Genomic DNA, 111,525 nt, shown 5'->3' on the forward strand with positions numbered 1-111,525 from the left:
GATGACAAAAGGATATAAAATTATAAGGTACCGTAGGGACTACAGTTGTGGAAACACTATCGTGTTTTTCATGGGGATAACACAGTGCAAGGTGCCCGTTCCTACATGAAAAAAGGGACGAACTTAAATCGATGACGTTAGTTTCACAGCCTGAATGGAATCAACTAGAGCAAACAAACAAAAACGGCACTAGACCTAGCTACATTTAAATTAAACGCCTTTTGACATTGAAAAATCTTTTTTAAAACTTGACCTATGACCAACGTACACGTTAACCAGCAATGGTTGTACGTCACGGATTAGATACAGCTTTCATACCCTAAACTAGGCTACTAAGTTTCAGAGCTTTTAAATATATAATACGAACACTAGCATTAGAAACGAAAGCGAGGTGTCATGAGACCACTACAAGAATATACAAAAAATACTCGATTGTCAGTGCAGTATCTCCTCCATAACGACAATTTGCACAGTTTACGAAAATTTGGTAAATCTCCTGTCATGTATAACACATGTGGTGCCTGTATCATGTAAGGTTTGGTTACAGGTTACAGGTTACAGGGTTACAGGGTTAGGTTACGATGATATATTACCGAATATTCCTATGACACTAGAAATCTAGATACAGCACGAAGAATCGGGTGAAAACAAAAATGTTGTCTAATCATTTTCAGTGAAACATAATACAATTTCCTTGTTATTAAAGGACTATTTTATTACCATTGTTTCCTTTCCATGATAATATAAATATTTTAATTGCAATAAAAAAAAATCTGTAAAAAAATTGAATTAGTTCCTGGAATACAAACTGTTTTCTTACTTCATTATCATTAATAAATCGTAATTTAATAACTAAATAATTTCAATTAATAACTACTGTATATCAGATATTTGTGTGTAAAAGAATAATAACATTCTATATCTTCTTCCTCAAGTAATACTGATATTTACATAATAAATGCTGATTTTTTTATATTCTATATCTGCTTTATCAAGTAAATATGTAATAGTGAAAATAATACATGCTGATAATAATATCAAATCTGACTTTAAATTTAAATATTTAGGCCTATGCATTATACTGTGTGAACCTTTACCTACAATTCTTTCGGGTAGTGTACATACTAATCCAACTATAACATATTTCACAGTATATATATTCAGTATATATATATTTATTTTATATAATACACCATGAGAAATGTAACATTCGTACATTGTACTTTTACAACAATCAATAAACAAAGTTTATAATAGAAATGTATTTAGTTTCATTTTCTGGTACATAGTCTAAGGCAATCTATTAACAGGACACTGAACTCGCCTTGCCAAGATAGGAACTTGTAAGAGTGCTTTGATCTTATGTCTGGCTGCAACAAATACCAGCAGTACTGTACTATGTGCACATTATCCGTGGCACCGTATCTGTTAGGGAGCGTGGAACTCATTGTGTTGTAGCCACAGTTAAACCCTCCAGAGCTCAGCATCCTGTTGTATAGTGTAAAAGCAAAGTCAAGTATTATGTTTACATTCATCTGCAACCTAATATTATGTTTCAAATATCAATGGTGTTCATTATAAGTCTCTCAAGCCACTGTAAATGTAGTTTTTATGTTCATTGCTCCCAGTTCAGCAACAAGATACTGGAATACATAAGGAACTGCGATAATGTCGATATCTTTGTTTGATTGACAGCTACTACACACCCATTTTCGATTGGATATTGAATCTTCTCCTTTCGATCTTTCTAAGCTAACTCCCAACATTGATCCACATTTACCACAAACTCTCGCCTGTAAATTTAAAATATATAGCAATTATAAAATATATATTTTTTTAATGGATATAGATATATACATATATCTTTAGTTTAAATAACATAATATAAAACTGACTCCAAATAAACGAGAGGCAAGCCATGATTCAACGAAGATGATAAAGCCGATTTTTCACTAGGCGAATTTGTTCGCGCGAATCCCACGTTTTTCGAAGGAAAAAAAATTGCCTACTCTTTTTCCACTAAATGAGCGAATAGCTGCGACGTTATGTTCCTCGCGTGGTTGCTGAGCTTTTCGATTCTCATGAGTGCTCATGAAAGCATCATAGCTCATTTCCTGAGCTCTGATTGGTTGCGCAATATTTCGCTTTGCAAAAAGTAGAAATAATTTGAATTAGAAATTTTCGCTGAAACAAAAAATCAAAGGAACTAGAATTCGTCGCAGAAGGGAGTATGACAGAAAAAAACTTGAATACGCATGCGCATAGCATGACGCTTTCAATTCGCGCGAACAAATTCGCCTAGTGGAAAATCGGCTTAATAGATTGAAATGTTGAATCATGGCTTGCCTCTCGTTATTTGGAGTCAATTTTATACTATCAGTCAGGGGAAAAATGACTGATAGGTCATCAGATAAAATATCAGATAATCTATATAGTTTTAACAACTCTTGTAACATGACCACAGTGCTGATTATGCCATTTTTCCTCCAACTGCTTTGTTATTTAAACATAATCAGTGCATCTATCTTGAGTTATCTGTATCTCTAACAATATGGGTCAAAATATTAAATAGCAGGCCTCTGGCATAGTTGTCAAGTACTTCACTTCACAATTTGTTGCCATATGTTTTAGTCAAAACAGATAAACTAATAAGCCGCCAATGTCGTAAACTAGGCTTCACACGCTTAACAAGTTCATTGAACGTGTGTAGTTAGAATTTTACCAGGAACTGTTGGAAAATATCAATGGTAAGAATATGAAAATGCTAAAATTAATAGCTGGTTTAAAATATTATGGATGTAATAAAATATATATTGAAAAAGGCATGCTAAAATGAAATGTTTGAATTGAAGTTTGTTATTATAACACGTGAAAGTGAAATATGTCATACCGCCAACAATGTTGAAATATTCAATGGAAACTAAATGATTGCTTGTTTTTACTTTTGACCTCAGATTACTTTCAGGAAAAAAAAAAAAATTTATGGGCAAACTGAAGACTTACAATGCTTTTATCTGAACAACTAAGAAGACGATCTTGAAGTAGGAAAGATGTCCCATGAGCTAATAATGAATCACGTTCCATTTCACCAAATCGAATACCGCCGCCACGTTTACGCCCTTTGACTGGTTGATGTGTGACAGTATCAATAGGTCCAGTTGAACGAACCTTGAAAAGTAGAAACAATGGCATAGTCACGCAATCATAACTAAATGACTAACTAACAAAAACTAGTGACTTTCTGTTTGTTTTGTACTTTATGACACCTTTTTCCCAAATTTATTTATAATCGTTTCATGTAGTGTACAGTATACGCCAATCCAACTACTGTATAACATCACGTGGCGTGGTCATTGCTTGCAATTATAACTAAATGAGTTAAACAAAAACATACTTTCTGTTTTGTACTTTTTGTTTGCAAGTTCAGTTCAACAACCTGGAATGCCTGTTTTGTTTGAAGGTTTTTAGTTAATGTCTTCTACAAAAATGTTATTTTTTGTGTTACAATGTCGCCCTCGTAAGCATATGGGGGACACACCAAATCATAAACAAACAAACAATTAAAATGAAATCTTAACACAATTGAGATAGATATAATGTAAGTAAAATAATGTTAAAGTAAAATTGTACATATCGTACCTGGAATTTATCTGATACCATATGCCTAAGTCGTTGATAATATACAATGCCTATAAAGATATCAGCTTCAAGTTCTACCCCACTTGCTCCACTGTACATGCGTTCAGTCCCATAGTAATTGTAGCCAGCTGAGGAATACAAAGAAAATGTTATAATATATCCTTACTTTTGATTACCAAAATTCTAGCCAGAATCGGCCTAAGCCTAACTTGCCTAGGCCTAACTTGCCAAGACCTAACTTGCCTAGGCCTAACTTGCCTAGACCTAACTTGCCTAGACCTAACTTGCCTAGACCTAACTTGCCTAGGCCTAATTTGCCTAGACCTAACTTGCCTAGACCTAACTTGCCAAGGCCCTAGCACAATAGGCATAGCAAGTATGTAGTAGTAATGTGTTGTAGGTACAGATTACATGTAAACCATACTACCTGCGGTTAGCATCCTGCCAAAATAATCAATAGCAGGGGTGTCCTCTGAGAAGGTGAAGGGGGTGGCATCGTGGCACATGCCATGGAGACATCCAGACTTGCCTGCCATACTCTCAATCATCATCCCTAAAATAGAAGTTATAAGTAATCTACTATTTTATTTATTTTTTTCATTTCAGAAATGAACTTGAAAATTAAGGGATAAAACTGATAACATAAAAATACATATTTCCTTCATTTTGGAGGAACTTGAATTGCTTTATGGCTAACTGTGAGAAATGTCATAAATATCTATATGGCAACCTCTACTCTTTGAGGGTAGTAGTAGTACCATTATATATGCCATAGAAATGAAAATGTTGCAGCACCTTCTATTTCCTTACATCTTCAAATCCTATCAACCAGTACTTATTACCTATTGTCATACGGGAGGGAAATCCATGCGGATTGAAGATAATATCAGGCGTCATCCCACTTTCTGTGAAAGGCATATTTTCTTGAGGCCATTTCTGGCTACAAACTCCTTTCTGTCCATGTCGACTTGAAAACTTATCACCTATAATTGGATTTCTCTGAAAAAAAAAAATTTCCACATAGCAAATTTTTCAAAAAAATATTTGAAAAGGGATAATCTTTACGTTGGTTTCATATTAATCAAAATATGATTATTAGTTGATATGACCTTTTCCCCATCTTTATGACCCCTGACACAACTTACCTCTATTCTTAATGTAAGGAATGCCCTTTGACATTCTAAGTTTCCTAAATCATTTCCTGACTTTTTGACCTTCTCCACCATGACTGTTTCCATCCCTTTGTATCGTTCAACACGATACATTCCAGTTTCAAGATCTCGATAACTGTAAGTAGAAATGTATTGATGAAAAAACAATATTATACAAATAATGAATGATGAGTAGAATTTTTTCATGAGTTGAAAGATGAATTGGATGAGTACAGACTAGTCCTAGGCTCATAGAAAAAAGGCAGTCACAATTAGGCCATGGAGTAGAGCCATTTCACACTACAAGTTGGTTTTCGAATGCACATCAGTCACAAGCTTTGGTTTGGAGTTGTTGCTTGGTGTTATGATGCCTGGCTACCACTGGGTTCAAGTCCTGTCACATGTCAAGATTTTTTCTAAGGACAAAATTACAACTCCACTCCCAAAGAATTGTAATAAGACTTTGTTTATGTAGAGCATCTATGTTTGCCTGTGAGGGTCCCTAATGATCAGCAATTGCTGGGTGGATCACTCTCATTAAACATGGTAAAAAAAAAAAGCTTCTTAACCCCTTATATAACCCCTGACCATGCAATTTATGGATTGATGGTGGATACAAATAATACATGACATGTGATACAAAATCAACCAACCAAACGGCAAGGATAAATAAAGTACCCAAACTGTATTTTCCTTACCTATACAATGGCTCTCCAGATTCTATTACTGCCCCCACTGCTGGTAAGCCGTCTGGGTCAAGCTTACCAGATACACGATTATCCGTTTCATCAGTGCCTAGAAAGGCAGAAAAAAAAGTTAATTTCTTTGCTAGAAAAAGAAACTAAACCATAAAAAATGATAACAAAATAAAACTAAACGTACAAATCCATGCTTGTTTTCTTACCAAATATAAGTGAAATTCTATTGCTATTGTCTTGGCTCTTCTTTTTCAGATTTATTTCTTCTGTTTTATAAACCGTTGCATGTGCGAACCCACGTTCAAATGATCCTTTATTTAAAATCATAGCATCTTCCATGTCATAACCCTAGAATGTAAAATCATAGGGTAAATAAGATGTTATTGTATGTAAAAAAATTGTTATGTCCATATTTATACTTAGATTGTAAAATATTATATTTTATTCTTTTCATAATATTTGTATAATAATTTACAATGAAGAAATTAAGGTAAGTCAAAAATAGCCAACTACAATAACTTTTAGTTTTACTGTAATATTGAGTTTAGTTTGTTTCAATGTCAATTCAATTCAATTCACATTTATTCAGAATACAACTATTTACATTACAGGGATTTTACAAAGACAAGTAATTGTCTGTAGTCGTAAGACCCTTTAGAAAAAAAACCCAAATATTATCACAAAGAAAAAAAAACATGAAAAAAAAGGTTTTAAAGGTACAAGGTGAAAAAATGAATAAATTAGCAAAAGTATAAATACACATAATATAAAACGAACTAATGTATTGAAGTACTGTACTGTTTTAGAATAATGTTTATATATTGCTGATAGCTGTAACTGGAGATGATGCAATGTTTAAATTTTTTATCACACAAATGCAGAGGTCTCATCTTGGATAATTGATACATTGGCAGATACCCACAGCATTGTCATTTTGTCAGTAATTTGCCTTTGGATTTATATATATTTTCTACTGTTTGTATCAATTTTGATCTGATTTTGCTGTAATCCTGGAGGGTACTTTGGATAACTTTACCAAATTATACTATGACGTTATCCAAATTCCTTCACTTGCACTGATGAAGGGCTAGTGTTGCCCAAAAGCTCTGCTAACTTTTCTGGCTGTTTTACTTTATCGTTTTGATTTAGCTTTTCGCTTTCTTTGTATCTCCATTGAGATCCGGCCACTGATATATATATACTATAGTTGTTTGCAACCCCAGTATTTGTTTTAATTGGTTAACCAAATATGACCTAGAATTAAAAGGTAAATTTATTATTGGGACTTTTTTTTTGTATAACAACATTCTTGGGAGAAATTGAATTCTTCCAATGTTTGATTGTGAATTAATGTGTTTTCTTCTACAATTTACATTCAGGAAATAAACTGTTATGATAAATAAACTCAATTTAATAATATACATTTGTTTTTATTGAAGATGCAGAGCTGATGTGCTGGTTACTTCTTTAAAGTGTGGTTACCAAAGCATTATCAATTGCAATAACAAGGAAATTGATAATGAATTTGAAAACCATATAACAATGAACTTTTTAAAATACTTGGAATTAATACCTAGTAATAATTACTATATTATACTAGTTACAATCTAACAATCTAATAATATCTACATAGTTTTATGCAAAAACAATCAAGAATATGAGAAAAATGTATAAAAAATGTTCTTCGGTTTTGCTATATCGTTTTCACATTATCATACTTAAATATTCTGTGGGAACGTTTGGTTTTACCAAAATTATTTCACCACCAACATGTATACCCATTTATGAATTACACTATAATAATGTATTTTCATTTTTTTTTTATTTCTTCCTTAATGCAATACTTTTTATATTTTATTTATTTACTGTTAATTTGTTGAAAAAAGATTATTTGTGTTGTTATTAATCAAATATAATATGAAGCAGTTACGTTTCATTCAACACTGGCGACATTAATATTGAGTATAGTTTTTCCACTGAGTAAAAGCTTGTGTTAGAGGGCGCAATCATGAAATAAAGCAAATTACAAACCAATAATATTGGATAGAGGGCACTATATATCAAAAATGTTCAATAACTATATAACATAATAATAAAGTGATTAACAAAGGTGACTTACAGTGTATGATATAACTGCAACGATGGCATTGGTTCCAAGAGGGTATTTATCAAACTCATAGTCTAAATAGACAGCTGGGCGAACAAGGGGGCTTTGAGGTGTCTGTAACTTGTACATCTTGTGGTCACTCCGATAAGGGATTAAGTAAGATGGAAATCCCATCGTTTGTTTACCCATCTGAAAGTAGAGCAAAGCATTAAAAAATCATATATATATAACAATGGCCAACTGATCATAACAATAAATGTTTTTAACACTACCTGTATGTGTTTTTTTTTCTTTTCAACACTTTTATTTTTTTCCTTTCCATAAACAAAAAACAACCTCCTGCACAACCCAGTTTTTATTGTTATTTCCATTTCTGTGATTCATATATATAAATTGTTTGCTTTTGTCTGTTTGTTTTGCCATCCCTGACACAAGCATTTGCTTTCTTGGTGATGCCACCCTTATTTGGAAATAATTATTTTTATTGATTGATAACAAAAACAAAGATTAACCAATACTGTATGTGATGATAATGTAAACAATCTATTACATGGCAACAGAATGCCTACCAGCTCTTGTATCCCTCAAGTGGCCTCACAGGTTTTAATTTCCAAATAGCACCCAGATATGTAAACCAAAATATATTGGGATAACAGCAGAAAACAAGCTATCTACATCTGTGGGACCCAACAAATATTATACTATACTATACCTGACACTGGTACATGTTCCTTGGACTCTGGTTGAAATCAGAAAATGGAGTTAAACTTGCTACTGCACTTAAAATACTAGTTGCACTTTCTTCCATGTGAGTGGTTATCTACAAAATATTATATATATAAAACGATTAAAATTTAAAAACGTCAATATAAAACACATAAAGCGGCCTTTTTAGTTGCACCCTTTCATGTAAATGACTACAAAAATATAATATAAGGAATTTATGGCTTGGATTGGAACGGAATAGTACATGGGTTGTGACCCATTGTAAATTAGAATTAGTGTAGTGTAAATTTAGGCCCCTCGCACTCACTTAGAGGTACCTTACCACACATTAGATCATACATTTTGAAGTATCTTTCATAAAATCGATACTTACACCTGGATGTGCTTCGCTGGGCGTGACAGCAATATCCATGTACACTTGTTCAAAAGTTCCAATCAGTTCTTGTTTGCCCCCAGCTAAATTAACAACAGGCCTCATCATCCGAGCAGGGGTAGTGAAGAGAAACAGACCAGGGTACTGGGACGCTTTGGATGTTTTCAACACAAGTGCAATTTCCATTGAAGAAGGGACCTAAAAAGAAGTATGAATTCACCAAAAAAATTTTAAATATTTCTGTTTATCACTGGGTGGTTTAGAGTTTTTCTTAGCTTCTTTCCAGATTCCAATCACTTCCTGTGAAAATCTGCACAACTGAAAAACATATTCAAACAGTGTACAAAAACTTTTGCAAAACAAAACCTCTTTCATAGCGAGACAGATGTTGGAAGCAATCATCGATGTCCTCGATGCTAAGCCAATGATGATGAATTTGTATAACCCCTCCTTTGGGACAACCTTATTTAGGGAACACTCCTATTAAGGGGACACCTTTCTGTGAAATAACCAAGGGAAAATATATGTATTAAAACTACAGCCAAACCCTATTCAGGAGACACCCTAATATGCGATACAATTGTGGGTACCGAAGGTATCCCTTTAATAGGGTTCTATTATAAATTAGACTTACATTTTTCAAACCATTGACTTTCATCATTCTTAATTTGTTAGCAATATTTTTAGCATCCTCTTCATAGATGATTCCAAGAACTCGTCCATCAAGCACCACAATAAGACAATTGCTAGTCTCCACCCCTGACAGGCTATCGTAAGGAATCATTCCCAAACTGCACAGTAAGCGAGGTAGAGAAGCTGTTATTGGCTGTTCATTCACAACCTAACGGATAATGTGATAATGTCATTGGTTAATGTTTATTCATTCATTCTTTAATCCGTAATCAAATGTGCATAAACAAATACAAAGCTCTTAACTAATACACTATACATAAAACAATACAATAAAAATACAAAAGCCCATGGACCACAAACTGGACATTAAATTAAATCTCTCGGAGTAAAAATACCCAGTTTGCATCCATTGATGAGCCGTAAAAGGCCTTTCTCATAATGCACATAACCAGGATATTGTTAGAGTGGTTGACTCTTAGTGAGAAACCATAAATAGATTTTCTGATGTTTTCTATGAAAGATAACAAACTTGGCTGATGCACCCCCAACAAAAACAGATTAGTGACTCATAGAATTACTCTACTTTTCTTTCTAAAAAAATATGAAACCTATTTCAAAGAACCTATGAACAATAAGTCATTTTTATTCATTGTACGCATGCAGGGACAGTGGAATGTGCTTCTTAGTAGTGGCGTATTCAAGGTTCAGGCTTTGACAAAATGATAATATGTGTAGGTAAAGTACTAAGTTATCCAAAATCAACAGCTGCCCAATTACAAATTAAAAACTATACTCTTTAATGGGTTTAGTCAAGTTCTTGCATCCGGCTGTACCAAAGGACGTGGAATGTGGCTTTTAAATAGTAAATGTGAACGTATTTCTCTGTTGGTAAGTTTTAAAAATTTGGATGTCCAGAATACTTACAACACAGTTGGCTGCCAAATGGTTCATCAGGCCACATGGCGCTCCATCAGGAGTGTGAACAGGACACAGGAACCCTTTAAAGCAATTGTTAAGAATGTTATCATGTTTAGCAGTAGTAAGGCCACAGACGAGTGACAACATTAAGCGTAAAACCACGTCGCTTGTTCCACGTAGAATCTGTACCTATCCTGAGTGGAAACCGTACGTTCGCTCTGCATTGTGTGTAAATGATCATATTTTTATTGTTACCACTCGTCTGTGTAAATTGGCCTTAAAAAATAAGGCTGCTGTCATACAGTATTTTCAATGTTTGAATAAATGTCTTTGGCTGCTGTCTATTCTATGTGTGCACTGTATAGAGTATCACGGTGTGACGTCACAATGATAGAGGGCACTGCATGGTTGCTAGCTAACCAAAAAATGCGCTTAACGCTACTATGTTGATAAACTGTAAAGATCTGTATTTCTATCAAATTATGTATCTTAGCTTGATTTTTTTTAACTTAAACTGTAGTTGAAGAATAAATAGATTATTAAAAACAAATATTTAGTGATCTTTGGAAATTTTAGTTTGTTTTTATTGAAAATTATTAAGTTTTAAAATGACTACTTCAAAAAGCCTATTCCAAACCATTGGTGACCTTGGAGTCACTCATGCAAGTTGAATGCATTTTTGGAAAAAAATACTTTTCAATGTAATCTTACCCCAGGCCTCAGGTAGTAATTTCCTCACACTTGTCGTCCTCATTTCTGAGAAAAATGCTCCACGATGAATGCACCGAAAATGTGAGATATACCTCATAAAGTTAAGCTTGTCTGCCACAACTGTTAAACCAGCAGCCTACAGACAAACATTAAGCAATCAGTTAGATTTAATTGAGCTCTGTCTACACTATCAAACGAGTTTGACAAAAAAAATGTGATGTTCCCATGCAAATATGGTAGTGATATGACATCATTTCCATAATTATAAACTCATACCTGCATTAGTCCAAGTCCTGTTTTAGAGTTAAGATTGCCAGTGGCGAGTAGATACTCCATAGGTCGCGAGAGGTCACTTACATGACACATAGCATCGGACATTGTCTCTGAAAAAAGCAAAATAGAAAGAATAATACAACAAGTAATTGATGATCAAGTAGAATGGACATATTAATGTTAGGGTAGATTTCATTAAACCAAAACTTACTCAGTTCAACCTTAAATGTCTGGCCTTTACTTTTTGCCGCTTTCTCCAAATTCATCCTAACACCTACCAACCAATTCTCCATTTTTTCCTAATAAAATAGAAAAATTATTAACACAAAATTCTAAATTATGTTTTTTTTTTATTATCTTACAATTATGTCACACAAAAAAAACATTCCCACTGACTGAATGAATATTACTATTTACAGTATAAACTGAATATAATATAATGAATATATTTTTGTCTTTCTTTCTGTCCATTTTACTTTCTGTAAATGTTATCTTCATTAAATAAACAGTACGCTATAGTATTTGTAAATTTTTTTAATTTTAAGCCAACTTAAAGCCTGCACAAATATTCCTGAGTTCGGATTGGTTGCGCATTTATTCACTTCAAAAGAAGTAGATTAAAATATTACTATGCATCAACTCTTTTTCGATTCGGCAAAAAAAAAATTGCCTAGTAGAAAAAGGGCTGTGATAAGGTGGCATCCATGATAGTACAGACTACATTTGGTAGATAAAATAATTACTGACAGATTTATGGTTGAACCTGGAATTTACAATTACCTTGAGTACCATGAGGTAGAGATGACCTGCAAGAAGTACTTCGTGGTTCATGGTGCTATCTGTACTTTCCTGACAACATTCACCTTTTGCAAAAGCGTAGAGCTTCCTTGCCATGAATCTGCAATAGAAAAGAAAAAAGGAAAATGTCTAATTTGGCAACCGGAGAGAAGAGAAGACAGGAGTAGGCCAATTGTTGAATGTCGGTATGGTATATTCTATAATTTAGTAAATTCAGTGATCAAGTAAAACATGACTTTAACATGTGATGCCTGCCATGTATTATAGATCCTAAGGCCTAACCATAACCTTATCATAACACAGGTGTCACATGTGATACATATGTGACAATGTATCGCAAACTTCGACTATGATACTGGATATAATTTGTTATTTGTGGTGATACAGTATTGGAAAGTTGGTTTCTGATGACGATTGTTCAAGAAAACTAAATTCACGTTCTTCAAGGCTGAGATAACAAAAACACCTAGTCTATTACAGTAACACTTACATGAGTGCGTTGAACTTATCTTGGTCAGTTGGCGCATGTACGCATATACAGTGATGTAGTAGAAACGTTGTCACCTCCGTGTCTGTATACCACTCAGGTATGTTTAACTTGAAGCGAAACCTCTCGCCAATGTACTTCAATATGGCTGATCTTGTTGTTAGTGACTGGTCCTGTGCTTGTCGTAGCATACTGTTCACACATCTGCAAATTTTAATTAAAAAATGTAATAAATATAAATTGCATATACAAAAAGTGGACAAATTGTGAAAATGCCTGGGTTTGTGAGTAAGGCTACTTTAGTAATGTTTTCTATGTCAACAGACCATTTATCTTTTCATCTGTCCATATTTGTAATGATCTGCCATAAGTTATTAAAGAGGCAACATCAATCAATATTTTTTTTTTGTCTTAAGCGACATCTTTTTTCTTCTTATTTTGGTAAGATAGGATAGACAGATGCCTTTTTCACTTTAACTCCAGTGAATTCTGTTCCGGCGAGCTCGCATATGGGAACATCAAAGTGCTGGAGAACGAAGCGGTGTAAATGGTTCCTCTGCTTCCCCTTCATTTGTTGGTTATCTTAGGATATTTTATGGATAATTTTTGTGTGTAAAGAGCTTAGAAACGTTTTATTAGGCACTGCTTAAGACTACCAGTATTATTATTAATGAACAAATATTTAACCAGTTTCTGGAGCTCCCAAAAACCTTACAATAGACCTCTAGAGAAACTTTTTCTTTGAAACAGACTAATCTATATGCCTATTTATTATAGTGAATTTGCTGATGCACAACTTGATACATACCCAATAAGAAATGTGTTCTCTTTTTGCCCCATCAGTATTTGGTTAAAAATGTTTTGATCAGTTGTATTCACCAATGCCTACAAAAACAAAAAATAAACAATAAAACCAATCAAGAAGCTGCCAGTGGCACATCCAGGATTTTGAAATAGGGGTGGGGGTTGTGAAATGTGAAAATTGTATTACAATTTGTGAATTTAGAGGGGGCCCCGGCCCGGGTTGGCTGGGCCCTCTTGAATCCACCCCTAAGCTCAGAGTAAATTAATTTGCAAACAAATATCAGTTTTCTGAAGAAGTGCTAATAGTGACAATAAAATGTGTACAATTTTCACATCTGCATAAATTTGTACAAACTTGTAACCATGTTTGATCTTTCGATTTATTAAAAGTTTTCATACATGCATAGGCAAACCGTGAAAACTCTCGGGAGAAAGCATAATTGCGCACTGATTGATTACTATGATTGGTTTTTTGATTACCTGAGCGCACAGCAACTTGGAACCAAAAAACATGATGAAAGGTTATATATCAACTCGGCTGTCGCCTCGTTGATATATAACCTTTTCATAATTCACCTCATGCCATTGTTTGTACAATTACCCTCGTCATTCATTATTTGTATACTATTCTAAGGCATCTTTTTATATGCCTACTTGAATTCTAAAAAGCCTTCAATCTTCAATAGTTTTACCTTGAGAATGAGTAGTAGCGGCACAAAAAACTGCTCTTTACGATATATGAAACTCAACACAGCATTTCCATTACTCAAATAATGAAGGATCAAATTCTAAGATGAAGAAGTAATTAAATCAATAAATATAATAACTAATATACAACAATGAAAGTAATTAAGTAAAGTAACAAAGCATAACACTTCCCATACATCTTTAAATTTTACATCTTTTCCCATGTACTAAAGCTCCGTCTACCTGTACATTATCAAACTTTATGTGACAAACAAATGTGATGTGCCCAAATGGTAGTGATATGCCTAAATATGGCAGGTTGATATGACAGCATTATGTCCATATATGGGCACATCACATAACGTTTGATAGTGTAGATAGAGCTCAAGGCTTTTTTGCAATATGGAATATTTGATATAATTATATTAAAGTAGTTTATTTTTACAACCACATGAGCAGAATAGTTCAATTCTAAAGGGCTTTTATTACTTTAATGAAACTTTAAAGCAAATTTACAGACAATCGGTAAAGGTAAAAAAAAAATGTGTGCTTGTCCCACATAGAATTCATATCCTGATCATGGTTTCTGCTCAACTGCCCGTCCGCTCCACATTTTGTGTAATGGTCATAAGAAATGACATAGGTTCTATATTTTTTTTTTCTGCTTACCATTTACTGCTACCACTCGTCTAAATCGGCCATTAGATTAGAAAAAACTTACTGTGGTTGTTTGGTCACTTCTTACACTGCGCATGACAACACCAAACTCTGTAAAGCCTTTCCCTCTCATTTTCCACTGTGGTCGTTTAATTGTCATTGGCTACAAATTACAAACAAGTGGGTAAATAAATGACAATACTGTAATTAGAAGACCAGTCAAAAAAATATGAAAATCCACTATATTTAACCAAAACAAATCATTTTAGGTAATTTGGATGCTAATAGACCCACAGCAGCAGTATAATTAGCAAACCAAGAGATTTCTACTGTCTTAAATCATGTACCAAGTTCCTGATCGTGCATGTGTATTGTATGTGCAAGGGACCAACATATTCATATCACATCTGAAGGTTGAGGCAATGACAGCATAAATGAATTATGCGTTTTTTAATGCATAGGCACAATTTATTCCGAGAAAGACTTGAAAACTCATGCCTCTTATATGCTAGTTCGATTCCCTTAGCAATACGTCATATTGCTTTCGGAAAACGTAACCCCAATTTGTATTAGTCGACTTTGGTGAATTTCCTATCAAAACAAGGTCTTGTGGCCCGACAAAATATTTACCATATTTCTTCTGGTCATAATCAGCATTCTCATGACCTTCTCAATGCCGTTTACAATGTAGTATCCACCCATCTCGTCCTCCTCTTCTTTCCTCTTAATCAGTTGGGCTGGGCTTAGACCATGTAAATTACATGCCTTGCTCTGGTAAAATTGAGACATAAGAAATGCATAAATAATTAAGTGTTAAAATATACTGTTTTACAAATCTGACACCTTTCAAAAAATATCAGCCAATGTAATAATCATGGAATCATATTTTGGTTAAAACAAAGTTAGCCTTATTCTCATTGTAATACCTTATTCTCATTGTAATACCTTATTCTCACTGTAATACAGTAGCTTATTCTCATTGTTATAGCTTATTCTCATTGTCATACCTTATTCTCATTTTCATACCTTATTCTTATTGTAATACCTTATATTCTCATTGTAATACGTTATTCTCATTGTAATACCGTATTCTCACTGTAATACCTTATATTCTCATTGTAATACCTTATTCTCATTGTAATACCGTATTCTCACTGTAATACCTTATTCTCATTGTAATACCTTATTCTCATTGTAATACATTATTCTCATTGTAATACCTTATACTCATTGTAATACCTTATTCTCACTGTAATACCTTATTCTCATTGTAATACCTTATTCTCATTGTAATACCTTATTCTCATTGTAATACATTATTCTCATTGTAATACATTATTCTCATTGCCATACCTTTTATTCTCACTGTAATACCTTATTCTCATTGTAATACCTTATTCTCATTGTAATACCTTATTCTCACTGTAATACAGTAGCTTATTCTCATTGTCATAGCTTATTCTCATTGCCATACCTTATTCTCATTGCCATACCTTATTCTCATTGTCATCCCTTATACTCATTGTAATACCTTATTCTCATTGTAATACCGTATTCTCATTGTCATAGCTTATACTCATTGTAATACCTTATTCTCATTGTAATACCGTATTCTCATTGTCATAGCTTATTCTCATTGCCATACCTTATTCTCATTGCCATACCTTATTCTCATTGTCATACCTTATACTCATTGTAATACCTTATTCTCATTGTAATACCGTATTCTCATTGTCATACCTTATTCTCATTGTAATACCTTATTCTCACTGTAATACCTTATACTCATTGTAATACCTTATTCACATTGTAATACCTTATTCTCATTGTAATACCTTATTCTCATTGTCATACCTTATACTCATTGTAATACCTTATTCTCATTGCCATACCTTATTCTCATTGCCATACCTTATTCTCATTGCCATACCTTATTCTCATTGTCATACCTTATACTCATTGTAATACCTTATTCACATTGTAATACATTATTCTCATTGTAACACCTTATACTCATTGTAATACCTTATTATCATTGTTAAATACCTTATTGTCATTGTTATTATTTTTATGAATATGAATTTAGTACACTACTTTAACCATGATAGGAATTTCTCCCAGGTGTTGGTTGGTTGCTCCCTGCATTCCATCGCTGCAACTCCACTGAACTACACCTTGTATCTTTCCACAGTATGTTGTACCTCTTTGGCGGCACTGCAATTATAAAATATTCAAATGTATGAATATAATTGAAATTATGAATGTACAGTGGTGTATATACAAAATACAAAGGAACGAATGCGAAATCTACCTAATGACAGGGCTAAGGATAAGCAACGACAGGGCTAAGGATAAGCAACGACAGGTCTAAGGATAAGGAACGACAGGGCTAAGGATAAGGAACGACAGGGCTAAGGATAAGCAACGACAGGGCTAAGGATAAGCAACGACAGGGCTAACGATAAGCAACGACAGGGCTAAGGATAAGCAACGACAGGGCTAAGGATAAGCAACGACAGGGCTAATGATAAGCAACGACAGGGCTAAGGATAAGCAATGACAGGGCTAAGGATAAGCAATGACAGGGCTAAGGATAAGCAACGACAGGGCTAAGGATAAGCAATGATAGGGCTAAGGATAAGCAATGACAGGGCTAAGGATAAGGTAAAGATGGCACAACTTACTTCAGCTGGAAACACCTTCAGTGTTGAAGCAAACTTGTTATCTTTAGCAACTGTTGGATTTCCTATTGAGGCGCTCTAACGGGTGAAAAATAATAATTGTAATTTATTTAAATAATTGTACTGCTTCTAACTAATAACTTTGCAAATTAAATGTTTAAAACGATCTGGTTAAGACACTCACCTTGAGGTTGTGGATTGTGTACTACCCTACTAACACATTCTTAAATAGTTTGTAGTTCATTTTTTTGCGAGCGTAAATGATTTTACAATATTCAAACTATTTCGCAACCTATACAAGGTTGTCAGAAAAACATCTGGGGCAGATTGCTATAAGCGGTCTATAGACAGTCTTAGCCGGCTATAATACGTGACATAGCAAGTAACCTTTATTATAGACCATTGCTATACCACGGCCTAAACTGTAAGCAGCCTTTAAAATTAAAGAGAGTCGTAAACCTCTCTTTTTGTTGCTTATACGCGCGCATTATCGATCATGAAAGACAACCAATTGAACGCGTTTTAAGTATTAAATCAAATAACAACAACCATCTTATTCTTATTCAGTCTTCTCACTAGTTATAGTAAACTATTACCCGAAAAGAAAGGGTCACTTGAGCTCCTGATGGCAGAGAAAACTGCACAGGCTGCATATTCTGTACTGCAAGCATTAAGCCTTCCTCCAACATGTAGTTAAAAGATTGAATATGAGGTTCTGTCAGCTTCTGCAATACCTAAAACAAACGAAACATCAACATGATTTACAGATACGGTATCAAAACGTAAATCATTGTTGTGGCAACAAGGCATTCTGAAATCATGAGATTAGAATAAGCCAGACCTGCTCCCCGAGACCTAGATAGGACTGTTACCCGCAATGTGAGACGGATTATGTGAGAGTAAAAGAAGTTATCATCCGACTAATGCTTCACATGTATCAATGTCTTTGCCGCAATTTTCCACACTAAAATGTCTTGGCAAAGAAAAAGGGGCTGGGGTGGGGAGCAGCAGTATTATTGAAATAAATGGATTAAACTGCAAGAGGCTGTTTTTTTTTATTTCTTACTTTATTCTGATGAGCACTAGATTTTCCATAGTTAAGAACAGTAAGATGACGATTGTTACCAATACGAGATTTTGGCGGTTCTGTCTCCGCCATATTTTCAAATAATATTTCTGAAAAATTTTAAAAATCAAATCAGACAATTAACAAGAATAGATAAAATGAAAAATAAAACACCTCAGGCCAACATACCATTAACCAATGTGGATAGATATTATCTTTGATTCTAATAAACGCTAGTAGGAATTCGTGATGGTCTAGGCCTAACTATTACAGTATTCCTTAAATTCCAGGTATGCTTTGCTCCGACTACAGGCAGAGCATGAAAATTGAATGACCGTGATATAACCTAGACTAGAGAGGCCTAGACTATATAGTTGCACCAGCAGCTGTTTTAACGATATAAACATCCCTACGACAAAAATTAAACTTAAATTAAAGTATTATATATAACTAATTGAACAAATAAACGTTATTTACTGCACCTTTTTACTGTTAATTTCTTCGAATTTCACAAACATGTGCGTTCCGTGCGGTCAACAGTTTGTTTGATTAGTTTCCGAGTACAGACGTCACGTGGTGACCTATATTTTTAATACAGTATTCGACATGTCGACCATGTATAGAGATATATACTGGGCAAAATATGATACCTACATAATAATATGATACTGAATATTAAAAAAACTTCAACAAACAAAGGCTTCCATTATTTTTTCTCCCATAATACTTGACCCATGTTGGCATATTGTGTGTAATCAACATGACTCTTTCCTTCTTGATAATTATCGTTAATTCGCGATCTTTTTTTTTGTATATTTTATTCAAATTTTTTTGTTTATCATATCTGTTCTTTTTTTTTTCTGTTTACTCACAGCTTTATTTGTTTATAAAATTATATATTTATTTTAGTTAAGATCATGGGACTGCTGACTCTTGTAGTTACAGTAATCGTATTACTTTAGCAGTCCCTGACCAATTCATCTTTGTACATTGTATATTAACGGTTTTGTTGGTCAAATAAATAAATGAAATGAATGAAATGATTCATGGAGGTATACCTCCATGGTTGATTGTATTACTTACTCAAATTTCAACTATTAATGATCTATTGCATGCCCAGTAAATTAAATTGTGTAATGCTGCTATAGACCGGACTATTGCATGATATGAAACCCATGTGTAGAATACACCAAAGCCATAGCCTGTAACTGCTCTCCTCTGCGACCAAAATCCTTATGTTTATGTGTTACAAATATTGGCTTGAATGTCAAACAATTTCATTACTTGAAAGCCTGATTGACTGAGGCTTGCTGTTTCTATCAAGATTCAGCTGTACCAAAGAATATATTTTTTTAGAATCCCAGTGTATAAAGCATGAACCTATTTAGTCCATGGTATAACTTTGTTTCAACTGAATTTACACAGTACCTGTCAATATTTCAACACATGAAAATATTTTTTTCATTCAACTCAAACATTCCTTATTCCTAATGCAAGCAAAACTATTATACAGTTGTAATTATTTTTTTTCAATTAAAACAAATTTAAATATAGCAAACAAGAATGGATCCTTTGTTTGCAGACTCATGACATTGTTCACTATGAGCACCACTGCCAAACCTTCACATAACACACTACAATGAATTATAAAATTACTATGGGTACATACAATGGATACAATGGATACATTATATAAATTACTATGGGTACATACAATGGATACATTATATAAATTACTATGGGTACATACATACAATGGATACATTATATCTTCTATATTTTTCAAGTGGAATAATTAGGAATCTGTGTTTTCTGCTGTTTTATGTTCCAAATTAACAAATAAATTGGTACACACGAAAAACATATTTATTTAAACTTTAATGAGTCATAACAAGAATCAAAGAGGTGAAATTTGAGGAATCTACAATTTAGATTTAAATATTCGCCACAATGGTTTACCAGTAAATTCAATCGGTGCAGCACTACCATAAATACATTTGATAACGTAATTCCTTATTACATCATATTCAAACAATAAAATTATCAATATACAATACACAGCACCCATAACACAATCAATGCCAGTCAAAACAATGGTACTAATAAAACCTAATAGTTATATTTAAATCTTATTGCATTTTATTATATCCATATCAAACAAGTTTACCATTTAAACAGCAGCAAAAGAAATTAAGATACTGTAGTAGTGAACATCGAGATTTATTATATACTGTATGTGATCGCCATGGGGACCGCAGTAAACAAAATATATGAATTGTTAAAATTACACATTTTATTTTCTATCCATAAGTGTTTCTGTAAAATGATATTCAATTTAATTACAATTGTCTATGAATTATTGTTTTTCCTTTCATTTCACCGGCAAGAAGTGTGATCATTATTTTTGAGTTTCCTCCTTCAAGAAAGCTATGAGATCAGCTCTTTCAGTTTTCTTTTTTAATCCAGCAAACACCATTTTGGTTCCAGGTATATATTTCTTAGGGTTGTATAGATATTCCCATAATGTTTCTTCACTCCATGTAATACCTAAACGAATAGAAAGTAAGTTACAATTGAGTTATTATTATTTATTATGTTAAGAAAGGGCAATACGAAAGGAATAGGTTGAAAAAAGTGTGATGTGACCAAATATGGTAGTGATATACCCAAATATGGTAGTGATATGACATCATCATGTCCATATATGGGCACATTACACTTTTTTGATACTAGTTTGATATTGTAGACAGAGGAATAGAAAAGATGAACTGGGCAGCATCTACTACAGTGTAGTAAAATAACCTATTGGAAGATTAGAGAAAATGTACTTTATTAAAAGTATGTGAAAAGGGTTGTGCCCACCCCAGCTCTGTCTAATACACTATCAAACTTTATGTGACAACAAATATGATGTGCCCATATATGGACATGATGATGTCATATCACTTCTGTATTAAGGCATATTACTACCCTAATTTGGGCACATCACACTTTTTTGTAAACAACTCTCCCAATACCGGACACCCTTGGGCGGGCATATATTTTCCGGTTTTTCGAAAGTCCGGTTTCCTGAAAACATATTTTTAAAGTCATCACGTTGTCACTGAAAATGCTTTGAATCACCGGTCCGAATGCTGCCCGGTACGGTCTCCTAGCGTAGGGAAGGCCTAGGCTAGGCTATGATTGTGTCAATCTAGTTTTAATTAAATAAATACTGATAGGCCTAGGCCTACTTTATTAATATTAAGCTAATTCAGTTTACCTTTTTTAAAAGTTACATTATTTACTGTACCAATAAAACATGTTACAATAGTAAATTATTGTTTCTCAATGTGTTTTTAACGGCAAAAAGGCCTACGTATGTACGTACGGTGAACATAATTTCGGTCTGTTTATTTTTTTTCGTGAGCAGCAGCTGCATGGGTGATAAGGGCTTTGATTGATGCGCATGTGCATAGGTGTCATAATCAAATAAAAACGCCCACACCTAGACCACATGTTTTTTAAGCTCCTTTATTTTAACGTAATTTGATAGCAATGATGAAAATTGTACAGGTAAACGAGCCAAGCAATAATGACACAATAATTAATTGGTAACATTTCAAAGTTTATTAACACTAGTTAAGTCAAGTTCATTCCGTTTACGTTTTGCCATAATGATTTCCAAATTTATAATGATGCACATTTTTAGTGAAACATTCCTTTTTAAAGTCCTATTGCCATTGTGAATTTAACAATAATTTAAACAAAACAAAGACACAAAGTGGAATGTAAATTGAACTTTATTAAAAAACAATTCATACGCTAAAAAACAGGGAGTTCTTAACAACTCCCTGCTAAAAACAATAGACATTAATTAAGACATAGCGCTTCGATGTGAAAAAGCCCACCGCAGTTCGATACGCAACAAAGCAATTGCCGCCTCGTGGGTTAACAATGAACTGACCTGTCAATCACAGTGTAGCGCTCCATGGCAACATTATTTGATCGTACCGCGAAACGTCGCGCACTTCATGCATGGCCGGTGAGGGTATGGTTAAAAGCTTTTGTACATTGTGAATGTATTGAATCCGAGTCAGCGACGACGATGTTACGTTGTTTTCGTAAATATTTGGAGTTTTTTAACTGTCAGTCCGGTTTTCAGACGCTACTTTTCGTGTTTTGTACTTCATAATTTGTCCGGATTCCGGAATTGGGTATTCCGGTTTTCATAATAAATTACAGTACATTTAGAATAGGGACAAATTGGGCCCTCCAAAAAAGTCCGGTTTTTCGTGAATTCCGGTTTTGGGAGAGTCCGGTATTGGGAGAGTTGACTGTACTTGATAGTGTAGACAGAGCTTTAGAATAATTACCTTTATTTTTATTGGCATCAGTGTAACTAAATCCAGCTGCTTGCCCCGTCTTCCTTCCATACATTCCCTTCAGGTTAGGCCCTTGCTTGTGTTTACCACTATTATCAATTACATGGCACTGTGTGCACTTTTGTTTGAAAATTGCTGCTCCTTTTGTTGGGTCACCTTTTGGGACGCCACCTGCTGGAACTTTTTCAGCCATTTTATTACAATTCTGTCGATGAGATAAAATACAGTATTTAGCATAGAAAAATATTCTTAATTTATAAATTTAAATATATAAACAAGTTACTGTATTTTTCAATATTTGTAACAGTTAGAATAAACTTGCTGTTATGTTACACTACAAAACTGTACATAAACTCAATCCACTTTACTGTACTTTAGGAATGATTGTACAGTATGACAATCACTGAGTGATTCATAAAAGGAGCTTAAATTAGAAACGTACTGTATATATATATGGATATGATCAAGGTTATTAAACAGGCAATTAAATTACATAATACAGTAATTCAAAAAAAGTTATTAAACTAGGCCGATGTATTTTTACTAAACATTATTATTAACTAAATATATTTGAAAACTACAGTTTAACTTAAGTAGGATTAAAGAATGTACCAATAATAAAAGTTTTAATTTAATGACAGTAATAGTATATTCACTACCAAAAGCCCATACACTTTCTATTTATTAAGGGAAAATAAAGAGATTTCAACTATTTTAACATTGAAGGACTGAAAATAAGTCACAGTAGTATTTTCAATCTTGCAAATTAGTGATCATTAATATTCATTAACCTTATTAATTTAGTGTCCAAGGTTATGTATGTGGGTTGCATTTAATTGGTATTAGTATTACAGGTTATTTTTAACTTGGTTTTATCGAACTTCCGTTTATCAGAATATTATCTGTTTTAATCTAGTCTACCTTTATTTTTTATACTCATATATTTTTATATTGCATGTTTAATTGCTCGCCGTGGTTAGGATTCCGGCACCGGAATTCAACTGCCCACCGTTAGGGAATCCGACACGCTATTGCGCATGCCCAGAGCGAAGTAATTATAGCTTGCATGCACGTCAGCTGCAGACCGCGCACCCACACACCACCGAGAGTCGAACGCTGTTATAGGTATTTACTGTAGCCTTTAGTCGTTGCGCGGGGAGAGAGCGATGGATGAAACTTGGCCTAGGCCATACATGAATTAAATAATTAAAATTTGCGTCCAACTTAATGATATATTGTACTAGGCCCAACCACTCACTTTTTCAGTTAATACGGATTGGACCCCATTGGCAATAAGTTTAATTTTTATTTGTCGACTTAATGGGTTATCCTGGTATTCTTTTTGTACATTGTATGAATATCGAATAAAATCAATCAATCAAAATACGACTACGCCAAGCGTTAAAAATAATTATTTTGATATTGATAAGAATCAGTATCTACAGTATCTAAGAATCGTAATGCTGTAATTTTATTAGACAGAGGAAGTATGAAGTTCGGAACGGGAGAAAAACACAGGCCTACCCAGTAGCATAACGCTTGCATATTTCAAGAAATGTACGAAAGTGAATATAGCTTAGCGTTGCGACCCCGACTTCCCAAACAGTTCTGTTTTTTTCACATCATATCCGCGCGGCGGCTGCCGTCAACAAATCAACTTGTAGTATACGAGTGCATGTTATTACAGTATAATGCGTTATCTTTTATTTTGTACTTGAAAATCATAAAACTAGTCATGTAATTATAATTCATAATTATATGAAGTTTATATATGAATGGGCTAGGCTAGTTTGCCGTGGCGCAGCTATTAATAGATCCATCGCTGTTAGCAAAGATAGTGTAGTATCTTTGCTGTAGTCTGTAGATGATGATAGTATAGAGTCGCCGATTACCTCGCTCTGGGCATGCGCAATAGCGTGTTAGGGAATCCCTAACACTGGGCAGTTGAGTTCCGGTGCCGGAATCCTAACCACGGCGTTAATTGTTTTAAAGATGCACCATTATTATGTGTGCCGCTGTTCAAAAAGCGTTTTCCGAAAAAATTATTATTATTAATAATTATTATTATTCTTAATTTAATATAATAAATAAGAAACAAAAGTTATATTTTATTTGCTTCATGTTGCCAAACATACTTTTTAAAAACTTAAAAAACAATATTTCAACAAATTAACAATGATCTGATAGTAGCCTACAAATAAATCATCAATAATGACTTAAACAGTCAGTGTATACCTTGATCAATGGTTAGGCCTAGGCTAGAAAAATCGCTAACTACACTGCTGGTGGACGTGTGTGTACGTGCCGCGTCAAGCAATCAAGTGGATTATAAATTCTGACGTAACATGCAGCCTGATTACCCTTCAGTTGAACTGCCTACACATTTCTGTCTCAAAAACCGTATAAATCAACCAACTATGTATATTTTAGTACATATTATCAAAATAAACTATATAAATATTCTAAAGAGAAGAAAAATTTAAAATAATAAAACGTACTTACATGTTTTATGAAGAATTTATTTTAAAATATAGTACAAACGGAAGCTGAACCGGCGAATAGTTCTTACAAATTGTACAAATCGCGTTTATAAGAACATTATACGCATGCGTTTTCATGACGCAATAACCTTTATATTCCAAATAAGGTTCGATATTAAGTACATTTGATTGGCTACTGAACAAGAGCGCTGTCGTAAGTCGTATACTAATACCGTACTATACTGTATTATTAAAACATTTATGTAATCAGATATCATGAATGGAAACAGAACACAATAATTATACTTTCTTGTATTCAAACTCAATGATTTTATGCCCAAATAGTCAGACGATTTGCATCCAAAAGTGTTTATAACCTAATACTAGGCCTACGGACTTTTTTTTTTCTGAATAAAACTTTTATCGGTTTTCAAGACGGCAGCATGCAGTATTATTTTTATTAATTGTTTGCATATAAAAATTAATGCCTGTGATATTCAATTCAAAACCTACTCCGCTGTTATCCCCTTTTATTCATTCTAATATTGTTATTGATGGTATAGTACCAGGTGGATTTAACCAGGATGAATTAGTGGATCATACATTTCAGATTATATTAGTTAGGGCAATACGAATTAAGCCATATTTTTAAATCATCATGGAAAAAATCTTATCTTTTATTTTAGCCGCCAAAAACAAATAGGCCTAACATACATAACAAAAAAAACATTTTTAAAAACCCCGTTATACCCCATCAACCAATCCGGGAAATTACACAACAAAATGAATATACCATCAAATCTATTTGCAAAATAAGAAATAAATTAAATAAATATAAAAAAAAACCATAAATAAGTTTATATAATAGTACGTAGCCTATTATTTACAGTAAAGGGGCTAATTAATTTCGATATCTTGTCCAAAATAATTAGGGCTACACTTGATATACATATAACAACATAGGCCTATTCACAGTTTAAGCCGTTCATAGAGGTATAAAACTAGTCTAGTTTGTCTCAGTATTATTAAAACTTCAACTTATTCAATTTATGTAATAGTGAGTTTTTTAGATTATTATGTTTAAGACATCGATATTCTTGAAATTCACTAATTCGTGCCTAATGGCATTTTTATATATATTATAAGTTTGTATTCACAGTCCGTTGTTTTAGAATATAAAATATATTATTATAAAACCTGGGCTGCTAGTATTTCTTTTATTTCGTGGTGAAAAATGAATTTTCTTTGACAACACATAAATAAAATCTTCTTGTTAAATTGTGTCTCCACCATTCGGCTGATGCTTTCAATCTAAGAAGCTAAACCAAATTTTAAATTCTAGTGAAATATATTGTTGTATTTAATCGCTATACAGGCTAATAATGATGAAATGATCAAATACCAAATAAAATGATGGTGGTTCGGAGATGGTTGGTGTACAAAGGCCTATTGCACTAGTATAGTAAAAGATAGCGGAAACTTAGTCTTTGGTTGTTGCATATAATTATAATAGAGCAGAAATTGGTGGCGTATTGTTATGTTAGCCAGTTAGCCTCGAAGTACAGGCGTTAATTCAATCGTGTGTGATTGTTGTTTTTCTCATGTCACACGACGGAGCCAGTTTTTAGCTTAAAAACGTGCAAAACATTAAATCAAAATCTCTGATTCTGTAGATTATACTGGAAAATAGTAAGCAGTAATTTCATTATGCATTGTAATTACTCGTTGATATTAGCAATAAATATTAATTACTGCAATGTCTAGTTATGTTAGGCCGCCAGGCTAGGCCAGACCAAGACAAGAAGGGTAAGGCCTAGCTAGGCCTAGAGGCCTAGCCTAGACTGCTTATTAATATTTTTTATAATTATTATTATTGGGTTGTTGTTGGCCGGGACTGTTTAAATGCCTGGAAATTGAGGAATCGATGACATGTACAGTCTGAGTAGTACTAACTAGGCTAGGCCTCTTAGTAGGCCTAAACTAAAGTCTACTAGCCTAGCTAGGCTAGTAGGCCTAAACTAAAGTCTATCACAATTCAGTATTTATTTTAATTCAATACTAATTTAATTATTAGGCTATTCTAAATAATTATCAATTTTAAATAAATAAAATCATGATGGAGTAAAGTTTTATTTCAATTTGAATTCAATTATAAATACCTAGCTAGGTATTGTATTTCTTCAGTTCAGGCTGAATGGCACCAAAATGTTGCAAGTTTCGATGAAATATAGACATCTAAGAAAATTTATAAAAAATGTAAGTTCTCTTAGTTTTAATCTTGTCTTTATATTTCAATCTTTATTTTTTGTAGGCATCATGCACCTATAATGCACTTGTCAATTGTATGACCCACTATACGACCCCCGGGAGAGGTGCGTCATTTGTCCGATGTGCGTCATACCTTTGAATACCATGACGCACCGGTGCGTAAAAAATGTGACTTACCTTTAGGTGACCATGACGCACCCATTTTGACGCACTGTGACCATGTTGTTTATGATATGATGGGTGGTAAAGTGACGGACATTTACACACCTTGTTCATTGATGTGACGTACCATCTAGGTTTTTTGACGCACCCCTGCGACAGTAATTATTTGTAAATGACGCACCCATGACGCACCTCTCCCGGGGGTCGTATAGTGGGTCATACAATTGACAAGTGCATAATATTACAGTACAGATCTGGGCGCTACTGGACTTTCACACATACAGAGGTCATCTTTAATGTATGGTTCGGTCACGGCAATTTTACCTAAGGTGTGAAAGTGCAGTATCGCTTAAATTTGATTTGGATTTTACTGAAGTTTATCTATTTTTCTCAGAACCATTAGTATAATTAAATATGATCAGACAGCTTTGTATGTCTATTACAAAAAAAAGACGGAATAAAATTGGTCCAAATCTTTTATTTTGAGTTCTTCAATTTGAAGCACATACAAAATGTACACTTATTCTATAGGCCCCTACATATACATTTTATTGACCAAGATAGGCCTACTACTATAGCATAGTACAAAATGTTGTTTAGTTTCAGTTGGCGTCTCCACTAGGAGCTAGGAACCTGCACAGAAAGCCATTACATCCGGAATGGAATGAGCTGGCAAAGAAACAAATCCGTGGACAGGATCCAAAAGAAAATCTGACATGGAAAACACCTGAGGTACAGTAACCACGGTAGTGTGAATGGTATAACAAAACATTTTAATTCTGGTGTTTCATTTAGTCAAATGTTTTACTTACTACTATGCAATTGATTACTGTACATTATATATTTTGCAATACTTTTATAGATATGTCCAATTTTTGGGAAAAATGGTATTTTACTCATGTTATTGTTATACTCTCAGGGAATCAGTTTAAAGCCATTATACACAAGACAAGATACTGCTGAACATGAAGATGAACTTCCTGGTAAATACCCTTACACACGAGGACCTTACCCCACTATGTATACACAAAGACCATGGACAATCAGACAGGTAGGTACCCCTAGGCTACCAGTATATTACCTAGACCCATTACAACAACCATACACAAGGACCTTACCCCACTATGTACACACAAAGACCATGGACAATCAGAAAGATAGGTACACCTAGGCTACCAATTTTACTACTTGAACCCATTACAACAACTACACACACAAGGACTTTAACCCATGTTTTCACAGAAACTCTGAACAATCAGACAGATACTGTAAGCCTACTGTAAGTCAGTAAGTATACTGTACTGCATTATCTGAACCAAACCATACTCAGCCGAGGACACACAAGGCATGAAGATCCTCAGAGACAATCACTTGGTTATGTCAGAATTTGGTCTCGCAGCATAACAACTCCAATTTCACATGTTTGAAAGATTGTCAGCTATTGAATGCTATTTCAACCCAATACAGTACTCAAAGACTACAGTATAATCACTAAATAAGAGTGTCTTAATTTTCTCTTTACCTGTTTTATCTATTTTTTGTTCTTTTCAGTATGCTGGTTTCAGTACAGTGGAGGAAAGCAATAAATTCTACAAACAAAACATCAAAGCTGGACAGCAAGGACTGAGCGTGGCCTTTGACCTTGCTACACATCGTGGGTATGAAACACAAATATTGTGTATCTTAGAAAATAGTTCTATCATTTTATCTTCCCACTTGCTTTGCCTAATTTGCACTCTAAGGTTATGGGTGTTACTTTTCCATCTTGAAACTTGTCATTGTGTACAGAGCAGTGTGCAACGTTTAGTCAACTGCGTTTTGGAGACTGTTATCGCTGTAGATGGAACATTATAAATCTGAATCCATTGTCTATTACATATGTTGGAAACTTATTTACTATTGTAATGATGTTTAGTACCTCTTTCACATCAGATACACAAACTGAGGTGACGCCAGTTCTTTCCATGGTGTGCACCCAGGGTTTGTAAACTGTGAATTTGTCTAGGTGATGTAAAAGGGGTATTTGATAAAAGGTCTTTCTCTCTTTAAGGTATGACTCTGATAATCCTCGTGTTCATGGTGATGTTGGTATGGCTGGTGTTTGTATTGATACAGTGGAAGATATGAAGGTACAATCAGTTAACCTACAAAGTATTTGTGGTTTATGAAACATTTTCCATGGTTTAAGCTCTGTCTACACTATGATAAAAAAGTGTGATGTGCCCAAATATGGTAGTGATATGACATCATGTCTATATATGAGACATCATTTTTTTTGTCAAGTAAGTTTGATAGTGTAGACAGAGCTTTAGGAGAGGAATAAGATTGTGTCAATATATTTGTATTTATATTTTATACATAGGTATTGTTTGATGGCATCCCATTGGATAAAATGTCAGTTTCCATGACGATGAATGGAGCTGTTTTACCCGTCATGGCCATGTTTATTGCTGCAGCAGAAGAACAGGTACAGATTACAAAATTTTAAATATTAAAACCTATACAATCTACTATTCACTAAATCTAAAACTGTTTTTGCTTTTTTATTTCATACGCATCCTACAGTGAGGAACTCGTATACCGACCTTGTTATCTGCCATACTTCTCTATTTAGTGCTTCTTCTTTTAGTTCGCAATATTATGATGAATATTATGTTATAATAAAGTTTTATGTGTGGCTTAGTGAATGGAGTTACACTGACACTAGGTCAGGATTGAACCCTGGACCTTGGGATTGGAAAGACAAGCATGTTAACCACCAAGCTACAGCTCCACTACTTTCTGTATGTTTTTTAATGACAGGGTGTGGCTCAAGAACTCCTAACAGGTACAATACAAAATGACATATTAAAAGAATTTATGGTACGAAACACATACATCTACCCACCAGAGCCATCAATGAAAATAATTTCAGATATATTTGCATACACATCAAAGGTAAGTTTTTTTAAAGTATTGACTCCTTTGAAGGGAGGATTTTAAATTGATAATCAATAATTAAAACTGATTTGCACCTATGACCTATGAGATACATGTCAGTGGTCATCTTCTTGACAAGAAACCACCACAAATATGTCCAGGAATTGTGTGAGGAAGCACATTCCAATGGCAGAATGAATTGACATATCTTTTTTGTTACTGTGATTATATTTTAATGTTTAAGACATCCTGTAATTGCCCAACGTTTTGAAAAACTGGATTTATTTTATGACATACATATTCTTTTTCAATTTGCGTAGCACATGCCAAAGTTCAACTCGATCTCAATATCTGGTTACCATATGCAAGAGGCAGGTGCTGATGCCGTCTTAGAACTGGCTTTTACAATTGCTGATGGCCTACAATACTGTAGAACGGGTAACTATTCCAATAACGTCTTGTTTTTTATGTATCCGCATCTTTTTCTTTCCCACAAAACAAACGCCTTGAGATTGGCAGACTGGTCTGTCAGTTCTCACCCAATTGACTTCCCTTCAAACTTCCTGTTCATTATTTTGACCTTTCCCTTATATTAATTTTTAATCTAATCAGCCTTTTCTAGAAAATATATTTGCTTGTAATTGTAAGTTACAGTATACCAAGGGCCTTTCAACATTTATATTTCCCAACATTTTGTTTAACATTATATTTTCCTAATTTTTAAACCACAGGCCCTTTTTCTTCTCCCAAAAATGTTGGATTCTCCCAAGATCCTAAAACAAATATAAGCATTGTTTTGCCGATTTGAAGAATGGCCAAGACCTGTTTTAATTCACAGAAATTAACTTTGTAATTTTGTTCATAGGCATTGAAGCAGGTTTAGACATTGATGCTTTTGCTCCTCGATTATCTTTCTTCTGGGGCATTGGCATGAACTTTTACATGGAGATTGCTAAGCTGAGGGCTGCACGAAGGCTATGGGCACATCTTATGAAAAAACATTTTGACCCCAAGAATGCGAAGTCCATGATTCTTAGATGTCACTGCCAAACATCAGGCTGGTCACTTACTGAACAAGTAAGTCCAGGGCCAATGTCCTCATGCATTACATAATTGAATTAATGTTGATGGGTTTTAATTTGTTATACATAACCTAAATCTGATCTCGGGAATTCTTTGTAAAAAAAACCAGAGCAAATGATTTTTTTTTTTAACCATATTTAATGAGGGTTATCCATCAGGGACTCTCAGAGGTTTACAGGACAAACATATACACAAGATGCTCTACATAAACAAAGTCTTATTACAAGTCTTTGGGAGTGGAGTTGTAATTTTGTCCTTAGAAAAAATCCTGACATGTGACGGGACTTGAACCCAGGACCCTTGCAGTGGTAGCCAAGCATCATAACCACCAAGCCACAACTCCACTATAAATGATAATAACGCTAGACCGACAGACTACAGCATTTTTTTCAAAACAAACCCAACAGCGAGAAGCCAATTACAGGATGCCTTATAACATAAAACAAGCAGACAAATATCTTTAAGATAATGTGCTGGTTTTGGCAAAAACAAAATTTATGACTGCTTTCAAAATGCAGTGAAAAATCCAGAATAATTTTAGTATATCTACTTATATACTATTTAAATATCTCTTTTGTCTAGGACCCTTATAACAATGTAATACGAACTACAGTAGAAGCCATGGCGGCAGTGTTTGGAGGTACACAGTCACTGCACACAAACTCCTTCGATGAAGCCCTCGGCCTACCAACTGTAACAAGCGCACGAATAGCAAGAAATACTCAAATTATTCTACAAGAAGAAAGCGGTATTCCAAAGGTATTTATAGATGAATTTTGAATGTTTTAAGGGCTTGGTGATTTACCTCTTCAAGCCTGTAGTTAAGGGGTTTAATGGTTTGAATGGGCACTGTTTCTTGAAGTGCCCTTTCTAAAGACTAGCAGCAGAAGTTATGGTAAATAGACCTAAAGCTCATGACAATTTTTTATCCTTTTGTAAAATCGAATCCCCTTGTATTGACCTCAGGCTTTCCATGTTTTAAAGTATTAAAAAACATGTATTAGGTTTTTAATAAAATGTAATACTAATAGTAATGTCTGTTTTTCCGCAGTCACATGTTATTTGATCTTTCGTATATTTTTTTTAGATTGCTGATCCGTGGGGTGGATCACATATGATGGAATGTCTAACTGATGAAATTTATGAAGCCGCAGAAAAGATTATAGAAGAGGTAATTATACAGTGATGTCGTGCAAGGCACCTGAACCATCATAATTATTTATGATTATTAATTTTATTCTTGGTTAAGATAGCATTCTTCATCTTCACGGTTTTCATCATTACTCTTTCAAATGTATTGATTTTTAAGCATCATTGCAGATTAGAGTTTCTCTTGACAGGTCAAGTTCAATATTGAATATCGAAACGTGGCAGGCTATAGGCGCTTGACCTTTGACAAGATCGCCTAAAATTTATAAATTAAACTTACGATACTTATTATTGTATATTCAGGAATAGCCGATCCATAATCTCTTTGCTTTTCTTCTTTATATCTATATTTTATTTTTTAAATTTATACTAACAAATATATTTTTATTAATATTATAATCATAACAATAAATATTTTTAACAATATATAAAATATTATTTATCGCACAATATACAGTCTAGGATAATTATTTGATATACAAAATCATTACACCCAACTACGCCTTCTATCTTCATCTCCTATATGCGGAACATCATTTGGATAATAGAACAAATCACACATCTACACATAATCAAACATCGTATACTCTATCTCTAACAATTTTTCAATCTTCTATCGACTAAAGCTGAAGTATAGTCGTTATCTCGGAACCGTTCTATGGTTACCACCAGGTAGGCTTGCTTCATCAAGGCTTCTATGAATGGATGTACTGGTTGGGAGCAGAAAAGCTAGTAGACCAAACCCAGTACCGTTTTGATTACGATCAATCGTGAAATTACCTCACGACAGTGTATTTAAAGCAATGTTCTTCTATTTTAGGTTGAAGTGATGGGAGGAATGGCTAAGGCTGTTGCAAGTGGTTATCCTAAACTAAAGATAGAAGAGGTTGCTGCAAAGAGACAAGCCAGGATAGACTCTGCTCAAGGTAGGCATTAAATCATTTCATCATAGAGGAAGAAGACAATTACTCTGGTCAAGGTAGGCATACAATTACATTTAGAGGAAAGAGGAACATTGAGATGGTAGGCCAAAACAATATCAATACAGTAGTCTGATTTTAAATAGATAAGTTTACCGAGCAATATATATGAACAACGTTCTTGGCAATTTTACATTATTTAAACACTGAAAAAGATCATATCTTAAAAAGCAGCATGGACATACAATACTGTACATACAAATATGCTGAATGGATTCACTTTTTAACTTTAGAGGTCATTGTTGGGGTCAATAAACACCAGTTGCCATCTGACCAAGAAGATAATATTGAAGTACGATCAATCGACAACACACAAGTTAGAGAAACACAGATAGCTAAATTGAAGAAAGTTAAAGCTACCAGGAATCCTGAACAAGTAAGATATAGCATTAGTATTATAGCTACTAGCAATCCATGTGCAGCAGTCATAATCCCTCCAACTTTTGACATCAAGTTTAAGCCTTCTGTTATACGCAAGATATCCAGTAGTCTTTTACTAAAGCTCTGTCTACACTATCAAACTTGTTTGACAAAAAAGTGGCCAAATATGGTGGTGATATGCCTAAATATGGTAGTGATTTGACATCATGTCCATATATGGACATATTACATTTTTTGTCACATAAAATTTGATGGTGTAAACAGAGCTTTATACTAAGCCATAAAGAGTAATCTTGGCCAGGCATGGTAAAGCCTAAAGTGCTACTACAATTTACAACTACACTATTATGTATTTATCTAACTCAGGCTACAAAGGCTTTAGACGATATTACAGAATGCTGCAGGACAGGACAGGGTAATCTACTGCATCTTGCTGTAGAGGTAAGAAACGGTTCATTATTATACAAACCACTTCTCAAAAGTAGCACAGTTAATGTTGATATAAAGTTTGCAGTACACCACGTGTATTAGTTCTCAACTCAACAGTTCTTTTCAGAACTAATACACATGGTGTACCGCAAACTTTATATATTAACATTTGATTTTGCCATTCAAACCTTCAAACAATACAATAGCACAATTTAAGTCATTGACAGCGACATCATTCAAGTTTGAATGTCCAATCAGGATTCTTGAGAAAACTTTAAAAAAGTTAATCCTATTTCTACAGATTGAAAGCGAATGAATTAGTGATACTTTGTAAATAGAAGTAAAGGACCTCTAAAGCCTTGTCTACACTATCAAACTTTATGTGACAGAAAATGTGAAGTGCCCATATATGGACATGATGATGTCATATCACTACTAGTGTAGACAGAGAATATCCAATCACTCTTAATTCAATCCAATCTACCATACGCATTTTGTACTGTGTAAAAATGCTAAACCTTTTTCATGCTTTTACTGTCTCCTATATTTACTCTATATAAGGCTTCAAAGGCACGATGTACCTTAGGTGAGATCTCTATGGCAATGGAGACCGTGTTCGACCGTCACGTTGCTACTGACAGGATGGTTAGTGGAGCGTACAAAACAGAGTATGGAGAAGACTCAGAACTACAAATGTGTCTTGAAAAAGTAGAGGTATGTTTAATGCATTGCAGTTATTTTCTTAGATTGAGAGGTTTTAGCATTTCTTGATTGAATTAGTGTTGTATCTTGGTGGTTAAGAGGCTTGGCTATCAAGGTATATAACCTTTGGTGAATGATCCTAGCAGTGGAACTTTAATCCATAGCCATAACATCGGCAAGGGTTTGAGGCTCACTCGCTCCATGGTTCTGGTAAGGATAAGGATTATAAACCGTAGGCCCAGTGGACACACATTGATCGTGTGCACTTTAAAGAACCTAGTACACCTTTCGAGACAAGTAGGGTGTTACCCCGGTATACTAGTCCACACACAGTCACTATCGTGGGTCAGGTTAGGAGCGTTCATATTCCTACATACATGCGATCCCGGATAAGCTACTGTAGTACATTATTTGTAGCCAACAAACATCACTGCAACTGGATATCATATTGTGTGCTGCTGTGTCTGAAACACAATATCAAGTTCGTGGATTCGATAAGAAGGACCCTTTCAGGCATTTAATTTACTGTCATTTTTAATATATACTCATGACATTCATTGTCAATATGATGATGTTCAATTGTACAAATAAGTGTCAAGATTTTTACAGTTTGCCAATGTCATGTATGAGTGAGTCATATGGCCGAGCGGTTAAGGCAGGGGCGCCGTTTACCGTACCTAAAGAGCCAACAACAACATCGGCAAGGGTTCGAGGCCGACTCGCTCCTAGTTCTGGTGGTGGAACAAGTCTTCTCGGATAAGGACTATAAACCGTAGGTCCAGTGTACACAGTTATAACCTGTGTGTACTTTAAAGAAACCCAGTTCATTATTCGAAAAAGAGTAGGGGGTTACCCCGGTGAACTGGTTCACACAATAGCCCCTGTATCAGGGGGATTACCACCTATCTGATAGGACAGTGATTAATTCACTATTGGTAATCCTTGGCCACATTGCCTAAAGACATAAAATAAAAATAAAATATACTTTTAATTAGGAGTTTAAAGAAGCAGAAGGTCGACGGCCAAGACTTCTTGTTGCAAAGATGGGTCAGGATGGCCATGACAGAGGTGCCAAGATTGTTGCCACTAGCTTTGCTGATATTGGCTTTGATGTGGACATTGGGCCACTATTTCAGGTACTGTTATGACTTCAGAAACCTTTCCAACAAGCTCCACTTAGCAAGATAGTGTTCACAGACAGATTGTTGCAATTCCCAATGAAATTGTATGTAATTTATGTTACCATTAGGTCAACATTTTGCTGATGTCACCTATTATCTAGACACTTCTTGGTAGCCTACTGTGTCTATAATGTTCCCAGTATCATAGGCACATTCTGTAATACAGTGTCACATATGTATCACATTTGACACATAAACCTAACCTAGAACAACGACGTATTACAGAATTTACCTAGACATCATGACAACCTACTGTGCCAATAGGCAACCCATCATTCTTAAGCTCTATCTACACTTTCAAACTTTATGTGACAAAAAAAATGTGATGTGACCATATATAGACTTGATGATGTCATATCACTACCATATTTGGGCATATCACTACCATATTTGGGCACATAACAATTTTTTTGTCAAACTAGTGTAGACAGGGCTTTAAAATATGTATATAAAAAATGATTCATATTCTTACAGTGAATTGATACATTTCTATTGTTCCTTTGTGTGCATATGCATAACAAAATAGGCTTAGAAATTCATACAGACATCACATACAATATGAGGGTGATTACTAAAATAGTTTTATATTGTCTAACATACTTTTTTAATAGACACCCAAGGAAGTAGCGCAACAGGCCATTGATGCTGATGTACATGTTGTTGGTGTAAGCACATTAGCAGCAGGCCATAAAACATTAGTACCTGAACTTATTAAAGAGTTAAAAGCATTAGATAGAGGGTGAGTAGAATATCGTGAGGTCATTTTCCGATTGATCGTAATCAAAACGGTACTGGGTTTGGTCTACTAGCGTTCCTGCTCCCAACTCGTCATCCATTCATAGAAGCCTTGATGAAGTAAGCATACCTGAAGGTGACTATAGAACGGTCCCGAGATAACGACTATACTTCGGCTTTAGTCGATAGAAGATTTAAATATTGGTTAGAGAGAGTATACAGTGTCTGATTACATTAGTGTAGATGTGTGTCAAAGTCATTGTTTTGTTCTAAATGGCTTTCAAACCTCATGATGGATTAAATTGATACTTTACAAACTTATATAGATTCCTCTTGATCTGCCAGTAGTATTAAGGTTTGTCTACACTATCAAACTTTGTGATGTGCCCATATATGGACATGATGATGTCATATCACTACCATATTTCGGAACATCACATTTTTTTTGTCAAAGTTTGATAGTGTAGACAGACTTTAACTTCTTTTTATTTCTGTAATCACTAAAAAATGTATTGATCTCATTAGCTTGGATCAATACAAACATTAAAATCGTAAAAAAAGTATAAAAAAGCAAACAATTATATACACATATTAAAAGGATTAGCGGTAATATTAAAAGGATTAGCGGTAACATTAAAAGGATTAGCGGTAATATTAAAAGGATTAGCGGTAAAACATACAATATGTACAATTTTAAATAGCAAGAATCAAGATTAAAATTTAATTGATTTTATTTCTATTAATTGTTTTAAAGGTAAAGTTACCGTCTGTAATCAAACAATTAAATTATCTTTCAGTGATATAATCGTTGTTGTTGGTGGCGTAATACCACCCCAAGACTACGACTTATTGTACGAGTTTGGTGTCAAGAGCATATTTGGCCCTGGAACTAGGATACCTGTTGCTGCTGTTCGTGTTGTTGACGACATTTACGAAGCCATCGCAAATAGAGCAGAAGGCTGATAAATATAAGATTAAAATTATATATTTATATTTCGAATATTAAAAATAATTTCAAATGGGTATTACTTCTTCTGTAAGGGATATTATACAAAGTAATAAATGTTTATAAGTGTAATGGTACAAATAATGGCATTAGGTGAATGATGAAAGGTTATATTTCAACAATTATTTTTTTTCATAGTTCAATAGTGTGTACTATTGCACGCCATGTGACCCACAATTGTCCAATCAAATGACAGGAATTTGTTTTTTTTTATAATATTTATTATGGAATACCATTATGATAACCTACTACAGTGCACATGCATAGGCCTACAGATACTGTAATTTGTTCTAGTACAGCTAGGCCTGTATTGGTTCTTCATATTTTTTCGTTTTGTTAAAATAAGTTTCTCAATAAAATATACCTTTGTTAAAGACTAACTAAACAAACTATTTAAAATTCCTGAATAATATGTATAAGGGAAGCTTACTGCCTAATTTAAATGTTCAATTTTGCGCATGTGTTAAGTAGTACTTTACGTAACTAAGTTATTTGATTTCCATAAGTCAGTTCCAAATCTTGTTCACAATTTTTTAGGCAAACTGTGCTTAGAGTCAGGGATGGGAAATTTCAAAGGTACATATAACAATAAGTTGGTATCATTAGAAATAATAAACTAACTTATCACATTATTTGAGTGTTTCTGTTTTTGTCAATTGCATCTGTTTCCCTCAGTCGCCGTTTATATTGAACTACACAAACATCTTTACTATTTGATATGCTAATTTTATACATTCTAAAGCAGGAATGGCAGCATTATAGGTAATGTTACAATGTAGTGGATTAGAAATGATTTCATTTATGGGGATGTAAAGCAGAGCCGTACGCAGGATTTTATTTCGGACGTAAAAATGGTAAACAATAAAAATGAAATAAAATAAGTTATTGTTTTAAGACATTCTATATCGACGGTTTTTGATTGAAAGAGTGAGTGAATTTAAAATCATCGTAATAACTATCCACTGCCGTAGAATATGGAATAGATAGATATACAAATGTTGTGAACTAAGGTAAATAAACTCCGGACACCATTCATCCTGTTGGGGTTGTTCTTGTGAAATATTATAATACATTATATATTTATTTCGACCCATTGTCATAATAAATAATTGGTTATTGACTAGTCCGATCCTACTTTTGACAGACTGCCAGTCTGTTTGATTAGTCGGACTATTTTTCACTAGACAAATACAGTTTGTGGGAACTAGGTGTACGCACCCCGACCTCACTGAATGATCGACTATCATTTCTTATCAATAATAATGAGCAACAAAACTAGAGTAGATCATTTTTTTTAAATAAAATGTTAACCTTTTGCAATTTGGGATGTTGACATGATAGTCCATCCCGCTTCATAGAATTAACCTCATGAATATTCATATTAGCAGTTTTCATATTCACTATTAAACTCAGAATTCAATACGTGACACGTGCAACAGCAGCACAGTCGTTATGGCATCTTCGAAAGCTCTATCTACCGATCCTGATTACTACGTGAAAGCATTCGAAGAACGAACAAAACGTCAACAACGAAAGAATGCACTAGTTGATTGGACAAACCAACTGGTAGAAAACCAACTTATTGGAGCTGTAACGATTGGTAAACGGCCATTAAAAGTACTTGGTGTTGGTAGCGGTTCGGGTAAGTTTATTCCCAAGGTCAGTCAGCCTTCACACAATAAAAGGACCCTGGATGAACTGTGAAATGTTATAACCAAAGAAAGTTGTTCATTTATCAATGGTCGGATATTGAAAGGCGGGTATAAAATAATACAGTAGGACTATTTTATTAATCGCAAACTTAATATGAATGATACCAGCTTTTTTAGTGAACATGTTCTTTTTAAAATCTGGTAGGCCTCCCGGGTAGGCCTACTAGAGATTACAATTGCATTACATTCAGTAAAAACGACAGTCAAGGAAATCCGGTGCCAAATGTTATATATTATAGCCTACCCATAGATAGACCTGGCTCAACGTAACCTCTAAATAAACTGAGCCTCCCTAGCTATACAAACATATGGGATATATTAATTATTTTTTGAGTGAGTATCAATTTTATCTGTGAACTTTACCTCTAAGGGATATGCAATACACTTGCTTTATCTGCTTTCAGATGTTTTTAATATTTGTCAGTTATCAATTTTTCAGTTATTTTTTAATTTGTTAAATAATATTTTTAATAATTTTTTTTCCTCATTATTTTTTTTATAAAATATTATTAATTACAACTGCCACTATAGTATTGTACTATACTAGGCAGTCTTCTAAAGTTATATAAGATACACCTATTTAATGTTGTTTTCTTTTTCCACAAGGTGAGGTTGAACTTGGCAACCTCTCGAAACTGCTAGAGGTTTTTCCATCGATAGAGGTTACTGTTTTAGAACCTTCCAAACAGTACACAGACATCTACAAGGAATCCCTAGAGAAGAGTAATCTGAAAGGGCTAACATATCAGTGGCGACAGCAAACGTTGGATGAATATCGTGCTGATGTTGGAGCGAGTATCAAATATGATATAATCTTGTCTGTTAGCTCGCTGTACTACGTTGATGATCTTAAAGAGTCTTTAAAGTATCTATATGAAATACTAGAGCACGGTGGGAAATATGTCGTCATTGTAGTAACCGGTTAGTAATTATAATTACCTAAAGAATTGGCGTATTAATTACTATTAAACGTATGTAAACATGTATTATTGCCAGTGTAACAAATATGGTAATGTTTATAAATGTAAACATCACAGACACAGAATAAATTCTAAACCGCCCGGTGATATACTGAAATTTGAAATGATAAAGATGAGGAAATCTGTGAGAATGAGAAAATGTCGCCCAAATCGAGATTGGAACCCGGAACCTTTATACTTGATATGCAGATGTCCTAACCATTATACCACTTGGGTTTTGTTTAATCTCGATTGGATACCGACTCTTTAAATATATATTTGGTCTTTTTTACAGAAACAACAGGGTGCTATCGATTGTGGAAGAATTTCCCTTCTCTGTATCAAAGTGTTTCTTTTAATCAAATATCATCACGAGAAGTAATTAATGGCTTAAAAGCTCTTAATATTGATTATGAATTAGAGAGAACCAGAAACGACATTGATGTTACTCAATGTTTCAACCAAGAATCTACAGAAGGAAAATATATGATAGATTTCTTGAGTCACGTGGTCAATCTACGCGAGAGTGTAGACGAATCAACCTATTCGGAATTCGTTGATTTTCTTAAAAACATAAGTGCTCCACAGGAAGGATATGGAAGTAAACTGTGGTTAGAATGTGGATGGGAAGCAACATTTGTTAAAAAGCAATAAACACAAAAAATGTGTTTTATTTCTTACGACATAATGGTTATTATATCGTTTTGTGTTTTGCTTTGCAAATAAAAGTAAAGTTTGTTTTACATGTTCCTAAAAAGGGGGGACGGCCTACAGTTTACAAATCGTATATTTTAAATTAAAGTAATCGTTTTTTTAGTATCCTGTATCATTGTGAAAGATATGTTTCTGTTAATTGCATTTGTTGCCATCAATCTAAATATCACATAGGCCTACTGATGCAAATTACACGTCAATTTATTCTATCATTGCTCATTTCCTCCAATTTCAATGCGTTTAACAATATTTCTGAAAAATATTCTTTTAGACCAGTAATTCAAATTACTAAAAGATGAGCTCTCGCTTCACTCGCTCACCCTCTAGCCCTCTAGTAAGTGTAGACGATGGACCTCGGAATGTTGAATAACGTCTCGGTTATAAACCTCACAGGACATTCTGGTCTTTGAAAGTTTTTGCCAATTTTCGGATGTCGGTTACCGCATGTAATTATTGAAATGCGTGCTATTCGTAAAAATAGACCTAATCTGTTTATCGGTGTCTTAGACTTAGATGATGAATATAACATGTTAAAGTACCGTGTTTATTCGAATGAAAGTTAGGTCGGGGGAGGCGCATATTCGATCGAGGAAGAGGCGTTTAATTTGGTATTTGTAATTATGGTAACATTTCAGAATAAAATAAATTCCCTTAGATATGAACAAATACAATACCGTAATTGATATACAGTACGGTAATCCAGAAGTAATTAGTAAACAAAATCATTATAATTTATTAAAGTGTAGATATAGAACTCAATAGATTACTACAAATAGAATGGTGAATTGTGTTACAATACAATATAGTGTGTATATGTGGCGGGTGTTTATTAGAAGGTGCGGGTTGAATATCCCAAATTCCCGGGTCTAAAAACGGCGGTACACGGATAGTACTCAACCCGTTACAAACCTGCCAGCTCAACAACTCGGCTACCTATCGGGCTTTAACCTGAAAATATCTGGCTATCAATCATCAGTTCTTTCGATGTAGGCCTAATGCAATTTTTACCCGATTTTATATACAGATTTTACAATTTCCCCGAAATTCCGATAATTTATGACTTAGTAAGTTGTAGATAAGTAGACTTGTGCCACGTGTAGCAGCAATGCTAATATCAACTGTATCCATTTATTAACTCGCCTATCACTCTAAACCCCTTGAGAGAAATGGACTCGCCTCACGCGCATATCTCCATTACACTACAGTATCGCTGGTATGGTCATAATTATAAGTTGTAGACAAATAGACTTGTGTCACATGTAGATATTGTGTTGTGTGGTAAAATGCTAATCAACGATATCAATGAACTCGCCTTACTCATAAACATAATCGAAAGAAGAGTAAACCAGAAACCCCTGTGAGAGAAATGGACTCGTCTCACGCGTATATCGTTTTGTCTAAACATTATCTTATTACATTTTAAAAGAACTTAAAATAATTCATTTTCGGTAAAATACATCTGAATAGTGACTTTAAAGAGACCACATTTATTTTCTAGACCAAAAATTGTGATGTAAAATGTTTTTATAGCAAAAACATGCTACACAGCCACATCAGTTTCTTCGTGGAAAACGCGCGCGTAGTTCCAGTGTCTGTGTATTTATGCGGCGGTTGCGTTCGATTGGAGTTAAATAGTTTCGATTATAAATACGCGTAATTTAAAAACATTTAAAACAAGGAAATAATGGCAAATGTGATGTGACCATTGTGCAGGCATATTTAACTTTGTATGCATGTGAAAGTAAGACCACTTGACAAAGAAAAAATCGAAATGAAGTCAACAGTAGAAGAAATTCATAAAGATTTACCAGGTTAGAATAATTAGTATTTAGCCTACTTAAAACAAGATAGGCTTAGGCCCACCGTACTCTATCCTAGAGCCTACATAGGCCTAGACCTATTAATTTATAAGCCTACAGTAGGCCTATTATCAAGTTATGAAACTCATAAATATCTAGGATCGACCAGGTTGGCTAGGTCTGCCTAGCCTAGCCACTAGGCCTAGAATATTTTTTCTTTCTCATATAAAAATCACAAGGAAAATTAAACAGCAAAAGTTTTTCCATATTTCAAAGGTGTAGGCGTCGCCGTTGAAATGCATGGTGATGGTAACGATGATAAACCATCTTCCACTTCACCGCCTCAAACTCGGTCTTTTTTCCATCAACTGCACAACAAGTCGTTTTTCCACGCGTCGAACAGCAAATTCGTCAAGAAAATTTATCGCAGCGAAAACGCGCTTAAGAATGAGCAAAGAAGGCAGCGAGAAGCTCAAACATTCACCATTCATCCGTTTAGTGATTTTAGGTAATACATTTGAGTATTCACAGAGATATAGGCCAACTGAGTCTACATACATTTTCTAACACTAAACTTATGACGTCAAGTTCTGACCATTTGGACAAGACGATTCTCTCTCTGAATGTAATTTCTTCTATCGTTTGATTTATGTAAAATTACTGGTAATCATTATAGTTCTTTAAAAATCAAGTTTCTTTAATAGACTGTCTTGTCCTTTTCTTTTTTTCCAGGAACATTAAAGATATCTTATTTAAAGAAACACTTTTAGTTTTTGTTTTTTTAATTATTTGTCAAAAGTAGAAATAAATCCAATATCAACAACTTGAAACTATCAATGTGTGTTTACTTTTGCAGATGGTACTGGGATATTTTAATGGTATTTCTGATGTTCATGACTTTGATTCTTCTTCCTGTAAACATAGCGTTTTTCAGTGATGAAATTAGGCGGGAATGGGTGACGATTAACTGTATCGCAGACGGCCTTTTCATGATTGATATTGTACTTAATTTTTGTACCGGAATTGCCAGACAACATGGAGAAGTAAGTTATTGGAATGGGTGGTTCTCTATAGTAATTGAAATTAGAAGTCTCAGAGCAATGGTGTGGCGTAATGGTACGAAGGGAGCTGAGGATGCGGCATCGGGAGAGCTGTCTGTACCAATGCTGATCATAGGATGATACGTAAAGCCGTTGGTCGCGGAAACATACACTGTTCATGTGCATGATAAAGACATTGGTACATTCTAAAAAAGAATACACACATCATCACCATAGTCCACCTTATTCTCAGATGGTATACATGTATAATAAACAGCAGCCGTAGGTTCTTGTCTGCTGACAAACCTTTCTCCCACATGATTAACCATGTGGGAGAAAGGTTTTACTCTTTATAACAATACATTGCCTCTTTTTCAAAAGCATTACGTGAAACTAAGGAATCCGATTAATTAACAACATTACAATCATCCCCATCACTTTCATAGTTTCATAATTCAATCTTAAAATAAATAGCAATTTTAAAAATAAAACAAGCAATATCCTTTAAGATCTGTCTACGCTATAAAACTAGGTTGACAAACAAATGTGGTGTGCCAAAGTATGGTAGTGATTTGCCCAAATATATGATATCATCATGTCCATTATATGGGCATATCACTTTTTTGTCACATAAAGTTTGATAATGTAGACAGAGCGTATTTTTATTTTCAAAAAGGTAATTCTACAAAAACGTCGAATTGCTTGGTGTTATTTAAAAGGATGGTTTCCACTGGATTTTATCTCTTCTTTCCCGTTTGACTATATTTATTTCACTCAAGAAAATTTCGGAGAAGAAGGGGCGATATCGGATGAGATGCTACTAAAACTTCGTATATTAAGGTAATATTGAGAGGTTTGGTATCACGATTTTTGATGTTGTCATCGTTTTCGACCATTTTGAGCATTTCGAAAATATCAAAATGCACAGTATTCTTGCCGGGCGTTCTTCATAACCGAATTAAGTGTAAATTCAGCATGGGGAATATAGCAGTATTGAAAAGGACCTAGACACGATGATCAAAACTGTGGATACGAGCTATATTGCTATTAACATTAGTTTGGTAGTAGACCAGATTATGTGTCAAAACAGCATGAAGATATCGCGTCCTTTTCATAAAAGAAAAAACCGTTCTCACTTTTTTAGAAAAGTGCTCTTTGAAAAATCTTGAAGTGAAATTATTTTTCTTTTTCAAAATAGATTAATAAAAGTGTTAAGTTTACTTCGTCTGCTGCGGTTGTCTCGTCTTATGAGATATGCACAACGATTGGAGGAGGCAAGTTTCACGTTGACTTCTTTTTAGGTGTATAACCTAGTATACTCAAACGCATCAGAGTTTTTATGTTGTTTTATCCTATTTTGTTTTATAGTTGCTAAATATTGACGGAGCGATTATCAGTATAGTCAACCTGGTTATTTTTGCGCTAGTCGTGACGCACTGGAACTGTTGCCTTCAATTCCTTGTTCCATTCTTCATGGACTTCCCTGTAGACTCATGGGTTTCTATTAACAATCTGCAGGTAGGTTATGACACATGATAGGTGTATTTTGAGTAGTTTTGCAAAGTTTTGTTTGTAAATACAAACTCCGAGTTTGCCACTGTTGGTGAAGATTGAGTTGCTGGAGGCAGTGTCCATCTGAGGATCACACTTACTACAGTAGGTCGAATTCATGTGGTTCTCAGAGACAGTCTAAGCACCTGTTAATTCGTACCGTACCCGTAGCGCCAAGCAGCGTTATTATGCTCTTTCCACATCCACTTGAACAAAATAGCCTAATCTAATTGACATGTTTTCCCCTCTAGAATGCTTCAAAATGGGAACAGTACTCTTGGTCGTTTTTTAAATCTATATGCCACATGCTGGGCCTTGGCTTTGGCAGGTATCCGCCTGCCAACATCACAGAGATGTGGTTAACGGTCATAAGTGTGTGCTTTGGAGCCACATTCTACGCATTATTCATCGGTCATATGTCTACCTTATTGTTATCTATTGACGCATCCGCAAGACTGTACAACGAAAGGGTAATGTTGGAGTTTCTTTGTGTTTTACGGTAGATTCCACCTTTAAACATATGTAGTTAAAGAAAGATTTATAGACAGAATGAAGTCTAGAAATCCAAAAAACTGGCAGTGCATCAGAACAAAATTAAGCATGATTCTGCTGAGATAATATTTGAAGCTATGGCTCGACTTACACATATTGTAGGCCTAAACATTGACGAAATGGGAGCTACTGGGTTGCGCAGATGCAACCAAATGTAATCACGAAACTCATGTGGACGTCGGACTCTCCTCGCAAGTGAGACTTTATAAATCGTCTGAAAACCACTCCTAGTGCTTTTGGAATGAGAGAACACATTCAATTCACCAGGGAAAAAAAGTAGTGAGCCCTCTATCGGCAGCGAATCGTTTTTGCACACGAGACAGCGTGAACAATTACCCGGAAGCAACTTTGTTTTTAAAAATAAATATTAAGTTTTTGCAAACTGGCCAATTGGAACTTTTGGTTTTATTTACTAATGAATAATTCATGAAAACCTTTGACACAGCATCTACGAACCACGTGATATTGTTTTTTTTATCGACAAAGCCATTATATCTGTGTCAAACAAGGGTGAATTACACCGATGTTTTTTAAACAATTTTAGGGTATTCGAATGTTAAAATTTCGTCTAACTTGTTGAGGCTGTAATAAAACAATCTAATTTTTTGAGAAGGTGGGTTTTATATTTTCTGGATATTTAATTTTTCAATAGTAGTTAATAAAAAAATCTCGTTGGTGTTATTTTTTATTTTTTTTTAATGGCTGCTTAAACATGTGCCTTTTTGGTTATTTTACTGCTGAAAATGGAACACATGGTTGTAGCTAATATCATTTTTTTACACCATAAGATTAAAAATGTTGCTTTTTAAAATAATAAGAACATTATATAATATATAGGAAAGTTGTTTTTAATCATAAAACTTTACAAAGCCTCTTTTATTTTATTTAAAAATCAATATAGTCTAGGCCTAGTTTACAGGTAAGAGAGCTAGGCTTTAGCCTGTTATTATAGTGGAGTAGTGCGTGTATTGTTGGCGCGTGTTCATTGTCAGGCGCGCGTATTTATAGGCCTAGGCCTAAGGAAATAAAAATAAATGATTACAAATATAACTAAATAATGATTATTATTAATTTAATGTTTTTTTTTTTACAGATCACAGAGGGATGTTCTTATTAAGCTGTCTGCATACTTCAATACAATAGAAATAGCATTAATCAACAACAATTTCTCATTAATTTACCGGCATATGTGAAACAACACATACAGTAATTTTATGGATATCTACAGATTTTTATTGCCAAAGGACATTTAATTTTTAAAAACTTGATATTTTCTTAATTTACTTATTTAAAGGTTCAAGCGGAGGTTGGTTGTTGTGCGGTAATTCTTATAAAGTTTAAATGTGATTTCCAAATCGGCAATAAATAATCATTATAAATATAAATAGAAAAAGGCCTAGTACAAAAGATGTTAATTTGATGTACAAAACTTGTTGTCTAATTTGTGATAATATTAAAGGTTTTATGTTAAATGGTGTGTATTTCATTTATTGCTCCATTATTATAATAAAAAGAAGGGAATCGTGAAATTTCATTAATTATTTAGCCCCAAGAATGTATTGATTTTATAGTATTTTACAAATTTAAACAGTCCAGGCCTAGCTTGCAGACAGCCCCACCACCCACTTCTTAATAATTTTAAGAAAAATGAAAGTTCAACACTTTATTTCAAAATTTATAAGCCCTTTGTCCTCATATTTTAAGATTATGAATCAGCCACTTAACAAGAATAACAATCGAGGGGCCAATGATGAAGCGCATCTTTCCTCATTCTCTTCGCCGCGCCTAAGAAAACGATTATTCCAGCCCTGCCGCGTCTCCCCCTAGGCCTACGCGCACCGTGCTTTCGCTTAAAACAGACCTATATTCAACTCCTTATAGAATTTGTTTGAAAAATAACACCAAGCTTATTTTTGGAAATCTTAGAAAATACATATAAGACTATATTATACCGTTTTCAGAATTTCATTTAAAAATTCCAAATTAATGTTAACTGTTAGTGCCACTTTGACCCTTTAAGTCAAAGGTCAATAGTACAAAGAATCTTTAAAGTATCTAATTTCATCTACATCTCATATGCTAACTGAGAAACTTCATGGATAGACAAACCTTTAATAGTGGACAAAATCATCAAATTTAAGATAGCACAACGTCTTGTAAGTACCCATAGTGTTATGAGTTATAAGTTTATATTTAGTAGTTTAGTTTGAAATAGTTTGTAGGATGATAATACTTTTACATGATATGAAATAGGCAAATATTAATGTTACTGTATCTAGTATATAGGCTACTGTTTTACATTGCTACACAACCTTGAGTGCATAGCCTGCTGTAACAACCTTGAGTGCATAGCCTGCTGTAATAAGATATACCAAGGGAATCTTTGTTTTAGATCTGTGGTCAAGTATTTGTATGCTATCTATAGTACCACAGTATTCACATTTTATATGAAATTATATAATGCTTTGATTTAATAGTATAATTTGTAGTTTGATGTTACTATAGCTTACTACAGTAGATAATTATAGATAGTTTATTATAAACATTTGTAGTTACACGTTTTTTATATCCTTTGTTTGTAGTCAATCGTGATACTTTATGGGATTTGGAATCTGATTATATTGAGGAACAGAATAAACTTAAATCACGCATTGAAACCGTTGGCTTTATATTGTATGGTGTATTTTGAAGTTTGTTTAAATATTGGAGCCAACATCATTGAAAGACGATACAATTTTGAACTTATCCAACTTATCGAAAGTTAATCATAGGACGCGATGGACTATGGAAGGCCCGCAGTTGGCGAAGGTCAGCAATATAACAGCATGTTCTCTGAAAATGCAACCTCGCATGTAGCTATGGAGCTACAAAGTATGGGCGGCCAAGAAAACCAAAATCAGAACCCATGGAGTATAAATAATAGAATTCATAGTATGAGAAAGGAGACGGATGTCCATCCCGAAGATAGCATATCGCAGACAGGATCACGAGTAAGTCGTGTGTCAGCAGCATCGAGCAATCGAGTGAAAGAGTCAGCAAATTTAGCCGGACTTTTAGCAAAACAGGAGGCACTCAAAAGAAAACGCGAACTGCAACAAAAGGCATTAGCCCTACAATTGGAAATGGAAGAACTTGCGTTGAAAACTCAGATTGAGATCTCTAGTGCTCGGGAACGAATTTATACAGAAGCAGAGATCGCCGAAATTAAAGAATTAGAAAATGAATGCGGGATCGGCGAAACAAATGTAAATACAGACGGTTATGAACAACCAGATAATGAACAGTTGCAGAACGTGCCAGTGATGTTACCCCAAGTGAGTAACAACAATAATAATCATCAAGGAAACATTCCGGACGAGAGAATATATACTCATGATATTGTTAATGGACCTCCTGAGTTTCAACACCCTGTAGGGACAAACCCATATGCACCAACATATGCACCAATATATGCACCAACATATGATCCACTACCACATCAAGCTCTATACGAGATCATCAATCAGATGACTGCATCTCAGCAAACGCAACAGCAACTAACCCAGTTAATAGTTGATCAGCAACAAAGAAATCTCTTGCCACCTACCAATATCCCCAAGTTCAAAGGTAATCTGGTAGAGTTTCGGTCCTTTGTGAAGGCCTTTGAGAGTAGGGTTTCTACCCGTACTCAGCGCACAAGTGAGAAATTGCATTACCTAGAACAATATACAATGGGAGATGCAAACTCCCTAGTTCGAAGCTGTATGCACCTAGACGCCGAAACTGGGTACAAAGAGGCTTGGCGTTTATTAAAGGAGAAATACGGAAATGAGTATAAAATTACTCAGGAATACATTGAGCAACTTACAAACTGGAACATCATCAAACCAGATGACGTTGAAGGACTGGAAAAGTTTTCAATATATTTAACCACATGTAAAAATGCAATGGATGATTTAAAATCAATGAGGGAAATGGAGCACCCCAAGAATCTGCAAACCATCGTGAGAAAGCTCCCATATTACATTCAAGACAGATGGAGTCGAAAATCGCTTGAGATACGAGACAAACATAACCAAATAACCTTCGCAAATCTCGTCAACTTTATCACACAAGAGGTTAGAGTGGCTACTGATCCGGTTTTCGGAAGACAGACAAAACGAGATAAAGTAAAACCTGAAACAAAACCAGATCGAAAACACACACAATCCTTTGCCGTTGATGTGAAGGAAACAGCAGGGCGACGACCGATAAGTGCTCATTGCAATCCTTGCTTGTTCTGCAAAGGTGATCATACCATGGAATTTTGCCGTGCCTTGCAGAAGAAAACTCACAGTGAAAAGATAGCTTTCCTTATGTCTATGGGTCTCTGTTTTAAGTGCCTGATACCCGGCCATAGAAGCAGTGATTGCAAAAGAAAGATTGTATGCGAAACGTGCAATAAGGAACATGCAACTATCCTACATCGTGAAGAAAACCCACAAACCACTCAATCCATCTCCGAAAAGGATGCCTCTGTTGCTCACGAGCCAAATTCAACTCAAACTGGTCAACAGCCAAACAGAGTGGCCAATGGAGCCATAGGGGCCGGCAGCAACCTGCGAAGCTGCATGGCTATCATACCTGTACTGGTACGGGCAAACACATCTGGAAAGACCATTAAGACATATGCATTTTTGGATAATGGAAGCTCAGCTACATTTTGTACTGAGAGTCTTATGGAGCAGCTGAGCGCAGAAAAAAGACAAACTCGGTTAATACTCTCGACTATAAATCACAGGGATCAGCCAGTTAATAGTCACATTGTATCATCGCTGGAAGTTAGCAACCTCGTGGGTGGTACTCCTATAAAGTTACCAAGGTTGTACACCGTAAAGGAGATTCCAGTAACAAAGGAAGAAATACCCTTGCAGAAAGATATTAGAACCTGGCCATATTTACAAGACCTTAAGATCCCAGAATTGGACGCTGAAATTGGACTTCTTATAGGAAATGATGTTCCGAAAGCGATGGAACCCTGGGAAGTGATAAATAGTCAAGGTGATGGTCCTTACGCAACCAAAACCCGCCTTGGCTGGGCTATAAACGGACCAATAAGACGTTCAGAACTGACAAACGACGAACGTGTCAATCGCATTGCTGTGAAGTCAAATCTTGAAGAGCAATTTCAAATCTATGCCAATCAAGATTTCAACGAACGAAGCTACGGAGAGAAATTGTCCCACTCACGAGAAGACAAAGAGTTTATGCGTAAGGTAGATGGCAGTGCTTCCTTGATCGATGGTCATTATCAAATTGGTTTGCCTCTGAAGGACCACGTTCTTATGCCGAATAACCGAGCTCAAGCACAACAACGAGCAAGTCAGCTCAAGAGAAAATTTGATAAGTCCCAAACCTTTTATGAAGACTATAAACGTTTTATAACCAAAGTTATTGAAGCTGGTTATGCAGAAAGAGTGAAGGACAATATTATCCGTAACGATGGTATGGTGTGGTATCTACCACATCATGGGATCTACCACCCAAATAAACCTGGAAAAATACGCGTAGTGTTTGACTGCGCTGCCCGTTATCATGGTACTTCGCTCAACGATCAACTACTGCAAGGACCAGACCTAACCAATTCTTTAGTAGGTGTACTCCTGAGGTTCCGTGAAGAGCAAGTCGCTATTACTGGTGACATAGAGTCTATGTTCCACCAAGTTAGAGTGCCGAATGAGCATAGAGATTTATTAAGATTCCTGTGGTGGACAAATGGAGATCTTACTAAAGAACCGGAGGAGTACAGAATGGCTGTTCATTTGTTCGGGGCAAAATCATCACCAAGTTGTGCCAATTACGCTCTGCTGAAGACGGCCAAAGACAACATGGTTGACGCTGAAGTAGCAGAGTCTGTAGAGAAAAACTTCTACGTTGACGACTACCTCAAATCAGTTGCTACAGAAGAAAAAGCGATTGCTATGATAAAGGAAGTGCGATCACTTTGCGCTCAAGGGGGGTTCAATATTACCAAGTGGAGCAGCAACCGACGTAATGTCATATCATCGATACCTGAAACAGATCGTGCCAAGGAATTAAGTGGTCTCGACTTAGACCGAGATGCCCTTCCGATAGAACGTGTACTCGGAGTTCACTGGATGATAGACACGGACAGTTTCAGCTTTAAGGTAGCTGCCAGAGAAAAACCTGTATCCAGACGAGGAATACTGTCAAGCGTTTCTTCTGTATATGACCCTCTTGGCTTCGCGGCACCATTCGTCCTTCCTGCAAAAAACTTGTTGCAGGATCTATGCAGACTGAATCTTGGATGGGATGAAGAGATACCAACGTCTATTAGGGACCGCTGGTCGGTATGGAAAAGTGACCTTGCGAAACTTGAAAAGCTTTCGGTTTATCGTTGTTACAAGCCAACCAACTTTGGAATGGTAAAACATTCACAAATTCACCATTTCGCAGATGCCAGCGAAGGAGGTTATGGTTCTGTTGCCTACCTTCGGTCAGTTAACCAATCTGGTGATATTCATTGCAGTTTCCTAATGGGTAAAGCAAGAGTAACCCCTTTGAAGAATGTTACAATTCCCAGACTTGAATTGAATGCTGCCACAGTAGCTGTAAGACTTGATGCACTTCTAAAAGAAGAATTACAAATTGAAGTTGAGCCAAGCGTCTTTTGGACAGATAGTACTGCGGTCCTCGGTTACATAAACAATACCACAGCTAGATATCAAACATTTGTAGCTAATCGTCTTGCTACCATTCATGAACGATCAGTACCATCACAATGGAAATATGTACCTACCGACTTGAATCCGGCTGATGATGCCTCCAGAGGTCAGACCGCTGAGGAATTCTTAAATTCTAAACGATGGATTAATGGGCCAGATTTCCTGTGGACCATTGAAGAAAATTGGCCAAAAGACAGAGTTTTGCTTGAACTAAAGGATAATGATCCAGAGGTGAAGACACCAATCTTAGCGAATGTTATTCTAACAAAAGAAGCAGAAGGTACCATTAATCAACTAATTAACACATTTTCCGACTGGACCAAGTTAACGAAAGCTGTTGCTTGGTTGCTAAGATGTAAACGAGTCCTACACGCAAAGATAAAGAACGAAACAGCCAGAGCTGTTCTTGAGCCTCTAGATTTAGCCGAAATCGAGGAGGCTGAAAAGGAAGTGTTAATATTTGTTCAAAGAAGTGCGTTTAAAGAAGAGATTGAGCATTTAAACACTAATGCGACCAAACCAATAAAGAGAAAGAGCCCAATAACCAAGTTAGACCCGAAATTATCCGACGGGCTACTAAGAGTCGGAGGGAGGTTATGTAGAGCTAGCATGCCAGAAGAAAGCAAGCAGCCCATCATCCTACCAAACAAATCACACGTGTCTGAAATAATCATTCGCCATTTGCATGCCGTAGTAGGACACAGTGGTAGAAATCACGTCATTTCGAAACTGCGACAGAAATATTGGGTCATCAATGCAAACTCAGCCGTTCGCAAAATTATAAGTAAATGTGTTATCTGCCGGAAATTACGAGGTAAAACATGTGAACAAAAGATGGCTGACTTACCAGTCGATCGCATCACACCCGATGAACCTCCGTTTACTCGAGTCGGCACAGATTACTTTGGACCCTTTGAGGTTAAACGGGGACGATCCTTAGAGAAGCGCTACGGTGTTATCTTCACATGTCTGGCAACTCGCGCTATACACATCGAAGTGGCACATTCTATGGACACTGACTCTTGCATCAACGCTCTCCGTAGATTTGTTGCAAGAAGAGGTCAAGTGAAACAAATTCGTTCCGACAATGGCACCAACTTCGTCGGAGCTAACAAGTGCTTAAAGGAAGCTATAGCTGAATGGAACCAAAACAAAATTCACAATGCAATGCTGCAAAGGTGTATAAATTGGTCATTTAACGCCCCAGGAGCTTCACACCACGGCGGAATATGGGAACGACTGATTCGCTCCATAAGAAACATCCTATCTTCACTGCTGAAGGAGCAGAACATTAATGATGAATGTTTGCATACTTATTTGTGTGAAGTAGAGGCTATTATAAATAGCAGACCATTAACATCCGTCTCAGGTGAACATAATGATCTGGAACCTCTCACGCCAAATCATCTACTCCTACTTAACAAGAAAACAAGTTTACCTCCAGGAATATTCGAAAAGAACGACATCTATGCTCGTCGCCGTTGGAAGCAAGCTCAGTACATGGCAGACGTGTTTTGGAGAAGATGGCTGAAAGAGTATTTGCCAGCCTTACAAGAGAGACAGAAATGGATGAGATCAAAGAGAAATGTTGAACCTGGTGATGTCGTACTTGTAGTCGACAATGCAGCACCTAGGAATGTATGGCTATTAGGAAAGATAACGAAAGTTAAACCAGACAGCAACGGAGTAGTTAGAATCGTTGAAGTACAGACAAAGAATTCTGTATTGGAACGTCCAATATCGAAATTAGTAATTTTATTGGAAAATGATAACTAGAAGGAGTTGCATTACCATTTAGATTTAGTGTGGCGTTTCGTATTTTAAGCTTTTAGATAATTGTTATTAGACAATTAAGGGGCCGGGATGTTAGTGCCACTTTGACCCTTTAAGTCAAAGGTCAATAGTACAAAGAATCTTTAAAGTATCTAATTTCATCTACATCTCATATGCTAACTGAGAAACTTCATGGATAGACAAACCTTTAATAGTGGACAAAATCATCAAATTTAAGATAGCACAACGTCTTGTAAGTACCCATAGTGTTATGAGTTATAAGTTTATATTTAGTAGTTTAGTTTGAAATAGTTTGTAGGATGATAATACTTTTACATGATATGAAATAGGCAAATATTAATGTTACTGTATCTAGTATATAGGCTACTGTTTTACATTGCTACACAACCTTGAGTGCATAGCCTGCTGTAACAACCTTGAGTGCATAGCCTGCTGTAATAAGATATACCAAGGGAATCTTTGTTTTAGATCTGTGGTCAAGTATTTGTATGCTATCTATAGTACCACAGTATTCACATTTTATATGAAATTATATAATGCTTTGATTTAATAGTATAATTTGTAGTTTGATGTTACTATAGCTTACTACAGTAGATAATTATAGATAGTTTATTATAAACATTTGTAGTTACACGTTTTTTATATCCTTTGTTTGTAGTCAATCGTGATACTTTATGGGATTTGGAATCTGATTATATTGAGGAACAGAATAAACTTAAATCACGCATTGAAACCGTTGGCTTTATATTGTATGGTGTATTTTGAAGTTTGTTTAAATATTGGAGCCAACATTAACTATTTTAACAAACTAGTTAGTTTTCACTTTCTTGTTTTCGTCGTATGACTCGCTTTGTTTACGCTTACACTTGGCTTAGACGTTTATCTTAGAATTCGAATAAATGAATCCATAATCAACAAAAATTGGTACTGTTGTGGTTTTTGTTTAATATAAATATTCCTAATACACAGAAATCAATTAAACAGCAATATAATTTAATATAAACGAGTTAAAAAGGAAATTTAGACAGCCTATAAAATACGGAAGTCAGAACTCGCGTCGCTCGAAATGTTCGGTAACTTTCTATTTATAGCCTATCGAAAAAGGCTCTGGCTAACTTTTAAATTAAAAAGGCTCTCGGAACACTTAATTTCCCATTATCACTATTTGACGTGGATGTGAGAACACCTTGCATAAAAAAGGCTACAACTATAGTTACATTACTCTATCATTTTCATTTTAGATTAACCAAGTTAAGGAATACATGAAGTTCCACAAAGTTCCATTCAATATACAGAAAAGGATTTTGGATTATTACGAGCATCGATATCAACGGAAGTACTTCAATGATCACGCAATTATGAGTGAGCAAAACAGACCTATCAGACTTGTAAGTTAATTGTTAGCTGTAATCTGCAACACAGACGTCGTAGACCCTTCTCTTCACCTAATATCGGATACCAGATTCACTCCGTAAACAAATATAACGTGCGTTACTTTAATTAAGCTTGGTTCCCATTAGGACGCAACGTAAGGTCGTAGCGCAACGCAAAGTGATTTGACTAATCACAAGGGATAGATTATTCGAACAATCGCGTGTGATTGGTAAACTCGCTTGCTTTGCGTCTACGTCATTGCGTTGCGTCCTAGTGGGAACCAAGCTTTATGAACGAACAAAAATACGACCAGGCTGTCAATCTTGACAGTCCACGGCAGTAAAAGTGAAGTATATCGGTGTGTTTTCTGAGCTAGAGACAGGATGTTAGTCTTTGAAATTAGGGAAGCTTTCATCAGTTTGAAATACAAAAACACAAGTTTATTTCAACTACGAACTATTAGAGGATGATATCCTAAATGTTATAAATTGATCTGTGACACCGTCCGAATCCTCTGCACTTATTCGATGGTCCTTTGGATAAATAGACCCAGTGTTTTGCATTTAAATTCCAGATATTCTATATGTTTATTGTCTTTTACCATCTCAATTTATAACTTCCAACTGCTCTTTGACAGGCTTTAGTCCAGCACCAGTGCAAATCGTTGATCAACAAGGTTGATTTCCTGGCAAACGCTGATCAAGACTTTGTCTCTGACTTAATCCAAAAATTGGAGTTTGAAGTCTATTTAGAACGCGACGAAATTATACAAGCAAACACTCGAGGCACGGCTATGTACTTCATAGAGCACGGGTCTGTAGACATCATTGTGGATGGCCAAGTAATTGGTAAACTTTCCGACGGAGATCATTTTGGAGGTATTACACCCACCAATGATTACCAGGCCTATTTGAACCACATAATCAGACTTAACAATGTAGTGTGGTGGTAATTGATGGAACAACACTTCATTGTGCATAGCATGCACATAAGAATTACAATCACCGCCATAGAGTTCTTGACCCATCACAAATCTCCAGTAGTGAGTGAAATGATCGCAATGGTGGTGGTGATATTGCAAGTTTCATTGCATTCAATTAAAAAAATATCCTCAATTTGAAAAATCAAGATTACTGTATTTCTTATCGTGTTTTATTGTTTGCAGAAATTGCTCTTTTAACCGATATCAAGAGAGTGGCAACAGTAGTAGCGTCTGCCACTTGTGATCTTTACAGTTTAAGCAGAGATAATTTTAATGAAGGTACGTTAAATGCACTATTCCCGGCAAAGATGGAAAAGTATTGCTGAATCTTTTCCTACATAAGAAACCCATTAAGAAACCCTACTCGGCTTTGCTAGTATACCCATTGGTCTGCCTTTCCAGACCTTATCTACCTTACTCTAGTACAATCAAGACATTATGATTTTCAATGAGATCTATTGCATATAAAAGGATTTATAGGAAAGATTGTTTGAAAATTTTAATTAAATTTATTTAAATTTTAACTTTTAATAATTACGTGATATTGTGTCATTTTTACACATGCTTCTTTTAGCGTTGTCTGACCATCCAGCGATCAGTTCTCTAATGACACAAGTTGCAAATGAACGTCTTTCTAAAAACAAAGATTCATCTGAACAAAGTCGTATGTATAAACTTTTTTTAAATTTTATCGCGAAGTATAGAGTTTAATACAGTGCAGTATCTTAGTTCTTTAAAGTAAATATAACTGCTGCACAATTTCCTTGAATAGGGACTATTCAATCCACGACTTTAACCTTAACTTTAACCGACGACGTCACAAGAGTTTATGAAAAATATCACGTCAGTGTCAGTGTCAGGGGATAAAACAAAATATATATAAAGAAGAGGGTTGGCTTTTATCAATATTTGCTTAAATATTTAAGAAGTGCATAAGCAAATAACTTAAGGACACGATTACGTCATATCACTGCCATATTTTGGCACTTGTGAAACTAGTTCAATAGTGTAGACAGAGCTTTAGAGTTGACTATTCCATTCCTTTCTCATTTTTCGTTTCAGAATCAATATAGAAAATACGAAACTATGATTCTTCCATCTACAGTTATATGCACAACGAAAGAACGATTTAACCAGTTATTGTTGTTGAGTAAATTTATTCAAAGCTAAAATCATAATTAGCACCATTTACAATTTAACATCGATTTAATGTGTATGCTACCATTGACAATAAACATTCATTTTATTTATATATACTGTATATATTGCGTTAATTATGTGTTAAAGTGAATGGTTGACTTCAGTGGTCAATTAAAACGGTGAGGGGAAGGCTGTTGTGATGGTTCTTTTACCTTAGTATACCCACCCAACCACATAGATAAATACTGCTAAAATCCTGTAACATACTACTGTATAAAAGAATTGCCAGAGCACCACCTATTTATGTTGTCATACAAATGCCACAAAAACTTACGCATTTTAAATACTTTTTTACCAACATCAATTCTTGTACAAAATGTAAACAAAATTATAATACAAAAACCCCTGAGTGTTCTGTATATCACAAATACCATTCTGTAAAAAAACAACTTTTAGCAGCATTTTAAGTAAAATTTGAAGATAATAGTAATAGTAATACATAAAGTTACCTTAACATATAGATAACATTTTCCACTAATATAACAATGGCTCAGTATCATATTAAGCACCTGTATTAATTACTTATAGCGTATGTGTAAGGGTCATTATAAACTGACCATGGTTTTAGCCATTTGATGATCTAGAGACATTTGCCCTATTGTTACTGACCAGATGATTTACACTCGCTTAATTTAGAGTTTTGTTTAACTCTAGACATGGAGCTATAACATTAACTTACAGTAGCTCCATGCTGGATTAGTTATCCTTAACTCTGTCTATCAAACTTTATGTGACTAAAAAATGTGATGTGCCCAAATATGGATGTCATATCACTACCATATTTGGGCACATCACACATTTTAGTTTAATAGTGTAGACAGAGTTTTAGATTTTGATATCACACATCATTTGCTTGCCGAAACTAACCTCACAAAAGACAGATGAGCCTAGAAAGTGAAATGAGTAATCACTGTAAAACTAGTGGCGCAGATTGCAATACGTTAGGCATCACAGCTTTCACAATAATACGCACAAAACAAACACAACAAGCTGCGAATTGTCTCCAAGGTTCCTTTGACTTTCATATGACCTTCAACAATTTCCTGAAATACAACACAATCTAATCATTATTGCCAATAAAACAAGGTTCTGTTTTGATTTTGGTTAAAAAGGCTTGTTTCTTTATTCCCAAAATCTTCACAAAAAGTTGAATGTGAAATAGAACCATTAAATATACCTATAGTGCAGTATAACTAATGAATGGCATGTGATACAAAATGGACCAATCAAATGGCAGGGATATACTCAGGTGTGTTATAATGCTGGATGTTGATAAGTAAAACAAAAGAGAAAATTATTTGAATGAAGCAAATTATTGTACAATCTTTTTTCAGAATTTTTAATACATTTAATCTATATTTGTTATTTATGGTAGTTAGTTACCAGATGATATTGTGAACACATTGTATGGGTTGTTTCATTCATATAGCTGACCACAGCTTGTATACATTAGTGACAGGCAAATGAGTCAAAACGAACATCGTGACGATATTTCACACTGGATATACTATTTCTGATTATCTCACAACACAAATATTTCCTTTCTACATGCCTTGCTTTAAATTTTTTCAGCTTAATTAATTGCCAGGTTAACGAATGAAATGTGACCAATTTTAATTAGATGTCCATAGGTGACAAGGCGTCTCCTCATATACTTACATTTTTCACGCTCTCTGACAATCAATTTATTTGAATAACAATACATCCAATTTATCATGCATTCAACATACCTTTTGTATATCACTTTTATTTTAACACATTCTATTTATAGAAGATGACATCACTAAAAGTTTGTTCTGATTGCTACAGATCAAAGGTTATAGATCATCATACAGTTTTTGTTATTTCAACCATGGTTTAAAAATTTGCTTTTGTAAGGGCTATTTTAGGCTACAGTATATGATGTACCAAATATATATATACAGTATCTAAAAGTTGCCATTACACACCTTCAAACACTTGTTAGACCGCGTAATTTCAATGGAAAATTTAATTATTATTTTAAATTTTTCATGAATACTATCATTTAAAAAAATAATCACAGATGTGTGTAATACAAGTAAAAGAAGTAATGTGGTTCTTGAAGGGGGACATGAAACTAACAATTTTTGTTTGTATTTGGACTTATTCATTGCACTAATGAAGGACCTGATTGACAAAAAAATACCAATGTCAGCAACTTGGACAAGAATTGCATATTACAGAGAAGAAAATGGGAATTGCTAGAGGAGGGCTTCACCTAGGTACCCAACAATGTATGATGGAACACAGCCTGATGATGATGATGATTTCACTGAATATGTTGTTCTCCATTGTGAAAAGTAAAAACATTTTAATGTGTGCAGACTCTAGTTAGTAGGCCTGGTAAATTCTACCGCAAGGGGCTATAGAAAATATTCAGTATTCAGTATTCAATATAGGTCAGAAAATGTAAAGTATTAAAATAGCATCTTTTCTTACCATCATAATCACTGGTTTATATAGTAACTTTACACAAGAACACCGTGAGCCTTCTTCAAATAGTGTCTTCCCTTCTGTGAAAAAAAAATAGAAGAAGTAATTTAGTATCATCCTGTAGATAGCGATTCAGACTAAAACTAAACACTGAATTATGTAATACATCTATTTGTCTGTCCATACTATGTTCTAATCAAATTGGCCGGAAGCAGGGTGAAATATAAAATGGGCAGGAGTTTCTCATTCAATGAACTTTTCTCTAAAAAGTGGGTTAGAACTGAGGCAGATATACTGTAGGATCTTTTAAGCTGGGAGCTCTAATAATAGATTTGGAAGGGGTTCATATATCATATGTATTATGTAATAGTGTAGTACGTTCACTTATCCCAAGTGAATAATACACTACTCTAGTTAATACAATGTGAAATGAAAATGTTTTTATTTATTGTGGCTGCTGTCAAAAGAGTGAGCACACACACACTATCACCCCTTCCCCCATTATTAACCTGCAACTGTTGCAGTTTCTCTTCCTCTGATCGTAGCATCATATTCTTTTTGAACTCATTCCTGATGTACCGTCTGTAGAACTCTTGGTCCGTGTACTGGAGACTGCTACTCTGGCGCATCAACTGCCGGTAGAGGCTCAGAACAGCTTGTCGTGACCACTGCATGTTTATCTAGGCTATATTATTATCATTGATTATAGTAAGAGAAATTAGAGAAATTAATGAATATTTGCCACAGTAGTAACAAACATTATAATAAGTGCAATTCAAATTCAAAACAGCATTGTGAAGTGTAGAAAGAATCAGAGGTTCTATTTTTATTTAATACCCAGTCACAGTACATCCATGCAGATTAAAATAAGAGAACTCTCATAACACTGGTGGTGTCACAATATCACCCAGACAGAGGAATGGATGTGTGTCTGCCACCATCCTTGCTTGCCATGCATGATGATGCCCAGCCCAGTGTTTGACCATTTAAAATGATTCATAATCCTCTATAATTTCGTGGTTTTCGTTGTATTACCTATAGCTCTAAATTTAGGAAATAATAAATGGAAATTCGTCATAGAAATCGGATAACTTACAATGTTTCTTTACACAGCATGTATACTCTCACTCCAGACACTTTCCTCTTCGACAGTCTCTGTAAACAAACATATTAATGCGATATCCTATATAGGCGAGCTATAACACTCATGAAGGCGAATGTATACAAACTTATCTATTTGAATTTATTTTTGGTTACGAGAAAACATAACAATGTTGATATAATATTGGAAGTAAATCAAATTGTATTGCTCATATTGGAGCTGGTAATTAGGGATTAAAATTCATAAATTTAACTCGTCTTATATCGCACAAGTGTACGTACATAGGTGAGAATCAGAGGAAATGACGTCGTGTACGAACGATACCGGAAGAACAAGCGGTTACCACAAAACGTAATGTGGGTGGGGATTTCTTGTGCGTGAAATGTTTATGAAAGCACAATATTAATTTTAGTTTCATTCCTCAGTGTGTCCGATAATAGTGTAAGATATATACTAACTACAGAATAAAAATGTAAGTATAATACTTTTTTTTCTTTTTAATTCGGAAAGGAAAACACCTTTTGATAACAATTATTTTCAATCATAACATCAGGCCTAGCTAAGCATGGGTTTACGTACTTTCGTGAGTGAATAAGCAAGAAGAAAGGAAGATTTCACTGGAGCGGTCAAAACAAACCATGCATACAGTGGTTGTGGCTAGACTTACGATTTAAACAAAAACGTAAAACTGACAATAGAATTGTGTTTGTTAGGTTGATTGATGTAAACATTTTCTGTGATTGAGATTGTTTTTACCCAAATTTAAATATTGAAATGATGAGCTGAATTCTATATTTTGCACATCTTCAAAAAAAAAAAAAAAACTTTCAACAAAAAATCACTGAGAGGTAATTACCTCCATGCTTATAAATATAATATATCATAAAGGATCCACCTACAGGATGGTATATCCTAAATAAAGGTGTCCACTCTAGCCTATAGAGTGTCCTCTTCATTATAATAGAGGGGTACGTCTCCAAAATTATGTTTTCACTTTACAAAAAGACAAAAAACGGTTAAATTCAACCAACCCATTAGGTGGCAGACAATTGACAATTTCTTGCTTCAAATTACAGTTTTATGGGAAATATTTTTTTTTTATCCAATTTTTGGTCAAAGTGAATGACTATTATTATGGAACATCAAAATGGCATATTCAACAACAAAATTTGAAAAAAAAAACCATTTTTTCAGGTGGACAATATATCTTAAAGGACAACTGTACCGAGGACCATATTTTAAAAACGTATTAGGGGTATACATATGATTTCAGAACCATCGCGAAATCGAGGATATCGCCGCACGCGCTCGCCGTACAGCCGTCGCCGTAAATTGCTGTGACGTCACAGGTGCATCGCATAATCTACTTAATGAGTTTTCGCTGTTGTTACCATACAATAGATAGGTACCGTCACTTCAATTGCTTATTTAACCTTTTAAATTACTTAAATTTGCCAAAATGTTTTCCTGGTATTTTGAAGAAACACTTCAATATCCATATAGACAAAACAAACAATAAAACAATTCAACTTTTATATTTTTTACGATTTATTTAAAAAGTGTGTTTACTAGAAATGTTCGCGCTTTGCGAGACTTGTCTATGGGACCCGAAGAGTAGCTAGTAGAAACATGACGTATGACGTTCTGGAATCATTCAACCATATCGGACTCAAAACTTTTTCTCTGCTAGCTAGCGATTTTTGGGCCGTGTGCGAGCTTCCTCCTCCTCGTGTGTGTGACGGTGGTGTGATCAACATTGTGTAGAGTAGTATAGTAGAGAGAGGGAACTGAAAATGCCGGCGTGTTTTGAGTCCGATATGGTTGAATGATTCCAGAACGTCATACGTCATGTTTCTACTAGCTACTCTTCGGGTCCCATAGACAAGTCTCGCAAAGCGCGAACATTTCTAGTAAACACACTTTTTAAATAAATCGTAAAAAATATAAAAGTTGAATTGTTTTATTGTTTGTTTTGTCTATCTGGATATTGAAGTGTTTCTTCAAAATACCAGGAAAACATTTTGGCAAATTTAAGTAATTTAAAAGGTTAAATAAGCAATTGAAGTGACGGTACCTATCTATTGTATGGTAACAACAGCGAAAACTCATTAAGTAGATTATGCGATGCACCTGTGACGTCACAGCAATTTACGGCGACGGCTGTACGGCGAGCGCGTGCGGCGATATCCTCGATTTCGCGATGGTTCTGAAATCATATGTATACCCCTAATACGTTTTTAAAATATGGTCCTCGGTACAGTTGTCCTTTAACCTCAATGTCTTATCTTTTGAATCATAATTATAATAAAGTTAATGAATGGTTTAAAAAAGAAAACGAATTTGTATCTTTACTGACATACTAAAACACGGGCTATATTGTATGATCAATCTTTTATTTGATATAGCTGTTATGCGCGATTTGAACGATTTGCGCAATTTGAAATTGCGCAAAAAAATCCTTGCGCAATTTTAAATTGCGCAAGGATTTTTTTGCGCAATTTCAAATTGCGCAATCAACTTGCGCAATTTCAAATTGCGCAAGAAAATCTTTGCGCAATTTTAAATTGCGCTGCACAATTTGTAAATTGCGCAAGATAGTTCTTGCGCAATATGACACCTTTGCGCAATTTGAAAACGAACTGTAAATTTTCCCATACATGGCTAGGCTAGGCCTAGGCAGAGGAGTTTAAAATTTAGTATTTTATTATATAAATAAGACTATTTCAATGAAGATAATGTTTAATACTCACTTTTTAAGTTTTTAATATTAGTTTAAGCTAGGCCATGTAACCTAGTCAGTATCAGTAGTCCAGACCCTAGCTAGGCTAGAGTAGTATAGCCGGCCGCCCGCGCCGCGCCCGCCTGGTGGAACACCACCGCTTCGTTTTCCTTCGTCGGTTCTTCGACGGTATGCTAACTTATAACAATATTTGCACTACTAAAATAAGGAAATGCGATATTTATCTTTAATTTTGAATCATTCTTAGAAATTACTATAAAAATATGGGTGTGCATGATTTCACAATCTGTCGAAAAACCTTGCGCAATTTGCAGATTACTTGCGCAATTTAATACGTTGCTTGCGCAATTTGAAACACATGTTTCAATTCAAATTGCGCAAGGATTTTTTTTGCGCAATTTCAAATTGCGCAAATCGTTCAAATCGCGCATAACATAGCCATTATACAATACATTTTGAAAAAAAAAAAACTATCTATTATAGAAAACATAAAATGTTGGTTAAAGGAGTCAAAATATCAGTTTAATCCAACACATTTTGCAATTGTTATACAGCAACGGAAAAGAATAAAAAAAAAATTGAAATAAAATTGTTTTTTTACAGCTGTTTTGTTCTTCCGTTCTGCATTGGTTTATCTTCAAGGGATTTGACTTATAGAATTGCTAATCTTAGTTACAATAACCAACTAAATCGAAGACAAGTGGAAATATTAAAAGCAATTCATATGATCTGACTCAAAAAAGTTACTTTCATATTCTCTGATTCTATCAGTGCTTAGACAGTAGAGTAAAATATATAATGTGTGAACAGCCCTCTATGCGATTACATCATTACTGAAGTTACATTTATCATTACAGTAATTACAATGATTTTGTTCACAACTTCAATACTGTCAAACCCTCGTTCTGTGGATTTGTCTTTGGGTGACCTTTTTCTGAATGAGTTGTATACAGTAGTTGAATATGGACATTGTGCTACAGTGCTAGTGTGTACTGTGTTCAGCTAACTTGAAACCAGCGAGTATAAATATTTTTATACCCTCCCTGTTTAAACCAATGTCATTGCATATGGTTGGAAGTATTACTGTAACTGTATGTTTCCATTCATGTTTGACCCAAAATGTCAGGGTCATAATGTTTACAGCGCGTATTTCTTAAACTGTACAGTATTAATAATGAACTAATAAATAGCTAGTAAAAAATATGAACAATTTGATATAGATTTTATATAAAAAAATATAGTTTTAGACGTATACTTTTATTTATGAACCAACAATTATTATACACTACAGTACTTTTGAAAACTTTCACAAAGTTAATATACAGTATGATTAAGATTAATTGGTTTGCTCGCAATATGCGACCTCTTAAAATATGAATGTATAGTAGGTCAATAATAGTGTGGAGGAAGACAGATACAGGATATAGTGTTTAGGTAATTTACTCTTAATTAACGAGCCATGTAATCGTCTACCTCCGTATAGCTTGCATTAACATAAATTTTAAGATTTCATTTGCATCCCCACCTCAAACTGACTACTATAGACATAGGACTGTGGTGGGATGAGAACAACATCATTACAGAACACCATTAGCCCTGAAAATTTGTCGGTACGGTCAAGAAATGAGTCAGATAATCCTTTTTTTAGATGATTATGAATTATGATATAAAAAACATTATACTGAGCCAAACCTTAAATAAAAATAGAGTGAAAATCACCCAGATGCATTTAAAAGATGTTCCCCCACTGGAGCGTTTTTAAAACATGCTACTACTACACACAATTACTGTATGTAGCTCAGTATTCAACAAGCCTATGAAAAGTGTGATTCCATAATACTTTTTGGATTCCAAATCCCAGTGTCATATTGGAAGTATCTCAGGGTATTATTTTTACTTTGTTCTGTAGCCCTCACTACAGTGTTAAACAGTGTGACCAAATCTAGGCCTACTATTATTAGATACTTTTTTGGTACTTTTAATAACTTTGACACTATAAATATGTTGGCATCATTTGGTATTACTATACACATTTACAGTAGTTTTATTAATTGTAGTTTTAAAACCTTTTTTTTTTTGCAAATTTTAAAATCAGATTAAAAAAAAAGCATGTGTTCACACAGCCCAAGCAGTGTTTAAGTTAGTTTATTGCATGTTATAAATTAATTTTGTTAATGCTCAATTACACCACTCCCCACCTCCCAATCCCCCATAAAAGCTGATTTTCTCATACTGTTATTACATTATAAATGTATTATATTGTAAGCTAGACTAAGAATATATTGTCGTAATTAGCAATTTTGCAGTTACTGTACATACAACAATTATAGAAGATATTTTACCATTTGGGAAATACATCAATTTTGTGCTCCACATATTACTGCAAAAATATCCTATTTTAGGAAACATACTATTATATTTTCACATTATGCAATCTTTATTCGCAGTTTGCTGTCGTTATCAACCCATTCTACAGTAATCATGAGTAACGTTATTTCTTTTTAATGACGAAAAATGTAATAACTGTTAATAACATTATTTAACATATGGCGATAGACTATCATCTGGCCACCTGGAGTCATCTGGCCACCTGGAGACCTTTGCTGTATTTTCATGTTCTCTGTTCTTTTTTTCAATACAAAGTTTCTTTTGCTTTTTTTTTAAGATTCTATAGTGTAATAGTAGGAAGGAAGTTGCCTCTTAGTTTATACACAAGAGGGGAAGTAAGAGAGATAATAATTCTGTAGTTATTTCAATTGTTTCCTTTGCTCTATACCATAAAAAAAAAAGTGTTTTTCCAAATACTTTTTTTACAACTTTATTCAGTAAATTATTGTCACGTAATTATAATCATATCGATGTAATAAACAACTCTAAACAATATTATTTGAAAGAACATGAATTTACTTAATTCAACTTTAAATTACATGTTGAAAACAAGAGATTGTGTCAACAAGGCCTAATGGATTCCGTGTCTGAAGTACATGTGTTTAGACACCAAGATTGTGTATCTACCTTATTTAGATCTGATTTTATCTACATTTTATAAAAAAATGGTGGCCATTTTGAAAAATGGCCGCCATTTCAAGACGAGGCAAAAAATTAAGTGTCAACAGGGCTTAGAGTGATCAGAAGGGTTTAATTAGGATATCTGGCTATGTTGACAGCCTCTAACATTCCACTCCCCCTAACTAATTTTTTTCACATTTTTTGCCTAGACTATATAATCTAGAACAAAAATATTGTGATATGATACAGTACATACAGTATGTCAATATTAATTTTCGAAAGTGCGCCCTCTGCAGATGTTGTGTTTGGTCATTATAGTCTACAGGTTTTTTTTTTTCAATTTTTACACTAAATTGTGTTAGTATATTACAGACCTTCGGACTTATTTTATTTATTTTATTTCCAACCCCAACCAACAGCAAAAGAAATTCTCCAATAATAGAAGGGTATAACACGCAATTGTAGACCTCAATATTTTAGGTCATCTAAAATTCTTTTTCTGGTTTGATAACTCCTTTCTCACAGCTGATGCAGGTACTGTATGATTACCGGCAATGCATATCTATTCACATAGGGCTATCGTGCCAGGAACGTAACCAGTATATAGACTTCCATTAAGAAAGGGTCGAAGTATATCTGGCAAATAAAGTGTTTATTTGGGGAAAGTCGCACCATCTCTATTTTGCCATTCTACATTACATACCATAGAGACAGTTTGCATTTTTTTTTTTTTCTTATTTATACTTTGTGTTATTTACAATAATTGTTGTTTCATTCAAATCCAATTAGTTTGAATGAACCTATTCATTCATTCATTACCGCTGGCATACAGTAGATACAGCTTAACTCGTGTCTATTATGAGAAAACAATTACGGTAGCTTTTCAGTTGCGTTTGTAGGACGACACGCTTTGAAAATTACCATGAAAATAGATAACAAGATGACAATACAATGGAATGTTATTGTTAGTTTTATTTATTGTCGATTTAAAGTAGTGTAGTTAAATTATATAAAATACTGAATTAAGTTCAAGGTTTTGAATTCATTTTTATTGTTATCATTACCAAAACCTTGTGTTAAGGCTTTGTTTGCTTTATTTAGGTCAGGGTGATTTTCTACTTTCAATGTTGTTTTTTGTGTTAATATTATTTTATATACTTTTGTTTGTGATTGAGTGAGGTTTGAGTTTTTTGGTAGAGTTTACCCATCAACAATGAACTTGATAAGGTAATGTATAAAGAATTAAGTATCTACAATTTTGTTGACTGTCCATTCCTTCATATATTTTTAGGCATTGGTTGTGTTCACCTATCACATTTATAAAAGAGATTGTATCTAGGAATATTTGATGATTAAGAAACTGTTTATTTGAATGCTGAATACAATAGTCATTTTTTGATTGTGTTGGTTTTTTTAATGAATACATTCAATTCAATTTTATTGCATGACTTTTTATATAACTTTTAATGCGTAGTAAAAAAGGTTTAATCTTTCATTTAATTATATACAGTAGTAGTCAACAACCTAAACCAATGATCTTCCTGTAATTTTGTGAATAAGTTTTCTTTAATATATCATATTTAGTTTTGTGAATTGTGGTTTTTTTTATTAGCAATTACCCAAGAATGTCATAATAAAAATTGTTAACTACCACAATATTACTCTTTAATTCTGAACAAAACCTACTTAAACTCACTTATGTGGTAATATTATTAGGAAGAAGTTTTCCAAACTTTGTCATAATTGTATTAAATATTTAGTACGTAAAAGGATTTGCATGTTGTTTTTCAAGTCGGACTAGAACCCACAACCTCCAGGTCATCAGCCTAATAAAGTTTATCATTTAGTTTAGCATTATTTCATTTCATTTTCGAAGAAAAAGTACTACTGTAATACTAAGATTTTGTTTTGAGTCGTAGTAAAATTGTTAACACATAGTTTGTAAAATTGTAAAAATTGTAATACAGGCTCAGAACTTTTGAAATGGCAGAAATTATAAAAATAGAGGTTAAATTTTTGCATTTTTAAGTTACTTGATAAATGTCATTGTATCATTATCAAATACATTCATTTTAATTTTCAATTAGTGGAGCTGTAGCTTTTTGGTAATGGTTGCCTTCCAATCCAATCCTGACCTAATGCCAGCGTTGTAACTCATGACTTTTACAGCTTCACTTCACTCCCTAATCAAAATGAGACTTAGTTAATATAAGCATGATAAATTATAAAATAGTTTAATCCATTTTGTAATTGGTGAGTTACTGCTGTTAGATGCGTATATAAATAAATAAAAGAAATAATTATAAATAAATAAACATTTTAAAAATATCATTTTATTAAAATGTGGCGAAGACTGATTTCCATGTGATGTACAGTCATTTAAAGTTTAACATACAATAAATCATAAATAAATAAAACTAATAAATACATTTAATGTCGCATTCAGATTTAAATACATATTGTATATTTATGTTTTATATGCAAAGACCATATTCTCCATAAAATATCAACACTGGCCATCCATCATGTTGTCCTAATCATGAATATCCACTTCTCGTTTATTATCATATCATCTTGTGCAGCAGTAAAAAACGAGATAAGGGGAAGTGTCGATTGAAAAACTAGCACACACAGATTTATAGAGGACGTAATTCATTCATTAAAGTAACTACGGAGGAAAGAATAAAATTATCCCGATAGACGAAACTGATAAATCTGTAATTTTGCTTGGAGGCAAATTGATGACTCACCTTCACTGCAATAATTAGATTATTGATGTATGTCTGGGGATGTTCTGGAAAATACTAATTATTAATACTGTACAGTATGTTATGGTTTTCATGTGTTTTTTGATGAATTTAAAGGCTTCAATAGAGATCATGTAAAAAATTTAATTTTGTTGGATGTTATGCAACCAGGCCGGCATACTTTTACTTCATTTTTCTTTATGTACAAATTCTCATATTTATACTATGCCAACCCAATACAGTTATACTGTACAACTTTCAGATGTATTTATAAATGCATATCACGTTTTTTTCTTTTACTTTTTCCTGCCTTCCCTTTTATTTTACTTTATAATAATTTTGATAATATTCTGGAATTTGTAAAGCACCTAATGTTGTGAAACCTATAAGTGCTGTACATATTATTACTCTGCTCATTTTTAGATCAAACATGTATGGAAACATACAGTACTCCCATAATGCAGCTAGTAATAAGCAAAAAGTTGTGTCTTACTGTACCCTTTACCAGGGTTTCTTCCCTCATCTGTTCCTCTTTCCTTCTGTTCCTTTTCTCTTTTATCTGTTCCTCTTCTCTTTCTTTCTGTTATTCTTCTCTTTTATCTGTTCCTCTTCTCTTTATCTGTTCCTCTTCTCTTTTATCTGTTCCTCTTCTCTTTCCTTCTGTTCCTCTTCTCTTTTATCTGTTCCTCTTCTCTTTCTTTCTGTTCCTCTTCTCTTTTATCTGTTCCACTTCTCTCTCTTCTGTTCCTCTTCTCTTTTATCTGTTCCTCTTCTCTTTCTTTCTGTTCCTCTTTTCTTTTATCTGTTCCTCTTCTCTCTCTTCTGTTCCTCTTTTCTTTTATCTGTTCCTCTTTTCTTTCTTTCTGTTCCTCTTCTCTAGTATCTGTTCCTCTTCTTCTTTCTGTTCCTCCTCTTTTTGTATTTGTTCCTCTTCTCTTGTATCTGTTCCTCTTATCCTTCTTTCTGTTCCTATTCTCTTTTATTTGTTCCTCTTCTCTTTTATCTGTTCCTCTTCTCTCTCTTCTGTTCTTCAGTTTTGTTTCACCACCTTGAAATAAAACGTTTCGTAACAAAAACAACCAAACTTATTTTTTGGATGGAAGTTTTTTATAGCTCTATGATATAATCACCTCAGGCAAATGCCCCACTACAAAAAAGTAAAATAAAAACACTTTACTCCTACTTGCTGCTTTGTTGAAAAGAAAAACAAAGAGCAGTTTGTCTACTAAACCATTAGATTTCCTTATTTCTTTCACTTTCAGTAAGTAATGATTCTTTGCTCAATTCTCTATGTAAACAGTTAATTTAATAATCATTTTGTCAACAGCATCCTAAAGTCAATTTGGATATTATGTAAGTATGTACAATTACACCATTGTTTGGCATAGGATTTCCTGATACTTTATAGCCACATATTGTTTAACCAGATATGTGCGTTTATAGGTTATCTGTGTTTGTTATTATGCAATATTGTGTGGTCGTCGACCTTCATCTGACTCATCTTCCAATTGTTAGACCCGGTTGATGGCCATTTATAATAAATGTTGATCATTATTGTTGTTTTCCATAACATTACTTATGTTGCTTAACTTACTTATTTTGCGGTATTTTTTTACTGTAGATTATTTTTTCAATGCATCTTATAATCCGATAGTGCTATGCAAAAAGAACTTGAGAAAAACCACACAATATAGAAAGTAAACATTGTAAAAATTCAAAATGTTATTATTTATTTATTTTGCCTGGTTATTTTTCCATTTTTTTGTGATAGAAATAATTTACCTTTTATCCTTTAAAACAAGTTACAGTTTGTGAGACCCTTTTTCCAGATTATGTAATGCAAAATTCATGTGATGGTTTCCATTGTGCTTCAAGATTATTTATTGATGAAGCATTAACAATATGGCATGGTAATTTTATTTCAGATAATAATATGTCATGACGATTATAAAACTTCTTGGGTGGGGTGGTTGGAAAATTAAGAGTAGGAAGGAGGTCAACTAAACTGTTGATGAATCTCTGTACTCCTCAACTATATTACTGGCGTAACGATTATGAGTGCTTTCTGGCTAAACCCAGGGCTCCCAGGGCTTAAGAGGGTCCCAGAGCATGATCAGCTCCAATTCAATTACCAGCGTAAGAATTCCCCTTTGCCCCCTGCGTTATGCCACTGAACAATGTTCCTACATACTTTATAGTAGGCCACACTGATTTAATACAAAACATCGTTACTCATTTCAAAGTTATCTCTCGTGATCCAACTACATTAAAATTCAAACGATGCACTCTCAAAGGACACACTAATTAACCTCTCATTATTACACTATGCTATTATAAAAGCTAGATGGCGTAATAATTATCATTGACCAGCTGAGGTTAAACGCACTTAAAAGGGTCAGCCATTAATTGAGTGACAGAATTTAAGATTTCTAAATAGGTCGTGTACGCTGTTTGGCGTATTCAAACGATTTGTATGCTTTGGAAACTATTTTGTTAATTAGTTAATTGGCTGGAGCAGGTAAAAAATAGGTTAAATAAAAGCATTTTTTATTTTGTAGTTGTATAAGTTTTGATTGAAAATAATGCAGTATATTTTTGTTATTCTTTTCTGTTGTTTGCTTTTTGATAATTTGATCCGTATCATGTTTGTTTTTCACTTCTAAAAAACTTTGTTCATATGCGTCACGCATTGAGTCAGTTGCTACTGATAAAAAAAACTTTTTACTACAGTGTGCGAAGTTCAATAGAAGTTTAATAGAATATTCACACAAATGTTATGTTATGGTTCTAATACGTATGTTTCTTACTTTACCATGCCTGAGGTATTAGGCCTATGCATTATCTAACTTATTATACAATTTTAAAAGTTTTATCTTTCATTTTACAAGTTTCTAGTTTTAATGTTCTGCCTTTTTTAAATATGTAATTTTACCATTTTATATAAATATTTCATTTTTCAACATTTACTGTCAATGTACTCATATTACTTTAAAAACTATTTTAAGGTGTCTATTTCGTGCCTAGCTTATCTGGATAAACCAGCATTAGCCTATTCTCTCCGAGAAAAGGGCTACAACTCCAATATATACAATTTTATTAAACACCCCTATCACATAATAGTACATTCCATTTTTGGTCAGTCATTTTAACAGTATTTTTATTGTTATTAATGAAATAAAGATTGAATTGAATTGATAAGAGCCTTTATGGCTATACGTATTTACACAATTTTTAAGCATGAATATGCTGATCAGTTAGAGAAAAAAAGTACTGTACCATCATTTTTAAAGAATATAGTTTGTACAGTAATACAGTATCCCGAATGAACGCAGTGTGTAGCCTATATATTTGCCTGGTTGTTTCTATTTAATATGAAAGACTAGTTTACTGAAATCAATTAATACTTTCTATTTTTATTTTGCACCATAATAAGTAGTGCAGAGTACAATGTCGGTTTCAAGAGTTGCTACAGTATTCTTATAAAGAGTGTGACACTAAACATTCCGTATTTCTTTGAAGTATATCAATGACCACTTTACAAATGACTAGTGTCACATGATGTAATGATATCTTTAGTAGAATGTCAACCACACCATGGTCAAGAACTCTTGATCCTCTTTTCTTTATAAACTGGCAAGTTGTTCCCATAGTCAAATCTACAGTATATAACAACCATAGAAATTACAGTATATGATTATAATATTTAATATAGTTAGAGACGAGGCATGTCTAGCAAATACCACTTAGATAGAGCCTGTTTCATGCTACTAAAAAAATAAATAATAACAAAAATAATGTTCTGGGTGAATTTCTTGGCAGCAGAAACAGGACAAATTTTCAACAACCGGTTATAAATGGCAGGCTGAAAATAATGGAAATTCAAAATACTTTTCTCTGCAGTGCAAAAAAACTGACCTCAATTGACCTTGAGTCAACTACTGTAGCATGTTTTACTACCTTTTTGGTAATAGGTCAATGGTTAATGTTTGTTAATTGTTGACCACCCATTGATTTGAACAGTTTTTTGGGAGCACAAATTTAGCAAAATGCAGCCAATTATTTTTAGTGAACTGTTTATACAGCCCTTCTATGCAGCAGAACAGACCCATCCCTCCAGCTGCATTACCTCCTCATTGAAGGTCTCCAGGAGACATGGTGTTAATACAGAATGTCATGATTCAATCAATTTCCTTTTCCATTTACAGTAATTGATTAAAATTCTCCATAAATACAGCATTTTAATTCTTTTTATTGACTCCACCTTAGCAACTGCAGACTGACTTCTATTGTTATGCAACACATTGAATCGTATAATAATGGGCGTTGCTCTTACAAAAGAAGATGTAGGCCAAGGCTGTTACAATAAAACATAGTGTGTTCATGTATTTTCACTTAGGGCCTGTTCAGACCTACGGAGTTATGCTTTCGTATTGTACGCGGCGTACAAGTCCATAGGTCTGAACCAGGAAAAGATTAGTGGAAGCCACCTCGTACGACACTGATATTTCGTACGCTACGAAAGCTCAAGGTATGAGTTTAGTGGACGTCGCTTACAATACGAAAGTCACGCATCGATGAATATGACCTAGGTTAGATATCTAGCCAATCAAATTACAATATTCGCCACATCACATCGTGACATGTGCTCCTCATCGTACAGCCAAGCTGATCCATTTGTTGTTGTGATCGGTGAACGTGCGAAAAAATCATACCTTTTGTTTGTTGTTACACTAGGTATACAGTATTATTATTATTAATATTATTATATTAATTAATTTAAAATGTCATCGAAGCGTGCGCATTGGCGAGAAACCGAAGTAAAATACCTTATTTCATTGGTGGGAAGCCCTGAGTTTAGAGATCGGTTGGAAGTGAAAAACTGGCGTAAAAGCACCGGCAACAAGATGTCTGTGTTCAACGAGATGGCGGACACGTTAGATAGCAGATGGGCCATCCTCATAATAAAGAAGGATTTAAATTATATCCAAACGAAATTGAAGGGGTCGTCGTATAAAGCGGCGAAAGACCGAGTAAATAAGTCTGGAGCCGGTGCAAGTACGGGATTTGAACATTTTTCTGCCATAAATGATATTTTAGGCCTAGACCAAATATAAAAACAAACCCCAAAACGATCGGCTGGTTGGTATGCCTGACAACCCATCGATAATGCCGAGACCAAGTGTTCGGTCTAGGCCTGTAACTCTTACTCCAACCACTACTACTTTTAATAACAACGAAGGTAGGCCTAGGTCTATACGTGCGTTAGAGTTTGGTTAATCGCCAGCGAGTGACATCATATCCGTTTGTAACGCAACTTCGTTGCAATGAATCTGAACACTTTGCTCTTACGACGCTCATTAAAATATGACCTTGGCTGTGATACGAAAGCATAACTCCGTAGGTCTGAACATACCCTTAGCTTCGCCATGGGGAAAATATTTCAAGATTGCTCATTCAATGCGCCAAACTTTCAGTCGATTTGACGGCAATACAGTAATGTTATGAACCTATAGATAGAAAATTAAAAGTTTAATTTTAACAGCAAGGATGTAGCTGACATGAGGCAGACAAGGAGCTTGCCTCGTCTGAAATTTTCAATTTTCACCACCCACCCCAATCCCCCTGCTCATCATATTTTATATGAATAATTATATTTAAAACATTGCCTTGTTTTTTGTTTAACCTTTTTTGCTACGGCCTTGAACTGTAAAGTAATCATTTCACATGATGACATAATTAATGTTAAAATATGGCTTTGAATATGTATTATAATTTTATACATAAAGTTTGTAGACAGACCGAACCCTTTCGGTTTGTAGTGCTAGACAAAATTGTAATTAATAAGAAATTATACAAGTTTAATTAACAGTTTCTATGAACTCTTTCCATGTAATCATCATTATATCTATTAATAGTGGATAGATAATGTTGGCTTTATTGAAAGAATCAATTATTTTATTACTAAACATATAATAATTAAATATGAAATATTTCTTAAGTTGCTTTCTATTTTTTTTTTTATATCAATATTTAAAAAAACAAAGATTGAATGACAGTGAACCAAATGTGCTGATTTAAATGGAAAATTAATAGTTATTTAGTTATTTACATTATTTTTTATGACATTTTACGATTGATATCAATAAAATCATGCCTAAACATTTCTTACAGCTTTCTATTTGTTGCTGAGATCCCGAATAATGCGATAATAATTAATATATTCCAAATAAATATATATATATATTATTTAAACAGTAAGCATATCTTGTCACTAGAGAATGTAATCACTGTTGTCAAAGGTGAAAATACATTCAAAAGACAAGCCATTAATGAAGTATTATGATTTTTCCTTGGCCTTATTTTATGTAAAAATGCCCTCAAAATAAATGTGACAGTTCCTTCAAGAAAAATTAATTATTTTATTAAGCATGAAAATTCTGGAAGTGATGTCGAATATACTGTACATCATATTGTAGTGGAGTTGTAGCTTTGTGGTTAACATGCTTGCTGTCCAATCTCCAAGGTCTAGGGTTCAATCCTGACCAAGTGCTAGGGTTGTAACTCATGACTCTTTCAACTCCACTTCATGAATCTCAAATGAGACTTAGTTTATAAGCATGATAAATTTTTAAATACTTTATAATAATATAATATTTATTTGGAACAACATTTTCTTTACAGTGGCACACATGCGTAGATGGTGCGTCCATAATCTATCCTATAATTGGCGAGTTACTCGCTGTTGGATGCGTACTGTATATGAAATGAAAGGAATAAAATTTAAAAAAATAGTATCACTATCAATTGTTTTGTACAAAGTGTTCATACTGTACAATAAACAATCAGGAAGAGAAGTTGAATCGTTTCATGAATGAATAATGATAACTGATTAATTAATTGAGATGTTTATTTCAGCTGGGATGTTTATCCAATCTTTCACAAACTATAAATTATGCAAATAAACATAAATTATATAATTTTAGTAATGGCTGACTGATACTGATAGTGTATTTCTACAGTCAATAATAATTATGCCTAGCTTTTTCACAACATTTTTAAAAGAGATAAGATTTAGAATAATAAACTGTGAATAAATACTACTGGTATTTAAGCTTGATGCCAGCTTATTATCCCAGGGTCATGTGTTCAACTCAGGCCCCGTTTCTGCTGCCAAAAATATACCGTATATATACGGTATATTTTTTGGCAGCAGAAATGGGTCTCATAAAAAATATACCGTATATATTTGCGGTATATATACTGCATAAATATCCCCATCGTTTGTGGATATTATACGGTATATTCCAAAATATACCGTATATTTCGTTCCCCGTTTCTGCTGCACTCAAAATATACCGTAAATGTGACCCGACTCATGACACGAGGTCAAAAACTAACAGAGCGCGACACGTTTGTTTTGGTTTTTCTGCTGCACTGAAAGTTGAAACACACGTGTAAAAGCAAGCAACAGATCAAAATGTCACTGTGGACCGAACAAATCACTATTTTTGTAATTCAATTGTGGGGGGAAGCGAAAGTTGGGGGGAGACTGCATGGCAACAGAAGAGATACCGAGATTTTAATTACAATAAATCGAATGTTCTTACACAACAACGTGATGTAAAATCATGGTAAAATACTGTATAATAGAAAATGGAAATTAAAACGGCAATATAGGATAATATAGCATAATATAAACTCAATTTGAATAACAGAGTTGATTTATAGTGAAATTTCTAGATTGTGCTTGTATGTGCGGTGTAAATTCGTTGCCACTTCTGCTCATTAGATTTAAAATAGAAAGCAATGCTACGACGTTTTGAGAAACCATCATTGTTTTGTTTTTGTCAGCATGTACCGGTAGGTAAAAACCTCACTACACGAGGTCAATCCATACTTCCGTCTCACGAAATGCATTTTGGGTAATGAAAGCCAACTTTTTTACAACCCACCCACGAAGTATGTGCAGCGGAAACGGTGCACGAATTTCATATACGGTATATTTATACGGTATATTTTGGGTTGGCAGCAGAAACGGGCCCTCAGTGTCAGTTTTCATTTCTTAAAATCATGGAGGTTCTTTTTTATACCTCCATGTTAAAATTAACCGAACGGTGTCTTGCTATTGGTCAAATTACTTGTGTTGCACACTTTCTAGTAAGAACTTTTAACGAGCTTTTAAAAAAACATTTAAATTTAAAAAAAATTATTTTACTGGAAGAAGAATCTTAATCTAATAGTAAATTTAAATATCGTTAATAATTCTCCATTTTTACAAATATTTTGTGCAATAACTTGTTTTACTGTAATTTTTTCTGTTTATGAAAGTCAGAGTTGACGAGTCAAGCCATTCCTGGTGATAGTGGTTTTTCTGCTTTTCACCCTCCTCAGTACTCTGCTGCTATTTTATTTAATTGTGTTGGTTGCCTGTTTGTTCCTGTGATTTGCTGAAAGGGATATAAAATAAAATAAATATTTGAATTTTATGTATATATTATATATATTGCAATTAATATTTTTATGAAATTCAACAAAATTGACAATCTTATTAATTATTAATTCAAAATGACAGTATTCATGGTCATTCGCATGCCATGTTTGTAACTTAATCCTTTTTCAATTAATACCTGGTACTCTATCTGTGCTCATTATATATATGCAAAGTAAAATGGTTAATTAATAAAGATAAAGAAAAACAGTTCAATAATAGGTTTACTGGCTATTATTATTGTTTGTGTACTAAATCATGCATGATTTTGAGTGTTTTTTCACCTGCATTATTTAGGAACTAATATAAAATAAACTAATTACATATTTTAAAATTATATTAATTACATATGGTTCTGTGGTCTGGTACATACCCTGCAAGCAGGAGTTTGCAGGTGCGAATTTTACCAGATAGATTTTTTATTTATGAGGTGTTGATGAGGTAATGTTATGAAATGTTTCTATAACCATGGAGAAATAAGATTTCTCCATGCTGTAACACATTAATAATAACAGTAAACTTTATTGGGTTACCAAAAAATGTGGTGCTCCATGGTGTTACCATGAACCTATAAAAAGGTCCATGGTGTTAATAGTGAACAAAATCATTATACATATTATACTATAATGGGTTCCAACTCCTTGCAATAAGTTTATTAGGCATACGTTTCCACGTATTTATAAACCAATTCTGCTTGTGAATTCATAACTTCTTTAATTTCTTTTTATAGAACAGTAGATATTCTTTCTTCTTCTTTAGTGTTTTTCACAACTTTAAATTATTATATATTTTGCTTTTTCCATAATATACATAATGTCAACTGTTACTACTCATTAATATTGTGGTAGGAAAGCTCATTATAAATATAAAGTTCATTTCTGTATACTGTACATTAAAAAAAATGTGTACATTTCGTTTATAACAACATAATCATTTATAGAATGATGTGAATCTCCTCCATGAGTCACTGTGATAAATTAAATCTTTTGTTCAAAGTTGTCCCTATCACCTGCATTTAATTAACATAATTATAGGTACAATGTTGCCATTGTTTCCAAATGATTTCACAATGTACAGCCCTTGGCCAAACCAAACACCCCTATTGGTGAATGGAACGATCCTGTGACTAAAGTCCTTTTAATACATTGTAGAAATTCTTAGCATTGTACATATTGCTCAACAGTTTCGTCCTTAACACTGTAAATTCAATCAGTTCTCACTATCCATAGACTGAGGTATGGTTACTATATGTTGCCTGTCATCAATGGGATTACATTGTTTACCTGACAGAATTGTGGATTATTAAAAAGGATTTACCTTTGGATTTAACTTGATCAATATTACTGAAGAAATCTGCTAAAATTATTCAACTGGAACTTTACCTTTATTGTATGCTGTGATATTTATTTTTCTATTCAATACAATATGTACAAGAAGGTTGTTATGTAACCTGGTATTTTTCTATGTAATATTATATTGTGGCTGTAATAGGTATGAAACAAAGTTTGCACATTTTACTTATTTAAAGTCTATACTAATACATACAGACAATAGCCTACACTGTCAATAGGGAGATATTATTACTTTATCAGAGCCTCTCCCTGTGTACAGTAGGCATACTAGATTGATGCCTCCTTTGTCAACATTAATTTTTATGATTTTCTTACAAGATTTATGACAAGCAATGAAAGAGTATTTAGCAGGTATTTTAAAATGCCCTTTTGTTAAACTACTGTCGTTGATTATGATGATTATCATTTTTTTGTTTGCACAGTATATATACGTAGGGCCTATATTGTAATGTAAAAGAGTGCAAGATAAATGTTAACATTCAAATTAGACTTTCCCCTTTAAAACAGTTTAGAATTCCAATGACAAGAGGTACTAAATGCCTAGGTATTCTTGATTAAGCTCTAGTTTTTAGAATTTATTTTTAATTTTAGATACAGTTATTTTGGAAATATTCCGGCTTACAGTACTTTAGGAACGAGGTTAATGGTTACCATATCATTAAAAGTATGATAAACAAGAAAAGTTTATAACTGTGTTACTGTAGGCCTACTGTAATATGACATTGACATTAACCAATTATACAGGAGATTCATGCTGATCATTACTGTATGTATAGTACAGTGGTTAGATATGGTATTCTTGTTCACAAAGCAATGTTTGGATGCAGTAATTGTACTGTGTGCATACTGCATAAAGTGTGTACTGTATGTTTTTTTAAAGCTAATTACATGATCTCCAAATATAAACCAATAACTCTGTCCTGTTACTCTACAGTACATGTAGTGTAAACACACTGTTATGAGTAGTTCAATATTCAAACTCAACAATTCAGTACTGTATAGTATTTAGAGAATTTAATCAGTATTGGTTTGAATAAATGAATAATAAATAGATAACACTAATTAAGAATGAGTCATGCAAACGAGGAAAGCCCTGGTATGGCTTGGCAGTAACCACATTATAATAAACTATTATTAACTCTACAGTACTGGTGGTAAAGTACATACAGTACTGTAGATATTGAATTCAGATGACAAAACTACTGTGAGCAACAGGCTTTGATGCACTGTTCATTTGCTGTAATACTAACTGTACATTTAACAAAACACTATATTTCATGTTATGTATTTTAATTTGTATTTTTCTTGTATATGGTTTTATCTTAACTGTTTGTATTGTATGGAGTGAGTGCAGAATCTGTTTGGGCTTTAGCCTATTCTCATTCCTGGTTATTTTTTACATTGATTGATGACCGAATAAATATTATTATTATTATTATTATAGTGAATAGGCAACATCTTATTAAGCCTCATTCGCACTGGACTAAATTATAGAAAGATTTTACCGAGAACATGGTAACGTTTCCAATAGTAAAATATTTTCTACGTTACAATGTGAAAACTCTCCTGCAAGTATGGATTCCCAGATGTTAAGCCAAATATTGACAATAATATTTAAGGCCCTAAATACATGAGAATGAATTGGCCATGCCTCGCTGTCTGGCCCATTCTATAGTTTTTATTTTATTGTAGTTGTGTATTGTACTACTTTCACTTTCATTGGTAGCAAGTGCTATAAGAATTGATGTAACATATGTTCATACCAGTAAACTTTACTAGTTCAAAGTTTGTCTTTAGTTAATAATATAATACATATCCAGTAGAGTGCAGTAAAGGTCATTCCTCAATTGTTTTTTTATACATTAAGTAATTCCTAAAATCCATCCATAAAAAACCCATGTTATTTACTGTATCAGATGTTTTCAAATTTTATAAAAATTATTCTATCTATCTATATTGGGGTTTGCTATGTTTTTTTGGAGGTTTGCAGGGTTTGCGGTGTTTAGCAATACCCCTTCTCACAGGCTACTGCAGTACAGGGGTACTTGTTTCAATCTTCCAAATTTATTTGCTAAAACTCACTAACCAATACATAGTACAACTTGTTCACACTGATAAAAACAAGCATTCAACACCCTGTAGGAACCTCAGTCCCTGCAGGGGTCTGGTTTAAATAAATTGTTAATTCTTCAACTGTAGACTAATAAATCTAGGTTATTATACAGTACAGTTGTACAATAGGTACAATGTCTATATCATTAAATCACATTTATGTCATTACCATTTATGGCTGTAGACAGACTTAATGCAATATACTTAAACTTGCTATAAAAGAACCAAATATTTCCACATACTACAGTATAAAGGAGACACATGATCTAGCAGCACTTACTTTGCAATTTCTACTTTTAAATCTATTGTTTCAATTGGCTGTTGAATCATATATTTGACGACAAGCACACTACAGCTATTTGTAGTTCTCTTGTATGTACAGTCATCGTCACATGTCATGTAAATCACTTTCTGACAGATTCATGTCATGTTTTATTTTTTTATTAGGGCTGAGAATCAAGATTTTACGGATACGCCGTACGACTACTCAGCAGACGAGATGGATGTGGAGGTGGACAGTGACCAGGAGCAAGACTTGGACAAGATGCTCCATTCTTGGCTCGGGGAGCTTGAAAGTGTTACACAGGTGAGTGAAAAGCTCAGTGACAGATTTTAATGTCAATGTCGAATGAAGTACAGTAATGGAAATGAACTGAAATGTATACTGTATAAAACACTACAGTACAGACAGTAAAAGTACTGTAGTATTTTATATGCTATGGTACTTTTGTACAGTAACTTTAGGAGAAGCAACGGTGTTGTACTGTAGAAAATTCTGTCTGCGGCCAAAAAAACTACTGTCTTTCTTTTTACAATTTCAAGATTTCACATCTATCATGAAGCTATACTGTATATACTGTAGGCTCGCAGAATAAGTTGCTCTCAGTCTCGGGGAAACCAAATATTTACATACTGTAAGGGAACTAAAAGTTTAAATGGTCAGTTCTGAAATTAAAAGATTGCAACAATGTTGAATATTTGAATAGTCCAGTCTCGATCAGATACTTTCAGCAATAATATGTTTCGGCCACAAAAAAAAATTGAAACTAAATCCAGGCAACAAAAACATGTTAGGCCTTTGGAGTGAAAAATGCGCACTGGAAGCTAAATGTGTCTCTCCAAGACCCCAACAATACAATGTACATTCAACAGTACAGTATGATAAACTATTTGATTGACATCAACAAAATAAACTATTAAAAGTAAATATGACATGGCAGGAAATGGATGACAATTGAATATTGAGCAAACGAAAGATGTTATTATATTCCTAAATAAACTAACTTTCAAATTGTAAACAAGTGGATAGGTAGGATACTTAACTACTGTAACTTACAAGTTGATAGGATACTTACAACATACTTTGTTATATACTGATATTACTATCGGTCCATGATGTTATACATTTTCTATATGGATAATGCTAATCATTAAGCACTGTCTTATAAATAACATGAACACTATTAATACACAGTACCGGTTTAAAATTTTGCTTGAAAAAGCTATTTTTAAACTTTTATCGAACATCCTGATATTATCAGTGTTAACATGCTGTCCCAGCTATCAGTCGGATATGTCTGCCTATTTCATAAATGAAGCCAAATTAGTAAGCACGAACAGTTACTGTAGGAAATGGTCAGTTGGAATTTCTTTCACAGACCACAAGATTAACTGAAGTTGCTGCCAAGGAACCAAACCACCTTCCCCGACCAACTGTTAGGAAGATTTCTACTTCCTATTGTGGATATAAATAGATCATTATGAATTAGTAATCAGCGGTTACAGGTCCTTGTGGGATCAGAAACCTGTACATTTCAATCCAACTTCCGATTAGTCAACTCCTCTTTGCACTTAAGTTTACAGTTGCTCAGTACAGGCCAATTCAAAAACATATACAGGTATATCATTAATTTGGCCAAAAATAAAACAATAACAAGTATAAAGAACAAATCAATGAGGCAGGATCACCTACAGTAAATGTTATAATATTCAGTAAATAACAGTCAAGAGGCTTTCCACAATTTGTTTTATGTTGCATGCTGTAAGGAAAAGTTTTAAGGGTGATGGATAAAAAGACTACTACACTGTAGCAGACGACGGTACAGTACAGTTCTGAACATCATCACCATATGAGTTGCTTGTACTGTATACTGTAGCAGACGACGGTACAGTACAGTTCTGAACATCATCACCATATGAGTTGCTTGTACTGTATACTGTAGCAGACGACGGTACAGTACAGTTCTGAACATCATCACCATATGGGTTGCTTGTACTGTATACTGTAGCAGACGACGGTACAGTACAGTTCTGAACATCATCACCATATGGGTTGCTTGTACTGTATACTGTAGCAGACGACGGTACAGTACAGTTCTGAACATCATTACCATATGAGTTGCTTGTACTGTATACTGTAGCAGACGACGGTACAGTACAGTTCTGAACATCATCACCATATGAGTTGCTTGTACTGTATACTGTAGCAGACGACGGTACAGTACAGTTCTGAACATCATCACCATATGAGTTGCTTGTACTGTATACTGTAGCAGACGACGGTACAGTACAGTTCTGAACATCATCACCATATGAGTTGCTTGTACTGTATACTGTAGCAGACGACGGTACAGTACAGTTCTGAACATCATCACCATATGAGTTGCTTGTACTGTAAACTGTATAACTTTTAGAAATACTGATTGTAGAATAAGCATTCCCTGGCTAAAGCACAGAATATACATTAAGTCCTCGTTATAACAATAATAAATGCATTGTAAAGACAATTACGGTAATAAATTTCATAAATAACCACTCCTTCGACTCTCCAAGCAGATGTCTGTACACACAAACTTTGCCCTTTAAATCTCTATAAAATTTGTTCTCCATTTTTTTTTAACCGTACAGAATACTATTTGTTTGATCATGGAGGAAATATTTCCACCGTGGTTTGATGTAGGCGTACCTTTCTTTACAACCTTGCTTCGTCAAAATCATACATCACGTTTTCTACCTGTGCACACAGTCAAATCTGGTGCTACTTTACAGTGGCCAGTGCATTTGATTTAAATTTTAAATGTGTTGCTTGATGAATAACCCGTACAGATACAGCATCGTGGCGTCCACAGAGCCCCTCAGGTGGCTGACTCACATTTTACTAAGTCTTGTTGACCAACTTTACAATAAGTTCAATATTTTTAATAAGTAAAAGGTAAATAAAGTATTAGGCTGTACTGTAGTGTAACTGAATGGTACCACCCACATTGTTCAAAAAAGTGATGAGCCAGCCACTGGAACATACAGTACAGTAGCTGTTGAAATTGTTACGGTTAACGATATGTACTGTATGTCAGTTGAAAAAGTTAAGATTAGGGAATACACTATATCAAAATTATTCTACTGCAATTGCTGCAGTAATATATTTTGTTACTGCAATAAATGTATAATTTTAGCTTATTTAAATGTAGTTGAGTTTATCAGTCACTGCAATAAACAAAGTGTACAATTTTACCATAATCATTCTTGCTAAAATAATTGCAAACAAGTTAAAGAGTAAACAAAGTGTAGTACTGCAGTGTACAGTATTACTGCAGTAAAGTAATTTGATATAAAAATATCATAGATCAAATCAATGATAACAAATAAAGTTACATTTACATCATGCACATCAGAGAACATGAATAGCTTGATATACAGTTTTTATAATATAAATTAAATATAATTAAAATTTATCCAGTGGTGATTTCCAGCTTAATACTGTAATTCAACAATGTTATCGTTTTTTGCATAGTTTAACGTAGAATATTCACAATTAGCCTATTTTTTCTCCACAGAGCTTAGATAGTGACCTGATACAGGTCAAAACAGAGGTCCCACAAGCTCCTGCTCCACGAAAAGACAACCTGGATCTTTTCCAATTGTCTTATTCCAATCTAGAAGGTGAGTTTTAACAACAACTAACACAATTTTAATTTAATTTTAACAAACTGTTAATATTTGATGTGTATTTAGTATTCAGCAGCTTTGAAGTATACTGATTTGCTGACCTGCTGCTTCATATAACTGTGATTTTGCATGTCTCTGGACACCTGCAAAGGGACACCTGGCTTTTACATAATTGTACCTTCTCTTTAGTAGAAAGTACTATTTTATAACACTCGCTATATTAATATTTCTTACTGTAATTCATTTTTATGTGGCAAAAATAACATTTTACCAGAAATTAATTCAAATGATTTTTATTCTTTTTGGAAATATTATTTTCCAGCTATATTTTAAATTTTAATAATATCCATTTGTTTTTTTTACATTTAAAATTTTGCCATCAACAAAATCTTTATTATAATAGTTTTTAAAATACTGTACCAGTTTTATTTTTAAAGATTTTAATTTCTGTTTTGTAAATGAAATTATTAGATTAAAAAATAATTTATAATTACAGTATTTTTCATTGAATATATACTATGTCAACTGAGGACCTGTTTCTATTGCGGAATAATAACTGATAATAACTAAATAAACTATCTTGGCCATTCAGATAGCATTTTTTTAAATAATAGAAAAAAACACCCAAAAGAATGCCATTTAACTAGTTATCACTGTGGGACTTTTAGCTGCAACTCAAATAATTGTTTGGCATTGACCATCTATGCATTGTATTTTAGATACATTTTCTTTCGACCACCCACTTTACAAAAAAATGTTTTAATCTATTTTCAAATAAAGGCTATTCGTCATGCAGCAGAAAAAGGCCATGCGACACAAGGATATATCATTTGATGCTAATTCAGCTAGTTTAATTGTTCCTGTCAATTGTTTAAATCTCAGAATATAAAATTCAGTTTAACATGACATGGCCATGATAGAATTGGGTCTCTTCTACTGTAGGCAATGTTGTGGCTAGTTGAGTAGCAGCCTTCCTTGGTAGAATGCTTTCAGGATGAGAGAATAGGCTAAAAGGCCTTCAAATATTGATCTGCTAGCCTAGATATCAAGGCTAACATCACTCTAATTTATCAGAGGTGTGAATTGGATTATTAAACAAAGTTTTTTACAAAGAGAAACAAGGCAACTTACAATATAATGTATATTTTATTTGCTGATTATGGTTTCTATGGCAATGCTAAACACACTAAGGTATTGGTAGTAGACAAGAGAGTTTTGGGGGAAAATCCCCCTTTACTTTAAGAACTCCACTTTTGCCAACTGGCAACCTCCCACATTAAAGTGATTGCAAAGGGGAAAAGGTATTCATTAATAGCGATCATAAGTTTAGTATACTGCATATTCAAGCATCATGTACTGTAGCCAGGAAAATTGCAGGGGTGGGGCGTTTTTTTTTTTCAACAAAAGAGGGAAACAAATTGCCATGAGCATGAGGCTATTCAGACCTATTTACCATCACATCTGCTGCTCAAATTCCTAGTTTGGAAAGGGCACTTCAGGAAAAGGAGGTTGCTCAAACTTTCAAACCTCCTGGCTATGGGCTTAATTAGTGTACAATAAACTTTTTATAATTTAAAAGATCATCCAACATCCATATTTTCATTTAAAGAGTAATAAACAGTACTGATACCAATTTTTTTTTACATAAAGCCAATGAATTTATTTTTGCACCGATTTCAAGCTTTGATTTACTTTACCAGTACTGATTGTGGTTGCTATGGGGATGCTAAACATCTACAGTAGCACGCTGGCATGTGCTGGATAAAACACAGCGCTCTATATTATTTTTATCATTTGCATGCTTTTTAAGTTTTTAATTTTAATGCATTTTATATTTATTGGATCACCACAACATAATTTCTTTTTGTATTTGATATGCGAAACAGCCACAGGACAGTTTTTATGCACATCGTCAAGATTAGAAGGTAACCAAGCACCGCATGTTGTGCTAATTGTCTCGTTAGTTGCCTGCTTACGCATCGTCACGCATTTCTTTTGTAATATGCACGTTTGCTTATATTATATTTTCATGCTTTTTTTCCTATTTTTTCCTTGTTTTCTCTTTTAATTTACATTCCTTTAATTGCCTGTTTCATTTCACTAACCTTGTTTTCTTCAAATTTATTTTTTTTCTAAAATTTAAAGTCTTATTTTGACAAAATTGTTTTGATTGGTTGAAAATATTGGTGAAACTAAATTATTTATGTACATTTATGTACATTTATGTACACATGTTTACATAAATTGTAGCTGGCCAAATGAACATTTTTCAGAGTTAAAGTTATCATTCTATAATATACTATTTTTATATTTAAGAATAAAATGATGTAGATATTATTGGCAGGTTAGCTGCCATTTTTTTGAAATTTTTTAGCATGGGAAATGAAACATTTAATAAAAAATAAAAATTTTCCAAAATATTGTACTGTGAGTTAATTTATATTTTCAAAATTATGACAATTTAACATTTTTTGTTGTTTGTTATTTAAATTATGAAAGATTTGGAGTATGTTTCTGGAATAATGTTTTTCTTTTCTTTATAGCTTTGCTTACACTTGACATCTTGCTTGCTTTATGTTTTGCTATGAATTTTATATTTGTTTGTTATTTTTTGTTTCATTTTATTTATTTTCATGATTTTTGTGATACAGTATTTGGATTGGGATTGTACTAAAAGCGTTCTGATTGTTTTTAACATTGATAATAATTACATGGGATACATATTAGAAAAAAAATATTATGTTTAATACGAAGGAAGCTTTTAGCCTGGTATGTTTTATAATTGCTTTCAGGTAGAAAAGGTGAGAAGCGTTGAGGCTGCAGTCCCCGTATGGCGCCAAATAAGTTAATCTTGTGCCAGAAAGTAATATAAAATGACCGTAAAAACTGCTCATGCTGTCATTGGTTATGGGAAAAATTTTTTCATGGTACTAAATAATTTCAAAATAAACAAGATATTGCTTCGAGAAGGCATGCTTTTACCCACACCTAAGTCCCTTAGATGGTCCTAGCCTACTGTAGCAGACCTACTGTTATACGAAAAAGAGAAATGAAGATTTGGACTAAAGGTTGTTTGGTGCCTGCTGTAAACAGACAAACAAAAGTGGTTAAACACAGTGAAAACAACCAAAACTACTAAAAAAAGTTGTTTTTAATTACTCTACTTGAATATTAGAGTTATTGTAATATCATAAGGCATTAATAATTTGTTTGTGACTGATACTATCAGTACTGTACTGAAAGCAAGGTATTGCTACTGTAAACCCTGCAAAGCTTAAAAAAACAAACCAAACCTCATCGATCCAACATAAACATGATTGGATCATGTAGTGTACTGTATGTCAGTTAATTTTTTTTCATTAGGCAAAAATTAAAGTCTATTACGTGCCTGCTTACCTGGATAAACCCGACAATAGCCCTTTTCCACGAAGTGCGAAACTAATACGAAAAGAATTCTACCCGAATTCACATCATAAAGAATGGTACGTTCCGCTCTAGCGCCCTCTCGTGGGACCACTCCCACGTGTTACCGTACGAAAAGAAATGATGACGGTAACACGTGGGAGTGGTCCCACGAGAGGGCGCTAGAGCGGAATGTACCATTTTTTATGAGGTGAATTCGGGTAGAATTCTTCTTTTCGTATTAGTTTCGCCCTTCGTGGAAAAGGGCTATTGTCGGGTTTATCCAGGTAAGCAGCACTTATAGACTACCAACACCATTTCTGGTTTGTGTAATTAAGATACAACCCCAGTTTTTCATATTACAGTTATTGTATTTCTTCTGATTTGTTTTGTCATCTTCAATATATATTATCCTACACAAAATGTTGAGAGTCAATCTTTCATATATAAACATGTTTTTCTTTTAGTTGTCCAAGATAGTTTCTCATCCAATTTTCAAATATAATATTTTCATTATGTAGAGCCAAGTGCACTTATGTGTACTTAACAGTCAGAAGATAAACGCAATTTTTCTCATTCTCCAGAGGTTAGGGAAAGAAACTGAAAAGCGATTTTGTATCATACTTCAAAGTTGTGTATGCTGCATTTAATTAATTTTTCTTTCAAAAGACAAACACATTAGTGTATCATCTGGAATTGAGCATTTTAGTGAAATAAGGGTGTTGATTGTCTGAATATATTTAAAACCTATATTAAACGTCAATCTCTAGTATGAACAAGATAGATATCTCATGTATTATAGTACTGAATATATTATGTGGCTTAAGCTCTGTCTACAATATCAAACTTTATTTGAAATGTGATGTGCCCATATATGGACATGATGTCATACTGTATCACTGACTACCATATTTGGGCATATCACTACCAAATTTGTGTTCATGCACTCTTTTTTGGTCAAACTTTGATAGTATACACTATTCTCTATAGTGTATACAGAGCTTTATGCTTTTTGTACAATCTTTCCAATTCTAGTTAAAAACATTAAACACTCTTTATACCCCTCTTAATTCAAACTTCATTTCCCAACGTAAAAGACTGTGCACATTGAATTTGCTGCCCACATTAGTTGTTATTCCCACTCACTCACACCATGGAGGAATAATTCCTTCATGTTCACACAAACTTTCTTGAGTGATCTATAAAAAGAATGAATTTATGGTTTTGTATATTTCCATAGAAGTGTCCATTGATTAATTTAAATATTTTAACATGTTACAAAATGTTTTAGTGTTTTCACAATAAACCTTGCTATTTCAACTGCTGTCAAAAGTATGCTTGGAATGAATTAGAATTTAAATGTTAATGCCTTCAGCCTGTAAAAGGATGAAGAGGAAGTCTGGATTCCTGGGTTGATGGATCATACCTGTTTTGCCATTTCCTGCTATTTCAGAGCCCATAACATTTTTCTGGTTGTCTTGATCAGTTAATTCCTAATTCCCAGGTTTGATTAACTTAGCTAACATAATCTACACATCTAGAAAAATACAGTCAGCAGTCATAGAGACAGATATATTAGAGGCCCAGTCGTTCCTCTGCTCACAATCCCCTTAATAAAAAAAATGCATTTTTAGGGCTTGGTTACCCTTAATTCAAAATCATGGTGATGCACAATGTACATAATGTAGTAAAGAGTACATTAAAGTATATTTTTAAGTCTTCATCTGACTTTTCATCCATAACTCACTTTAATAGGCCTTTAAAACAACCAGTGTTAATAAATAGCTTGTCAAGCACCTTTAATTTTCACCCTTCCTCGGTTTTGTAACTTTTTTCCCATCCCTTTATCCTAAACGTCAATGGTCAATGCTGCTAGTACCACTGATGCATACCTATACACTACTTAACAGCAGGTAGTCAATTCAGTTTAAAGGTTTTTAATTTATACTGTAAATAATTAACGCATTCAAAATTGTTGTGCATCAACAACCTACTACAATCGCCTAATGCAATTAAAACCTAATAAACATCCGCAAAAATAGGATATTATTGTTGTTACTTTAGCAGGAAGATTAAAATTGTTCTGATATTTTTGATAACAAATAATATCTTATTTAAAAGGCTTGTCAACCTGCCTGTAATCAAGTTTAACATTTCTTGGTATGCTTGGATTATTGGGGCTTACAGGCCTAGTGCTATGCGAAGTGAAACCCACTGTGTAGGCTCACATCTGTCAATTGCACGATCAATCAATTACAATTGCAAGATTAAAACTCTGGCACTAATTGAATTTAAATTAGTCTAAAATGTCTTCCTATCCAGGCCTACGGTTGTATTGAAAGCGAAAGTTTGTAACAATAATGATAGAAAATTGTACAAGAAGAAACATTAGGGTGGGTGCCAACAAATACTGTACCAGTGGATGGAAAGATAAATAGGGTAGTACTTTAAGGAAATCTTTGAGTGTGGAAATTTAACTACCTTGCTTAACATTTTTGCCTGGCTCATAGAAATTGTGACGGATATACCTTGATGCAATAATATAAAGTTGGTTTTCTATGATAAGCAAATGAATATCCTTAAATAAACATTTAGAGTGATCAGTGAAAGTGGCTTAAAAAAATATTAAATGTATTTTCGGCAATTTCCAAAGGATAAAAAAAAAATCAAATTATGTGTTCAGCACAAAAAGTACTTCTAAAATCAACAACTCATATAGTCGTATCTGTGATATTCTTGAAGAAGGAATATTATATCTGGAAAGCAATCTATATCATCCTCCTGACATATCTTGTATGTTCAAGTATTGTCCATACTAATCTATTATAATTCTCTTTTTCGCAATACATTATAATACATAATTGAATGAAAAATGTCCATAGTAATAATGTAACTAGATCTGTATTTGTCATTGGTGAATGCTAGGTGATCTGACCGTGCATGTGATCAATGTATCTTACAGTTACTCGATTTTAGTTAGTAGGATTTATTGAAATGTTTCCAAATGCCAAGTGAATATGTCTAACAATGTATGGTTTTCCATCAAGTTTATTCCTACAAAACTTCTTAAATTGGTATCAGTTCGTATCATAGATCTCCTTCTTGAGAGCATGGGCTATTGTTGGTTTATCCAGGTCAGCAGCAATAATTGACTTCCAACCCAATTTGTGTATTTTGTTGATGCGTTTCCCGAAGTTTCCAGTCAAATAATTTTTTAATGATTTATACTTGTTAAATTCTATATTTGAGAATTTTATTTTTGTGTATTGTATAGTACATTAAATTACATATTATATATATATTACACATTTCTCGCAGTTTAAATTTTTCAATTGTTTCAATTTATATTTCTGTATAATGCGTAATTAGACGATTATATAGTATTGAGAGCCCTTATAAACAATGGTTAATGACCATTACTCCTAGCAAATGAGAGATCATGGCTTTCCCTAAATAAGTTAGCTTTTGATTGGCTCACTCTGTCTTTTTCTTTAACGTTCAAATAATAAAATCCTGGAATCAATTAAGAATAATAATGTCATTGTTTTCCTGGTTTACAATGATGTATTGTTTTTCTTGTAATAATGATTACAGTTTCAGTTTGTATTTTTAAAGTATTTCCTTATTAATTTTAAATAAATTGTAAACAAATAGTATTAATATTAGCCTACTATTATAAACAATTGTTGGGTTCTGCTGAATGACTCCAAATAAACAATTTTATGTGTCCAGTGATGTTGCCACAAGAAATAAAATGGTCTGGTTTTACAAGGAAAGGGAACAATCTCTGTTCAAGCCACTGGGATATCAAAGGCCTTTGGGAAAAAATGGTGTGGTTAAAACCTTACCAACCATTTACTGGTGTTAACAGTCCTGGGTGGTACAACAATCCATAAAATCAGCATATTATTACCCACATTTGGTGTTTCATTTTGATAACTCCATTGAAAATTTCTCCAATTATTTGTTCACAGTATACATTTGTGTAATTTCTTGTAGATTTCTTGGGGCCAAACTTGTTTTTCTGTATCAATTAGTTTTGCACAATGTTTAATTGTTACATGTTTGTTTTTATGACATATGTATTATAAACTTCATTTCTAGTTCACACCATGTTATTAGGATACAGTATTAGCCGTTCCAACACAGACATAAGCATAGAGGTATTATGTTGCGTTTGATGGCTAAATGTAATACAGTACTATTGTTATAAAACACTATTGTTTATTGTTTGTGGAGAAAAATAGTAAACTGGTTTATGTGTATACTATCAAACTTTATGTGTCAAAAATATGTGATGTGCCCATATATGGACATGATGATGTCATATCACTACCATATTTGGGCATACCACTACCATATTTGGGCACATTAAATAATTATTTTGATCAATCAAACACCATTAAATGTTTCTTTTGTTCTTTTGTAGAAACACAAGATATTGACCTTGATGCACTTCTTGGTGACCTTTGCGAAATGGAACAGTCCTTACAAATGGACATGGATAAACAAATGAATGAGTCCCCAGGCAACACAAACACTGACAATTTGATGATGTCATCATTACATTTTGATACACCACCAATGCCACCGCACAGTATAAACACTGGTTCAATTACAGACATTGGTACTGACATTCCCACTCCTCCCCCTCCTCCACCTCCAGAAAATTCAGATGGCTTTATTGAAGATCTTCCACCACCTCCCTCAGACATGCTACCTGAGGAATTACAACCAGCTAATGTTCCACATCATACACCGGTGGAAATCATAACAGAACCAGCTTCCCCAAGACTTTTTGAGGTTCCTTCACCTCCTACGCAAGAAGTTACGAATAATACGCGGTTGAACGGTTCAGTACCCCCAAATCATCTGAACCTAAATCTTGATGTTAGTAATTCGCAGCAATCGTTGTCTTCCATTTCTACCTCGCCAAATTTCTCACCACCGCCAGCTAATGTAAGTGATCTTTGTATAATTAAGTCACAAATAAGACAAAATTAACTAACAAAGCTTCATGTGTGCCTCATCCATGTGAGTGCTATGAAGGGCCAAAGGTGCCAAAAGTATTATAGTATTGTTATGTTACAATAATGATACAATCTTAATATTTGTCTAAAATTATACAAATTTTTTTTATGATATGGAAAATTGTCTAGAACAACTGTGGGTCATGACCCAGATGTTATTTGGTAGGTTGTACATGATTTGACAAAATTAAAAATAAGAACATGTGGGGGAAGTGGGACTTTATTGCTATCGAGAAAAACAAGCCAGTATGCATGAATTGCATGTTAAGGGGCAAGGCCTAAAATATTGGGTCATTCTACATCTTAAAAAATTGGATCATCAAGCTGGATGGATTAAACTTGTACCGCAGTTCAAGTTGGGATTAGCGGATGTGAGAGGATAATACTCGCCTTCCTATGAACCATACACACATATAAGGTGCATATGAATTTGACTCGCAGTTCTAAATTTGCCACTCAGCATTTCAATGGGTTTTTATTTTATTTTCATTAGAAATGCATACAAACGTTATAGATATCTATATACAATTACAAATAAAAACATTTAACATAGCAAAAACAATTAAAATCTATAAGATCAAAAAACAAAACAAATAGATATCCCAAAAAAATGTGAAAGCTATTTCCAATTGTGCTATTTACAATTAAAATATAATATATAAGAAAAAAATGACATATTGATAACCCAAAAAAGTATTATGTGAAAGCTATTTCCAATTTCCTATATTTACGGGAAAATACAATAAGAAAAATCAATTAAAATATAACACTTGCCATATTTAATAGAAACACTTGCCATATTTAATCAACACATGGACTTTTACAGAGGAATAGATCATATTAGCCCTTAAAATTTAAGATTATGATTGTTGATGATTTTGTTGACAAACAAATCATGTGACAAATATTGTTGACGACATTTTGTTTATTATTTCTCTAAGCCCCTCTTTATTGTACTTAGACTTGTTGCATTCTTAAATTAAATACCAAAATATTTGTAAGATTATTAGATTGAATGCATGGATTGAATGCATGAATTGAGTGAGACAACTTCTAAGAATATGTATACAAGGTTTTGTCGTCATTTATATTTTTGTTTGGAGTAGGCATTATGCTTTTGTATGTAATATTGAACACAATTTTCAACAACAGATTTCAAAAAGTGTTCGTGTGAAACTTAAAGATCTCGAACTTGACCTTCACAATGATGAAACATTGAGCGAAGAAGAAAAAGTAGCTCGTATCAAAGCTGAAAAAGTGCGAATTGCTCTTGAGAAACTCAAGGCTGCTAGAGTTAAGAAGGTTTGTATATGGCAAGGAGAATCAAGAGTTTTGTGCCATTAAATTATTTAATTGTATCGTCCTTCAGTAGATTTGAAATCGTGATAAATGTTTTATCTTTTTAGTTTTGTTTGTGTTGTTTATCACACAATATCTTTTATAAAATATAACACGTGATCATTTGCTCTTTTAAATGTTGTTTCTGCTGAATGTTCAGCGCTTAGAGGCACCCTGCATTTTGCGCTTTTTTAAATCAAACTTTATTAGTATTATTATGTAGTTGATACAACTTAATTATAAAATAAATTAGAAAATAGAATATTGATTGTGTTTGAATTCTTAGAATCTTGAATGCTTGAGATTGACCGAAAGTCGAAACATTGTTTTGAGTTATCAAGAATTATTTTAATTATTAAAAGTAAACATATAATTCTTTAAATTATATTATAACATGGGTTCAAGGATGTAGCCACTCAAATGCGCTGAAATAAGTCATGTGTGCGCTTATTTATTCACTATCATACACTGGAGTTCAAAAAGTGTGCAGCAAAAAACATAACAAAACTGTGTGTCAATTGTATGGCAGAATACCGATCATGCTAGACGCTGCACGATATACGAGTACAAAACAAAAACAAACACACACTACTTGTATATATTGTCATTTCTGGTACACAACTGTTTTGCTAGGCCTAGGCTAGGTCATTTGGTCGCCAAAGAGAGTGATATTCACAATAGAGTTTCTAAATGTCTGTTAAGTACAGTAAATACATCATCTCATGATATTTATTTCTATCTTTTGTTATTCTAGTTGATAATCAAAGTACACACAGAGGATGGAAGCTCAAAAACTGTTTTTGTTGATGAAACTATGAACACGCGGAATATTGTCCAAATGATGATTGAGAAGAACCATTTTGAGAGTGGACCTAATTGGGCCCTTATTGAACAAATGCCAGATTTATATATGGGTAAGTGACATCATGATATTTAATATCTATACAGTACAACTAGGCATAAGTGATGCTGTATCCACACCCCTATGCTTAATTATATATAAGTTAATTATTATAATTAATAAATAATATATCTTGTTTGGTTAAAAATAAAAATCACTGTTATTTTCAGAATTCATCAACACACACAGTCATGAAAAAAAAGAAAATAGATTATAGATTTTGATAGGGAAATTCCATTCTGAAAAAGGGGCCACATTTCTTATGGCAATTGCTTCATTTAGTTATGCAGACTGGATTACATCTTACAGTACTAAATAAAGTAGAACTACTCATTTCTACAATAGCTCTGTTAAAAATTAATTTGTATACTTTCAATTTGAGTAAATTGATTGATATACGGTTTAAAATACGTTCTTTGCCATTAAGAAACACGGGTCATAGATAGTTCATCTTCGGTTGAAAAATAATTAATCATTTATGTGATCAAAATAGCATATAGTTACTTAATTTAGATGATTTTCAAACTTTATCTATGCAAATGTGATAATTTGTATATACTGTAGTATCATAGGCATATTCCTAAAATACATAATCACATGTGACATTCTCTTTACATTAACTATAATATAATTTCTATAGTACAGCAAGGAGTGAAAAATTGTCCTTTGTGGTACTTTGTGATACTGTATCACACAAAATTGTCCTAAAAATACTTTAAAAATTGATATAATAGGTTGTTTATGTTTTATTATTGCAGTAGTCAAATACTTATTCATTTATTGCTATAATAATTCTATTTTATTCCAATTTCAGAAAGGGTATTAGAAGATGATGAAAATGTAGTGACAGATGTATTGTTAACCTGGTCTAGAGAAACAAACAATAGGATATTGTTTTCAGAAAGAAGAGAAAAATATGCTTTGTTTAAAAATCCACAGGTAATTTAATATTACTGGAATGAAAATCTTTGAACATCAAATTAGAAAAGCAAAATGGAATTAAAATCATTTGTATCAGATAACTAATAAAGAAATAAAACATAACCCTATTCATTGTCAATATTTATCTCTAGTTTATTGAATGCTCTGTACATTGGGAACACTTTGTGAAAAAACATTTTTGGAGATATTCGAACACATGAATTTTAGATCACTAGCCTGGCACTCATACCGCTAGACCATAATTGTTTTATTTCTTTTTTTCCTCAGCATTATCTTTTATCTCTAAACACGTCACAATTTGCGACAGAGTTTGCTGAAAAATCTAAAAAGACGTTAATAGATGAGTTCTTTGTAGGATCAGGAAACCGAGTTCCGGAACTAGAAGGCCCGTTATTCCTTAAATCTGAGGGAAAGAAATCTTGGAAAAAACACTACTTTGTTTTACGTGCTTCTGGTTTGTACTACTCGCCAAAAGGAAAATCTAAAGTGAGAATTATTTTATGATCATAATAATTATATATCTATATAAGGAACATTTTTCTAGTAAATATTTGTTACATTATATGGTTCGAAATGTCGGTACCTTTCAAACGGCATCAACGTAAGGTTGAAATTTCATAAACTACAGGCCTAGACCCTCTTAGGTTTACATTAACATACATAAAAACAATTGCTTTCTTTATATTTAAAAAACAACAAACGTGTGTGATTAAATATTACATGTAAAATATAACTCTGAAACACAGAAGAAAAAGAGAGTTAACTGATCGCACAAGTTGTTGTAACTTGTTTATTATTCCTATCAGTTTAAATCTATTCAATAAATGGTTAATTCTAGTTTTTGTGTTGATTGATAATTTTAAATATTTAAATTAACAATTTGTTTGGATCAGGTATCAAAGGATCTTATGTGTCTTGTCCAATTTGAACATATTGAAGTTTACAATGGAGTAGGATGGAAAAAGAAGTATAAAGCACCAACAGATTTTTGTTTTGCTTTAAAGGTGTGTATTGGTTTGGCTTGTGTATCTTGTGTTGACGTCAATAAACCACTTTTTTATTTACTACTGTAAAGGATAGGAATGATGTATTTGTAAATAGCTCTATATGTGGGAAGGGCACAAGTGATTATTCATATCTCCCAAAATAATGAAGTATTGTATTTTTGATTTTGAAAGAATCTTCCAATGTTTATAGAATAGTAAAGACGTGTGGGTGTTACTATAAGCATGTTTTGAGAGAGCACTTAGAATATGTATTATTAGTTTTGTAGGCGTGCGTTTGCTATCAAACAACATGACTTGTTATTGCCATAAAGTATTTACTTGTTCCAATTTGACTTTACTAAATATGAACTAGTTTTATTTATATAGTAGTAGCTTTGTGTTGCATAAGTTTGTTTACTTTACAGTATTGTTTTGTATTGTATGTATTTTTTTTTCTATAGACTGTTAGTCAAACAGAATATTACAATACCCTATTCTTAGTTTTTTTAAAATAAACCTCACACAAATCGGAACTTTTGTCCCAGCCCCAGGAGTCTGGTGTAATTTTATTTGCTTTTATTGTCAATAGATTCATTTAAATATAATATTAATATTTTGAATGTTTGTTATATGTTATTTTGCAGCATCCACAAATACAGCAAAAATCTAAGTACATAAAGTACATTTGTGCCGAGGACTATAGGACATGTCAGAGGTGGATAACAGGAGTTCGAATTGCAAAGGTAGTTATTGATATTATCTGTTTTAATTTACCCCAAACAGTCCTATGGCTATGCCATCTATAGGCCTAGATAAGTTTACTGTAAAACAAAAGTAATTAAAACAAATCACCATTCACACACAATCCCAAAGATTTCAATTAGGGTAGAGATTTCCAATTCAAACAATAGCAAATAAAATCGGCACATGCAGGGCTATCATTAACCATAGTTCTGGTCGACGTCTTCTTGGATAAAAGGGCTTAACTGGAAGTCCATGGTATACCTGTCTCATTTGCGCATTAAAGAACCCAGTTCATTTTTTCGAAAGAGTACTCGTCTCCAGGTATTGTAGACAGATGGTGAGTGCTGTTATGTCACAACTGAAAGTGACGAAATATTTTGTCCAAATCTATGTGCAATTCAGCCCTGTAGACTGCGAGTCACAGGTTCTTCTTCTATATCTACATCTTGATCATTCAAAATTGTAGTCTATTTGTCCTATTTTCCTTATATTCCAGTCCAGGTAAAAGGCTGCTTTGTTACAAATTTTACAATGTATTATTTGCATTAAATTACAAATAATGTCTGTGTTTGCATTGTTTAGTATGGAAAAGGTTTATTAAAGAACTTTGAAGAAAGCCAGAGAGATGCGTTGAAATTTATAAAGAATCAAGACACTGCATCAGAAGCGAGTCTCGGAGATACGTCAAGTTTATCTAGTGACCAATCAGTGGCCACCGTTAGCTCACAAGGTAAAATATATTATTATATAAACTGTTTGGCATAATGCAATAGGTTAATAAAATCCTAAATATAACTTTTAATTATTTGCATATGTTTTATATTTTAATTTAAATTAGGTTCTGCATCATCCGGTGGATCTGGAATTCAGTCAAGGAATGCTAACAGACGATCTCACATGGGAGATATTTTCTCACAAGCTTGGAAAAAAGGCAAAGAAGTTGAAGTTGAGGTTGGAAGATTTCTAATATTGAAAAAGAAATAAAAAAAATAGATTTAAATAATAGGATAAAGACACACAGAGTTGAAAAAATCATTACTATAGGTCACCCTTACTTACAATGGTAAAGGAAAAATATTATGTGAGTGCAAAAAAGTTAAGAAAGGAGGATAATATCTGTAAAAACAGGGCCGTAACCACCAGTACGTTGTCGGTGAGGTTTCAACCTGACCACTTTTTCACAGAGGCCTTTGTCAACCTCTTGGTTTGAACAAAGATTGTTCCCTTTTCTTGCAAAAACCGCACCACTTTATTTCTTGTGGCGACATCACTAAATAATATTAGTAATTAGCATGATGCTTCTTACATGATAACTATTATTATCTTTTTAGCACATTATTACAATCATTTCATTATATAAACAGAAGAACACTGTTTGAGACATCCCTATTCAGAGACAACCTCTAATGAGAGGCCAGCCCCTAATTTGAGACATCCCTATTCAGAGACAACCTCTAATGAGAGGCCAGCCCCTAATTTGAGACATCCCTATTCAGAGAAAACCTCTAATGAGAGGCCAGCCCCTAATTTGAGACATCCCTATTCAGAGACAACCTCTAATGAGAGGCCAGCCCCTAATTTGGCCTATGTTATCTTCCAATTCGAATAATGATCAAAGAATTTATTTGTTTACAGACCAAAAGACTATCAAGAAGCTCAATGTCAATGTCTATTGAGGTAAGGAATATACTAACTTTATCATGTTTTAAAAATTTTTTTGCTTTGAGTTTTTTGTTTTTTTTTCACATTCTGATTGATTGAAATATATATTTATACTGGGTAACCTCTTCAGTCAAAGACTGGTCTCCCAGAGGGCCCAGTTGGTGATCAGTGGCTGTGATGTACTAATACACCGGGGTAACCCCCTACTCGTCTCGAAAGATGTACTAGGTTCTTTAAAGTGCACACGAGCTAGTTGTGTACACTGGACCTACGGTTTATAGTCCTTATCCGAGAAGACTCGTTCTACCACCAGAACCATGGAGTGAGTGAGCCTCGAACCCCTGCCGATGTTTTGGCTACGTAATTACGGTTCCACTGTCTTAACCGCTCGACTGTCTTAACCGCTCGGCCACTCACTCAATTCACGGTGACAATTCATTCACAATACACACAAAAGTGGAATCGTTTTATTGTGAAAATGAATATCCTGATATCTGATTACAGGATTTAAAGCTCTGTCTACACTATCAAACTAGTTTAACAAAAAAGTGTGATGTGCCCAAATATGGTAGTGATATTCACAAATATGGTAGTGATATGACATCATATCCATGGGCACATCACACTTTTTTGTCACATAAAGTTTGATAGTGTAGACAGAGTTTAGATTATAATTAAATGTTTTTCAATTTTAAAATTTGATGTAATTTCAACAGGATGATACGGGTACAAGCCGGCCACCTCTTGTGACGCCAACAATGACAAAATCAGATAAAACATTTGATTACGATGTTCAGCAGCAGCTACAGCAACTAGAACGAGAAATGGAACTAGATCTGAACCTGGAGGACCTGCCCCCATCTTCCAATGTAAGTGGTTCCCAGGCAAATAACACTCATGCTGTATCAAACATCCAGCCTGGTAAAAACAAAACCAGTGCTCCTGCCGCTCCTAGACGCATGGACAGCACTCGTCTTAGCACATACTCAAATCGGAGTTCATCTTTTAGTGATAGTCGTAGTTCAAACGAAACAAAACGGGTGCAGTTTAAAGAGGCTACGGAGGAGATAACAACTCCCCCTGCTGTTCGTGCAGCGCTTCAGAAATCAGCTAGCGGTGTAGTTTTACCTAACTCGCCTAATCGTCACATAACTGCAAACTCACAGCGTAGCTCCATGAAAATATCTCGTTCATCCACTAACCAAAGTCCACTTCATAGACGACCTAGTCTTCCATTGGCTAACACAGTGTACACACCGCCTTGGTTACAGCAGTCTGTAGCGGGTGAGGCTAGTAGTATTAGTACTAACACATCATATCATGCTGTAGCTCATACAAATAATGTTTCTCAACAAATACCTGTAGCAGTACCAAAACCTACTGTCTCAACTCCTATACAAACAAACAAACTGAATCAAGCAAATATCTATGATTCAAACATTGTACATGCAGAGTCTCCTTCAGTTTCTGTGCAACATGCTCCACCTCCAACTCAATCCACCCCTCCTCTTCCACCTAAAAAAGAAAAGGCTGTAATTTCACAGCAAAAACCAGTTGTACACTCAAGGCATCAACTTCCACCACCTCCACAAAAATCTCATATACCTACTTCCCCGGTAGTACCCAGGTCACATCTTCCGCCACCTTCACGTATAATATCATATCAACCTAACCATGCTGTACAATCAACACCTCCTACTCCTCCTCTCCCACAGAAGCCTCTGACAGTACGGCCAACACCAAAAATTCCTTCACTTCCACCCAAACCACCAGTCGACCCACTCCCCCCAATTCCACCCCCTCCACCACCACTAGAGTTACCAGATTCAATAAGTTTACCCCATCCATTATCGATAAATGTAGCTCCTCGACCCGCAACTCCCCCATTTCCGGTTGATGATCTACCCCCACCCCCAGCATCACTTCTTCATAGTAAATCGCAAGAAAATCTGTTTGATTCTACATACGTTCTTCCACCACCACCACCCCCTGAAACTGATGCTGATGATTTTCCTTTTCAAAATACAACTCCAGTTGTGGTAAGTCCAACAAATAAACAACCTCCATTTGTCAGTCCAAAACCAAACAAAAGTCCTAATCACCAGTTACATAATGGACCTATTCCAAACAGTAAAAATATATTACCAGTACCATCGAAACCACAGAAATCCAAACCTGTTGTACCACCACCACAAACATCCCAATCCAAAAAGCAAGGCCCACCATCACCACCAAAACCATCACCATCTAAACCATCACTACCACAATCACCATCAACAAAGACACCTCCACCAGTCACATCACCCAAGCCTTCAAAGGTGGGCTCTCTTCGCATCACAAATGCGTCTTTTCTAGATCAATTAAACAACTCATTACAAGGTACTAACAACGAGAATAAAATTATACCGCTCAATCCCACGACCAATCTTCCACCAACATCAAACAAACCAACAGTAGTCACCAGACAACATAAACCGTTGCCCCCAAGGCGGAGTGATTCAACACGGCTATCCACAGTTGGTACCCCAAAGATACCCCCTTCTCCACCTCAAAGATTAAAGTAGAGTGGCATACACTGTAGTTAGAATATGGAAACTTTGTTGAGAGTCAACTTGTAATCTAATCAGATTCAAGTGATCTAAAAAACCTAAGACCAAACTTAAACTTTCAATTGACCCACTTACTAACTTTTTTCTCATCTATACCATTTCACATTGAGCGTTGCAATATCATTTCATCATACATATGAGCTTATCAATTATGCTTTTGCATTAATTAAATCATATGCTTATTGATAATGAATAATAATATTTAAAGATTTAAGGTAGTATTTAAGTTTCTAAATATAGTGGAATATAACTGAGTGGTTAGGACTAGTTACAACCATTTCAGTAAGTTTACGATGTGCAAAAGTAAAGTGGATTACAAGTTAGGTACTATTAGTTTACTAGTCACTTTTAGTGTACTAGTCACTATTAGTGCACTAGTCACTATTAGTGTACTAGTCACTATTAGTGCACTAGTCAATATTAGTGGACTAGTCACTATTAGTGTACTAGTCACTATTAGTATACTAGTCACTATTAGTGCACTAGTCACTATAAGTTGACTAATATCTATTAGTGTACTAGTCACTATTAGTGCACTAGTCACTATTAGTGGACTAATCACTATTAGTGCACTAGTCACTATTAGTGCACTATTCACTATTATTGCGCTAGTCACTATTAGTGCACTATACACTATTAGTTTCTTCATTTCTTTAGTTTATTAGTCACTTTGGTGTATTAATCTCCATTAGTGCACTAATCTCCATTAGTGCACTAATCTCTATTAGAGCACTTATAGTTTACTATTTATTTTTAAACATAGTATGATGACATTGACAATCAGCTTCTAAATTATTTATTTACAAAAAAACATTTTTGTTGTTGCTTATAACTGAAAGTTAAAAATATTTATCAAAATAGAAATCAAGTAGTTGATTCCATAGTAAAACAGTAAATTTGATTAATATTATATTGAAATTGATATTGTTAAGAGCTGCTTTGGGATAAACAAAAAAGCTGCATACTATGGCAATAAGAAATGAATACAGTAGAAATTGAAGAAATTATGAGAAAAATATATAGCTTTTAATATTGAAGGGAGCCAATAGGAAACCATTTTATTTGTATCATGTTATGATATCTACTTAAAAATGTAAATACTGTAAATAAAACATTTTCAAAACCGCATTTTTTTTTTTTTTTTCTGAAAAAATGAGAAGATTTAAGTGATGTTAAAAAATGTATAGGCCCCTATATATATGTTAGTTTCTGTCGCATCTAGAACCAAAAGTGAGCACCGTGTCGCTAGACACACTAGGACCTATCTTTCGCGCATGATTGAATTCACAATATTATAGATCCAGGAGTCAAACTCGGTTAATCAAAACAGGCCTAGTTACAAAAATGTACAAAACAAGTGTACAAGATAATAAATTTGCAGTCTTATGCAATTCATGGAGTTTCATCTATCTACAACCCTACTTTTTTCCTAAAAAAAACAAAAAAAAACACTGAATATGATATCAAAATTTGTGCCAAATTCCCAGGTCTTGCAAAGTCCTCTATCTATTTTGATATGGTTTAGGTAGTATAATAGTGTAATTAAAAATATGTATTAAACTTTTGTAAAGATATTTTATATATGAATATATAACCAAATTATATACTGTAGCATCTTGATGGCCGTTAGATATAGTTGTCAGAGAGAATGCATGCAACTTGTGAAATTGCATGTTACATACTTTTGTGGGTCCATATTTTAAATATTTGTTTTACTTTTGCAATTAGTCAAATACTTTAAGCAGGAACTTGTATTTTATTAAGATCAGTCAATATTTATGTGTACTTTAATATTTGTTTTAATACCTAAAATATATTATTTAAACTATTTTTTATTATTTTTTTCATTTTATTTCATAAAACCAAATAACTTATTTTTAATTTTTTTTAATGTATTTATTTAAAATTATGTTTGATTAATATGACGCCCAACAAATGATATTTTTAAATAATTATTTTAATTGTAATTATCACCAAAATAATGTATAAATAGAAATATATGATATTTACCAAAACATGATTGAAGATTAGTAAGATTATGTTAAGCTGACAATTTGGATTAGTAACATGTTGATTATGATAATCCGGATTTAATATAATAATATATGTTATTTAGATTCTGAATTATTATCTGGAGTAGTAAATTCATTAGATTATGCGATTACAACGAAAAACATGTGAAAGAAATAAATATGCTACTATATTGTTGATCAATACACTAATTGTTGTTTTGGCTTTATTTTAAATTAAAAAACTGATGAAATTGTTTTGTTTATCTTAAGATGAAGGTATTTTATATACATAATATATCATTGATAAAACAACATTCATAAAATATTTTAAATAGTGTATACATTTGATTAGAAAAAACATAACATTTTAGTTTAACTATAAAATTATATGTTATCATGTTCTTTACATTTCGCAACTGAAAAACTAACGCTAACGCTTGCCATGCTTTCTCTAATAATAAATATTCATCTATCTTGCTTGTAATTCATTTTAAAAGCATTCATTTTGACTTGTGAATGTTTCCTTTTTTTAAAAACAATATTTTGAGAAAGTTACTGAATGTTGTGGAAAACCATTCTTAATGAGAGATTCTAAAAATCTTTGCTTTTCCTAAAATCTGAAATATACATCACAATGGGTTTCCTTAGAAGTGGTTTTGATAGTGACTACTAAATTAGTTTTATTTCGGTTTTTATTGCAATAATTACATATTACAAAACTGCTTTCTTGAAAATAGTTGTTGGTATAGAAACTGTGAAGGTCACATCAAAAGTAACAAAACTAGTTTTACTAAACGCAATGAATGCATTTACTTTAAATGTAATTATGGAATTCTGTATAGCTTTAGTTTAAGTTAGTTTTCTTTTCTTATAACTTGATAATCTTTTCTTTTAATTTACTAATGATTTGTTCAGCTTAGCATGTGTGTGTGTGTGCTCATGTCACTCATTGAAAATTAAACTAAAAAACAATTTTCAAAAATAACTATTGTTATTTGTTGTCATGGTAATGTCTATTAACAAAACTGACACTTTGTTCTACTGACCTTTGACATACTGACCTTTAACCAACATTCGTACAGCATGTTTTGCAACCTTTTTGAAGCTACCATTTTCGATGTTAAATGTCTTGCCTGCTGCCAGTAAGATTTATACGCGATTCAGTGTTGCTACGCCATCTGTAAAAGAGTTCCCAAAATTCCAGGAATGGCTTGTTTTATGTTGTAGGTATTTTACTTTTTCATCTTTAATCCTGTGTGTATACTAACTTTCATTTTGAAACGGCATTCTCTGTCGATACAATTGTAAAAACAATGCACCATTCTAGTTTGCACTGTAGCAGATAGTAGAAAATTAAAAGACTTTTGTATTTTTAAATCATAAAAAGAGTTTACACCATGTAACTAATCGCATTAACTTCAACTAGTTGAAAATAGTGTTTTTCTAGGATATTATTGTGTTTGCCAGATTTTCATTCTTATTATAATTAGAAAGTTACTTAATTTATTACTAATTTGCATAATGTTTCAAAATAATATTTTAAGCTGTAGATTTATGTTTTTGTTCACGCTTAGTTTTTTCTTTCTTATTTCGATACAGATATGAATTCAGATGATATGAGAAATGCATGATCTTTAGCAAGTGCATGCGAGGTTGCCATGGAAATGCGCTACTCTGAGTTGGAATATGTTTTAATGAAGACGTTTGCTGTGTAGTCCAGTCTGATTTTATTTAAACTAACAACATTATCACTAATTTATGTTTGCCTAAACTTTTATAGCTGTTTTTCTATTTTACAATAAACTAGTGCTTGTTACATGATCTTGATTTGATCAGCTATTCCTTCATTACCCTTCAATAGTGTGCCATAGGGGTTGGTGGGTGAAGTTGACTCCAAATTAAATAAATTCCTATGGCCTAAATTGCAAACAACAAGGTCCTAAAAATGCTTTGGTTGCCCTTGTAATATTTAGGATAAGTAAAGTAGAAAATGTTTTTAGCCTAAAACATGAGACATTCTCAACTTTACTTTATTCTGTTTGGAGACACATGGTGTACTTATACTGGCTTTTACTCGCCATGCAAACCCTTAAAACAATATAATATTTAGATTATTATTTAGATTTTTCTAATCCCAACCCATCTGTATAAAGTATATACATTTTTAAACATCATCAAGTCCACCATTAGGTGCACATTAATTTCCAACAACAGTGTATATAACATAACATAATAAAGTACATATTTTCTTGTCAACAAAGTGCAGGAAAGGGAGGAAGAAAGAAGTTAAAAACTTATAGGTCATCTCCCCTTGTGTACAATTAAGTTATGATGTAAGGCAATGGATATAATAAAATTCAGAAAAGAAAACAAAAACTTCACTTTATACAACATTAAAAACAACGTTTTACATTTTTTACATCCATTGTGTTAACAACAACACAACCCACCACCAAGCGTTAAGCCTAGTCTACACTACAAAACTGTATTTAAAAGTTTTTAAAAGTTTGCTTTAAAAACAGCAGAAAATAAGTTTGCAGATGTCTACACCAGAAAAACTTTAGTAAAGTTTGCTAGTATAGTCCCGTCTCTTATTTGTTGCAATCCTCAATTTTTTTTTTTTTTATTAAATATATAATTTTAAGGTCATTATTTTTACAAGAATTATTACTGTTATTAATATTATGTGAAGTTTATATTTGTATGATATTTTAAAGCAGTTAGGCCTTTTGCTTTTTGTTTCAACCAAAGACCAAAACTGTTAATATCAGTGTAGTGTAGTCATTTTTAAATGTACTGTAATATTGATAATAATTAAATCTTATAATGTTATTCTTTTAAAGAGTAATAAGGCAAAATGTGAAATTGAAAGGTGTATATTAATATCGATTTTACATAATTTATATCATTTATTAGTGACATTTGATACTTACTTTTAATCAGTAATTAAGAGAATTAGATAGAACCTGTTTATGTATTGTTTTTATAGTTAATTATACTCAAACTCGCGCGATGGAAGCCGTGTATTGTAAAGTTTCTTATTGAATGCATGGTGCATAATACATTGCATTAGTATGGTACGGCATAATGTACTATGGTACATATATACAGTATAATGTATGGTGCATATATACGATATAATGTATGGTGCATATATACGGTATAATGTACTATGGTGCATATATACGGTATAATGTATGGTGCATATATACGATATAATGTATGGTGCATATATACGGTATAATGTACTATGGTGCATATATACGATATAATGTATGGTGCATATATACGATATAATGTATGGTGCATATATACGGTATAATGGACTATGGTGCATATATACGGTATAATGTATGGTGCATTTCCAAATCTAAGTCAGCCAAACATGGTATGGTGCTTTGGAGTGATTCTCGTTTGGTGGAAGCGGCAATTAAGAAATACAAGAAAACGATAAGAAGTTAATTATGGTACTATGCAATATAATATCTATAACACGTCTTAGACAATTTAGGCCTACAATAAATATACTGTAATTATACAGGGTGTTCGGGTATAGGGTGTTATGTAGAAAGGGTGCCAACATTGCGATTCACCAACGTAAAAATTGGTTGAGGCTGAATTGACGTAAAGTTGTAGGCTATGTTTATGTAAAATAGTACAAGAATATGTAAGCAAGATTAAAACCATTTTTTAGTGAGTGATTGAATACAGCTACGGTATGGCACCTTTTTTGTATTTGGGCTGAATTTAGAACAAATTACTGACCATGTATTATGACGGTATGTGAAACTCTGCTGATTATGAGCGTTTCATAGAAATGGGCGCTATATAATTTAGTATTATAAACTGCATTATTTGAAATCAAATATAACATACCATACCGTTAGCCATATTTGGCATTGCTTTTGGTGCTATGACTTTTAACACCACACTGTAGAAGAGCAGCGCAGGAATTGAGAAATTACAAGTGACAGTTCGTCCACACATTATTGCTGAAATGGGAACAAAGCTTTATGTATGCAAAATTTAAAACAAAATAAACGAAACATTATTTCAAATATATTGAATTAAAATACATGTTTTGGCCACCCTCTTCTATCATTATTATTGCTATTTAGGAAAGAAAACATCAGTATTACGGTATTAAATTAGATTTTTTTAAATAAAATCTGTATTTATAAATGTAGGGTATGCAAATATTAACATAGGGTACATAAAACAAGTATTATATTATGTGATGTTGTAAAAAAATATTTAATTATTATATGTACAATTTTTTATAAATATCCCTCACTTGTGCACTTTGCTATTAATCATATTTTCAGTTTTAAAAATTGATATTTTACAGTTTTTACATTTAATAGGATAATACTATAACTGTGATGAAAATTATGTATTTGATTTATATTTGGCTGTTGACTGATTTTATATTTTGTTTATACATTTATTATTCTACTGGTATTTTGAAGTCATGAAATATTATTTATGTTATGTTTGTATTTATTTTATATTGTTTTAACTACTGTACCAGGATTCCCCGTTAAATTAAAACTATTAAATTTTAGAATATATTCTATATAAGGTTAGGCCTAATAGTAGTTTATGTAAAGTAGCTAAGGTTTGCCATTTTATTATAACATGTGGTTAATTCAGAAGGGATTGTATGCATAACACATTTATGACAACTCATCCAATTTTTAAATATCCAATACATGCATTTAGGAACATATTTCTGTATAGTGAATTAAAAGGTTGAATACATTCTCACTGATGTTAGGAAGCCATTTAGTACAGTTTGTTCAGTATAAAAATATCGCAAAAAATGCCAAAATTACTGACAATAATTATTATGTTTGCTGTAGTTTTCAGGATATCTGTTTGCTGTAGTTTTCATTTATATAATGCTTTTATTAATGTATTTTGATTGGTTTAATTTACTCTGAGAGATGTTAGTAAAAATGGACTGGTTGCAAAATTAAGGTGCCTATGTAAACTAGGGGGTATTTGTTTGATTATAGCCTACACATTATTAAATAAATTCATCTGGTTCCAAATAATATAATAAACTTTTTTATTGAACAAAATAATACAGACACAAATGGTATAAATACGTTAGTGACGTTTCGTTGACATGCGGTCAACTTCTTCAAACTACTGTTTGGAGTGGTCTGTACAGTCTTGGACAACAAAAGTAATATGAATAATGTTTATATATGTTGTAGAAAAAAAGTGCAACTCAAAATGATTTTTAGTAATTTGTATGTAAAGTGTGGATAGACATATCACTCACTTATTTTGGTTATCAGTCATGATACATGACA

General features: G+C 33.6%; 7 protein-coding genes across 14 annotated transcripts; 5 read left to right on the forward strand and 2 right to left on the reverse strand.

The window, feature by feature from the left end:
- Nucleotides 1-931: 931 nt before the first annotated feature.
- On the reverse strand, nucleotides 932-18,530 carry LOC140049127 (DNA-directed RNA polymerase I subunit RPA2-like). The gene is made up of 26 exons (XM_072093956.1): nucleotides 18,410-18,530; nucleotides 17,940-18,077; nucleotides 17,347-17,421; nucleotides 16,757-16,876; nucleotides 15,293-15,433; nucleotides 14,727-14,825; nucleotides 14,011-14,106; nucleotides 13,323-13,399; nucleotides 12,518-12,718; nucleotides 12,010-12,127; nucleotides 11,441-11,528; nucleotides 11,233-11,339; nucleotides 10,957-11,092; nucleotides 10,252-10,325; nucleotides 9,329-9,535; nucleotides 8,695-8,892; nucleotides 8,308-8,415; nucleotides 7,608-7,784; nucleotides 5,695-5,836; nucleotides 5,489-5,585; nucleotides 4,785-4,926; nucleotides 4,482-4,638; nucleotides 4,067-4,192; nucleotides 3,640-3,767; nucleotides 3,004-3,168; nucleotides 932-1,793 (listed from the first exon to the last, which is right to left on the reverse strand). Exons 1-26 carry the CDS (start codon nucleotides 18,500-18,502, stop codon nucleotides 1,587-1,589), a joined length of 3,417 nt encoding a protein of 1,138 aa, XP_071950057.1. The 5' UTR covers nucleotides 18,503-18,530; the 3' UTR covers nucleotides 932-1,586.
- Nucleotides 18,531-20,253: 1,723 nt separating this feature from the next.
- LOC140049138 (cytochrome c-like) lies at nucleotides 20,254-25,362 on the reverse strand. 3 transcript variants are annotated; one of them, XM_072093960.1, is made up of 3 exons: nucleotides 25,276-25,362; nucleotides 22,765-22,978; nucleotides 20,254-20,956 (listed from the first exon to the last, which is right to left on the reverse strand). In XM_072093960.1, the coding sequence occupies exons 2-3, from the start codon at nucleotides 22,964-22,966 to the stop codon at nucleotides 20,808-20,810; spliced, it is 351 nt and encodes a 116-aa protein (XP_071950061.1). In that variant the 5' UTR covers nucleotides 22,967-22,978; nucleotides 25,276-25,362; the 3' UTR covers nucleotides 20,254-20,807. The 3 variants fall into 3 exon arrangements, with proteins under 3 accessions (XP_071950061.1, XP_071950075.1, XP_071950067.1); XM_072093974.1 differs by having other exon boundaries at nucleotides 25,272-25,316; XM_072093966.1 differs by lacking the exon at nucleotides 25,276-25,362 and adding an exon at nucleotides 25,009-25,151.
- Nucleotides 25,363-26,844: 1,482 nt separating this feature from the next.
- LOC140063681 (methylmalonyl-CoA mutase, mitochondrial-like) lies at nucleotides 26,845-38,863 on the forward strand. 4 transcript variants are annotated; one of them, XM_072110137.1, is made up of 19 exons: nucleotides 26,845-26,942; nucleotides 27,438-27,509; nucleotides 28,284-28,415; nucleotides 28,603-28,734; nucleotides 29,235-29,341; nucleotides 29,734-29,812; nucleotides 30,046-30,150; nucleotides 30,486-30,620; nucleotides 30,923-31,040; nucleotides 31,468-31,679; nucleotides 32,268-32,444; nucleotides 32,773-32,856; nucleotides 33,655-33,760; nucleotides 34,048-34,190; nucleotides 34,562-34,636; nucleotides 35,186-35,338; nucleotides 36,322-36,462; nucleotides 37,119-37,246; nucleotides 38,040-38,863. In XM_072110137.1, exons 2-19 carry the CDS (start codon nucleotides 27,459-27,461, stop codon nucleotides 38,203-38,205), a joined length of 2,244 nt encoding a protein of 747 aa, XP_071966238.1. In that variant the 5' UTR covers nucleotides 26,845-26,942; nucleotides 27,438-27,458; the 3' UTR covers nucleotides 38,206-38,863. The 4 variants fall into 4 exon arrangements, with proteins under 4 accessions (XP_071966238.1, XP_071966240.1, XP_071966239.1 ...); XM_072110139.1 differs by having other exon boundaries at nucleotides 28,290-28,415; XM_072110138.1 differs by having other exon boundaries at nucleotides 26,851-26,942; nucleotides 27,421-27,509.
- An 820-nt stretch (nucleotides 38,864-39,683) lies between these two features.
- LOC140063683 (histamine N-methyltransferase-like) lies at nucleotides 39,684-41,861 on the forward strand. Of its 2 annotated transcripts, none has more exons than XM_072110144.1 (3): nucleotides 39,684-39,890; nucleotides 40,567-40,881; nucleotides 41,215-41,861. In XM_072110144.1, the coding sequence occupies exons 1-3, from the start codon at nucleotides 39,701-39,703 to the stop codon at nucleotides 41,571-41,573; spliced, it is 864 nt and encodes a 287-aa protein (XP_071966245.1). In that variant the 5' UTR covers nucleotides 39,684-39,700; the 3' UTR covers nucleotides 41,574-41,861. The 2 variants fall into 2 exon arrangements, with proteins under 2 accessions (XP_071966245.1, XP_071966246.1); XM_072110145.1 differs by lacking the exon at nucleotides 39,684-39,890 and adding an exon at nucleotides 40,233-40,293.
- Nucleotides 41,862-42,743: 882 nt separating this feature from the next.
- LOC140063682 (potassium/sodium hyperpolarization-activated cyclic nucleotide-gated channel 2-like) lies at nucleotides 42,744-58,678 on the forward strand. Of its 2 annotated transcripts, none has more exons than XM_072110142.1 (12): nucleotides 42,744-43,444; nucleotides 43,691-43,940; nucleotides 44,289-44,475; nucleotides 45,149-45,312; nucleotides 45,671-45,746; nucleotides 45,841-45,990; nucleotides 46,275-46,493; nucleotides 56,315-56,461; nucleotides 57,085-57,325; nucleotides 57,613-57,708; nucleotides 58,004-58,093; nucleotides 58,492-58,678. In XM_072110142.1, exons 1-12 carry the CDS (start codon nucleotides 43,363-43,365, stop codon nucleotides 58,500-58,502), a joined length of 1,713 nt encoding a protein of 570 aa, XP_071966243.1. In that variant the 5' UTR covers nucleotides 42,744-43,362; the 3' UTR covers nucleotides 58,503-58,678. The 2 variants fall into 2 exon arrangements, with proteins under 2 accessions (XP_071966243.1, XP_071966244.1); XM_072110143.1 differs by having other exon boundaries at nucleotides 42,778-43,444; nucleotides 43,709-43,940.
- Nucleotides 48,618-55,055, forward strand: LOC140050656 (uncharacterized). The gene is made up of 2 exons (XM_072095805.1): nucleotides 48,618-48,731; nucleotides 49,158-55,055. The coding sequence occupies exon 2, from the start codon at nucleotides 49,353-49,355 to the stop codon at nucleotides 55,053-55,055; it is 5,703 nt and encodes a 1,900-aa protein (XP_071951906.1). The 5' UTR covers nucleotides 48,618-48,731; nucleotides 49,158-49,352.
- Nucleotides 58,679-62,547: 3,869 nt separating the features above from the next.
- Nucleotides 62,548-104,496, forward strand: LOC140044190 (uncharacterized). Its single transcript, XM_072088670.1, has 15 exons — nucleotides 62,548-62,657; nucleotides 83,081-83,219; nucleotides 86,467-86,572; nucleotides 88,465-88,503; nucleotides 94,410-94,939; nucleotides 96,163-96,312; nucleotides 97,103-97,262; nucleotides 98,064-98,188; nucleotides 98,459-98,677; nucleotides 99,085-99,195; nucleotides 99,822-99,920; nucleotides 100,504-100,651; nucleotides 100,760-100,872; nucleotides 101,557-101,640; nucleotides 102,300-104,496. Coding segments are annotated over exons 1-15 (3,873 nt in total). The 5' UTR covers nucleotides 62,548-62,655; the 3' UTR covers nucleotides 104,148-104,496.
- The last annotated feature ends 7,029 nt before the right edge of the window (nucleotides 104,497-111,525 follow it).

This window comes from Antedon mediterranea, chromosome 1 (assembly GCF_964355755.1).
Source record: "Antedon mediterranea chromosome 1, ecAntMedi1.1, whole genome shotgun sequence".
Taxonomy (NCBI): domain Eukaryota; kingdom Metazoa; phylum Echinodermata; class Crinoidea; order Comatulida; family Antedonidae; genus Antedon; species Antedon mediterranea.

Coding starts and splice junctions, on each gene's coding strand:
- LOC140063682 (XM_072110142.1), top strand. CDS start 43,363: ATGCATGTGAAAGTAAGACCACTTGACAAAGAAAAAATCGAAATGAAG. Junction 45,313..45,670: donor CTAAAACTTCGTATATTAAG/GTAATATTGAGA, acceptor TTTTCAAAATAG/ATTAATAAAAGTGTTAAGTT. Junction 57,709..58,003: donor CAGAGATAATTTTAATGAAG/GTACGTTAAATG, acceptor TGCTTCTTTTAG/CGTTGTCTGACCATCCAGCG.
- LOC140049138 (XM_072093960.1), bottom strand. CDS start 22,966: ATGGCTGAAAAAGTTCCAGCAGGTGGCGTCCCAAAAGGTGACCCAACA. Junction 20,957..22,764: donor TGATGCCAATAAAAATAAAG/GTAATTATTCTA, acceptor CTATTCGTTTAG/GTATTACATGGAGTGAAGAA.
- LOC140044190 (XM_072088670.1), top strand. Junction 88,504..94,409: donor CACATCGTCAAGATTAGAAG/GTAACCAAGCAC, acceptor GTTCTTTTGTAG/AAACACAAGATATTGACCTT. Junction 94,940..96,162: donor TCTCACCACCGCCAGCTAAT/GTAAGTGATCTT, acceptor TTTCAACAACAG/ATTTCAAAAAGTGTTCGTGT.
- LOC140063681 (XM_072110137.1), top strand. CDS start 27,459: ATGTTGCAAGTTTCGATGAAATATAGACATCTAAGAAAATTTATAAAA. Junction 32,857..33,654: donor CAGAAAAGATTATAGAAGAG/GTAATTATACAG, acceptor CTTCTATTTTAG/GTTGAAGTGATGGGAGGAAT. Junction 37,247..38,039: donor TTAAAAGCATTAGATAGAGG/GTGAGTAGAATA, acceptor ATTATCTTTCAG/TGATATAATCGTTGTTGTTG.
- LOC140063683 (XM_072110144.1), top strand. CDS start 39,701: ATGGCATCTTCGAAAGCTCTATCTACCGATCCTGATTACTACGTGAAA. Junction 39,891..40,566: donor TGGTGTTGGTAGCGGTTCGG/GTAAGTTTATTC, acceptor TTTTTCCACAAG/GTGAGGTTGAACTTGGCAAC. Junction 40,882..41,214: donor TGTCGTCATTGTAGTAACCG/GTTAGTAATTAT, acceptor TCTTTTTTACAG/AAACAACAGGGTGCTATCGA.
- LOC140050656 (XM_072095805.1), top strand. CDS start 49,353: ATGGACTATGGAAGGCCCGCAGTTGGCGAAGGTCAGCAATATAACAGC.
- LOC140049127 (XM_072093956.1), bottom strand. CDS start 18,502: ATGGCGGAGACAGAACCGCCAAAATCTCGTATTGGTAACAATCGTCAT. Junction 16,877..17,346: donor TGAAGGTGTTTCCAGCTGAA/GTAAGTTGTGCC, acceptor TTATAATTGCAG/TGCCGCCAAAGAGGTACAAC. Junction 8,893..9,328: donor AAGTCAATGGTTTGAAAAAT/GTAAGTCTAATT, acceptor ACTTCTTTTTAG/GTCCCTTCTTCAATGGAAAT.